Source organism: Cydia amplana, chromosome 5 (assembly GCF_948474715.1).
Source record: "Cydia amplana chromosome 5, ilCydAmpl1.1, whole genome shotgun sequence".
Taxonomy (NCBI): Eukaryota; Metazoa; Arthropoda; class Insecta; order Lepidoptera; family Tortricidae; genus Cydia; species Cydia amplana.
This window is the reverse complement of record NC_086073.1, coordinates 2,296,895-2,441,073: the sequence shown is the minus strand read 5'-3', so window position 1 is coordinate 2,441,073 and position 144,179 is coordinate 2,296,895. Positions and strand designations below refer to the sequence as shown.

The following is a 144,179-nucleotide window of genomic DNA, read 5'->3' as shown; positions in this document are numbered from 1 at the left end:
ATATGCAAGTTGTAATTTTCCTCTGGCTCTTCAACGTTAACTATGGTACACACCGCGGATTGTAAATATTTTCATAATAAATAGCAGCCTCCATTAATTTTATCAAAATTACCCGTGACTGCTTGACACAAAAGCACAGCGGAGCTAAACCGCTCCGCCCGACGCTTCCGCTTATGACTTGCAGCCACGTAACGCGACAGACAGGAGCGTCGGCATAACGAATGTCCAAACACTGAATAGCTGATGAACAATCTGCATACTGGAGCGATGCGGGTATTGGGATTAGGGAGCGCGACAATTGATACGTTAACGTGCCAATCACGAATGCGGGACAGGTGCATTCCTTTTTGCAACTTATCGTAATCTCCGTATGTTTGCATAAATTGCGGTTGTATGTTATTGACAACTAAAACACAAAGGACAACATGGTGAAGAAAAGGTTAAAAATATACGCGCAAATATGTTTAGTGGTAAGAGACTTTTAGGGCCACTTGTACCATACATCTAACCCGAGGTTAAGCGGTTAAACCGCGTTAACTCAGTGTCAATACTGGTAACCATGGTAACTCCAGGTTTAACCGGTTAACCCTGGGTTGGAGACCATATACATCTCTAAGTAATTATTTATTTTATTTTTAATAATTCTGACACTTGGAGACCTTTACATCCCTAAGTATTTATTCATTTTATTATTTTTATTTTATTGTACATACTTATATTTTTAATGATTCGGACACTTAGAGACCTTTACATCTCTAAGTCAATTTAGGCTAGTAATTATGTGAAGCTATACCGTCTTTTATGTAACATACGAGCACAAAATGCTGTGTCTCACAGCTAAGTGTTATCACTATTTTAATATTAATATAGGCCGGTAGCTTGAATATGTCATGCTCGCTTAAAAGTCTTTGCTTACGGTGGCGTCGTTGATCGGGTCGCCACTTTCCCGAATGAAGGTTGAGGGAGGCGATGGCTGAGATACGCGTCGTACTCGTGAACGGGTGCTGTTTGTGGAGACGGGTCTGTTTAAGCTAACACGAATATATTCAGTAACTTTATTTTTTAATTTAATTGCAGTGAGACGCCTCATTCGGTTCTCGTATGTTTTTTTTTTTCTCGTAATGTGTTAATCATACAGGATTGTGACCCTTGGAGACCCTATACATCTCTAAGGATAATTTGATAAACTATGTTATTTTTTAGTTCTGACACTTAGAGACACCTCTAAATAAGTTTAGATTTTTTTTTCCATGTATCTGTTTTGTTTTTATTTTAATATTATTATTATAGTTTTTTTATGTAATTCGACATTAAGAGACCTTATACATCTCTAAGTAATTGTATTACGTTAGTTTGATTTGGTAGTTGTAGTTGTATTTAATAATTGTTGATGTATAATTATTATTATTTTGCTTGTATGTAAATTCAATGTTGACGTGTAAAAGTGCCCTTGTGGCCTATTTGCTGAATAAATGTTGAAGTTGAAGTTGAAGTTAGTGGAATGCTGCAAGTGGCGCTAAGGTACCCTCGCCGGAACCGAGCTTTATAATGTGTGCCATTTTATAAAATAAAGATAGTTTATTTTCAAGTGGTTATATTCAAGTTAACATTAAAACTGTACTCCTAGTGTAGGTAAATTTCATTAGATAGCGTGATGTGACGTACGTCGCGTACGTCTATCTAATGAAATTTTGGTAACTCAACCTTCCATACAAAATGACACTTAACGCAAACGCGTACGGTACGCGTTTGCGTTAAGTGTCATTTTGTATGGGAGGTTGAGTTACCAAAACGTGGGAAGTGGGAGCTTGGCGTGCTGTTCAAAATCCCATACAAAATTAGACCTTATAACCTTCTCAGTTTCGTTATTTTTGTTACGTACCGAAACTGATAAAATAGAAGGCTTAGGTTTAAAACATACGCCTTACGTTATCAGTTTCGTTACAGTAATTATCAATTTCGTTTATTCTCAGTTTAGTTACGAAATCAAAAAGGTACATATTTTCTGCAATTCATAGGCGCGAACACTCGTCACGCTATCGAATGAAATTTACACTAGGGGTACAGAGCATGTTTGTTGGATTACCCAAGTAAGTTAGGATTGCTCTCTTGCGGCCCTCGGGCAGCCCATGCTCGGTTATACTGGTTATGTGGGCTTGAGATATTGCTCCCCTGGTACTAGGTTACTGCTTCTAGGTTTCAACAATGCCGCATTAAGATGACAGATGTGAGATGAAGGATTTTGCTTTATAAAATTAAAGTAGGTAAATATACATCAAAATTGGAGCGGTATCATCAGTACCACCAACCCACTGTCAACCAACTTACCCTATTTATAATGTAAATTACCATGTTAGCTTGAAACCAACTCAATTTTTATGCGTAGAAATCTTGTAGGCGCAATTATCTCGCGCGACATGATATGATACAGCATACAAATAAGTAAGGCAGTTTCAGATTTTTTCCAAATTTTCTTCAAAACTCCCTGTTTTGAGATATAAGTACGGCTTCAAATGTTGGCAATTAAAAAAAAATCCTTAATGAGCATTAGATACTTTTGCATACATTACTTTAAAATTACAATCTCTCTCACAAAATTTCACGAAAATAAAGAAGAACATCTGGACACACGAAAGCTTTTTTTTCCAAGCTAAAACGGCGACCTTCGCGAACGCTCATTCATAAAAAAATATGTTGACTAAACAACTAAATTTGAAAGCGCTCTAATATTTTACTGAAACACTTAACCGTTTCTTAAGCACGAATTCCCCTCTGTTCCATTCGTGTTCCACTCCGTTTGTTCCAATGTGTCGACGTGTCCCGGCTGGTGGAACATGGTAGGAACAATTCGTCAGTGGAATGCGGAAATATGCTGCAGATGTGGAACTTTGACACAGATTTGCTCAAAGCATTGATATTTTAAGAGCAATTTTGTAAAAAATTTAATCGGATATTTTTTTAAACTATGAATTCTGAGAAACTAAACAAACTAGATACAAAAACAGTTTCTGAGCGAAAAATTGTTCCGATATTTAGTTCATTTATTACAGCTCCAAATGTCACAGTACTCACAGTAGACAAAACTATTTTGTAATAATAATGAGTATTTTAGTCAAAAATATAGATTCACACCCACACTTTTCTTAGTATAGTAGGTACCTAATACTCACTATGGAACATTATTTACTTACTTATTTCACTTATTTGTGTTAATTTATTTGCAAAGAACATCTACTCGTACAATGTAGTAAATAGCTGAACTCTGAGTTATATTTTTGTGTAAGTAGTCAGTTACAAAATATGTTGTTTCTATTATGCAACATTTCTTCCAATGTAACATACAAAGTCTTGTCAAAGCAAACGCCACCAACATAAAGAAACTCAAGGTCATCATTCTTGCTAAAAACTAGCATCGCTCTTCGCAGCCGGACCGTCCGTAATATCCGGTCCGGGACGAGTCGCGGCCGTCCGGAAATTTCATCAAATCTGCCGGACCCGGTGGCCCTTTCGCCATGTTTGTATTTAATTGATATTAGATATAAACTAGTATGTGATGTGATGAGATCTGATGGTTTTGCTGTGCCGCGGTATTTTGGGTCTCGAAGTCATAAATTGTGAATGAGGTGTCAAGCGATTTGTTAGGACCAGGTTTTATAGGAGCATAGCTATGTTTAATATGCATCGAAATATGTTAAACCTTTTTCAATTATGTCAACATCCAAAGAGGAAAATTCCTCTTTGGATGTTATAATTTATATTTACATACATTATTACTAACAGGCTAGGATAAGACCGCTTATGTTTTTGAAGTGAAAACTTCTTTAGCGGCGCTGTGCACTTTTTGTGATGGGAAAAAAAATGTTAAACTCGTAACAGGTGTCACGTGACCGTAAGACGTAAGACGGACACGTAACCTGATCGAAAAACTGTTACTTCAATGTCATTGAGTTTTTCTTTATTGATTTAAATGCCATCTAGTGAGTTTCCCTCTAACTGGTATTAATATAACTCGAGTACTAACAGTGATGTGCCTAGGGGTTTCAAGTAATGCGACGAAATAACGCTAGATGGCGTTAACCTCAATTATACATAGTGCTGCAGACATTTTGCAATAGTGATTGAGTTTTCACTTCTGCCGGCACTTCCTGAGTGCAACCCGTTGTTTTTTTACCTCAGTTCAATCTACACATACAAAAACCACAAAACTCCAAAAGAAATGTAAGATTCTAAACAATTTTAATTAAACAAAGCACTCCCAAAATCCAAAACGCAGTTTGCAAGCGCAATTACTTACCCTATTCCCACAAAAAGAAAATGCTTTGTTTCTCAGTAGATACGAAGTTTCTTTTAAAGTGGCGCTCGGAGCGCGGGCCGTAAAAAATGGCAACCAATTTCACTGGCGGCCGCGGATTGTCATGAATATTAACCATTTTGCGCCCGCACCAAGAGTAAGAGTGTAGACATTTAACTATTATTATACTATAACTAAAAATATTCCGATTTGCATTATTTGACACATGTCACTCACAACAGCAATACAACGTAAAATGTCTTGCACATCGAAATCACAAAGGAAGACAATTGCACAGCGAACGTTTACGTTCTACGTCTTTTTTTTTAATTTAGGGTTGGCCGGACACCACCGTTATGAATCGGTAGTCGTCTAAGTAAATCGATATAAATTTTTCATTTTAGGTTGCAACAAAGCATTATTAAATGTATTATATTTTCCTATTATTATTTATTAACCATATAATTTTAGCTTTACCTATTTAAATCTCAAGTAAAAATTCATTAAACGTCACAATTCGATACCTCAGTCTAGGCCATGGTCTAGGTGCCTTCCAATCGTAATCGCTTGCTGTGACAATCGATTTGGGTCAGTTACATCTCTATAAACGTCAGTCATGATGTGTCAAATAATGCAAATAGGAATGCAAATACGTAGAACCGTCACAGATAACCAGTATATGCGCCATGAATTTTATTTATATATTTAAACTTTATTGCACAAAATAACATCTTATTGTACGAAAGGCGAACTTAAATGCCATGAGGCATTATCTACCAATCAAGGCTCTTACGACGTTTTGTTCGTGTGGTACAGGTTGTGATTGCGACAGTTTCATTGATTGGTAGCTTCTCTGTTAGCCTCGGCCTTTTCAACTTGTTGGAGACCTTCGCCTTAATTATAAGAGACTTTTATCGATCACATACGCGCCAATAGAACTTTCTTATAACTTTAGCAATCTGATTTAAGGTTGAAATTAATTTCACTTTCGGGAAATATGACTTGTCTTGAAATTAATCATTAAAAAGATTTTTTTGGGAACACCTTGTAGATTGGTGCGCCCTGGAAAAGGGTCAAATAACTCGTGTCATAATCAACAAGGGTGAAACGCTCGGCCCAACTTAATTGAGTATTTTCCTACAATATCTGTCTCATTTTAATTTATAACAAGCAGAAACGTCGAACGATGCTATTAAGCTTAGAATTTCTCAATAAAAAAATTAAAAAAAAGAATAAATTCAAAAGTGGAAAAATTACTGTCTTGGTTGAGACTTGAACTCACAGCCTCTGGATCGATACTCCAGCGCTCCGCCATCTGACCCACCAAGACCTCATCCATAGCCAGCAAATCTTTCCACCATATGGGTAAAGGGGCCCTAGCGACATCTACCGTAAGAGCGTTACACTTCTTAAACGCCCAAGACAGTAATTTTTCCACTTTTAAATTTATTCTAAGCTTATCTGTCTCGTCTGCCCCCTTGATCTCTGCGCCAGCAACAGTAACGATCCTTATGGGTCGTATTTCAGCAGCACCGCCGCGTTACAGATTACTCCCAATTTTCTCCGCCGCTACATTGAAAACACCTCAATTGCTATTGACGACAGGACTGTCTTTGACTCGAGCTCGAGTGTGTGGTTCATATATCTGATTCAAAATGGCCGCCAAGAAAAAATGGTGAGTGATAATGTACACGAATCGAAACGGGTTATAACATTGTGTTTTTATGAGTGAAAACATTCATACAGAGTATGCAGAATTGGACAATAGACATGGGGATGGGGTAAAGTGTCATCAGTTTGAAATATCTTGTGATATCGTCATTCTTTCTTGAAATTATAAGAGACGAGAACTTTAATCATAAAGACTGAAAGAATCTTTAGATAGCAATTTGTTCATTAAACTTCAATTTTGATTAAAATTTTAATAGGAAATCAAGTTTGAAATTGTATAATATACAATAGAGTAAAATTCCGCCTTAGTCGCTTTTACTATATGTATGCATAGGTAAAAACACACGCACACGCATACCTACGTATATGCAGACGCACAGTACATATTAAACTTACACGCACACGCGCGCACGCTCCTACATCGAGAGAAGTAACTACTAATACAAATTTAAAAAGTTACAGTGGTACGTATATGTCGTATATGTATACCAGGCTGCTGATGATGATGATATAACACGGAATGGATGTCCGTGGGAATATACAATGCCATTATGTTAATTCAATGTGTACAATAGAATTGTAACAAAATAAGGCCATACTGATGTCCTCATGCTAAATTATACATTTGGTATAATATAATGAGCTTTGGCATCCGCTAAGACCTCGAACATTGGTACGTTATCGAGTGAAAACCCAAATCACTTAGCATCAGACCTAATCAAGGAAACCCAACACGGCCGATAAATCGCAACCTCCCGTTAATTTTTAATTCGCCCGCACGTCCGCCCGCCGCGGCGGCCGAAGCGAGACTGATGTCTTGCGGCCCGCGGCCGGACCGCGGCGCTTAGTTACGCCGCCTACCCTCATTTATCAATGACCTTTAAAGCAGTAAAGTTTTAGCCTGATCAGTGCGGGCGGGAAAAGTCAAGTGTTTTAGGGTTTACAGAGGCTCTTAATCTAATGATGTGTGATGAAAATGTGTGATGTGTTACATAAATCGTATTTCGACTAAGTTACAATGAGCAACAAGAGTTTCAACGTGTAAATCGTCTAAGGAGCACGCTACACTGTGCTTCTCCTAACAACTCAAACTTACACACATAAAGCTTAAGGAGTGCCAAGGCTTCAACACATGTGGACTAATCAAAGCCATCCCCACTAACTACCCCCACTTTGCATATCTCACCCGTGGGGATCGTGATGTCTTGTCGTCAGATTATCATTTTATGGCCACGTTTATGGCCCCGATGATTCGGCTGCGAGATTGTTTCACACCCTACGCGGGATCAGACGACGCAACGGAGCCTCGCTGTTACGTAGTCGCCCAAATCGAATTAAGTTGTGTTTTTTCTACTCCCGTACCTTTATTTGTCATTTAAAGGGTCGTACACACACCTTTAAAACCCTACGTTATAGTTGTCAAGACAAGTCTTTAGTCTATTCCCCAAAAAAGAATTTGTGCTTACACGAAGTATCTTTTTGGCGATTTTACGATACTTCGTGTAATGACCACTTAAAAAATATTGAATGAAATACAGTGTTTCCAACCTTATTTTTAATGTCATCTCTGACAAATAAGTGAATCATAGATTTTTTTTTTTTATTTCATTCATTCATTCATTCTTTTCCCGCCCGTACCACCATTTTTGTTACTTCTTGAATTAAAAATATTTTACAGTACATATGGGGCTACTTTTCCGCACTAGTGCGTAAAATAGCACTTTTCGTGCGTATGTCGAAACTTTAAAGTGCCATATGTACTGTAAAACGTTGTTCGATACACGTGCGAATAAGTAATTCGCAACTCGTGTCGATTTAAAACACTCCCTTCGGTCGTGTTTTAATTTATCGCCACTCGTTTCGAATTTCCTCTTTTTCGCACTTGTATGGAAAATAACTATTATAAATTTACAATTTTATTTCAAAGTTAAGTGCTGAGAGTTAAGTTAAGTGTTAAGTTAAGACAGCGGCTGCATGTTTGAGCCGTTTGCGGTGGAGACGCTTGGGCCGTGGGGTCAAGGCGCGCACAGCGTTTACAGGGAGTTGGCCAAGCGCCTTATCGACGCAACGGGTGACCGGAAGGCTGGAGCATACCTCGTCCAACGCATTGGCGTTGCCGTTCAGCGCGGCAACGCCGCCAGCCTTCTGGGCACCCTACCGGTCGGCACAGACTTGGGGCCAATTTTTTATTTGTAGGTTTTTACTTTTTAGGTAGTTTTAGTTTAGTATATATTTAGTTATTAGTTTATTTTATTTTTGTTAGTTGTAATTAATTTTACGTGATATATTGTGTATTTCTTGAATAAACTATCAAAGTGCTTGGTCGTAGAAAAAATATTGTATGCATCGTTGTTTAATTGAGTCAAAAAATACTCGTGGCGTCTTTATTAACAATTTTCGGCTTCGCCTCAAATTGTTACTCACGCCACTCGCCTTTTTTGACCTCTCTTAAACAACGATTCCATAAAATACTATAATTAGTGTTTTATTTTTATTGTTTAGGTACTTATTTTGTTTCTTTGCATTTTCATTTGTCATTTTGCAGTGCTTTGGTGGTCTTGCCGTAATGCTGTGTACCTATATTTTTTCTTCTATACATTGCCGTATTTGAATGCCCGACCAGTTCAGAACCGATATTAAATAGGTAGGTTTTTATAAAATAAATCCAGTGTCGCAAAAAATACCCTCTCTCTGTTTACTTCCTAATTCTAAATATCACTAGCAAATACCTAAATTGAAAAAAATATCCTTTTTCTATTTACTCTTTCCTGAATATCACTAGCTGACCAACACTACCAGTAACCATCCCCTGCTGACACCCCCAATTCCCACAAACACTTCAATTTATCAACGCCAGCGGCCGCAACAGAAGACGCATAAGTAAAAAATCCATGATTTCTCAAAGGGATGTTTGCGGGCGCGGGCGCGCACGAGTTAACTTTTTGACCGGGATACCTTTACCGACGTGATGGGAATGTAGTGGCGCAAGGGACGGGACGTGGAGGAATGAGCCCGCTATAAGCTTTGCTGCTTTTTTTAAGTTTTTAATTTGAAGTAAAGAAAAGTTTCATTAGTCAATTGGCACTTAATCCTACATTATAATATGAGGTGCCTGGCATGCGCAACTCTTGCAAAAAGATTTCTTCATCAAGGCGTCGATCTTGCAAGTTGCACCTTGCACCATGTCAGGAGGCCTTTTCTGATGCCTTCGGTTCAGCAACTTTCTGAGCAATGTCGACGACATCACTAAAAGATTTTTATTAGTCTCATTGACCTATCAGGTTAAAAAACACTTCAATTCGCAATTGTCATGTGATTTAGGCTATTAGGTCAATCAATCTAGATCGAGAAACTGCTATTGGGTAATATGCACCTGCCTCACCGCATAACAAACTACTTAGAAAAACATAGGTAGTCTTCAAAATAGAAGCCCTTAGGTACTGCCTTCAGTCGCCCACTGCTGAGCATAGGCCTCTCTTCGTGAACGCCACTTAGTCTCATTCAAAAGTGCCCCGCAATTTTTCGAACGTCATCCACCCAACGAGCCAACGGACGCCCCAGGCACTAGTTTTATCAATTTCCTATAAGTTCATGTTATTGCGCCACACCACCGCCACCCGTCATAACTACGCCTCCGATGTTTTTTCGCCCCGATGATTTTGGGCGAGATCTCCTGTTGATCTGAGCTCGCGAATTTTTGGCGTCTACGTGCCCGCGTTGCCAATTCCCGGTTTTGTTATAACTCGGGTTACGTAGGTTCGCCCCGTCGTCAAGCTTTGATCATCAGCCTATTTACTTACCTAGTATTTGGTCTGGAATTTCTTGAAAAAGAGTTTAGGTACCTTTACCTATGACCTTTTGTGTGTGTGACACTTATTTTTTTGAAGGCGTTTCTTGAATTTGAATGTGCACCTTTAAAGATAGGTACATACTATATTTCAGTTTCGGAAGTAAATTGTGAATGATGAGTAGGTACTTACTTACCTAAATTTTACTTTATAATAAAGGCATTAAGATGTTTCATGAAAAAATATTCATTAATTTGCATTGGACCAGTAAGAGAAGAAACTGTAGTGTATCTAGGCGTTTTATCTTCTTCTTCTTCCTCGCGTTGACCCGGCATTTTGGCTACGGCTCATGCGAGCCTGGGGTCCGCTTGGCAACTAATCCCAGGAATTGGCGTAGGCACTAGTTTTTACGAAAGGGACTGCCATCTGACCTTCCAACCCAGAGGGTAAACTAGGCCTTATTGGGATTAATCCGGTTTCCTCACGATGTTTTCCTTCACCGAAAAGCGACTGGTAAATATCAAATGATATTTCGTACATAAGTTCCGAAAAACTCATTGGTACGAGCCGGGGTTTGAACCCGCGACCTCCAGATTGCAAGCCGCACGCTCTTACCGCTAGGTCACCGGCGCTTATATTTAGGCGTTTTATCACCAAAATCAAAATAAGTAAAATATTTTTTTGGGAATCGATGGGAATAATAACATATGTTAGTCTGTAAGGTCATGTATCTGGGCCTTAGATGATGTTTGCACCACAATAAAACCATGTATCTAATCTACACACCGTCACATTATAACAATAATGCTATATTTATAATAATAAGAATGTAACACGTACCACGTAACGAAGCTAACCCTTCACACGCTATAACTAACTAACTATAACTAAACACCGAATACAACCCGCAAGGTTTGAACAGCGCACATTTGGCATAAATTACAAATACTCTCTCTAGTGAGAAAAGAGCGTAACTAAAATGTATACCACCAAAAACGGTTTATGTAAAGTGCCGCCAAGTCTCTAAAACTCAATAATTTTACTTCAAATATGCAAGTTGCAGAAAGTTTCCAAAAAGTTGGATTTTTTTTTTAATATTTCAGGAAAATTTCACAGGAAACGAAGGAAACTTACGTTTTAGAAAAGGACGTTTTCGATTCCCATAGTTTCCTTAAATTGTCCCTAGTGGAATTTTGCGATTTTGCAAACTTTCCGACGGTAGATTTAACTAATGAGAAGTTGGCTATATGTGTAACGTGTGGTGGTGGAAATAAAATACAAGCGATGACAACAACGCACGTCGTGGAAAAAATGAAAAGTTTCATAGACCGACATTTTCATACTATTTGACAACTGAAACTGAAAAGTGCCCGCTGAGGCAGCGTCACAGTAATGGTAAAAATCTTGTACTTTTTGCTACATTTATTTTTGCGATTCTACAAAATTCATTATTGACAAAATATTTTTTTCAATATTGAATTCTGCGTAGGTACCTACACTAACTTCAACTTAACTACCATTGTAATATAACATACATACCATCGTAATAACTGATTACAAATTTGAACAGGATCTTTTTTTACATGATCTGTCAGCTGAAAACAGTGTCATTTCTGGTTGAATAGTTATTACAATGAGAATAAGGGATAAGTCACGCTAGAACGGTACGGGTCCGGGGCGAGACGTCCGACACTTCGGTTTCTATGACGGGTGATCGGTGATCACGTGATGCTTTCATAGAAAACGAAGTGTTGGAAGCCTCGACTCGGACCCGGACGTGAACGTGAGTCATCCATTAGTCTCCATATTAATTTTAGTTCAGAGAAAGGAAGATTGGTCTTGGCGCGGGCACTACCGAGCCCCCGTTACGCCGCATATAACGTTTTGGACTGAATTCGGCAGTATACTGCGAATTGCTACTGAAATTTAAGGAGCCCCGCATTATATCTTAATTTCGTCGCATTTCGTGAATTTGCATTTAAACATTTAAAATTATAGGGTAAGGGGAAGTGTTCCTGACCTGTAAGGGGTTTTAATTTAGGTTAACTAGAACAACAAGTTAAAATTGATGTTTTACCTCGCTTCGCGTAACAAGGATTATGTTTATGACGGTTTTTTAAGCGTTAAAAGTGTGTCATTCTACTAGCAAAGACATAATTATGTAACTCCGTATAAGATGAATAAAGTCTAAGGAAAAAACGTGCCTCGAAAATCAAGAAATAGTAATTCTCGGATAGATAGCGCACACACCTTAGGCCTATGCTCGGCTAGATGGCATTGACGACACCGTTTCATATTTTACAATTTTAACACCACAGGTGAAAGAACATGGGTCGAAATGATATAAAAATAATAAAATCATTTATCCATATATATATAGGTACATTTTTTCGATAGTTTTATACATTTTCATTGTGAGTTTTAATCGTGTATCGATAGATGGCAGTAAATTTACTGTGACTACAAAATTTACTATGACAGGACCCCTCTATACTATCTATTCTCTTTGCTACTAGTCAGTGCGAACTACGCGCTACGCTTGTAGCCGATAGGGTGTTTTTCAGCTTTGTAGCGAAAATCGCCTACACAGTACGCACAGAGTTCCCGCCTAGCGGGTTGATGACAGTGAAAGTGTTAAGAAATATACACTTTATACTTTGACTTGATAACATTTAAGTAGATAATTTAAGGTTAAATCCAGCCAATAGTAATCATATTATGTAGGTGGAGGATATCTATCATAATTATGGTAGGTACTTACTTGTGGTACTACAGTATAACTATGTATCAGGGATGTTGCGGATGCAGATTTTTTGACATCCGCGGATGCGGATATATAAAGGCTCACATCCGCGGATGCGGATGCGGATGCGGATGTTAAGATTAGGTACTTAGAAAATGTCAAATATTACATTTTTAGTATTTTTTTATTTAAAAAAAACGAAACGTTTAGTATTTGAGAAAGAATATAGGTGCGTTATATTTAATAAACAGTAACTTGGCCGACTTTTCTGGATCTAGACGATTTCGTTATAGTTAATGACGAAATCACCTAGCACTTACGCCGCCGCTAAGACGTTCCTGTACCCACTTGTTCGACATCCGCATCCGCATAAGCTCCGCATCGAAAATAATGCGGAAGTTCCGCGGTTGCGGATGCGGATTCGGATGTTCACAACATCCCTGCTATGTATTAATAAAAATGATCTGTGTGTATCGGCTATGTTAAGATAAGCGCGTCCCCGTCCGTCCGACCACAATCACACCCCTTTTTTCCACCCACAATCATAGAGTAAGACCAAAGAAAGTCTGCAGCGCTAGATTAAAAGTAGTTTTTAAAAATCAGTATGTGACAACACCACAGAAAATGGATTAAATAGTCTTGATACTTGTGAAATTTCTACCATATTTACCGTCTATAAAAAAATTAAGCTGTGTATTATTAATTTATCACTACATAGTATAAAACAAAGTCGCTTCCCTGTCTGTCTGTCTGTCTGTCTGTATGCTTAGATCTTTAAAACTACGCAACGGATTTTGATGCGGTTTTTTTAATAGATAGAATGATTCAAGAGGAAGGTTTATTTTGCTTCATCAAAATTATTGAGCTTTTGTAATATCCGCGACGGCCTAGTAGTAAATAGGTACAGCTTAGAGGGTCTACTGCGAACACCGAAGTTCGCAAATTGCGGGCATCTTTTTCTTTTACTCCCATTAAGGCGTAGGTAGATTGGCAGAAAAATTTCCCGCAATTTGCGAACTACGGTTTTTGGATAAATGAAATAACCATTAAAACAATAAACGTTATATTAAATATAAATTTAAGCTTTAACTAGCAGGTACCCATGCCGTGAGCATAATCATGGAGGTTGTGGGTTCTAGCTCGAAACCCGGCTAGTACCTACCAATGAGTTTCTCGAAATGTTAGAGGAAGTTCATAAGGTAACCTATTATGTGTGTTCAATTTGCTGTGAAACCTTAGTCTAAACCAATATTATATTATCTACATATGGTGCAAGTAAGTATTAAGATGTATCAGTCCACTTACCCGTCATTAACTCCAAATTTTGTAAACATTATCGTTTTTGAGCTTGAATCGCCTCGTTCTGAATATTTACTAGTGTAAAATTATTCGTCATGCGAAAAAAAAACTACCGCATGCCGGTTTTGTAAGGTTTCACCATGTTTTCTCCGTTCATCACAAAACAGAACGAATATTTTAACGATTTTGACAAACACATACCATAGTGAATGACGTTTACTGACTGCTAAAAAACATTGCCATATATAGTTTTTTAATTCGCTGTCAAATTATTGCGCTGCAGACTTTCTTTGGTCTTACTCTATCATATTTGTTCCATATGACCAATAATAACGTACAAACTTATCTTGTAGCGAAGCAACGTAAACGTTCTTAATTGTCATTGGTGGTGTATTTTATTTTATCCCACATTTCTTATTAACAGTCGGCAACTGTTATTTGGTCACCCTAACTCCTTTACAAGTAGGTAAATGGGTAGTTACGTAGCATTCAGTATCTGGCACGTTTACCCCACGCGCGCTGAACGCACTAATGTTCGCGAACAACGGCTCTAAGTTACAAATGTAATAAAACAATGTTTATTCTCCGCGTGCCCCGGAAACTGGTATTGTTTGGTCACCCTAATTCCTTCACAAGTAGGTAGTTATTATCTCATTTTGTCCTTGATAATGGAATGTTTTATTTACGAGATGATGAAGGCGTGAGGTCTCATAAAAATATTTCAAATTAATATACGCGATATAATCCGTTTAAATTATTTAGTAGGTTATAAATTCTTTCACATTACGGCGTTAGGTACCTACGTAGATACGCCGTAATTTTAAAGTAGTAGGTAGTCTTTCCCAAAGCAGGAAATCACCCCTAAGCACCCCCAATTTATACCCACCATATCTCCATTTTTAGTAAACTTTAAATTCCTGACTGATGTCGGGCTGAAATTGATGGAATGCGCGCGGAGTCATTTATTGGGCCCGATAAAGCTATGGGGGTCATTTGTTAGCTTTTGTTTCTGCACTTAGACCCCCTAACCCCCTGGGGGGTTGGAAGGCATTGAAAGGGAAGGTTTTGAAAAATAGGAAGTGTAGGAAGTTTGTGGCTTTTTATTAGGGTTCCGTACCCAAAGGGTAAAAACGGGACCCTATTACTAAGAATCCACTATCCGTTTCGTCGGTGCGAATAAAAAAATAGTTTTATTACGATTTTTTGATTTTGGCATATTTTAATTCCTTTTTCAATTTCCCGTCGACCTATATCAATATTTTTTTTATATCTATATTAGTTTTGAAAATAACTAACAAAATTCGTACAAAAAAATAGCTATGTGTTTTTTTTTGCACATAACGAAATTAAATGCCTTGTTTTCCGTCGAGGGTGATGGCAATAATGTTGCACATGGCGATTAATTGACCCTAAAATCCGCTATGTATCATTTCTCGTGCTACGTTACTTTGACAACAAATCGCTATGTGTAAAGTTTACACATGACGATTTTAAGTGAACCAAATTTAAGTCGCTATGTAGCAAAATTCTGGTTAAAATCATTTATATTGTAAAAATTTACGAATAAAACTGTTTATTTTCTGCATAAGCATCATGTAAAAACCATTGATCTACCAGAAAAAAAATACAGGTGCAACAAATATATTACAAACACGAAAATAAACAGGTTTTTTCGTCTCCTGTAAAGTAGCTAAAAAATACATGGCGATTTTATTATTCGCACCGACGGTTTGTCAGTCTGTCACGGCTGTATCTCATGAATCTGAAAATGAAGACTAGACTCTAGGTACGATTGTATGAAGGGAAGGGAAGGCCATTTCGCGCGGTCGTCCACTTTCGTATTTTCCATGGTCCCCTACCTTAATTTCCGATATATGTAGATGTAGCTCATAATTCTTTTCTATCGTTTTTTCTCGGAAGCTTCCATATTTGTCATGCTAGTTCAAACAATATATTAGTACTTTTTGTACCGAGACTGTCTGAAATAGCAAGACACATTCGTAAGTTTCCGTGAAAATACGATGGAAAATAATTATGCATTACATCTGTTATTTGTGTCGATGTCAATTCTCCAGTGACCGGCGCTCGTGTCCGGGCCATGTCGAGTCATGTGTATATCGGCTCGGCTTGACACAATGAAATTGTGACGCCAGGTCAACGGGAAATTGTATCTATAATGTACCTATTCATAAGAATATAGGTACTTAATATGTTTACAATATTAGCGCGTAGCGGCTGTTATACAGTGTAGAAGTTGTTTAAATTGCTTGTAAGAAATTCTGAAGAATAAAATCTACAAAATAAAAGAAATGTTTGGTAAGTATGTCGGTAGTAGTCTATTAGCAGTACTTAGTGGTAAGTTTTTCATAGTCCTTAGGTAACTTCTTTGTTTCAGTCATTTAATTATTAAGTTATTATCGTTTTCACTGTTTTGCTGCTGTTTTTAATTATACACAAATTTTATTGTACTTAGAATGTACTGTCAACGGTATCTATTAAATATTGACATGGACAAAGTGCCACAAACGACGTCCTTATTTCTCATAGGTGGTACATTAAGGTAGTTTGTAAATATTATTAGCACTTTATCCGTGCCGATATTGAATACCTTGATTACATTTTGTACAGGCAACGAGAAAAGAATAGTTTCAAATTCTCTTTGGTTACATGGAATAGTTTCAAATTACAAGAATGCATAATAAGAGATTTGTGTTTAATGCCATCTAGCGGAATATTTCGTAACTAAAATCATTGTTGAGCTAGTTTTTAAAGAGGCTGCTTCTAAACATTTCTTGCATAGTATTTAGTTCAGCTCACATGGTAGAGATGGCGCTGAAGTATATATTTAGATTGTTATTTTATTACTGCTATTCTAGTAAAAATTGCATTAGCAAAAGTGACTTCCATTCGAATACAATTTCACAATAGTTAAAACAATTATATTTACTATTGTTAAGTTAACATGGTTCAGTGGGAAAAAAATATCTCTGTTTTCACTACACAGAATTAATTTAATTGGATTAAAATACTATATATTATGTAATAGAAATAAACTTTGTATAACAAAATTATAAAAACAAAAAGATAAGGTTGCGACCGTGACAGGACTCGAACCTGCAATCTTCGGATCCGAAGTCCGACGCCTTATCCATTAGGCCACACGGTCCTTGCTTGGTGTAGGCGAAAATACTGTTCAAATACTAAAATAATCGATCAGTACACATTAGAGTGGAAAACTGTACAATTTCCGTTTCATAAAAATGTTTTATGAATTATGATTTAAGTAGGTATGATAATGATGCTTTTATTTTTTGTCATATGGTTTTCTATACTTAATAGTTGCTAATAGTTTGCTGCGAGGAAATGCTGCCACATGAGTTTTTTTTTTGTGTTTTAGGATAGGTACTTACATGTAAAAGTTATGTATCGATATACCTACAGTGTTTTACAGTCAGCTATAATAAAATTATTGTTTCATTTTACAACAGTCGAGACCACCGAGGGCACCGAGACATAACACCCTGACTTCCCTGAGTGTCCCTGACCAACCCTGACTTGACCTTTTTACACGACTGCCCTAAAAAAGGAGTGTATTGTTTTCAGGGTTCATGTTTGTATGTGGGTATGTAAGTTTCTTTGTTACACCATACCTTAACCGATTAAGATGTATGATATATCATTAGAATCGTTATATCGTCCCGAGTAACATAGGCTATGTGACGTCATTATAAAAACAATATGGCGGACTTAATACGCCATATTACGCAACATTTAGAATAAAATATCTCGCAAACCCATCGAGTAGGGCATCAAAATGAAGCGCTTTGAAAGACGATCAAAAATATATATACAATATGAGGGTTTAAGTCTAATTTTGATAAAGTAAGAATTTACAAAATATGTTAAGAAAACCTAACCTCATAAAACCATATATTATCCTATTGTTGGAATATTAACAGGAAGTGGTTTGACCGCTCATTATAAAAAAAAATTATACATAGGTATTATATTAATCATATTTTACATGTTTTCAAACCAAGCCAATATGTTCTTAATTGCGCTAAGGGAATAGAAAAGTCTAAATAAGTTCTTTGTAGAGACGCTAAGATTGTAGAGTACGTCTTCAGATATGATTCTGCATCGACTTTGACGGAACAAAGTGTGAAAGTGTCAGACCGAAGGCCGAGCTCCACATAGGGATGACGGCCCAAGTATTCAAATTGCAAAGGTCGAAAGCCAAGCTCCGCGTAGGGTTGAAGGCCTAGAGCATAAGACAGGTTCGGTGCGCGCTTCCAAATTCCCCAAGAATATTAATTACCTACGAAGGCCGACCTCCGCGTAGGGGGCAAATACCGGGAGCTTAAGAGCGATGGGCTCTTCCTATAACTTCCCCGAGTACTTTAATAACGAAGGCCGAAGGCCGAACTCCGCATAGGGTCGACGGTCCGAAGCGTAAGGCAGGTGCGTGCTTCCTGTAACTTCCCCAAGTATCTTAAATGCGAAGGCCGAAGGCCGAGCTCCGCGTAGGGCCAAAGGCCTGGAGCGTAAGAAAGGTGCACGCTTTTTGCAGTTTCCCCAAGAATCATAATTGCGAAGGCTGAAGGCCGAGCTTCGCGTAGGGCCGAAGGCCCGGAGCGTAAGAAGGTGCACGCTTTCTGCAGCTCGAAGTATCTTAATTGCGAAGGCCGGAGGCCGAGCTTCGCGTAGGGCCGAAGGCCCGGAGCGTAAGAAAGGTGAACGTTTTCTGCAGCTTCTCCAAGTATCTTATTTGCGAAGGCCGAAGGCCGAGCTTCGCGTAGGGCCGAAGGCCCGGGACGTAAAAAGGTGCATGCTTTCTGCAGCTCGAAGTATCTTAATTGCGAAGGCCGGAGGCCGAGCTTCGCGTAGGGCCGAAGGCCCGGAGCGTAAGAAAGGTGCACGTTTTCTGCAGCTTCTCCAAGTATCTTATTTGCGAAGGCCGAAGGCCGAGCTTCGCGTAGGGCCGAAGGCCCGGGACGTAAAAAGGTGCATGCTAAAGATGCATGGTAAAGATTCTTGGGGAAACTGCAGACAGTTTCCCCAATAATCTTAATTGCGAAGGCCGAAGGCCGAGCTTCGCGTGGGCCGAAGGCCCGGAGAATAAGAAAGGTGCACGCTTTCTGCAGCTTTTTCAAGTTTCTTAATTGCGAAGGCCGAAGGCTGACCTTCGCGTAGGGCCGAAGGCCCAGAGCGTAAGAAAGGTGAACGCTTTAAGCAGCTTCCCCAAGTATCTTATTTGCGAAGGCCGAAGGCCGAGCTTCGCGTAGGGCCCAAGGCCCGGGACGTAAAAAAGGTACATGCTATCTGCAGCTCCCCCAAGCTTCTTAATTGCGAAAGCCGAAGGCCGAGCTTCATGTAGGGCCGAAGGCCCGGAGCGTAAGAAAGGTGCACGCTTTCTGCAGTTTCCCCAAGTTTTTTAAATGCAAAGACCGAAGGCCGAGCTTCGCGTAGGGCCGAAGGCCCGGGGCGTAAGAAAGGTGACCGCTTTCTGCAGCTTCCCCAAGTATCTTTAATTGCGAAAGCCGAAGGCGGAGCTTCGTGTAGGGCCGAAGGTACGGAGCGTAGGACAGGTGCACGCTTTCTGCAGTTTCCCCAAGTTTCTTAATTGTAAATACCGAAGGCCGAGCTTCGCGTAGGGCCGAAGGCCCGGAGCGTAAGAGAGGTGCATGCTTTCTGCAGCTTCCCCAAGTATCTTAATTGCGAATGCCGAAAGCCGAGCTTCGCGTAGGGCGTAAGCGTAAGAAAGGTGCACGCTTTCTGTAGCTTCCTCAAGTATCTTAATTGCGAAGGCCGAAAGCCAACTAATAGGAAATAATTATGTAGTTGCAGAGATATTAAGCCCTAGCACTTTTCAATACGTCTGGTTTTTGGGTCCAACCTATTTTGGTTTTTAAGCTCGTTTTAGGCTAACATTATCAAAGATCAACATGATGAAAGCTCCATGAAGCAACTTAATTGCCTTAAATCATAAAAAATATGGTTGGTTTGTATGGTCACTAAAATGTATAAAATAAAATTAATTAATTAAAAATTAAAAAACACGACTGCAGTTTAAAAGCGAACTGAAAAGCTAAAAATAATTTTTAGTTATGTTAGGTACTCAACTTAATGAATGTAAAATAGAATATACATATAAGTGTTCAGTCAGGATCGTAAACAGGAAACGGAAAAGTTTAGGCTCATTGAGGATCGTGACTGTACCTGTACATTTTATTTCGATGCAGTCGGGGACCTGTGAATGGGAAAATTTCAATATATCAAGGTCCCCGACTGCTTCGAAATAAAATATACAGGTACAGTCACGATCCTTAATGCGCCTAAACTTTTCCGTTTGCTGTTTACGACCCTGACTGAGCACTTATATGTATATTCTATTTTACATTCATTAAGTTGAGTACCTAACATAACTAAAAATTATTTTTAGCTTTTCAGTTCGCTTTTAAACTGCAGTCGTGTTTTTTAATTTTTAATTAATTAATTTTTACTTTGTTGGTATAAATAGTAAATGTAATATAGGTACAGGCTGTTTCTTTAATAACAAGTACATTGTACTTACGATATAACATAATCTGATAATAATAACTTGATTGATTGAGTGTCATTCACGTTTTAGATATTGACGGGAATTCACTAACAAAACCGGCCAAGTGCGAGTCGGACTCGCGCACGGAGGGTTCCGCACCATCAACAAAAAACCGGCCAAGTGCAAGTCGGACTCGCGCACGGAGGGTTCCGCACCATCAACAAAAAATAGAGCAAAACACGGTCACCCATCCAAGTACTGACCCCGCCCGACGTTGCTTAACTTCGGTCAAAAATCACGTTTGTTGTATGGGAGCCCCACTTAAATCTTTATTTTATTCTGTTTTTAGTGTTTGTTGTTATAGCGGCAACAGAAATACATCATCTGTGAAAATTTCAACTGTCTAGCTATCACGGTTCGTGAGATACTGCCTGGTGACAGACGGACGGACGGACGGACGGACGGACGGACGGACAGCGGAGTCTTAGTAATAGGGTCCCGTTTTTACCCTTTGGGTACGGAACCCTAAAAATGGTATACTTCCGTAGGTGAGCAATTCTCAAAAAGTTTGTACATTTCGATCACATCTTAGATTTCTATAAAAATTGGTATGCTGGTAAAGTACCTACAGGCTACATGAAGCTGAACAACTTCCATCACATTTCCCAAAATGTCCCAGAAAGTTTTTAAGAAACATTACTTTTTTGTTTGAAAAGGAATGTTTCTTAGAAACTTTCTGGGACATTTTGGGTAATGTGGTGGAAGTTGTTCAGCTTCATGTACTTTACCAATTTTTATAGAAATCTAAGATGTGATCGAAATCAGGCGTGTCTCACTCCGCGATTTCGTCGCTTTGCTACAGGTAGCTAAAAGTACATCCGTTCCACACCAATTTTGGGGAAAGCCATAAGCCGCGCGTGGCGCTGTCGCCACCTAGCGGCCATATCTGTGCTGATCGTAACAGACGCGTTTTGTTAGAGAGTGAGTCTTCTGTACTTAGTACTATTATTTATTCTGTGTCGAAATGTACAAACTTTTTGTGAATTGGTCAGGTAGGCTTTTCGGATTTACCCGAATACACCCTATTCGGTTAAATCCGAAAAGTTCAGAATGTCTGTCTGAACTCTGAAGTAGTGAAAAGAAGTAAGAAATACCTAGGATAGGACTTCCTAGGACGTGAAAGGATTATTCACTACATCCTGTACCTACAGTATAAGTAGGTAATTCGTTCATGACCTACAGTCACCTGCAATTATACGACTATTGTCGAGTATATTACTCTTCGAATGCCGCAAAAATATGTGTCACCTTCTTATGGCTCTACAAATAAGATTGTGTCAGAACAGAAATTTTTGCAGCCTTCATTGTGTAACATAATATTTGATAATAATATTATTGCAGGCAAGTACATTCCTTAAAATAATGTGGTTTAGCGCCATCTACCTTTGAATGCAGTAACTACTTAGTATACGTTGAAACTCAAGCAAACGCTACCAATGTGAATGTTATGTACTCTTACATCGTGTACAAATAACGCGTAGTGAAAGGTATAGATGGCGCTATAATCAATATACTAAGTAGTTATAAATAGTCTCATTAGAGGGCAGTAGTGCGGTCAATTTGTCGTAAATCGTAACCTTTGTAGAATCTTATCGAATCCTATAAGAAATTAATTTATTACTATTATTTTGATACTACATATTAGTTAATAAACAAAAACTTGTTTAAAACAACGCAACATTTCATTTCAAGTTTGAGCTCGCTAAGTCCTCTTGATTGAGTTAGGTACTATGAATCTATGATAATATTGATAATAGTATAATCTAATCTAATCTAATACCTTTAAACGAGCAATTTATTTATATATATATGTCGGTGATCTCGGAAACGGCTCTAACGATTTCTATGAAATTTGATATATGGGGGGCGAAAAATCGATCTAGCTAGGTCATAATCTCTTGGAAAACGCTCATTTTTTAGTTTTTATAATATTTTCCAAGCAAAGCTCGGTCTCCCAGATATTAGTTAGATAGATCTTTGTCTAAATCTTAGATTACTTACCTAGTACCTATGTGCCATCGGCGACGAAAGCTTGCGTAAAAAAAAGCGGCCAAGTGCGAGTCGGACTCGCCCATGAAGGGTTCCGTATTTAGGCGATTTATGACGTATAAAAAAAAAACTACTTGCTAGACCTCGTTCAAACCAATTTTCGGTGGAAGTTTACATGGTAATGTACATCATATATTTTTTTTAGTTTTATCATTCTCTTATTTTAGAAGTTACGGGGGGGGGGACACACATTTTACCACTTTGGAAGTGTCTCTCGCGCAAACTATTCAGTTAAGAAAAAAATGATATTAGAAACCTCAATATCATTTTTGAAGACCTATCCATAGATACCCCACACGTATGGGTTTGATGAAAAAAAAATTTTTGAGTTTCAGTTCGAAGTATGGGGAACCCCAAAAATTTATTGTTTTTTTTCTATTTTTGTGTGAAAATCTTAATGCGGTTCACAGAATACATCTACTTACCAAGTTTCAACAGTATAGTTCTTATAGTTTCGGAGAAAAGTGGCTGTGACATACGGACGGACAGACAGACGGACAGACAGACAGACATGACGAATCTATAAGGGTTCCGTTTTTTGCCATTTGGCTACGGAACCCTAAAAACGAAATTTTTCACAAAAAAAGTAAAAGCTATGCGTAGGTACCTATATAAAAATACCTATTACTAATTACTGTTTTCGCATATCAAAGTAGTAGATATGCATAAGTAGGTAGGTACCTACTGCATAGTCTGCATATTGTATGTAGGTACTTACGGGCATATTTCTAGGTAAGGTTTATTCGGATATTTCCGGAAATCGGGTAATCCCGAAAATCATTGTAAAATCACTCATATTCCGTTGTAGTAAGAGTCAGCTTTCGGAATTATCCGCCACTATTCGTCATTCGGAAATACCCGATTGCACCTTAGACTTACTGCTTAACTAAAATAATCATAATTATTCCTATAGGAGCCTGGGGTCCGCTTAGTAACTAATACAATAAAAAATATAATAAAATAAGTTTAATTTGTACGGATCCCTCGGTAGGCGAGTCCGATTCGCACCTGGCCGGTTTTTTTTATAATCATAAGAGTTACCTATAGGTAAACTTCGTTTGTTTAGCATTATAAAGAACTTCGAAGATTATAAGGTTGTGGTTTCAAGTCGCGGTAAAATTATGAAGTACATACTTAAAATATAAGTAAGTACCTACCTATTGACATTAGATAATTTCATTATAATTAACAAATGAAAGAGCCTGATAAAAACTGCACGCTTACTTCTGTGGAGTTCTTTCTAATGCTAAAAAAAAGTTTAACTTCTGAACGAAAAAAAAAAATGTGTGTTGAAAAACGAAGCGCTGTGAAGGTACCTTCACCTACTAAAGTACCTACTCCCTTTTGCTTGTTATGTTACCCTACACTGAGCATGGCCCGACATGCTCTTGGTCGGGTTTTATTATTTTATACCTATACCTCGTAGAACCTCGATTATCCGATCGCTGATTTTAGTTTATCCGAACGCTGAAGCCGCTCGTCAATTAAATTGACGATAAAAATTTAAGTTGAGTACCTAACATAACTAAAAATTATTTTTAGCTTTTCAGTTCGCTTTTAAACTGCAGTCGTGTTTTTTAATTTTTAATTAATTAATTTTTACTTTGTTGGTATAAATAGTAAATGTAATATAGGTACAGGCTGTTTCTTTAATAACAAGTACATTGTACTTACGATATAACATAATCTGATAATAATAACTTGATTGATTGAGTGTCATTCACGTTTTAGATATTGACGGGAATTCACTAACAAAACCGGCCAAGTGCGAGTCGGACTCGCGCACGGAGGGTTCCGCACCATCAACAAAAAACCGGCCAAGTGCAAGTCGGACTCGCGCACGGAGGGTTCCGCACCATCAACAAAAAATAGAGCAAAACACGGTCACCCATCCAAGTACTGACCCCGCCCGACGTTGCTTAACTTCGGTCAAAAATCACGTTTGTTGTATGGGAGCCCCACTTAAATCTTTATTTTATTCTGTTTTTAGTGTTTGTTGTTATAGCGGCAACAGAAATACATCATCTGTGAAAATTTCAACTGTCTAGCTATCACGGTTCGTGAGATACTGCCTGGTGACAGACGGACGGACGGACGGACGGACGGACGGACGGACAGCGGAGTCTTAGTAATAGGGTCCCGTTTTTACCCTTTGGGTACGGAACCCTAAAAATGGTATACTTCCGTAGGTGAGCAATTCTCAAAAAGTTTGTACATTTCGATCACATCTTAGATTTCTATAAAAATTGGTATGCTGGTAAAGTACCTACAGGCTACATGAAGCTGAACAACTTCCATCACATTTCCCAAAATGTCCCAGAAAGTTTTTAAGAAACATTACTTTTTTGTTTGAAAAGGAATGTTTCTTAGAAACTTTCTGGGACATTTTGGGTAATGTGGTGGAAGTTGTTCAGCTTCATGTACTTTACCAATTTTTATAGAAATCTAAGATGTGATCGAAATCAGGCGTGTAGAACCTCGTAGAACCTCGATTATCCGATCGCTGATTTTAGTTTATCCGAACGCTGAAGCCGCTCGTCAATTAAATTGACGATAAAAATTTACTTATGTACGTATGTATGAAAATACATTCGACTAATTTCAGGTACCTATTTCATATTTTAACCTTAAAAAGGTGTTATTTTTCTTTGATATCATCCTAAAAACCCCACATTTCCATTATCCGAACTAGTATCGGTCCCAATTAGTTCAAATAATCGAGGTTCTAAAGAAGTTCAAGTATTATTACATACATCAGTAATCTTCAGTTAAAACTGTAAACCGAACTTCGTCGGGCGACGTATTGCTCGGACAATGCCAGCGGGCCCGGGTCCGATCGATATCATTGTCTGGCGTGTGCCGCGCCTGACGTAGGTACTCGTATAGCTCCGAAGATTCTAGTTCATTCTGAACTCGTTTCAAATAGTAGTTTATGCAACAGTGATATAATAAGGGTTCTTAAAATTCAAGGGTCGAAGTTACAAAACGAGACGTAGTCGAGTTTTGTAAAAAAAGACCCGAGAATTTTAAGAACCAATTATGAGCTGTTGCATACATTACTTTTTCTATGACAGCTGCAGCAAAAAAAAAGAGTTATTATTAAAAAAAAAAGAGTTATTATTTAAAAAAAATTGAGTTATTATTTAAAAAAAAAAGAGTTATTATTGTAAATGAAAACATACCTCTTTCAATCAAGATGATCGGAACTTGTATCTTTAAAAAAAATAAAGCAGTTGTATTATACTCATAAGATGACTGCTAGCAGTCATCTTATGAGCCTATAGACAAATCATTCAAATGACATTGCTTTAGATATCACTGTCAGTCATTTAATTGACACATTTAAGTGCTGGAGTAGAAAAAATATTTAGGGTATCCTTATAGAAGCATTAAAAATCATGGCAAGTCCATAAAAACCTGTAACAAGACAAATGAAATGTTGTTTTATTTATTTAGGTATTTAAACTTTATTGCATAGTAAAGAATATACAGTGACAAAAAGCGCACTTAATGCCACACGACATTCTCTACCAGTCAACCTTTAGGCCAAACAGAAAAAAATCGAATAAACTCGACTACTCGAGAAGGTAGGTAAGTACTAAGTACTTACCTACCTACCACCAGATAGGTGCCCCGTACAGGGCCATCGACCTTACTACCATCGTGAATAGACTGCGGCAGCCTACATTCGGCCCCCCCATATTTGGTAGGAGTCGGCTAAGCGCACCGGCTGCTCCTAGAAGCCTGGGAGTCAGGCGCTTAAAGTGCTCCTTAAAGTTCCACCGGCTGTCGAGGACGAGTCCCAGATATTTCATCGTCGACCCTACGCCGATCGGAATTCCACTCACTACAAGTTGAGCGCCAGCTGGAGGTGCTTTTCTGGGTCCATGAAAGCAGATGGCCTCCGACTTATGAAGAGCAACCTCTAGACCCAACCTACGGATCCTTGTGACCACTTGCGCTACTCCCGCCGTTGCCCTTATCGACGCCTCCCTGAACGTGCTAGCCCTCGCTGAGACGAGAGTATCGTCAGCATAGCACGTCAGTTCAATCCCCGGAAGATTTCTGCCACGCAGCACCCAGTCATACCCAATATTCCACAGGAGTGGTCCTAATACCGACCCCTGCGGAACACCGCACGACATGATTTTCAGGCCCCATCCGTTATCGTTTGCCACTGGGTACTTGACAGCTCTCTCTGATAGATACGCCTCGATAATATTGCGCAAATACCTCGGCACCGCGTGATGTCTGAGTGCTTCCTTAATGCACCCCCAAGGCAGGGTGTTGAATGCATTTGATATGTCCAACGATACTGCGAGGACCACCCCGCCTTGGGACACTGCCTCCTCTCTCAGGGTCTTAACTCTGGCGATCGCGTCAATTGTGGATCGGCAGCGACGAAATCCGAACTGATTTTGGCTAAGATTTGGCCCCACATTTTCAAGGTGCTTGACGAGGCGAAGCGAGATGATACGCTCGAAGAGCTTACTCACCTCGTCGAGCAAAACGATCGGTCGATAAGCCGATGGTGAATCGACCGGACGTCCTATCTTTTGAATAAGGACCAATTTCCCTGTTTTCCACGTCCGTGGAAACCGGCCCTGTTCAAAACATGCGCTGAATAGTGCTTTCACCCGGGGTCCAAGAGGACCTAGTGCTAGTACCCAAGCACGGCCTGGTATGCCATCGGGGCCTGGCGCTTTATTCTTGTTTAGCCGGAGCACAGCGGCACCTAGTTCGCCCTCAGTGACCTCTGGTACGTCAGTCTCATCTGCACCTGCATCAATCGGCGCCATTAGGGGTGGTATGAACTCCGGTGTATCTGGGAAGAGGGTGTTTACCACCCGCTGCAAGAGTTGGGGCTGAAGAGTCTGTGTCAGCGGGGGTGCCCACGGTCGGAGTTTACTCCTCACCATCTTGTACGGTCTCCCCCAAGGATCATTATTGAGACTCTCCAGCATCTCCTTCTCAGCCCGGTCCTTAGCTCGACCAATAGCCGTCTTAAGAGAGACCGCTAGTTCCCTGTAAGTTGCATAGAGCTGTGCCTCCTCGTTAGCATTTCGCTGTCGCCGCCTGCGACTCCTTGTGTACTGGCGTCGCGCTGCAATACACGATTCTCGCAGTTGTGTCAATTCTGCGGACCACCAGTACACTTTGCGTTTTGGATGAAAGGGCCCCGCTCGTGGCATGGCAGCATCACAGGTGTCGGTCATGGCATCCCTTAACCATGAGGCTTCAACTTCGACGTCCAAAGAACCTTCGGGTGCCGGCAGCCAGGCCTTAACGAGGGCCGCCTCCTCCAGCACTTCACGGTCCAGTCGTTTTAGCGCCCATCGAGGGTTGATCTCCCTTGGAGGACTTCTTCTAGGGCCTATCGACACGGTCGTTGGTGTAGAAATATTGAACCTAATATAGCGATGGTCCGAAAGGGTCTCTACATCCTCCAAACATTTCCAGTCGTGTACTCGCCGTGTCAGAGGAGCGCTCGCAAACGTAACGTCAACAATTGAGCCACCCTGTTGCCGCACACATGTGTTCACGGTCCCCCGATTTATCACAGCCAACCCGTACGCAACAGCCCATTCCTCCAGGCACTGCCCAAAAGCATCTGTTACCCGAGAACCCCACTCCTTGGACTTTGCATTTAAATCTCCGGCAACTAGAACAGGTGTCGGGTGCAGCTGTCTAACTATGGCACCCATTTCCACGAGGAACTGCTCAAAATTCGCCAGACTATCGTTGGGCGAGAAGTAGGCACCAACAACAGCAATGTTCTCATATGTTGCCGCCACGAAACCGTGACCCCTTATGACGCCGTGAAAAGGTGGGGAGCCAGTTGCGCTCCGCGACACCAGGGCCACTGTATTGTCTAGATCCCCGACCCATTCTGCTATGGCAGGAACAGTGTATGGCTCCGCTATCACTGCTATATTTATTAACCACTGCGCCATACTCTGGAACAGAAGGTCCTGAGCCCTGGCGCAGTGATTAAGATTCGCCTGCAGAACTTCGATGGCCATATTTAACTATCGTCCATTTCTGAAACCCCCTGAGTCGCGTCCACAGTAGTAGTGGATGGCTGGAAAGGTTGCGAGGAGGCCCGGGAGCCATCGTCAGCCTTTGTCTTCGTTCTCTTGGGTGGGGCAGTACAGCTCTTGCTCCCTATCCTATGACCCGCCTCTTTGCCCGACGTTGCACAGACAATGCAATGTGGCGCCGCCGAGCATTCTTTCGCCTTGTACTACTAAGTACTTACCTACTTACTTATTGTAGCTCCGAAGATTCTAGTTCGTTTTATGAATACTTTTAGTTATACTTAACCAACAAAAACATAAATGTGCAATGAGAGTCAAGTTCAATATTAATAACCCTGAAATTATAAAGGGTTTGACTGATCTAAAAAAAATGGTAGCCTGCCATGGTAGGCAATATCGAGTAAGTAGGCGTTAGGTAGTTAGATTTAGGTAGGTATTAGGTAGGTACCTAAACAACCCGCCTACCTACTCCTAATGCAACAAAATTGAAATAACTAAGCCTCTCAAGTAGCAAAACGTTTTCGCAGCCAAATCCTACACTTGAGGCCATTAGAAACGCGACTCCCATACACGAGAATCTAATTCTCGAGTCAGCCAGTGTAACGAGGACTCGAGAGTTGTGACTTATATACGGGTTCTGTAGGTCAAGTAATACTGGTTGTCTATGTCTACTTCGGGTACGTACGGTTCGGAATGAGTTTAGAGGTCCTCGTGTGGGGCATCGAGTGCACAAATTGGACTAATGATTGAGGGCCTCAAGTGTACGGGGTCGTTTCATATTGTGGGGCTTTAAGATGTTGCGTTTTGAGACTTTTGAGGTTTATTTTTGTTTTGAAGTCGGGTTGACATTTCTATAATAATCTTGTTTCTGTTTTTACCTTAATAATATACGTGTACTTATATTATTTTTTAGAGGTCGTGCTTATCTATAACAGTGTATACGGTGTACATTTCTAATGATTTAATGAGGGACCTATCTATTTTCTTTTATACCCCTCCTAGGTGTTATGGAGCGGCAAATGAGGTCGAAAATATATGGACATGCATTCGCATTGAATTACAGCATGTTAAGTTATCTATTACCTACTTTGCCATTGGGGCCTACAGTACCTACCCCTACGCTGTTTATGTATGCTGTACCGATGTATTTTACCTATATAATATTTTATTTCGTAATTTTGTTTATGTATTTTATTTATTTGTGAGCAATATGTTAGCCTACTTTTTTCAAACATTCCGTAAGTGTACCTACCTATCTATCTAATTAGAGTTTCCACTCATCTTCTCGAAGGTCTGGAACTGATTACTTGTAGAGAAGTAAGCCTAAAACCACAATATGTATATCTACATTTACATACGTAGGCACAATACGAGTACATACGTACCTACTTTAGCATCAAAAGTAGGTAGGTAGGTTATATGCGCCAAAAGTATTACCTACCAGTGTATGATGAGAGATAATTATGTACCTACAGGTACCTATATAGATAGAACACTTAAACTGTTGCAGATGCTTTTTCTGAACGCATACTGTAGAGATACTTACGTTAGTACATCAGATTCTACAGATACTTTTACCTATGGCGCGTTGAATCATACGCTATTATTTATGCTGACTGTACCAATAGGTATAGGTATATTCATATTATGTATTCATATTCGTTTATTCATAAAATTACAAACTTTACATGTCTAAAGGGTAATTAATACTCTCCTTCCCACGTATTTTACCACATGTTACCAATTTGGGGGCGCAGAAGCTAACGATCATTTAATTTTTTAGGAGTCGCTGGTTTCCAAAATTAAAGAGTAAGTACCTAACCTATTAAAGAGTTACGACTTTTTTACGATATTTGTGTAAGTATAGGTTACCTATAAATTAAAAGCATTAATACCCATATAAAATAATCGTATAACATTTGAATATAAACGAACACTATTATGTATCTGCTTCTGAGATATTTTTATGAGAGCTTGAGTTTTCGACTGATATTAAGAAATAGTTCTAATCTCCCAATTTTTGTGTAGGTGTGTATTGAGGTTTTTTTTAAGTCTAATAAACAGTAGGTACTTATTAATTATCGACAGTGTCGTGTTATAGGGCCACCAAAAGAAGAGACTAATTGTTTTAATTACAGAAGAATAACTACCTACGGATTTTCTTTTTTCTTAAAGTCATATAAAATCTTAACTATTGAAGAATACCGATTTATTCTGTTCATGTGTATATAACGATTAATAGTATTAAAGTCTTGTATTTTACTTAAGTCTAACCACATACACTGACTTCCTCCGCCCACCAATCAAATCCCTCTAAAAACAAAATATTTCAGCACACACGCCCCACCCCCGCAATGGGCAACAATGCGCCATACAAAGCGCACAAAGGGACCGACTGTCTTCCCATTGTACCGAACAATGCAGGCCCCGCCCCCCGCTTTGTTTCATCTCACCGCCTTCACGCGATTGGACGAGAATGTTAACCTAATTGACCACCCGTAGTTTGAAGAATGTTTGAAAAAAGATCGTATCTTTTGAGCTACCCACTTAACTTTCACTATCAATCGATTTTGAACTTATTTACAAGGAGGTATAATTCATTTTCGGTTAGATGGTTAACGGTAGCAGATGTTTTGAAGGCAACCGGCAGCTTTGATCGGTTTTAAATTGACAGTTGTCTATGAATATGTTTTTTTTCTGTGGGTTGTTTATATGGATGCATTGAAGGTTCGATATTTTCGGTTTGAGCGCGTAATAAATGTTTTAGTGATGACTATACGTCACATCTACATACGTTAAGTATCTCCCTATCTACTTGTAAGTACTTACCTAATAGCGGTGAAGGTAGAAGATAAAAACCTACAGATGTAGGTAGTGAAAATACGTTTTCTGTAGTGAATAGGTAATCTTTTCCCATCATATTTTCTCGGGATCGTTCGTATTTGTCATGTTACTACTGTCAACCTCAGTATTGTCGTGGGTGGGTGCGAAAGTTTCTGAAAAAACTCGATCTCCTCTTTCATGTGTGGTGTCATAGTACCTCCCTATAGGTATGTCAATAATATTTAGGTACCAAATATCTCTAACAAATAGGTAGGTATCTTTAGCCATTCAGCGTGGCTTACCTGTGTTATTTTTTGTAACTTAATAACTTTTGGGCCAAGCAGGGAACGTTCGGGGTTTAGTTATAAAAAGAATAGTTTTTGACAAGGTTAGTTAGTGTTTTTTTATATATTTCACCTATATGTTCACCATTGATTTTTATTTAAGTATTATCTTTTTACTTTTGCTGTTTATTCCTGGCGAGGGCAAATAATGCTACGTCAACAACCTTTATGTTTTCCTATACCTAGTTTCCTGAAGGAAGCTAACCAACAAATCAATTAAAAAAGCTTTAATTATCCGCCGTGGCACTCTCAGTAATTGGCGACCTTACCAATCAAACTTTACCACAATGGACCCCTGATTGCTTCTATTATATTCGCATAGAAGGTCCTAAGCGACAACGACGACATTGTGACATAAGCCGTTTTGTTCTTATTCTCTATTACTAACCACAACGATACTTAAAGATAATAATAACTGGAAAGTACGAAAAGTTATGTTCAGGAGATACGGTGAGTTATTGTTATTGGAATAGGAATTTAGGCAAATATGAAAAGCCAATCTTTTACTACCTACATTCAATACCTATAGTGACCACGAAGGCATTGCTAGGTCGGGCCGAGCTAATAACCAACGAAGGCATTATCAGAACTCTGCCTAGTAGCGTTCTACAGTGGCGTTAGTGACAGTGAGTCGAAGTGCAATCATATTATTTATTGAATTATGTTTACACGGCATTACACTAAAAATACCAATGCGCCGGGAAACTTAAGCTTACAAAATATTTAATTACAAGACAAATATAACATAAAAGTAGGTACTTACAAATTAATAAACGTCATAAACTACAAATTTCTATGTAAATCCAGAAACTTTCTGCCTTACACAGCGAAAGTGCCTTCAAGAAATGAGCTTATTGTCCCATTTTTATGTCCGGTAACGCAGTTGCAACCTGGTTGGTGTTGCAGGTGGTCAGGGGCCTCATGGGCGACGGTAATTGCTTACAATTAGGCGATTCGTCTGCTCGTTCACAACTTTATAGTAAGTAGGTAAGTAGTACAATCGATCAATTACGAACGCCTGTAGTTGTGTCTAATTAGGTACCTAGCTGTGTTTTATAAGACTTAAATTTACCTATAAACTACAAATGAAGGAAAGTTATTAAAAACCTACCTATATAATCCTATAATAAATAGATATCACATCCTACAAAGACTATTCGCACCCAAATTCCAAGCACCAAAAACACCTTTTACTCATTCTTCCCGTGGTGCCATAAAGGACCTCATTGACAACAAAACTGCCTAACAACCCACCGTTTGCCTAATCACCCCACCTGCCTATTTATTACACCATTTATAACAAAAAAAACCGGCCAAGTGCGAGTCGGACTCGCGCACGGAGGGTTCCGCACCATCAACAAAAAACAAGCAAAAAAACGGTCACCCATCCAAGTACTGACCCCGCCCGACGTTGCTTAACTTCGGTCAAAAATCACGTTTGTTGTATGGGAGCCCCACTTAAATCTTTATTTTATTCTGTTTTTAGTATTTGTTGTTATAGCGGCAACAGAAATACATCATCTGTGACAACTGTCTATCTATCACGGTTCGTGAGATACAGCCGGGTGACAGACGGACGAACGGACGGACGGACGGACGGACGGACGGACGGACGGACGGACGGACGGACGGACGGACGGACGGACGGACGGACAGCGGAGTCTTAGTAATAGGGTCCCGTTTTTACCCTTTGGATACGGAACCCTAAAAACACCTAAAAGACCAGGAAGTCATAAAAAATAACCCTATAAATTCGCCGCCATCTTGAATTGACTTTTTAAATTCATTGACAAAAATTTTACGTCAGCGCGCGCGGCCCGATTTTGGTCTTTAATAAATTGGTATCAGAACTTTTTGCTTCGTCATTGGGAGTTAGTGTTTAGAATGTTTTTTTAGTTATAAAAAAGTTCCATGGTGGAATGGTGGCAAGGAATGCTCGGTCCCGTGGTTTTTTGGGCAGCCGTGGCAAATGTCCTTGTGGCGATCTTTGACGCTATTCAACAGAAATGGATTAGGTATAATACCGTATTTGAGGCAATATAATTTTTAAGAAAAAAAAACCGACTTCTATGCGGCCCGGTGAAAGATTATTGTAGATGGTGCGCTATGTAGAAAAGGAAGCATTTCGTTTCTGTAAGGCTCGCAGTTCTAACCTAACCTAACCCACTTTTGTTCGGTTCTGTGAGGATAGCAGTTCAAACCTAACCTAACCCACTTAACGGCGCATGCGGTGCGGTGTACGGGGGTTTGAGCGGGAGGGGTTTGGCCTCATCATACTTTATACCTACATTTTATGGTAGGTAATCATAGTGGTTTATTTAGTTTAGGTATCATGGTGGTTTTCCAGGTCAAGGTCCGGGTCTGTGTCCGAGTCCGGGTCCGAGTCTGGGTCTAGTCCAGGTCCGAGTCCGAATCCGAGTCCAGGTCCGGGTCCGGGTCCGAACCGGATCCGGGTACGAGTCCGGATCTGGATCCGAGACCGGGTCCCAGTCCAAGTCAAAGTCGAAATTTGAAATCACCAAACATGTACTATGCGTCGTTGAAGAGTTCTTGTTCTGATCATCATCAGCAGTTCCAGTTCATCAAATGCGACAGTTTTTAATGTTAATGCTTTATTTTATAATGAAAATACAGAAAATTCTATACGTGTGCCTTTAAGATTTGAGGAGTTCCCTCGATTTCTCATGGATCCCATGTTCAGAATTTGAGCTTGACATAAATATGGCTTAAAAACCTAACTTGCTTAACAAACATAACGAAAAGAAAAAATCGCCAAACGCGAGCTATGCGTCGTTAAAGAGTTTCGTTCTGGTCATCATCAGCAGTTACACTTCCTCAAATGTTACTTTTTAAATGTATATGCTTGATTTGTTGATTAAAACACAACAATCACTATATGTATGCCGTTAAGATTTGAGGAGTTCCCTCGATTCCTTATGGATCTCATCATCAGAACTCGAGCTTGACAGAAATGTGGCTTAAAAACTAAACTTGCTTAACAAACATAACGAAGAGGACAAATCGCCAAACGTGAACTATGCGTCGTTGAAGAGTTCTGTTCTGATCATCATCAGCAGTTCCACTTCATCAAATGTCACGTTTCTGAATGTATATGCTTGATTTGTTGATAAAAACACAAAAATCACTATATGTATGCCTTTAAGATTTGAGGAGTTCCCTCGATTCCTCATGGATCCCATCATCAGAACTGGGTTTTGACAAAAACGGGACCAATCTGTATGAATATACATACAATCAAAAAAAGAATTTTCAAAATCGGTCCAGTAATGACGGAGATATGGAGTAACAAACATAAAAAAAAATAAAAAAAAAATAAAAAAAATAAAATAAATAAAAAAAAACATACAACCGAATTGATAACCTCCTCCTTTTAGATTTGGAAGTCGGTTAAAAAAGGTAGAGGGGGTGTAGTGGTTTTAATTATCTGTCACAATGGCATTCTTCGTTTGTAACGAGTCAAAGCAGTATTGTATAAAGTGTTACAAATTAAAATTACAAAAGAGTTTAAAAATATTTAGTAGGTGATTATGGCCAGATTTCGCGTAGCTTATTTGGTAGGTAGTTGCAGTTACCTGGTGATGTATTATTTTTTGCTTGTTTGTAAATTCAACGTTGACGTGTAAAAGTGCCCTTGTGGCCTTTTTTCTGAATAAATGTTGTAGTTTGACGTATGAAGTTTGCAATTTCATATTCCAATTTTCTTATTGCATCCGATTGGTAGAGTTGGACCAAGCTAATTCTGCTTAGCATTTGCTATGACAAAGTGTGGTATTGTCATCACTTATGTCAATTTCTATAAAAAATGACGTTAATAATTAAACGCCCTCCCCTTGTTGTAGTCAAATCGGTTTCAAAGTTAATTTACACGAGAAAAGTTATGTAGAGTACTAAGCTATATAACTTTATAGTGGCATTACTTAAACTTCACAAATATTGTCATGCAAGTGACACCGTTTTGTAATTAGGTCATTAAAAATCCCATGCAGAGTTAACTTGGTCCGCCTCTAGTGATGTCCCCCTAATCTTTACATTAAAAAGCGCGACATGTAAGTATTCACTGTCCCATTTCCTGTCAAAACTGACGCCACAATGTCTGTTCCAAAATCAAATCTAATATAAAAACGCACCCGAACAACAATAGGCCGCGCTAAAGGCGCGCTCACACCGGCGGGTTTTAAATTTAATTAATGGCAAGTGGCGCCGCCGATTATATTATTGCGGCATTGTGCGCGCGGCGCTGGGGTGTTTATCCGGCTGTGGAAAATCGGGACTGTCTCTTTTTGTTGTTGATGGTTTGTATGGCATCAATATAAAAATGCTTTCTCTTTCTCTCGATAACTCAGGACATACAATACAAAACCTCTTTATTGCACAACCTCAGAATAAATGTACCTAAATGTAAACACAAACAATACATGAAGACAGAGGTAAACAACAGGCGGCCTTATCGTTAAAGAGCTATCTCTTTCAGACATACATACTGAGGATATAGGTATAGACAGTTGAAAAAAGTAATACGATTTAATTACTGTAAGGACCACTTGCACCTTTCCACTAACCCGAGGTTAACCGGTTAAATCTGGAGTTACCATGGTTACCAGTTCAACTGGGTTAACGGTTTTACCGCTTAATCCCGGGTTAGTGGGATGGTGCAAGTGGGCCTTACACGTGTAATGCAATTTACCCTTTCTCTGCAAATAAATAATTTGTTTGCGCGTTTTGTTGCCAGAGCCTAGAATCTAGCTAGATGGATAAAGAGATCCACAATACTCCTTGTTAATAATTCTTGTACCTAATTACTTAATTATAATGAAAATGACTATGTTAGCTTGAAAAGTAATATAGGTACGGGACTCGATGTTACGCAAATATTTTTCCCCTCTTGGCCTTTAGCTCACTATAGTTAATTCGAGATTATTGAATCACAACAGTGCTCGTATTATTAGGTAGGTTATGATTTTAGTAGTAAGTATGGGTTTGTCGGAACTTAACTTGCATTTAACCTTACCTATACATATATAAGACACCTACATTACCCGCAAAAATGTGTGACCAATGTGGAACCAAGAACATTACATACCAATAACCCAATATTTTACGCCGGACAGTCTCGATATATCCCAAACTGTGGTAACCCAAGTGTCGCCGAGACGCGTCGAGCGCTTTGTCAGGTAAATCCGCGTCGCCTTGGTTATAGCTTGTATTCTGTGTGTGTAGATAACATACGCTCGTAGGGCCGTCTCATGTGGGGTAGTGGGGAAAAGTCGATACTCTACACGGTGTCTTACGTGATATCTTTTAAATGAGAAATGAAGGGGTTGAAACAGGAATAAATAAGACATTTGTCGCCGGAAAGGTATTTAGCTCAATCAAAGCAGTAAAAAAACGGAAAATTAACTTATAAATAAAAATTGCTTCAGGTAGCCTTTCGACCAATAATGATACTAACTGATTCAATGTTAGTTTATTAACGTTTCTTGCAACTTTTCAAATTAGTACTTATTACCATACCATACCACAATAAGTAGGTACAGTCCCCGTAGACAACATGCCAATCGCTAACGCTCCGTAGCGAAGGAAACGCAACTGTCACTGTCACACTAATATGAAAGAGTGATAGAGAGAAACAAAGCGATTCGATGGCGAAGTCATAGCGATTGTCACTTTGGCTAGGCCGTCAGGTACCTATTAGTGTAGTTGTACACTCAGCATCAAAAGTAGTATTCTCTAATATCTTAACAAATAGAGACATATATGTCTCAACTCTCAATACGTAGAACAATTGTCATAAATACTTTGAACGCGCATTATGAAAATCTATCTCGGCATGAAAACGTATTCCAGGGTGGCCTAAATACCTTTGGTGCGTTATTTCAGAAAGTTAGACCAAGAGAAGTATAATGCAACGGTTTTGATAGCATACGCAGTGCAAGTGTTATTTATACGTCATAATTTCATAGAAGTTTGACGTTTAAAATAACACTTGCACTGCGTGTGTTATCAAAATCGATGCAGACTTCTCTTGGTCTAGCTCTAGGCCCCTTTTGATGGTAACCATTGGTAACTAAACAGTCAAGGTCAATATTCGAACAATGAAGAGGCTCAAAGGGCTCAATGCTAAATATTTATTTAAAAATATTATAATTGACACAATCGTGTTGATTCAGCGTCGTATCTGTCGCGACAGACGGACGCTCATGTCGATGCTATCTCGTTTTAATTATCGCTCTTTTCACTCACCCCTACTTTGGTTACTTATTTATGCATTACAGATACATACATCTTTATAGTATCGTATTGTGTCGTGTGTCGCGCGTGGCGACTCTTGTTAATTAATAATAATAAATATACTTGGTCAACCAGATCTTGACAGTAGAAAAAGGCGGCAAATTTGAAAAATGTAGGCGCGAAGGGATATCGTCCCATAGAAAATTTGAATTTCGCGCCTTTTTTACTGACAAGATTTGGTTGACCAGCTATAAATCATAAAATATTGACAAGAGAGGAATTATCCAGATGAATCCCTGTCGCTTCTTTCTCCGCTATCGCTCTACACGACAATATTTCCATCTTCACCATTTAGATAGTTAACAGAAACGCACAGTTGAGGCGTTTCTCCAGAAACATCCTGCCTCGCACAGCGAAACTGTGGAATGAACTGACGCCCGCGGTATTTCCGTAACGAGCTTCAAACCTTCAAGAAAAGAGCGTGTTACCATCTTAAACGTCGGCAACGCACTTGCTACCCCTCAGGCGTGCAGGTGTCCATGGACGACGGTAATTGCCCGTGAGGAAATCTGCTCGTTTACCTCCTCAATTATTATAAAGAAGTTTTTTTTCTTCTTTAGCTGACTATACAAAACTAAAGACATAATATGCCCTACTATATCCTCTGCACTGTACCTACATCAGCTAATAAATACAAATCGTACTCACAATAGTGTGTGGGTGAATCAAAAGCTCGATCCAGCCTCCCAGTTTATCCATTGTCACATCGATATACATACAATAAGGAATAAAACGTCAGCCGCTTTGATATTTGACGAGAATATATTAAGAATTTGTCAGGAAAAAGTTTTATACGTAAGATTGGCGGCAGTTCTAACGTTAATATCTACATTAACTAAGTACTAGATATTAGTCCTAGTTGGTATCTAATTCAGATCAGACAATACAAATAGGTATTGCTGCAGGGGACTATCGAGTGCGCCGACTTCTGGCCGAAGGGTGTCGTGTTTCGGAGGTTCCGCGGAAAACAGCCGAATCCGACACAAGACCAGACGATTCAACGGAGCCACGCCGTTTTATCGCCTAAATAGTGTTTTTATAAAATGCATATAGGTACATATATGTATGTTATTAGTCTGTAAGGTACATTTGTAATATATTATGGGCCTTGTTGCATGATTTAATTATTTTAATAAATAAAAATAAATTAATACATTGCCCAAGATAGAGCAACACCAATCATACTGCAATAATATATTTAGTTTATAATTTAGAGCGAGGAGATTTTTAATAAGGCTATAGGATAGGCTATGTGTGCTCATCAAACAGAAGATTTTTTAGGACATACGGTAAAATTACCTATATAACTATAACTATTCACCAAAAATCGAAATCTGAAAAAAAAAACACGACAGCAAAATTAAAACGTCTTATTTACTAGGCCACATCAGAGCATGCACCAATGGACAATATTGTGGAATTAAACCCTAATGCAACACAAACATTTCCTGTAATACCAGACATAATGTTTATCAAATTAAAAAGTGCCTTCTTATTCCGCCATACTCTACAATTTGCTTGCTTTGCTGTATCTACACCTTAATCAATGGACGAGTAACTATTACTTACCCTTAATAATCACTTGCAATCTTGCTTCAAACTATTATTTTCCTAGACACACTTAAAGGCGATGTTGATGCTTATGGTGTCGATGATAAGGTTGAATTTAGCGTGTTTTTTTATTGTAATTACGCCTATAACTGCAAACATTATAATGGCAGTCTTGAAAATCATTTAGATGTTATATAGGAGAATTTTGTTTGTTATTATTGGAAGTAGGTACATATAGGCATAAGCTGCCGAGCAACTTTGCAATAGAACATCATCTTATACCTTTAAACGAGCAATTCTTGTATATTTATTTATAGGTATATAACTATATTTCGGAGATCTCGGAAACGGCTCTAACGATTTCGATGAAATTTGCTACATAGGGGTTTTCGGGGGCGAAAAATTGATCTAGCTAGATGTAATCTCTTAGGAAAACGCTAATTTTTGAGTTTTTATATGTTTTCCGAGCAAAGCTCGGTCTCCCAGATATTTGATTTAATATTACTATAGATAAGCCATACTAAACAATGAAATTGTCGCATTCGCTACCAGAGCCTGTACCATGAGTCACTGACAGTGTCAAAACTGACATTATACATATACGCGATCGAGAACGTAATTTACTTTCTATACATCTCGCTTGCACAAATATGCGAGTACGAGCGAGATGCCTAGAAAGTAAATATCGTTTTCGATGGCGTTTATGTCAGTGCGAAACTGGTGGTAGCCACACTGTACTACGCGACCAAAACCTCGTAAGCGCCGTACAATTCATGGCGCTTACGCCTTTAAGTCGCTCACGCTCAGCTTCTATGGTTTGTTGTTAAAACAACGTTAACTCATGGCGCAAAATACTGGTTCTGTGTGCCGGTTCATTGGCCTAGGCCGTTTAAATATCAAATATAATTTATTGTCAGGCAACTAAGGCCCATCGATACATACCTTAAAAACTAACATACTTACATACAATAATAAAAATCTTACAAGCTAATAATTATTTCCGCGACACGGAGGTTTTCTGTTGTGTAGCCTGTTCTAGTGTAGGATTTGGCAGATTCCCACGGAACCGCCAGAAGTCCGCGCTGGCGATGGTTTCCAGCAGCGACCGCGACACACGCCACACACAAAACACACAGACAGTAACACAGACAGGTAGTTATACAGATAAATATATTGTAAAATATCATTCCTGTGAAATCTGATAAGTGACCCCAAACGGTCACCGTGTGAAATATCCGTAATAAGCTGCTTTCAAACTAACCTTCGGTCAAGTCGATTATCCAAACAAAGCACGTTGACAGCTGTCAACTGTCAACGTCAAGCACGTGGCTGTAAACTGCGAGGGAGTAATTGTGGTGCTATTGTTTGACCCCTAGGTCTGAGGTTTTCTGGAAATGAGGAAACTAGAAAATGGTAATGTCGGTTGCAACACTATAAGTATGAGAGGGTCACATAGTTTCTATGAAAATCATCATCTTCCTCGCGTTGTCCCGGCATTTTGCCACGGCTCATGGGAGCTTGGGGTCATTTCTATGGAAATATGACGTTTTATTATGGACTTCCATACTTTCTCACGACTCAAAGTCGGTGCAAAGTTAGATTAGAAGATGGACTCTATGAATCTTTACAAAATAGGAATTAAAGATGTCAAAAAAATCATTTTGTGCGTAAATAATTATGAACGCATACATACATAATTTTGCTGATTTTTACTATGCAATCCTCGGTATGATTATGTACATAAAAGTCAAAGTCCAACGGCAATTTTGACAAAAAAAGAAATATGCAACACCATTATTTCTAAAAGTGAAAACTCGAACTGAAAAATATCCAATAGTTCCTTCGAGACAAAAATATCAATATTCCAATTGACAGGGGATCTTAAAGAAAGCCCCTTTACTTTTAAATTCCGCCGAGGGTTGTCAACAATGGGTATTTTTCAAACAAACAGGGAGCGACAATACTGTAGGGTTGTCAGATGGAAAAATCGTTAATATACGCGCGTATGTAAAGGTATAAAGGAGATTATAATGTGTACACGGTCGACAAGGAAGTTTTCGACAAAATGTGTATGTAAAGTAGCTCTGTGAGCTGTAGCCCTTGCGATACGCTGAAAATTAAAAATAAAACGTACTTCGCTGAATAATTTCCTATCATAGCGAACTCACAAAAGTGTTAGGTAAGTGCCATATACTACAGGCGTATAAGACTTAGGTACCTAAGTTCTTTAGGCCAATTTTCGCCATAGAACATTTTCCAAAATCCGAAACGACAGAAAAATTATATCTAACTACCGAACCTGCTCACAAAATTTACGAGGATCGGTTAAGAAATGCGACCTGTAGAGGAGAACATACGAAAGCATTTTTGCCCAAGCTGAAACAGATTTTAGCACTAGATAGAGCATTGTTGCCAAAATGTATGTTACCTACCGGAAACAACTAGGTACCTAGTAGATATGAGCGCCGATAGGCATATAGCCGGCGGCGGCGCGCCGGTCAAAATTGGTCGGCGGCGGCGGCGAATCGGCGGCGTGGCCTTGAAACACCTTCGATTAATGAAAAAAGAATCAAACCAAAATTTTACCGAAAAAACATGTTTTTGCTGTAAGAAAGTTATGAAATAAATGCATTTTTTATTTTCAAGGGTAGTTTATTGAATAATGGTACGAAAAAAATTGATATCGTATAAACAGTGGATAAGCGGTATCGCGCGGCATCAGAGGCGGACTTAATCTTGGAGAGGTTCTGGCCGGAAGATCTTAGCGAGGCACTCTTTTGTGCTAATGCTAAGTTAAAAATTGCGGATTGACTGTATCAGGGAAACGTCTTGTCGACAGACTCGACAGTCCAAAAAAAATCTAGCTCCGTCTCCGTATCGATAACCAATATCGATAACCATAGTGAGGCCCAAAGTGAGGCCCAACGCCGAGCTCCATGTAACACCGAAGACTTGATTTCGACGCCTCCCAATGCGAGGCCAGAGGATGAGCTGCAGGTAAGTATACAGCTAAGAATCGAACGCCAAGTGTTAGATTGGCTGACGGCCGAACGCCTGGAGCGCCAATTGCGGCGCGCTTCTGTGCGAGGCCGAGCTGCATGAGAGCAGAGCGAGGGCGCAGGCCAATAAAGACTGAAGCCATAGTGTTAAAGATCTGGAGCTTTCCGGCGGGCGCATTCGTGCGACGCCAAAGGCCGAGCTGCAATGGAGCTAAGATCGGATAAGGACCAAGGCTCAAGCGTTTTAAAACAGGCCGAAAGTTGAGCTCCAAACAGGGCCAAAAACTTGCAGGTTCAGATAGCGGCTTAATTCCATGGGAGCGATGCAAGGCCATATATTGAGCTGCGAGAGAGCAAAGCTTGAAATTTGAACAGTGGCCAAGTTTAATTGAGACACGATTCCGACGCCCTTCCGTGCGAAGCCAACGGCCGGACATTTGGACTTGGACGTGAAAACGCTTAATATCTTAAAATTAACCCCATTTTATACCTTTTAAAGACGTTTAACCATGCTTGCAATGGCTAAATTCGCGGTAAATGATGGTTAGCTGGCAAAATTAAGATCGGTACGGTAATGCAAAGATGTGGGTTCGAGTTCGAGCTCACGTTAGCCAGAATTGATCACAGTTAATTTTTTCATTGTGATTGACATATGTCTAGTGTATATATACACTCTATAAATTGTAATGTGGAACGTTCCACAATAAAAATGGAAGGGAATCAGTATGTTTATTACAAGCATATTGATGTTAAAATTGATATTAAATAATTTCGTTTCCCCAAGACTAGTAGCGCGGTTACTAGACAGATAAGTTTGCATTTGCCTTCGATATTTTTGAATTATATGGGCCTAAAATACCTTTTGAATGCCTATAAACTATTCGAAGTGGCGCCGTTAATGATCTAAACTCGATTAAAAATATATTATCTGATTCCGAAAGTAGTAGTAACTACCAAGGTCACGCCGATGCCACGCCGATAGCGCAGCGTCGGCGGCGGCGGCGCGAAAATTTTGTCGGCGGCGGCGGCGCGCCGGCGCGGCGCTCATAGCTAGTACCTAGTAACGGTGTTATTCATAAACGTCTGCCAAGTTAATCAGCTGATGATCGTCTTTTGTCCCTCCCTATGGCATAACGACAGATAGGGACAAACGACGATCATCAACTGATGAAGTTAGCAGCCGTTTATGAATACCTAACGCCATAAGTATGTGTCTAAAGTCTCTTAAATTAGAAATACAGCCATATTCGAACTTTAAGATACTTACGTCAAATATTAGATATTGAAACGATATGGATCGGATATGTCAGTGTCAAACAAGTGTCAAAAGTGACGTTTCTTCAAACAAACACGTCATATCCAATCCATATCGTTTCAATATCTAATATTTGACGTAACTTAAAATTCGAATATGGCTGTTGTTAGGGTATATGACATTCAGTCAAACATTATATTAAATTGTAAATATTAGTAGCAGCCCTAGCCAACATGTCAGGAGGTAAATGATGTGTTTTCCCCAACTCGTCGACTTGTACGTGGACAATTTATGGGAGTTGCGCTTGTATCTGACTATAGGACTATGCAAAGGTTACAGAGGCATATTCAGGTTTTAAGATACGATATTGAATTCAGTCCGTCCTTCTTGCACCAGTGTATAAGTGCGAGTTAGATGCACTGATAAATACCAAATTAAAGTAATGTTTAAAAAATCTGAAAGAGCTGCTTTCGCAGAGACGTATGAGATTAGGTTTGATTTAGAGATGTTGATGGTTGGACGCCAAAAATTGAAAAAAAGTTCCCTAAATTATTTAAAACAGAATACTATTTAATGCAAAAAATAAGGTATTTCTTAGTATGATTAATATCATATGAAAAAAAGCGTAGGTAAGTGGCCTAATAGGTGAGACGTATGACTTTCAATCTGGAGGTCGCGGGTTCGAGCCCCGGCCCTTACCAATGAATTTCTTAGCGAAATATCGTTTTACGCTAAAGAAAAACACCGTAAGAAAACCAAAAGAGTATGACATAGTTTTTATTACAGCATTGTGATTGATATTTCTTCAGTGGCGGTAGCATGGTCGCATTTTTATCGCTTGTCACCATGCCTGTCACGTTCTAACAAATATGTAAGTGCGAAAGTGACGGGCATAGTGACAGGCGATAAAAATGGAATCATGCTGCGTCGGCAGTATTATATTTACAAGGTCTCTCTGTAAGTACTCTGTACCAGGCCGAAGTGCCCGGTAAATGCGCGTTTATGGCCCGATTCCGATTTTGAACTATCTATTAGACATCACCAAGATATGTCATTGTCAAACAAGGCGTCAAAATTGACGTGTTTGTTTGAAGAAACGTCACTTGTTTGACACTGACATATCCAATCCATAATATATCGTTTCGATATCTAATATTTGACGTGTAGATACGTACTATAAAACTAAAACTACTACTTACAAAAGGGAAACTAAAAATCTATCTAGGAGCAGAGGATCTAAAGAGGGCCCCTGGGGCATAGTACCAAATATACTGGCAGCATTTCCTAGCTGAATTGCAACGCTTATTCGTTGAGCGAGGAAGCTGCCAGCTCTTTTGTCCCCAGTGACCTCAACCAGACGTATCTTAAACTTCGAATATGGCTGTAAGTCTCTGAGGGCCTACCGCGAACCACGTTCGATGTGTTGCCTCCCTGTCACACTTACGCACGAATTTACAAGTGCGACAGAGAGGCAACACGTCGAAAGTGGTTCGCGGTAGGCCCTCTGGTCTGTACCAGGCCGAAGTGCCCGGTAAATGAGCGTTTATGCATCGTGTTTGGTATGCAAACAGCGCCTGCGTCGGACGCGATTGTTTGCTTTCCTTCGTTTTGTGCGTCGGCCGCTACAGGATGTACTGAAAACGAAACTGGGTGCAGGAATTTAGTTTTAGAACTGAGAGTAATTATTAAGTATACCTGTTATTTTTCATTATACGTACCTACTGTCCTTCGGCGGAACAATGTTCGCATTTTTATCACTTGTCATGTCATGCATCACTTTCGCAATTACGTAGGTATGTTCTTGTTAGAACGTGACAGGCTGATGACAGATGATAAAAAACCGACCATCTTAGCCCTACTGGCCGCTTTCGACCACTACTCGTCCTTGGATGTACCTAATAAAGAAGAAACTGAGCTAATTTCAGGACATATATGGAAGAGTACTTCAATATTTTTTTGTTTATTACTTTTAATAGAGCTACGAGTAATATACACTGACTCGAGGAGTAAGCTTCATTGAGAACCATTAAATTGAGAAGTTGCCATTCTCCAACTAATTCAATTATCCACATGGAATCTTAAAACGTATGTATTTTCAATTCTAACTTGTAACATATACATAAGCGTCTCCAATGGTTAGGTTGTACACTGTTTAGTCGATGCAAAACTACTGCAATTATGGAACACCCTGTGAACCAATTTCCACCTTCCAACACAAGAGGGTGCCCTGTTTATTGTTCCATCGTATTTCGCCACCCGTGTTTATATTATGCCAAATCACTACCCCAGTGATATCTATCAACGCATATTTTACGAAAAACCTAAGCAAAATAATAAAAAATAAAAACATTGGGGAGCGCGCGCTCTTAACTAATTTTTACGTCATTATTCTATCTCCTATAACAAATTAATTTGAGTCTTATGGTCATAGAGTTAAGGTTTGAAATTGGTTGGCGTTTGTAGCGACAGTCAATTGTTTTATTAAAGGGGTTGCCAGTGTTATTGCAACGGTTTAAAAATAATTGATAGGTGATAATGACAGCGTAAATATTGCTGTATTATGGCTTGTGAAAATAGTTTTGGAGTGGGGTTTCATTTTACGCACTTAAGTGTGGGAGGTTTAGTAAATTGCACTTGGGTTAATACTATAAATACGTATATAAAGTTGCTTTTGATAAGGTGTCGGCATATTTATTACTTTAGAGTTTAGAACACTTAGAATAGGGAACTATTGTAGTATCTAACATATTACTTTTCTAATATCAAACCGATGAATATTGCTTGGTTTTAGGATTTACGTACAAATGTGACTGAATGTCGTAAGGGACAAACGACAATATTCCAGGAAAGCCAATTATGTAAAATGTTACCTATACAAACTTTAGGAAGTTACGACCAACTTTAATCGTTTTCTAACTTTATTATTTTAACATTTTTAACCCATAGTTACTTTATTATTTTAATCCATTATTTAAATTATTATACAGAACATTATAAAAATGTCTTCAATATAATCTCTATTGTGTTCAAAATGTCCCTTACGACATTTGAATTTTCATTCTGTATAAGCAAGGAATGAGAACGATGACTCCGAGAAAAACTTTTTTGTCACATTATTCATTGAAGGTCGTGTCCCTGGAAGTTTACTGAGGCTTTTTCTAAGAACATGTTTCCATTTCGTTCGGGTTTTAGGGTTAAAATACGAGTAGGGTCTGTTTTTTTTGTAAGATTGAAAATAGGCCTCGTGGTTCCATAGAATTTTGCTAACTCTTATTGTGGGTCAATCTTACGCAAATCGACGTAGTCCCACAGTAAACTCAATAAGGCTTGTGTTGTGAGTACCTACTAGACGTCTAGAATAGATATGTCGTGGCAAGAGCATATAATTTGATCCTTTCATGTCATTTGATGTTACTTACCGTAATATGCTCCTCTCCTACTTTGCTCCACTAGTCCAAATTGAGAAGAATTCAATATATTATATACACGGTGGCTAAAAAATAACTGCATTCCCGTTGACAGGGAGGTTTTGGGATTATGCTGAGCAACTTTTAGTATGAGACCCTGAAATCGTGAAAATTTTTTTTATCCTCCCATAGAAAATGGACCAATCAAAATGTATGCTACAGTCAAATATTTTATTCGCGATTTCGGGTTTGGTCCCATGGTAAAGGTTGCTCAGTATAATCTCAAAACCTCCCTGGCAACGGAAATGCAGTTATTTTTTAGCCACCCTGTATACTAAACGTCACATAATTTTACAGGATTGGAGCATAATTACCCACAGAGAAGTAGGTCCACTTATGGTACTTTCCTTACATACCTACCTAACGACATCTGTATGCACCGTTTGGTAACATTGATGAAAATCTAGGTTTAAAAAAATTAAAGCACGAAATCGATTTTTCAATAGTATTTTATTTACGTATTTGTTATAATTTTAATTAAGTTCTAGTATAATAGTCTCATCTATACATTCGACTTTAATATACAATAATCGCCTTTGCAAAATCAGCCAACTTTTGTAAAAGTGTTTAATATTGAAATAATTGAGCAAATGAAGGACATTGATAATTTGAAAAATGGATTGTTTTGATTTTATTTCAATCAGTGCACATGGATGTGTAATTGATAATTATTGAAAGAACAAAATGATTGAATAGTAAAACAAAACAAAAACAAATTAAATCATCAATATAATTATAAACACAAAGCAGTGATTTGTATTTAAGGATGTCTCAAAAAGCAGTAGGTAGGTACCAAAATCATCACAATGTGTTGGTTGTATCTTAAACAAAAATTGTTTTGAACAAGGTAAGTTACCCTTCCCTTAAATGGCTTTAATAAATAAAAATAAAAAGACGGCTCTCCGAAGAAAAACATTTGTACTTCTAACATTATTATTCAGAAATAAATTATGATTGATATTTAAAGGTATGGCAACATATAAATGCATGATGGTTGGGGCATGGCCGCTGACACTAAAACCGCTGCGTTTTGTGCGAGCGTCTTTTCAATCGCAGATGAACAAAAACATTAATTGCTTCTAAAGCCTTAATCTTACCTAGATCTAATGACGAAACTATTAATTTAAGTTAGCTTAATCCTTTATTATATACAAATTAACATTATTGTTCAAAATTTTATTTACATTTAGTTAACATATAGAATCGTTGTGAGTGAAATTGGACATATTGTTTAGAGTACTTTTGTAATTTACTTGCAGCTTTTATATAAAAAAAGAACTGTAATATTTGTGAAGATACATATGATATTGAAGATAATTAACAATCAATTATGGTATGGTAATTATTATTAATCATAATTGAGAGGCAAAATACATATATAATAGGATGAATTGGCAGCATAGATGCATATTATACAATAACAAAGATCAGGTGGGGCAAAACAAAAAAATATATAAAGTAGGTTAACTGACCTTTTCTCTATTAACCCCGCCTTACTTTATTTAAATTATTGTTGTCAACATCTTACCAACCAAAATATACCGCTTTGAACTTTGATAATAAAACTTCGTACAACAAATACGAAAGCCACGAGGCTTGAAAGATACATTAATATTGGACTATAAATATCTACCAATACTTTACATTTACTTACGCACTAGGAACTTCAATATTTACAATATACACGAATCTAAGTCACAATATAATTTCTAATCCTACAAGAGGAAACAGAAAGAGGAACTTTGGAAAACACGAAATCGTGAAAAATTGGAAAACAAAAAGTGCGCGACTGGGCAATAACATGGGGCAAATACGGACATATTTATGTTAAAATAATGGCCTTTTTAAAATACCAATGGATAACTGTACCCATTGTCTACATTGGTGCTTACGGCTAGATGTAAAGGACACAAATATAAAAAAAATATGTCCGCTTTACCCCCAGAGGAACCAACACAAAACTGCAACACTGCCAAACTTAAAGAAAAACGACCTCAATAAATAAACCGCTCGCGCAACTTTTAACGAACGCGCTTACGTGTCAGGTCAGAATATGACTGTTAGGGGCCGTCGGAACTCGCCGCCTTGGCTAGCCTGAGTATATTGAGCTGGATATTGCGGCATGAGGATTCCTGGGGATCCTTGGTAATATGGGAGTGATGGGGATGGATTTGATCCTGAGGAGGAGCTGCCTTCGGGACGATCATGCCCCTTGGCGGCTGTGTCGGGAGATTCTGCTGGGGAACGTGGGGATAAGCTCGACGGCGCTGGCGCTACTGAGTTTAAGCCAGCCATGGCCGCCGCGGACGCTTCGGAGTACATCTTACTGATGTCCATGGGGTAAGACCGCTGCTGCTGCTGGTCCATGTACATGTAGGCCTTGGAGAGCGCGGCGGAGTCAAGGTAGCCTCTTGAAGGGTCGGGGTACATGCCGTAGCTCCGGTATTTCTCGGCCTCGATGGAGTACTTGGACATGTCCATTGTGGAACCCACCTGTAACAATAATTAAAAGAAAAATTTAGTTGTTTATAATTTTTCCATAAATATAGCTATAGGTACATATAACCTATGTAAATACTACGCTCCTCTAAAAAATCGTAATTCGTAAATCGTAAAATACTTTTACACAAAGATTTTGATTTGTAGTAAATTATTTAAGACTTATTTACGTTATTTTTAGTTTAATCTATAGCAAACAAAAAATATTACTGAATGGAAAACCTACGTTATATAAGCCAATCAAATTAATTGAGATGAATTTAATGTTTATGGCTATAATGTATGTGGCTACATGTCGAAATATTTTCCGATCACCACCTTCACAATCACAATGCATTTAAAAACGTAGTTAATTTTATTTAAATTATTATCAAATGTATGAATGGCCACAACTGGTTTAATCCGGCTTTGCATTAAGCACCTCATTAATAACTTCATTCAAAATATAATTTATTTATAAAGTGATTCATACAAATTGAATGACACCTACAACCAAGAATGGCCTTTACATCCTTATGTATTATTTTACTTTAGGTCGTAAGTGCCAGAAATGTGGACATACATCATATTGCACCTTTGTCCACATTATGTTTTTAAAGCCGTTTGGAAAAGTGTGTGATTGTGTGACTACAAATCACAACGACAAGCGCACAAATATATCGATTATTTGGAATTTAATGAACTGTGTCAGGTATTGTGGGAAAAATATTATATGAAGTATACACACCGCTCGTGCGCTGAACGAATAATTCTCATGTATGAAGAACAGATTAGCGAAGTACTTTCCGATTGCATCTTTTTAACTCGAATATTAACGAAAAATTATTAAGATATTTGAGATGCTTCATATATCTTTGTAATGGGTAAATTTCTAACTGGTAAGCTTAGACCTTAATACAGTTTTAATTTGTCTTTTGAGTTGTTATCTTTTGTGTAATAAATAATATAACTTTATTAGGGCAACTTTCGTTACACAATGGGAGCAATTAAACTGTAAAAGAATCAAAGTCTTAATTATGTATATTGTTTGAATCCACCCTAAATTATTTAATAAAACGGTCATGTTAGGTAGATGTTGGCCATTAAGTGGGAAGGTAGGTAGGTTACCTAAGTAATAACGGGTCTGCATTGTATTTATGTTTGGTTGTTGATTAATTGATTATGTCCCCTCTTCATCAGAGCCGGATTTCCGCTTAGGCCAACAAGGCCCGGGCCTTGGGACCCAGGTAACCTAGCAATGGATTTGAGATGGAAAAAGGGGCCTTAAATTTGAGTGCCTTGGTTTCAAAATCCGGGCTTGCTCTCCATTCTTCCCAGCCGTGTGTCCCGCATTACCCCTAACATACGACCGCGCAGCGCTAAATCAGGCTTATCCAGCGACAGCACTTTACGCACAATACGCCGCTATTTTATAGCGTCATAAACTGGTGACGCTGCTATAAGCTGTGTCCGAGCGTTAAAATTTTAAATTGTTTACGAGCAGAATTATCCAGGTTTAAAAGGGAGATGTGGTAAGGAATTGAATGTCGCTTACGACTATCTGTGTTGGGTAGGTTTAGTATGAGTTTAGTCTAAGGGTTTGATCAGACTTGTTTATATAGACGATGGCAAATAAGTAAGAAGTATAATAGTAAAGCAGCGACGGAATATACTTTGCTTATGATAAAAAAAGCGTGGCACGTTTTAACACGTAGTTCTGTCCGTTACTGTTAATGCTGGCTGTACAGTTTTCTATTGAATTTCTGCTGAATAAGCTTTTCTTTAAAAAATAATCTGACCCCTGCTTTAGGGTAAAAAGATGGCCGACAAATGAATGGCAATAAGAATACGGGCGATGTCAATGTCATTCTCGTCTATTGATGAAATGCATAATCGATATAACAGGTTGGGGCGAATGAAAACATATTGATCGAGTTCTGTGAAAAGGTCACCTGGAGTCGTCTTTTCATAATATTTAGTTTAAAATACGCGAGGTATTGCTTTACTATTTACCTACAGTATTGGCTATGTTATTTAGAATGGGCCCAAATAAACCGAATAACTTTAATCACAGATTACGATGTCTAAATAAATTAGAGAAACAAAAAGAATCTATTAAAAACGATTAGTTTCTATGAGGATGTGTATTGTGTTTATATATTCAGGCAAACTCATCTAATCAATCAAACGTCTTACATCTCTGTCAGTTATCAATTGTTATTATAAATATAAGTCGGGTGAACGAAACTGTTTCTTTTTTGGAAATTCACTATTATTCAATTTGGAAATTAGACTTTTTAAACATGTTTTCCCGTAATACCACCAGGATTTCGTGGTCAGTCCTTCGGGTTAATATATCATGAAAATTACCTGGAATAACCTAAACCAACACCTAATAACTATACCTGGGTACCTAATAGTACCTAATCTCTGTGGTCTTGTATGTGCTTAAAAATCATGCACAATTGTGGGCTGTCACTGAATCTTGCCCAAAATAAACTGTCCCTTTGCCCTTTTGTCTCAAATATACCTGCACAAGTTATTTAACGAAGATAACTACTCAGTACCCTTTCTTCCCATAGCTGTCAGTCTCACAAACAAGAATACCTTAATTGAAACCGTATTGTACGGCGCTACCTTTGTCCACACTATGACGTAACTAAACGGACATTCTATAGCAGTTTTAATTGAACTAACACTACGAATGAATCTTATTAATTGAACGCGTAACGATTGTGCTTATCAGGCATTGGCTTTCGCTTTTGAAAGGATTCGGCGAAAGTTTATGACAAGTTCATTCTCTAACTTGTCATAAACTTTCGCCGAATCCTTTCAAAAGCGAAAGCCAATGTCTGATAAGCACAATCGCAACCTTACTCGCAATAGGGATGATGACACATGTTGAATTTTATAACAAAATCTAGTACTAGTGGCTCTGTGAGCTGTAGACCTCGCGAGCATAGCTTATTGGGACCGTGCACGATGACAGCGCCACACAGCGGTTTGATTAATCAACAATACAAAGATTTTAATTTATAAAAAAAAAATACGAAGTTTAAGTGAAAAAAAAATACAAAAAGTTATGTCTTACTGGGGATCAAACCCAGACTTTCTGTGTGCAAACAAAAAAAGCGATTGTTTACAAAATGCGCCATGATAGTTGTTAGCTAAGCTGACGAAATTCGGCTACTCATTCTAGAGTACAAACTAAATATCTAAATACCGCCTAAACCAGGAATACAATCTTTCTGCATTTTTTGCCATTTACCGTGTAAATATGTCTCAAAAAGAAAATACTCTTATGATATCGATAGGACTATTTGTTTAAGCGCGAGGTATCACAACTCCTCCATTTTTGAAAATTTCCAAAAACGGGATCGACAAAAAAAAAATATTTACTCATAGAATCTGGTCACAAAATTTCACAAGAATCGGTTGAGAATTGTGACCTGTAGAGTAGAACATCCGGACATACAAAAGCAAAATGCCCGAGTCAAAACGTAGACCTTCGCTACGCTTCGGTCAAAAATAGATATTAAAATAGATATTGAGCAATTTATCACAATAATGTGGATATTAAAATAAAATACGGAAATGTTACAAAAATACAGGACCTGAAAGTTTCAAATTTACGTTTTTTTTAACTTCGAAAAACGATAAAAGTAAGGGTACCATTCGATTCCTTACATTTTATCCAAAAAAATATTGTATAGCAACTACATATATACATAAACGCAATATTTCACGGACAAAAACGCAATTTTCTTCTTTTTGTCTATACTACAAGATGGGATCTCAGGGACCTTGACGTCACGTTCACTTGTCCTTTTGTGAGGGGCGTTTCGACTTTGACTATAATTTCTGACTTTTGTGTTGCTTTAATGCAATGGGTCCCATATAGACATTTGATCCGTCTAGCCAAGGCTCGCGCGGCTCTCAGCGTTGCGGGAGTACATCTGTATAACTGTGTTCCTGAACACATAAAAAAACAGGATAGTAATGCCTTATTTACAAAAAAACTAAAATCATTCCTTATTGACCTTGCGTGCTACAATGTAAACGAGTTTCTGGAAAATCATCATTGATCCTAACACCATGTAAATTAAAATAATATAAGAATATGTACCTATGCATCCTCATGTACCTAATAATGTGTTAACAACATAATAATTTAATTTTTATTTTGAATATTTTGTATTTATTGTTTGACATGTAAATGATATGTACATTTACGAATAAATCATCTGAAATCTGAAATCTGAAATCCTAAAAACAAACCCGATCGATTAATACCATAAATAAAAATTAGTCATGTAGCCTATTGGTCGTATGAATAGTTCAATAGTCAAATGGGTGTGTTTTGTTTGAGATTCTTGTGACTAATGTAACGGACGGAATGAACGTCATAATCGTGGCTGTAATTCGGCGGCGAACGTCACTTATTTTATCAAGGAAATTGACAGATACGCAACAGTAATGCAGCGGAGCTCGTACCATGAGTCACTGACAGTGTCAAAACTGACATATACGCTATTGAGAACGTAATTTACTTTCTATACATCTCTTTTGCACTTATATGCGAGTACGAGCAAGATGTAGGTATAGAAAGTAAATTGCGTTCTCGATGGCGTTTATGTCAGTGCCAAACTGATGGTAGCCGTACTGCAGATGACACATCCGAATGCCACCTTTTCACGCAAATACATGGACAAGTTAAATATTGTCCCACATTTGTCACAAACGTAAACAACTCAGTTAATTAAGTATTTTTAGCCACGGGCAAACCATAACCCGGTGACCCAAACCCAACCCTTGTCCATATCACCAATCACCACAATGCTTCTAAAAACGCGCACTCACCATTTTTAATACAGGTAAAATACTGTTCATACTCAATGGTAGCTGATTATATTGTTTCGACTCGGGGGTCGACTACGAAACGTTAATCGAAAAAAATGCGTTTCATTCGATAGTTCGGGGTCTATTAAAGTCGCACAATGGCTGATGGATCGGGGGGCTACTGATAGGTTTTTCTTTTCAGTTTAGTAATAGCCTGTACAATATCTGTCTTCGTTGGAGAAAGTAATTTTGTGGATCTGATAGCAGTTTTTTGGAAGTCAGGGGTGTAGAGTTTATTATGGCTGAATAAATATACATGTGATATTGGAAACTACTTTTTTTTTCAATAAGCATAATACCTCATATTAAACCACGAATTTTATGATAACTGAAACAAATCAAATTTTTCGTTCCCTTAAATGTACATATATATTCACCTTAACTTACACTTGAATAAGTCAAGCAGGTTACGTGATAAACTTATCTTTAATGCTGTTTCACTACCTATTAATTTATTATTGTTTAATGCGATAAATTTTCGCTAATGGAGTTTTATTGAGTTTTAAACAAAGATTTGCGAATGTTTAGAGCTATATTTATTGCGAAAGTATGGTTTTTGAGAGTTAATTCTGTAATATATTGTGAAAGTTTTTTTCATTGCACATTTAAAGGCTAAATTCGAACATAATTTATTTATTTGTGGGCAATATATTTGTTTACTTTTCGAATGTCTTTGTTGGTAAGTACTTACATTCCGTAAGTTTGTCTATCTAAAAAGAGTTTTCCACCTACTCGAAGGTTAGCTGGAAGATATCCCTTATAGGAATATGTTCGCCTTTGTACCTCAATTACTGTAAGTTTAATGTGCGTTGTGTACAGTTAAAATGATTACTACTTCTACTACTACTTACATTAAGTACTCTACACTTTTAAAAATAAGGTCAATAACCTACATCGGTGACTAACTGGGCTGAGACATAGTAGCTTCTTAACACTAGGTTGTAAGTACAATTAATCGCGTGCATGGGGAATAACTTAAAAAATAATAAGGCTAATAACTTAAAAATAAGGCCTGAACGTAAATCAGTGCTAAACTGGACTGAGACATAACGCACCCCAGCTACTTGACACTAGCTTGTACAATTAATTCCGCCATCCTCCCCTCTGTTTGGCGTTTAATCTCCCGAGATGTGTTTAACACTACGCCATCTACGCAAATGGGCGTAAGTAACACTATACAGGGTGTATCTGGCATCGGGGTTTGAAATGGAAATTCTTAAAGCTTTAAGAAGTGTTTAACATCCTCATAAATGGGCGCAAGTAAAAACTATAACTAAATACAGTAAACTATTTAGTTTACTATATTTAGTAAACTACTACTATACTATAGTAAAAGGGTTTAACAGCAAGGCTACAATGTTAAGTCAAATTTATAATTAAAGTGGCAACATATAACAGACAAATATAAATGTGGACAAGCATAATTTACCAGTAGGAACGAACTGGATATCGTTCTGGCGTGAAACAGGAACTTTTGATAAACAACAGCCTTTTTATGAACCCCTAGTAACGCTAAATAACTGGTTTCAAAGGCACTGAATAGTTTTTCCATTGTATTTTTTTGCCAGTATGTAATTAAATTTATTTACCTAATGTCATACTACAAATGCTAATTTTACAATTGGCACATAGTTAAAACAACCTAATTGCGAGCCGAACAAATAAAAAAATATAAACCTAAGTTTCACTTGAGGAACAGGACGATCCTTGCATTTCAAGCGCCAATAACATACGCACCCTGTATAGATAGTCACTTACGTCACTTTATACGGAGTGTGTGAAAGAGGGTTCCACCCCGGCCTTATTGGATTAACATTGCTTTTTGCCATTTTTAATTGTAATTTTTGATTGATTTAAATCTGGTGGGTTGTTAGATTTAAATTGTTTATCTTGAGAGGGCGCATATGCTTCAGATTATGGTGGGTAGGAACCGTCATTAAAATTTAAATCTCAATCCTTTTGACAATCGGGACAAAAAAAATAGGTACTTTGGATACAATAATAGTTAACGCTTATTATCTTTTATTTAATGTTTTGGGACATCATTGATGTCAGTGTACAGTTTATGAATTAGTATGTAAATCAATACGATTTTACATAGAGACAAAATAAAACATAATAACGTGATCTTAGATAGATTATAACATTAAGTATGTTTTTTAAATTGGTCTACGTCACCTTGTATGGTATTTTTGCTTCAATTAAAAAATAAGAAGAAACGTACGGTCGCCTCCTTTCGCCAATGTACATCGACCAACGCCTAGAGATGGGTCGCGGGTATTTACCCAATTTAGCCACCCAGGTAAATACCCATCTACCCGGTATTTGAACTTTTTCATATTTCTTGGAATCTGTCATTAATATCGAAAGGTGTTGTATGTACAAACTAAAGTACACAGAATTTCCTACAAAAAAGGTTATATACATTTTTGTCCTAAAACTGTTTTTGACTTATGAGCTTCCCAAGTTGTGACACTGCACAATTTTTTTTTGTTATCATTCATAAGTATTCTTTATTTTCATATTTCTAATGTATATTAAAAGCGTTATAAAACATTTCCGGAAGCCAGGGAATGATTTTACACGATATTCATAATTTGACTTATATGTTAAAATCGAACTTCGCCTCATAGCAACGTTTTCGTAATTAGTTTGAACATACATTTTATGTAACATCATAAAAAATTACTTTAATTAATCTTATTTATACTCACATACCATTAAACACATCAAATTTAGAAGAAAAACGAAAATACCCGCGTATTTACCCGCGGGTAGGTAAATATCGGGTATATACCGGGTAAATACCCACTCTCGGGTATTTACCCGGGTAGTTACCCATCTCTACCAACCAACGCCAAACGAAAAGAGTTAAAAACAATTATAAGCAAGCGTTTTTACGAAACCATGTTCATTGACGATGATATAACTGGATATATGTAGGAATGGAACGTAAGGGGATAGCGTGAAACGGAACGTAAGGGAGAGAGAAGGATGATAAGAGGTGCGAAAGGGACGGGGAGAACGATTGGAATGGTGAGAGAGCGAACGTGCGTTAAGGTGTTTAATATTCCATAAAATAAGTTTTGCGTAGTTAAATAAAACAAATAAAGTGATATTTTGGTTTTTAATTACGAGGCCTATCATAATCCCACATAATTTTGGGGGCCCCTCCGGGATTGCCTCTAAAAACCAAATAGTTGTTCGACGGTGGCACGTGGTCGCGCGCAACGTACCGGCGAAAGACGGCGGCGGTACCAGAACACGGCAAAAAGAAGATTGTTCTCCATTCCAACACGAAGACACGACGAAAAAATAAGAAGGTTGATGTACGACGATCAAGACGAAGAAAGAATTTTGAGTATTCTAAGCTCAGAAATTGAAGACGAGAAAATGGCGGCCGACGCGTGTGCTAGCCTTTTAAACCTCACTGTCATGACGGACAGTATTACGAAGTTTAGCGGCGACGATAAAGCGCACACGGCGTCGAAATGGGCGCAAGATATAGAAGATAACTCAGAAATCTTCAGATGGACGGAGGCGCAGAAGCTCGTGGTGGCGCGTAGATCCTTGGTGGTGCCTAAGGTAATGGAGAAAGAAGTTATCAAGAAGGTGCATAGTAACGGTCATTTTGCTATGAGAAAGATGAAGGAAGCTATAAGCAAAGATTACTACATAAGAAACATGGATAGAAAAATAGAAGAGGTAGTGACAGGCTGCATACCATGCTTATTAGCAACAAGAAAGGAAGGAAAGCAGGAAGGATTTCTAAATCCTATTGCTAAAGAAGGTACTCCGCTGCATACATTGCACCTGGACCACATAGGACCATTGATGGAAACGAAGAAGCTCTACAATCATATACTTACAGTAGTGGATGCATTCACGAAGTTCGTGTGGCTCTACCCGACGAAGTCAACATCCAGCGCAGAAGTAATTAGTAAGTTGCAGCTACAGCAGCAGACGTTTGGTAACCCCACACGTATCATCACAGATAGAGGTACAGCATTCACTAGAGGAGCCTTTCAGAAGTACTGCGAAGATGAAGGAATCCAGCATGTGACGATTACCACTGGAATAGCAAGGGCGAATGGTCAGGCGGAACGCATTCACCGTATTATGATCCCAATGCTAACGAAGCTATGCATAGAAGACCAGTCTACTTGGTACAAGCATGTCGGGCGAGTACAGAGAGCTATAAACAGTACTTACCAAAGAAGTATAGATACCTCGCCTTTCCAGCTGTTGACCGGCACTAAGATGAAGTGCAAGGAGGATGTAGAGATATTAAACCTTTTACAACAGGAAACCATATCCCAGTTTGATGAAGAAAGAGAAAGTCTAAGACAGAAAGCTAAAGAACAGATACAGAAGATTCAAGAAGAAAATAAGAAAAGTTTCAATAAGAAGAGGAAAGAGAGCTCCAAGTACGAGGTAGGCGATCTCGTCGCAATTAAGAGGACCCAGTTTGGGCCAGGGCTTAAGCTCAAGCCAAAGTTCCTCGGACCCTATAAGGTAACCAAGGTGAAGCGCAACGACCGATATGACGTGGAGAAGTTGTACAGCGGCACAGAGGGTCCCAACAAGACAGCCACGTCTGCGGACTTCATGAAAAGATGGCCTGAGGAGGACTGCGAGTGATAAGGTAGTAGTCTAGCCCTTTTCCTCTTATTTCTCGATTGGCAAATGTTATAATTAGTATAAAAGACGGACCTTCTGCATATAAACTTGATCTCGTGTAGGAAATTCCTGGTTCCTAAAATTTTAATCTTAGATGCATATTTTGTTATGTTATGGTTGGTTAAATTTTAAAGGCAGCTAAAATGTTAAAAAGTTGTAAAATGTTCCTATGTTACTTATGCTGCCAGCTGTTTTCAATGTTTAAAACGTACCATGAGAGTTAAAAATATTAGCAGTGTTTTCTAGATTTCAGTTAATTGTTAATGTGCCATATTAAGATGCTCAATTTTCTTAGATGTGTAGTATGCAGCAGATGTGCTTAAATTAATAGTAACTTTTTATTTCAGAGCATGGCACTATACTGATGTAAGATAGAGTTAAGATACTTACCGTGTACTTACCTTTACAATGTTGAATGAATGATGTGCAGATGAATAAACGTGTGAAGTATATCTGAGGGCAGATAATGATTTGCAGGACAGCCGAGAATGTAGGAATGGAACGTAAGGGGATAGCGTGAAACGGAACGTAAGGGAGAGAGAAGGATGATAAGAGGTGCGAAAGGGACGGGGAGAACGATTGGAATGGTGAGAGAGCGAACGTGCGTTAAGGTGTTTAATATTCCATAAAATAAGTTTTGCGTAGTTAAATAAAACAAATAAAGTGATATTTTGGTTTTTAATTACGAGGCCTATCATAATCCCACATATATGTCGTGAATGTCCCTTGTATTGTATTCCACTCCCACTCAAAATGTTTGTTTTCGTAAGTCCTCAGTCAGGCGATGCGCCCTCCGATGAACAGATTAATGAGATCGGGTCGAGAGCACCGCCCCCTAGAATTAATCACTGATTCTTTTACGGGCCTGACACTATCATGAAATTCATGAATAATGAGATTTCTTTGAAAAATTACATTTTTAGTGATAGTGTAGACTTGTAGAGATTGGCATGAAGGAATAACGGTAAGTAATGAAGTTAGTTTATTTATGAACGTTGAGTTTAAACTTGTAATAGATAAGTCGATCAACAAGTCTTAAGTTTTTTAGGTTCTAGGTAGAAGGTTATCTAATAGCAAGTTATATCAAGAAACATGTTAAAATTCACGGTCTAACTGGCAGAGATGCGATTTATTTGAAATACTTCTATTTAAAATGCAAATACAAAATACCTATTTTGTATTTTGCATTTAAATGCCTTTTAGTAAAAAACATTTTGTATTTTATTTGAAATACTTTTCGAGATGTATTTTGCATTTTTAATATTCATTTCAAAATGCAAAATACTTTGTGATTAAGTTTAGCCAACATTACCAGTCAAACAAAATGAAATGAACGAATGACGCTTGTATTGCCGAATTTGGCCGATAGAGGCGCCTGCTAGCGCCTGGCGCCAGCGCCAGGTATTGTTAAAAAAACCGGCCAAGTGCGAGTCGGACTCGCGCACGGAGGGTTCCGCACCATCAACAAATAATAGAGCAAAACAAGCAAAAAAACGGTCACCCATCCAAGTACTGACTACGCCCGACGTTGCTTAACTTCGGTCAAAAATCACGTTTGTTGTATGGGAGCCCCACTTAAATCTTTATTTTATTCTGTTTTTAGTATTTGTTGTTATAGCGGCAACAAAAATACATCATCTGTGAAAATTTCAACTGTCTAGCTATCACGGTTCGTGAGATACAGCCTGGTGACAGACGGACGGACGGACGGACGGACGGACAGCGGAGTCTTAGTAATAGGGTCCCGTTTTTACCCTTTGGGTACGGAACCCTAAAAAGCGTAAATAATAAAAATTGATGTTTATTTTTTTCACTTTTTAACGATACCAGTCCAGTTGTTATTAATAAAAGAAAAGTGTAATAATAATAAAATAAGAATTAGATGCACAATCAACCGAAATAAATGGCCACACAAGTCACAAAATGGAGCCATGGCTCTCTTTTCGTTAGTCTAATTTATTACATTATTTTAAGTGAGTATTATTATTCTCTTTATTTATTTTTGGTCTTAAGTTAGGTTATTTTATAATATGGATATAAAAATAAAATACAAAAACACTTACAAAAACAATACAAAATACTTATAAACATATTATAAAAAACCTAACCTAGGGTGCCGCCAGCAGCGGGGCAAGGCCCAAGCTGCCGGTGGTCAGGGCTGCAGAGAGAGGAACCGGCGGACTATCCGCGCCGTGTCCAAGATCACCGCCTTCTGCATCTGACCCTTGATCCAACCACCTAGCGAGAGTCTCTCAAGATGTTGGTCGAGACTCTTCGCTATTAGACCGTTCACTGAAACGACTATCGGGACAATGATCGTCGAATCAACATCCCACATGGCGGTTATCTCGTGAGCCAAGTCTAGGTACTTGCTGGACTTGTCCTTCTCGGCTTTCACGAGATTCTCATCATGGGGGATGGTGATGTCAACGAGCACGGCCCGGCGTTGCGATCGATCTATTATCACAATGTCAGGCTTATTGGCTACAATAGTCCTGTCAGTGATGACAGATCGATCCCAATAGAGCGTGGCACGACCATTCTCGAGAACTGGCGCAGGTGAATACTTGTAGTACGGTACTTCGCGGTCCACAAGGCCGTATAGAAGAGCAAGCTGCTGGTGTATAATCCTGGCTACGAGATTATGTCTGTGCAAGTACTCGCCGTTAGCAAGATGAGAACAACCGGAAATGATATGCCTGAGTGATGAGTATTATTATTATTAATAACATAACAAAATTTATTGATACGCGTACTGATAAATATGACCAAAATGTCATGCATAAGGTACCATGTTATTAGACGTTTTTGTTCGGCTCGGCATTGTGTCTCTATTTCTTATGACAAATACCTAAAATAAATAAAAATATCTGAGATTTAGTCAAAAGGCATTTTATTTTGAAAAAGTATTTTGAAAATACCTATTTTGCATTTAGCATTTGAAATACAAAACGCAAAACTATTTGGTATCTGAAAAGTATTTTGCATTTTGTATTTAAATGCTTTTTTGAAACCATTTTGTACATCTCTGCTAACTGGGCATATGTCTTGAACGTACCCTGTAATCCAATCCCTCGCAAATCGCGATGTTTGTTTACGCGTTCGCAGTCAAGCGATGCGCCCTCCGGTGAACAGATTAATGAGATCGAATCGAGAGCAGCGCCCCTAGAATTTGTCACTGATTCTTTATGTATGTTGAGTTTAGTACTTGTTATTATAGGTACATACTTAGAATACTTACGTCTTAAATCATTAGCACGACGAACCATACAACTTACTATTAGAATTTGGAGTCTGTCCTTACAAATATATTCCAGTTTCCGTAAGAATATTTTACGGCATTTGCCCTTGGTTGAAACATGTAAAAATTCAATATACATAAGAATAATATACAATTTTGTTGTGGATATGGATAACCTAAAAGAAGGAAACCTAAGAAATAAAGTGGACAAGGACACACGATTGGTACAAACATGGACCTTATGCCTTTTGTAATAAGGTTTACCGATAATTATCAGTGTGGGCGACGGTACAGACAAATGATGACATTACAAATCTTTCCCCGTTACAACTGTTACCCGTCGCGTCGCACCCTCGCAGATTAATGATATCGAGTGGTTTGAATATCGCACCTAAATTGGTGTAAGTGACAGATTTTATTTTAGAATTAGGGTTGAGTATTCTTTTGCAAGCTAACTGATTTTGCGTAAATGTGTAGTTTAGACAGATTGTCTATCACAATATATATATATATATATATAAGCGATGTCAAAAAGTGAAGTTTTCTTTATCATGTCGTCATTACATCCGTAAAAAATCTCATATCATTAAAAAATAATAACAATTTTCTGCCGGTAAATCTCAAACACACGCAAGTTATCCCGGATTCTACAAAAAATAATTACATCAACAACTTTTACACGCATCTAATGCATTTTAGATAGTTAATAATCTTGTTAACAATACAAGTTTTTTACTTTAAAATATTAAAAAGGTAAAAAAGAGATGAAGACAATATGTCGTGTCATTACACGCCTGTCAAATAATGGTGCATGACGCCGCAGGGCTGTGAAACTTACTTACATGGTTCGTAACGGGTACTACGCCCATATACATAGTTAAGTTGCTGAGAAATGCCGCAAAAAGTAATCAATTCAAAACTATAATGTAGGTATAAAGCCTAAAGGGGCCCAACAGTCCGCCGGACGATATCGGCCTGTCATTTGTTCGGAAATGTCAACTCTTTGTTCTAACTGACAAACTGACAGGCCGATATCATCCGGCGGACTGTTAATCAGTGGGCCCCTTAAGACCTTGAAGCCTAAATGCCATTATATGGTAATTTTTTTTAAAACAACCTGGAAAACTGATTCATTAAATACTTCGTCAAAGGCCTACAATTCTTGAGGTCCTAACCTAATCTAGGGCGCCTTAATAATAGTACCTACTATAAAACCACTTTATTTTTAGTTTCTTTTACTCAATGTTGTTATTTCTAAGTATTTCGTGATTTTGTTTTAAGTATTTTGCTTCTCATTTTGCATTAAACGTTTTGCTTATGGCCTGCGTATCGTTCCTTAAATTTGATTTCTATATTATAAATTTAGATCTTAGAGCATCTATAGAAACCTTACATTAATAAGTTATGAAACTATAGGTCTATTCTTATTGTCTTTATAATATGTACCTACATAAACCATGTATCACTGTTTGTTTCTGAATAAATAAATAAAAAAATAAGTATCTCATAAAACCCACATTACGAGCAGTAGCAAACTTTTCTACTCATCCAATTGGCAGTTTCACAGATCGCATTCTCCACGCACGCACTCCTTATTTCACGCGATTTACCCAACCACTAAACGGGTGTAAAAATAGCAAACCCGCTAAATGGGTGTAACAGTGATTTTACCGCTTCAGGCGCGTTAATTATAATGTGCTTGATCATGCAACAGGTAATTATGGAACATATCGATTATCCATTAGCAGAATTTGGTACGGTAAAAAATGGATCTTGGCAAAAAATCGTGATGACTTTGTGTTAGACAGATGGTGAGTTATTTTAAATTTAAATCCCACAATCAAAGTTTCAAACTCAAAACTAGAATCTAAATTCTAGTCCCAATACTCCCAATTCACATTTAATACTTACTTCAAACCTGCAAAATGGTTGTAGCATTGTCTGCCAACTTCACATTATTAGGGCATTACGCATATACGCGATAGATATCATATTATTATGCTGCCGCCTACTGGTTCTATACACTATGCTACCCGGGTATAAACTAAGTACTACCGTGGACCGTGCACGCTTAAGCGGGATTTACAGTATGAAATTAGTGGCATGCATATTGAACTCAGTTTCACGAAAGTGGTTTCGATATGTGCGAAAGTAATTTCGTGAAATAATTTGTGTCGTGAAATTCACAGTATCGCAGTGACCATGGCCCCATCAGCATCAAAGCTGAACGTCCGCACAGCGTAGGCACTTTCGCGACACTAAGTTTTCACGTCGCATTGTCGCATTTACACAACGAAATTAGTTGAATGACACTAATTTCACCAAAAAAACGCGAAGGACGCGAAATTGATTTGCTTTCATGAAATTAATGCATGCATTACAAAAATATTAAATTACACGTGAAACTGTTGGTAAAACTAATGTCACGAAATTAATTTCACGACACTAATTTTGCAATGTAAATCCAGCTTTAGTGTTCCTTAGCTTTCGGGTCAATGTTTTAAGATTTCACAAGTTTACCTGTGCGTTAGGCGTGAGTGCAGCAGAAATGGCGTTTTGCTGCGCGGCTGCTGCCGCCGCGGCCGCCATACTGGCACCCAGAGGGCCGTAAGCCGCGCCGTAGTAACCTCCCATCTGGCCCATGCCGCCTCCCATGCCTGTGAATAAAAAAGTAATTATCTTTTGGAAAAAAAAAGTTCCTAAGGACCCTGACCCTGCTAGTTGGTGTACCCAAAATTACTGCACTTATGGAATTAAAACTGTATGAGGCCGCATGATGAGGAACAGAAGCCTATGGAGGAACCTGGTCTTCAACAGAACATGATGTCACGATTCGAACATGATGTTCAACGACTGAGGAAGAATCACCGTTATTATATGTCACGCTTCGGCTGGACAGTGGATATACGTTTGGATTATGGATGACTCACGCTAGAACGGCCCGACTTTTCATTTTCTATGACAGGTCATGTGATGCTTTCTATAGAAAAATAAGTATTGGATGAGACTCGGGCCGTTCTAACGTGAGTCATCCTTTAATCAAGCACTAAACTTAAGGTTTTTTTGTATACGTAACTCGGATTTGGGCATAAGTCACCACTGAAGTCAAACTGCATAGAATGTTGTCACCATAATCTTGTTTTGATTCATTTGTTTGCGTGCTATGTTACCCTAGCTGTACCTTAGCTATATTTATATTGTACTTAATGTTTTGACGTAAACAAACTGCATGAAAGAGGGAAATTAATCCGAACTCTCAAATTTCAATACCAGCGCTCTAAGGCGCCAAACTTCGGCTCAAAATCGAACCATTGATAGTTAATTTGATTTGCAGAACCCTTACAAAACTCAAAAGCTGCATTATTAACCCTAAAATAGCTGGCGAACTTCGATCGTCTCCTCCGCCACAACGACGACAAAAACTCAATTAATTCTCGCAAGAAAGGGTTGAATTTACTAGCGAAACCGCAAAAATGCCCTGGAACCAAAAGTGTAGCTTTGAATGGATAAATTTAATTAACTTTAATTTCAAACGGAAAATATACCTGAGAAGTCTTACAGCTTTAACTACATTAGTTTAAGGAATAATTTCGTGCGGCCAAGACTGTTTTTTTACTTTTAAAACAGAGCCCATGAAATTCTAAAGTTGAGAAAGTTTTTATGTTTTCATTTGAGATTACAATTTGGAGACCACTCCGGTTTTAGCTGCGTCAAAGTAACTTTAAAAGGTTTTGTGTGGAATCCTTCAAGTTAAGTCAAGTTGCTCGGGTCGTGTTTACAATTTTCTGTTATTTTTTATGCACGTGTTTAAACTTTTAATTAAATTCCGCATAATTGGCTGCTTTCAATACATATTTCTAATTTTATTTCTTTTCATTTCGCATGCTCTGCAAGAGGGTCATTGTTGTTCTAAAAGGTGTGCAGAAAGTGATACGTTTCTGCACTAGAGCATTTAACTTTCCAAGGACGATTTTTTTATATAAACAATTGAGATTTGGTTTTGAATAGATTTGTTATACAATTTCCATTCTGATTTTTAACTATCCATTCCATATATAACGATTATTTTACCTAAATTGTTACTTTAAAGTACCCTCGAGAAACAGTATAAACATTTTGTACTTTACTCAGTCATGTTTTTTTAAATCTGATGATTACTTGAAATGATTACTTTTTGTGAGGGTTTAGAGTTTTACTTAGGTATGTGTTATATTTTTTTAAGTTTTTCATTACTTCTGATTGCTTTCAAATTGTCATGTTTTCCATTCGTTTTCTTTAGTTTTGATCTATCAATATCCACTATTAAAACTAAAATTTACTGTAAGTATAAACCGGCTTTTCCTTTTTACTTTTTTAGGTATCCCCTATTTGAAAAGATTTATATATTACTTCCCCATTCTCATTACCGCCCCAACGTGATTTGCATACAAAGAGCGCACATGAAAAACACCCGATCGTCCAGAAAACATCCATTTTCCGTAAAATTTAACACATTCGTCCCACAATAATTGAAAAGAACCCGGAAAGGAGACCCTTTCAGATCCGAGAGGTAAGCCAGCAATGCACGTTATAATATAACGTGTTATAATGGGCATATTGTGTGGGGAGGACCGTCATTATGTCCTGGACAGTGAGATACCGCATTGAATCTCTAGGACTGCAATGTTACATTGTTGAACGGGATTAGGGAGTAAATTTAGTACTATAAAGCCGATCTAAAAGAACGTAAAATACCTACGTCTAAAAATTTACATCGTGATTTTAGGTTTTTAAAGTGTCTAGTTGTATAGGTACCTACTGTGTCAAAATATATACTTAAAAATCAAAATAAGTAGAAAAAAAAAATACAACACCAGGAGAGCACACACTGCCTAAATATCTGGGGGCACGGCAGTGCCCCCGCCAAGTCGAGCGCGAAGCAAACACTGCCGTACCATCCTTTACTGGAACCATTTCGCCGCATTTTCAGGCCCCTATTTGAGAACCTCTGGATAAGACTAGAACGCAGAAATTTTCGTCATCCAGTAATCTATAATCACATACTTAAAATCCAAAATTTCAAGTCTGTAGGTCATTTAGTTCCGAAGTTAAGCGACAGCAAAGTTTCGCATTTATGACACTCATTCATTCACTCATGATCATCAGAATAGAATTAGTACTTCCCATAAACTCAGAGAGCTGAAATTTGGTACAGAGTTAGGGTTTATTGTCCACATAAAGGGTAAACCTAAAAATATTGCAATATCAGTCACGTTTTAAAGATCTAAGAACTGCATAAGTAAGTTTGTAATCCCATATAAATATATGATATTACAAAGTTACTGTTGCAGTTCCTACAAATAGTAGGTAAAGTAAAGGTACACTACGATGTACGATGTGAGTCTGAATGAAGATATGTTTAGTTATGATATGTGTATACATAGTATGGGTATGAGTACCCGAAAAGAAGGACTGCCTACAAAAAGAGATGAGATCCCATCAAAAACATTACATGTAAAAAGGTGCAAGTCTCGCAACGCTTTTACTACAAAAAAGTTTTGAGATGTAATGTGAAACCAAGTCGTTTATTTTAATCAGTGCCAGGAGGTGTTAAAACCGTATCAATAAGATATCTTTAATTTGTAATACATATATGACTTGGCAATCGCACATAATGCTTTACTCGTACCGTACTCGTAAATATGTGTAATGCTCAAACTGCAATTAGCGCTAGCGTTATGTTCAATTAGAATTATTTTTAATAGGTGACGATGATCCTTTTGTCATTACGCAGCCGTGCGATGGCCGAGTCATTATACGTATTACAAATTAAAGATATCTTATTGATACGGTTTTAACACCCCCTGGCACTGATTAAAATAACCGACTTGGTTTCACATTACATATCAAAACTTTTTTGTAGTAAAAGCGTTGCGAGACTTGCACCTTTTTACATGTAATGTTTTTGATGGGATTGTAGTTACTCTTCAAAATACTTAAGTAAAATTTCAAATGGATCAATGGTAAGTCTAAAAAGTAATCTTGAAAGCTCATTAGAATCAGTATTACATTATGTCGAATTAGAACAATTACACAAAACAAATTGTGAGTATTATCATCCGCTCAAGCATTCCACGGAACACTTCATTAAATAGAGTTCCCGAGACCAGAAAGCGTCCCGTTCAAAATTAATAAAACCCTTCAATAGATTGAAGGAGAAAATTCATCACTTTCACGCCAATAGCAGACAGACTAGAAAATACCACAGAGATGACAGCGGATTTAATTATAAAATATAATAATAAAAAACCCGATCGTCCCTTACAAACGCCCCTGCACCCCAATCAAGCCATTCTCAACCTTAATTCCTATTCCACTCACACTTTTTTCGTTGCAAATAAAAATTGTCGGCGATCGTAATAAATTGTAGACTCGACGTCACCGTGAGGGCGTCATATTTTTATTTAAATTCAAAATTCGAATCTTCGCGTTCGATTTTCGAATGTGAGTGTACGTTGACATCCTAATTCGGTACCTATTCTAACTCGACGAGATACTCAGCGAATTATTTAATAGAGAGCGAACGTTTGACATCGATTGCCGATTAGGACGTCGAGTGTAAATATAAATAAATTAACTGGATGGAATTCGAGCTCCTCTATAACGAACCCGATTTTCCTGTTTATTCTGTAGGTGTTACTTTCGGAGATTGCCAATTAAACGAAACGTAATTACTTTCTACAAATACATTTCGATATAACTATGAATAAGCTAAATCGAATTGTAGTCTCGATTAAATTTTGGATGGCTGTTATTATTTCTGAAGCTCACAGGAATATTTAAGCGAAATGAAGTCCATTGAGGGTTTCTAATGCAGACTGTTCCAATATTTATACATTTTAACTGTCAATTCATTTAATTAAATTGATCAACAACACAACGAATCAAAAATAAATACAGAGGAATAGAAAGCTACTCCCACAAACTTTACCGTCAGTTAACTCGGTACCAATTAAAATTGTCCCACTACATTCATAGCACGTCAAATGAACTCCCAACTAAGGCATGTTTGATAAACACCTCTAAGGAACTGACCGGTAGTTAATGGTCCTCCAGTGACCAATGTATGACTGCCAAAACGTCGTAAGTTCCTATAAATGCTTGGTCGCATACGCCTTTTCTTAGTTACTTATGCCTTTATGGTTTGGTAATGCAAGCGGTATTCGAGCACAATGAAATAATTAATTGGTGCTCAGGCTTTGCGTTGTCATTGCTTACAGAGAACAACCAAATCGAACACTTAGACGGACCAATATAACTGTGAAACAGAGATCCATACTTACTATGCTTGACCGGGGAATGCTTTTATACTGGTTCATTTGAGCTATCATTTCACCAGCGCTTGGCGAGCGATTGTAATATGAGCTCTGGCCGGCCGTTAGGAGAGGGCTTACAGTCTGAGGTGTGAATTTGAATTTGGAATGTTTCGAACTATTTCGAATTTGGGTGTGTTCGAAAATTATAACGAACTTCATAGACATTTTCTAATTTTAAGGGATATCACACACGATTTTTTTCATAAAGTCAGAGCTGAAATCTAATCGCACGAATCTGAATCTAACTTAAATTCAAATATTCCGTGACCATAGAGATTTTTCATTTAAAAATAACAGGTGCCAAAGATAATATTTGATGTGACAATAGTGATTTACTGCTGAATTCTGAAAAAAAATTTCGTCGTATTATGTGATGCGCCTATGAGCTTTAATATTTTTTAACATGTTCTTTTCTAAAAAAAAACCTAGTTAATAAAAAAACACAATATGCTTCTATTCTTTAGAACAATTATTAAAGTTATGTCACATTTATGGAAATTAAGAATTTAAATCGTATTGCATTTTGAAACCATCTCTATTCGGAATAACAAGAATATCGGTCCTTACTCCTTAGTCCGTAATCTGAAATGGAAGAAAAACAAAGAGGGCTGGGTTCCTACTCCTACTGGGTTCTATTGAACGGAAATATTTATTCGCATAATGTGTATTCTCAGGAATTTATCTAAACTAGCAAGATTTGTTGCATTATTCTCGTAACCTGTAGCGCTATTACTTTCTATGCATCTCGCTCGTATACGCATATTAGTGCGAGCGAGATATATAGAAAGAAAATTACGATCTCGATAGCGTAGCAGTTTTGACACTGTCAGTGACTCATGGTACGGGCTCTATAGTTAAGATTACATAACTTTTTTTGATGATACATATACATGTATAAGAAAACCATTTCTTCAACCAAAAATGTCACTTTTGACACTGACAGCTAGGACAGTATAATATCGGAAACAGATCGAAAACCTAAACCTCGAATTGGTCTGTATGTATGTGCTACCGAAATTGCTGCAGAGTTAGCTTTGTCTGACTGTAACACTAGTTACACTAGTAGGTATTCTAATGTTACCGGACATGAGAACACTCACTTTGTCATTTAGACGGGCATTTTAAGTTTTATGAAGGCGGTTCAAATTCCATATGCGTAATTAACTTTCACATTTGTCTTCATCCCTAACACAAAAGTAATAAATAACCTCAGCATGATTAGCATATTATATACGCCATATTATAGCGGAAGTGTCCAATCGCGTGCGCCCGGAAGCCCCCCTCCTTCCGGCCGCGTGACGTCATTTACATGACATTGGCAGTTGCGCGCGGGCCGCCGGCGCGGGCGGACGTTTTTTGGGGAAATGACGCTGAAATGGCGTGTCATTGTTGTTGGGAAAATCATGCATATTAGTCATTGGATAACTAGGTCTGAAGTAGAGATGCATGAATTAGTGTGGGCTACATACAAATAAACACGAAATTAAAATCAAGTGTACAGTACAATTAGCTGCAGAGAACTGAATCCCCCTCCTCTCCTGCATAGAAATTTGCAGCTGACTGTACTTCTTTCTTTCCAAATTAAGAGAAAGCATAGTAATAAGAAAGGACAGTGAATGATAACAAAGTAGATATGCAGGTGATGAATGACAAATGATGTGTACTATTAATGCAATTGAAAAGACTAAACTTCCATTTTTTTAAGTGTTTGGCCTGACGTACCTACATAAATAATTGATCGTATTTCAAATCAATGAATAAACTGATACATTTGCAAAAAATATATAATTATAGATACTTACATTATAATAGCAGCTTTTCTAGACACGTTAATTGCTGGATATTCCCCGAAATTACCGAAAAGCAATAACGTGCACAATGCAAACATTAAGCGTGTCGTGATTTGCAGAACGGGTCTAATCTATCAATTTAACCACGGTTTGTTAGGCCCGTAACAACGGCATGCTCCGAAAAGGCGTAACTACACTAACATGACTGTCTTGTTCTCATTCCCTACCTAACACTTGCCCAAAACATAAGTACCAGTGGAACTGTCGCGTTACAATCAGTTATGATTACGCGTTAACAGTAATCGGGTCGATTTTTATTTTGTAGTCGATTATCGTTAGATATTGATAAAATTTGGTTGGTTTGAAGAAATTCTGGGAGGAATAAATAATAAATCACAATTTGTTCCAATAAAATGTATGTAATTCCCTACGTTTCCGTACCTTCGAGGAAATTACGCTTAGGTAGGTATATTGTACAGAATAGGGAACTATCTATTCAATCTGTAGTGTACCTATACCTAATGTATAAAAAAATCACAACAAAATATAAATCGGCCCAATCAGTGTACCTACTGGTCGTTTTCCTAAGATACGCGATTAAAAAAAATGGAAGTATCTAAAAGAGGTTGGTCACTAGTTCGCCTTTGCCCTCGGCAATCCATATTCAATTAAATTAAGTACCTAATTTAACACTGCTCATAATTGCGGGATTTTTTCGAGACTCTGTCACTCTAATTACGCCTTCATTGGAGTAAAAGAGAAAGATCCCCGCAATTTGCGAATTTTGTTTTGCGCGGCAGTCCCTCTGGTCACACTGACCAAGCCCGAAACTTCGACTCGCGAACCAATAGCATCACAGCAGGGACTGGCACATACGACCTTCTCGTCAATTTGTGTTTTTGGGCGAATTTTCGCTTGTCATTTGCTGGATGTCGGACTGGTGATCTATTTTGAGGGTGACGAATCTATACATTTAAGGGATGAAGTGGTTCGTTCGTAAACAGAGTAAAAAACTTGAGTGTTTTGGCAGACGGGTGCTGATTCATTTTCCTGATGACTAGATATACCTACATAATTATAATTGAAATTCTTATTTCGTTTCATCTGGAGTTTTTTGATCCCTTCTGCTTTTCCCAAAGGTTGACTGGTAGAGAATGCCTCAAGGCAAGGTACATTAAGGTTTTCTTTTGTGCAATACAGTTTAAATAGACTAGTGACTATAATTATATTGTCACATATGTAATACCTACTTAACCCTTTAACGGGCAAGACTGAAAAAAATCCTCAATTCAAGCCTCATCGCCAGAATACTGAATTTTTAAGACTATAGGATAATCTTAAAAATTATGTACGAGTAAAAAATACAAAAAGATGATGATATAGGGTCGTCTTTTTTATTTATTTAATCTTTATTGCACATAAGAAAACACACTGTGCAAAAGGCGAACTTAATGCCATAAGGCATTCTCTACCAGTCAACCTTTAGGCAAAGCAGATAAGTTGTAGGCGGTGCAAAACATGTAGTATAGATGATACAATTAGGTACCTGTACGGACAGTTTTTTGAGACCTATAAAGGGTTAATAACGAACGAAAAGGACGAAAATAGCTAAACTTCTTAAAAGCAAGCAACTGATAGCTACCATACGACCAACACAACTGATATGGTGTCAAGTCAATGTTTGCGCAGGACATTCCGTGAGTACGAGTTCTATCAGGGGACAATGGGGTGCATGTATGTCTGTGGTTTTATTGAGATGGTACGATGGTACACTCAGATGGTGTCCGTTTATTAATGATTAACCATTCTCATTTTGTAGAAGCGCCAGTGGCCTAGCGGTAAGAGAAGCGCTGGTGGCCTAGCGGTAAGAGCGTGCGACTTGCAATCCGGAGGTCGCGGGTTCAAACCCCGGCTCGTACCAATGAGTTTTTCGGAACTTATGTTACTTATGTACGAAATATCATTAGATTTTTACCAGTCGCTTTTCGGTGAAGGAAAACATCGCGAGGAAACCGGAGTAATCCCAATAAGGGCTTAGTTTACCCTCTGGGTTGGAAGGTCAGATGGCAGTCGCTTTCGTAAAAACTAGTGCCCACGCCAATTCCTGGGATTAGTTGCCAAGCGGACCCCAGGCTCCCATGAGCCGTGGCAAAATGCCGGGACAACGCGAGGAAGAAGAGAGAGACCGTTCTCATTTTGTAAGCTGTTAACGGATTTAAGTGCGTAACCGTCAATTCGACTGTTGTAATTTCCTTAACCGAACTGTAACATAACACAAATGTACATATATGTTTCTATATTTTGTATGAATGGCGTTAGAACTTAGATTTCAAGATATTACTTACTGAAAACATCTGTGTTTGGTAACATTTTCTATTCGCATCAGCACATATGCGGGCTTACGGGCTTAGAGAAAATCTCTAGAAATAAACTAAAGTTTACAGTGAATGACGATGGCGACTAAAATTACAAAGTATCAACAATTATTTTAACTCAGCATTTTTTGTTTCTACCATCTATTGAGGACTGCCTTTATCACTCTATCTGCTACGCATGATTTCAAAAACCTCCTTATGGGATTAAAGACTCACCCTTAGCGTACATTCTTGAATAATTCTTCCGCAGAATGACTGTACCGTTGCCATTATTAACTGACCGGTCATAACCCTTCTTACGTAGACATAAGGTCTACCAATAATAAAGTGAGGTGCTATTATAGTACAGCTATTTGCCACGTTGACACAGGTGTACGATATTGGTTCTATTCTATTGTACTTGCCACTTGTTTCATTCGGTTTAAATATAACAGACTTCAAGATAACGATGCCTCCAGCGCGTGTGGTAGGTTCGGTTTAATGGCATATATTCTTTTCTTTCAGATATATAGGTATGTATACCTAACGATTTGTTAAGTTCTTCTTCTTCAAAACTTTTGGCATGCGCATATTCTAGTTTATTAAATCATTTATTTGTTGCAACTATGGTGTTAGAGTTCATTTTGAGTTATGTTAAAATTTTGACATTTAGTACCAACATAAAATAGGTACCTACAGCAAAAAATTGTTAGCGGTTATAGGCGAGGGTCTTTCAAACAGAACGTGGATCGAACGTATGTAACCAATTAGTTTCTTGAAACTTATGTACAAAGTGATATTTGATTGGTTACTAATTGATTATTGGTGAAAAAAAAAACATCGTCAGTAAACCGAATTGATTTCCATAAGGCCTAGTTTTTCCGTTGGGAGTGAAGATCAGATGACAGTCGCTTTCGTAAAATTAAGTGGCTGATGTGCAAATGGGGCTTGCCAAAGTACTTTAAAGGAACCGAAATACCTACGATGTCGATAATGTACGTGTATTGTAAAAATAAAGGCTAGTGTATGCTTCGAGATTTCGTCAAGTTCTCTGGTCGTAGTGTGATTTTTTTCGCCACATAAATTTCGGGTACTTAACCATAAAATCATTTAAAAAAAGAATAATCCGAAAACGGACTCCGCGCTATACATACCACATAACAATACAGTCAATAAGCACTTTGTTATACATAATGAAAAGAAACATTATAAATAATATAAATGTTATTTACTTTTAATGAAAAGACATTAATCATTTGGAACAATTGTTCTCAGAACAATACTGAGCAAACATCAGAATAATCGACCAGACTGCGTCAATTAGCATTATTACATTGAAAACATGTATCTACGTAGGCCGTCCATACAATTTACTTTACAAACAGCACAGAACACAGGTTGCGAAACAATAACCTAATTATGAAACTGTTTAGTCAGGCGAGCACTGTGTACATAATACGTAACGTCTCATGTGATAAAAGGCATTATCTGTACTATATTTAATAAGTATTTAAGACTTTTTTAACCTAGAGGTGTTACATCGTATTCAATTGTTTGAATTTATAAATTGAATTGGAACAATTACTTTGTATTGAAGAATGTGGCTGTAGAAGAAAAACATTCATCTTTTGTTTGAAATTAAAATATGTGCCGGTTATTTCAGACCTATTGAATATTTCCTAAAGCTGCGTCTTACGTAAGTCTGTGTACGTAAGCGAACAACTCGCGAACGCGACGCGATGCGGCGCGGCGCGGCGGGCCCAAGGCGTTCGCGTTCGCAAGTCGCAACGAGATCGCCCACGTAGGACACTTCTATATGTATCAAAGGATTGATTCACCCCGCGCCGCATCGCGTCGCTTCGCGTTCGCGTGTTGTTCGCCTACGTTGTACGCTGCGTAAGATGTACAAACACAAGGAATTAATTCAAATGTTGCGCCAACGTATTAGATCTAATTTCATATTTCCGCGTGGCGTGGCTCACTTCGCCATTTCGTCGCGTCTCTACAAGTACATGCGGCCCACACCAATTTTGGTGTCTAGCCATAGTAGATGCCGCGCGCCGCTACGGAACGGACGCCTGCTCGCGCTTGCGTCACCTATACTAGCGGTCATATCTGTCATAATAGACAGGTTTTGTTAGAGAGTGAACCTTCTGTACCTAGTACTATTATTTATTCTGTGGTTAAAGTTCGATTTTCATTTAACAACTTGTTACGATTTTGATCTTATTTTGATACAACCTTGATCGCTCACGCTGATTGGTGCATGCGAAATGTGTCTACTGAGCTCTGAACAATACCAATTTACATCATACGTAATTAAAATAGGTATGAATAAAATAAATCAGAAAATAAATTGTATCATGCTTTTTCTTCGTGCTAGAGTTTGTCTTTCCCTATCGACCCCCTTCTTTTCGAATCGATGTTATTTTGACGGGTTTTCCATATTATTGGTCGTATGATATATGTCTAAAACACATATCATTATGTCAACACTTATTAGCCGAAAACCCATCAATTATTTCTAAATTGGCTTGCTGGGAGCGTGTGCCGACACCCTAGCGACCTCAATGTATACCAATCCTAATGCTATACAGTATTATAAGGGCTCATTTAGACGGCGCGCGAACTCGTATACGATTTTAGTTACATTGCGGACCATTGAGGTTACATCAATTCAGCTGACCGATCAAATGACGCAATGTAATGAAACTCGCATGCGAGTTCTCACACCGTCTAAATGAGCCCTTAGGGTCACAAAAACATCAGAGCACTTTTTTTCTGAAAAGTCAGTGTCAGTCAGTAAGAACCAAGGAAACTATGTATACTCATCCTTTTCTTTTGGGTGCTAGTACTAGTGTAAGACAAAGATAGTATGATTCTCTCAGTCTTTGTTTGAAATGAGACAGTCCTTTGACAAACTATACCTAACTTTTTAGAAACATTATATTATGCCTGGTCAGGGACGCGATATATTCAAAAATGTGCAGATTTTTGTTAAATAATTGACATGCTTGAAATTTACTTGCAAACTTGTTGGTCGAAATAATTGAATATCATTGTTTAGGGTGTTACCATCTGTTCAATATATTTGTCCAATGTAATTGCATCCACTCTCTCATTAAGCAAAATGTGAGACAAAATACATATTGGACAAAGAAATTGGACAGGTGGAAACACTTGAAAATCTACATTTTATATTTTGTTACAATTTATTTTACTTTTTACAATCAACCGTCTCAAATGTCACACATACCTACTTAAAAACTGTACACATACTTGCACAAAACGTCAGTAATCAGTATGTTTTCGAATGAAAGATATGTGGTGACCCTTAGTGTGAACGTACCCTATATTTGAGCTAATGTGTCAGTGTGGGCGAGCCTTTAGCGGCACGTGTGCGTCGCGTGTGCAATGGCCCTTTTATAGGGCTCTTAGTACAGTAGATATGTGTATTTACGGTAGTTTAGTTGTAAATGGAAGGGACATTTTTCAAAATGAATTTTCAACTAAAATATTAAAAATGGAAAAGAGTGACCGAAATGAAACTTGAGCACCCAATAACGCCTATATGGGGCATTATCTATGAAAAGGGACCTTATTATCGATGGCGCTTACGCCGCACAGCGCCGCGCGGCATTGTAATTATATCGGCGCATCGTTAATAATGGCGTAAGCGCCATCGACAATAAGGTCCCTTCTCATAGATAACGTCACATATTATGCCTATGTACAGTCGACATCAGATATATCGGAGCAGCCAAGGTGCTCACAAATATCTAAACGCGCCTCTATTGTCAAAGCGTTAAGAGTGCGGGTTCAGATATTTTTGAGCAAAGGGAATTGCAAGTGCGTTGTCGGCCGTTAAGATGGGAGTACGCTCTTTTCTTGAAAATTCAAAGGTTGTATCGGTCCGGAAATACCGCGGACGACAGTATAGTAGATACAGTATTTTTACACCACTGCCACAAACATACAACACCAGTAATAGGGGCTGTTCATAAATTACGTCATCTATTTTTGACGATTTTTGACCCCCCTCCCCTAAAATCATGCTTCGAATGACTCCGGTTCCTCCTACGTCATGTTACCATCATCCGATGTCCAGAATGTCCCCCCTAATTTGAAATGACGTAATTTATGAATACTTAGCCCCAAAGTCGAAGTTTATATAGGTACTATCAGTACAAAAAACCAGCAAACAAGAAAATAAATTATAACAACACAAAAACTCGACCACAACAACACATTACACCGAAATTAAATTTTAAAGATTAATTATTCACCCCAACTGCGACTGCGAGACTGCGACATCAATTAACTTAAAAGCCCGTGTGAGGCCGCCCTTAGCTAAGGGCCGTTGCACACGTGCTGCCCCGCCTACGAGTCCTACGACCGCGGCTGAAGTTAAATTTGACAGCTCGGTGGTTTGGAAATGGTGGCAAAACAAATGGTTTTAAATCAGTAATGCCAATTACAATTTATTACAATTTTGAAAAATAAAACTGATTTCTGGGAATAAAATTATACATTATGTAAACGTCGTGGTTAGAAAACGTCCATAACTCATGAACAAATATTTGTGATATACACAAAAATTAATGCCTATACCCGGATTCGAACCCGGGACCTCCTGCTTCGTATGCAAGTTATTATCGACTAGGTTAGGAGGTCGTCAAAATAATAATATATATCTCAAAGAAAATAAATAAAGATGTCAATTTATAATAACTTAAATGAGAATAAGACCAGAGATGTACAAAATGGTTTAAAAAAAGCATTTAAATACAAAATGCAAAATACTTTTCAGATTTACTATTTCAAATGCAAAATACCAAATTAGTTTTGCGTTATGTATTTCAAATGCGAAATGCAAAATAGGTATTTTCAAAATACTTTTTCAAAATAAAATACCTTTTGACCAAATCTCAGATATTTTTATTTATTTTAGGTATTTGTCGTGAGAAATAGAGACACAATGCCGAGCCGAACAAAAACGTCTAATAACATGGCACTTTATGCATGACGTTTTGGTCATATTTATCAGTACGCGTATCAATAAATTCTGTTATTAATAATAATAATACTTCGTCTAATAGCGAAGAGTCTCGACCAACATCTTGAGAGACTCTCGCTAGGTGGTTGGATCAAGGGCCAGATGCAGAAGGCGGTGATCTTGGACACGGCGCGGATAGTCCGCCGGTTCCTCTCTCTGTGGCCCTGACCACCGCCAGCTTGGGCCTTGCCCCGCTGCTGGCGGCACCCTAGGTTAGGTTTTTTATAATATTTTTATATTGTTTTTGTAAGTGTTTTTATATTTTAATTTTATATCCATATTGTAATAAAACCTAACTTAAGACGAAAAATGAATAAAGAGAATAATACTCACTTAAAATAATGTAAAAAACTAGACTAACGAAAAGAGAGCCATGGCTCCATTTTGTAACTTGTGTGGCCATTTATTTCGGTTGATTGTGCATCTAGTTCTTATTTTATTATTATTACACTTTTCTTTTATTAATAACAACTGGACTGGTATTTTTAAAAAGTGAAAAAAAAATACAAATACAAAATACAAATGCTTTATTCGTCGATCATAGGTGTACACAACATGATATTGCATATGATGGTAAAAAAGAAAAATTGTTCCACTATGTCGTACCCAAGGGCATACGAAATTAAGTTTGCTAATAGCAATTAGCATGCACCATGCACTAAATTAAGATTTACAGGCAGTGTGTATGTGAAAGAAATAAACATCAATTTTTATTTATTACGCTTTTTAACAATACCTGGCGCTGGCGCCAGGCGCTAGCAGGCGCCTCTATCGGTCAAATTCGGCAATACAAGCGTCATTCGTTCATTTCATTTTGTTTGACTGGTAATGTTGGCTAAACTTAATCACAAAGTATTTTGCATTTTGAAATGAATATTAAAAATGCAAAATACATCTCGAAAAGTATTTCAAATAAAATACAAAATGTTTTTTACTAAAAGACATTTAAATGCAAAATACAAAATAGGTATTTTGCATTTTGTATTTGCATTTTAAATAGAAGTATTTCAAATAAATCGCATCTCTGAATAAGACGTACTGAAATTCCTTCAAAAATATGAGACGTATTGAATATCGAACTCATTTTCAATTAAATATGATTTAAAGACCGACCAAGTGCGAGTCGGATCGCGCACGAAGGGTTCCGTACCATTAGGTACGCAAAAAACGGCAAATCAAGTTTGTTGTATGGGAGCCCCACTTTAATATTTATTTTATTCTGTTTTTAGTAAGTATTTATTGTTATAGCGGCAACAGAAATACATCATCTGTGTAAATTTCAACTGTCTAGCTATCACGGTTCATGAGATACAGCCTGGTGACAGACAGACAGACGGACAGTGGAGTCTTAGTAATAGGGTCCCGTTTTTACCCTTTGGGTATGGAACCCTAAAAATATAAAACTTACTTTGCTTAAGTTTATATCGCATTTAGATATTTTTTTACGGCTCAATAAGCCCAAGGGCAAGGCAAAGGTCAATATCCTTCAAATCAAACCCAGACCTTCACGCTACTGACACCAACCACTGCACTAGTCAGCCCCGCAACACCAATTAACTTAAAAGCCAGTGTGTGGTTGCCCTTACATAAGGGTCGGTCCACACGTGCGCCCCGCCCACGATTAGTGCTCTCACCAAGGGGTCAGATCAACCCAGTGGAGTAATAGTTACAGTAGTTACGTAACTTTGACTTTGATATGTCTGAATCAGTGAGACAGCGTCAATATTTGTATGTAAGTATCTAATAAGGGTAACATTCCATTTCTGACCGCAGCTGCACTACTGGTACTGAACGCGTCGCCGTTACTGTCAATTTCCATAGTAAAATGAACAGTAGTGCAGCTGCGGTTGGAAATGGACTGTCACCTTAACCCCCTTATTCATAAACGTCTGCTAAACAAGTAAACAAGTGAGTCTAAACCGTAAAATTATTCAATGTCTGCTAAGTTAGGGCTCATTTAGACGGTGTGAGAACTCGCATGCGAGTTTCATTACATTGCGTCATTTGATCGGTCGGCTGAATTGATGTAACCTCAATGGTCCGCAATATAACTAAAATCGTATACGAGACCGTGATCTCGTGCACCGTCTAAATGTGCCTTTAATCAGCTGATGATCGTCGTTTGGCCCTCTTGCCTCAGTGGTTCCTAACCTGGGGGTAATTAACTATTAAACTGCTATTTTACGGGGGTAATAAGCTAACCTAATTTAACAATACAACAAACGTACACGTTTTATTTTTTATTACCATTGGGAGGAGGGGTAAAATCCGGTTCCCTAGTTAGTCATAGGGGTGACCGGACTGAAAAGGTTAGGAACCACTGCTATGGCATAACGACAGATAGGGACAGACGACGATAATCAACTGATTAGGTTAGCACCCATTTATGAATAACGCCATAAGTATTTACAACTTTTAGGTACGGTAAAATGTGCCTTCTAGGTCACAGATTATACATCTATTATATGTATAATAGACTAGGTCAGCGGTCGGCAACCTTTTAGCAGCCAAGGGCCACATAGTAGTTAACGAAGTTGACGCGGGCCGCACTTTGTTAATATTTATGATTAGACTAGACATTGTCGTTTGTCAATATTACATACAAAATAGCCAGGGAGGCTCGCGGGGCGCAAGTGACAGGTTCACGGGCCGCATGCAGCCCGCGGGCCGCGGGTTGCCGACCGCTGCACTAAGGTGATTGTGAGATTGACTGAAGTAGCATGACACATACGAACGTTTCCGAGAAAATACGATGGAATACAATCAGGACTACATCTGTACTCGAAATCGACATATGTATATGTCAAATCAACATAATTTTCCGTTGAGTTACGAAGAGTTACGAAAACTATAGGTACCATCTCTATCCACCAAATTTTATCGAATCAGCAACAAAATGAAATTAGAATAGAATAGAGAATATAATATAGAGAATAGAGAGCGTTTATTCGTGACAAAAAAAATCGGTCCAAATTGCAGATTGATGTAATAGTTTGACATCTACTCAGCTGTTTGAAACAGCTTTAAAAAGAACATTTGTACGGCTTGCCATTCAAAGACAATTGCAATACATTAAGCTATTGCATAAACGCTACGATAAAGTTCCATTAAAAAGTTTCAAACCACAAATATTTCTATACAATTAAACATTTTACAATTTTCGTACAAAACGCGTAGGCAGGTGTCACGGAGCGGGCGATTTAGCCCGGCCTTTCATTATGTATTGTAAAGGTTGACGATGCCTGTGATACTTTATAAAACGTGCCAACTGTTTATTACGGCTTACATTGTTGGACAGATTCGGGTTTATAAGCCAATTCGAACGTACGAATATCAGAATGACATCTAATTGATGTCATTGAGTTATCGTGCATTTCGGTCGTAATTGTCCTTTCCTTATACGTATTGGCGCGGGCGAGATGCACGATCACTGAATAACAATGACTAAAATATCATTCTGATGTCAATGTATGTTCGAATTGGCCTCTTGTTCTATGTAATCAAGGGGCAGTTAAAGGTTTTCGAGCGATTGTCTGATTACACTTGGAGCCAAACAATTGATTTTTTTATAAATACCTTTACGTAATTGTTAGAACTTTTTTTACGAGTGCGAATGCTGACTGATATATCAAATTTTAGTAAATATTCTTTATTCTTCTCTTAATTGTAAATTGTTATAGTATTTTATGCAACCGTTGTTTAACAGGGGTCAAAAAAGGCGAGTGACGTGAGTAACAATTTGAGGCGAAGCCGAAAATTGTTAATAAAGACGCCGCGAGTATTTTTTGACTCAGTTAAACAACGTTGCATACAATACTTTTTCTACGACCAAGCACTTACTTTGAAACAAATTTGTAAAGGGTATAGCCGGGTAAGCATGGCCAAACTGCCCTTAGCGAAAAAAACAATTTCCTTTTACTGGATTATTAACCTATGTATATGTAGTGCTTTCACCAAATATTAAGCCTCAAATGCTTCAGATTTAAAAAAAAAATGCAAAAACAGAAAAATCATTTTTATTTTATTACAGCCAAAGTACTAATCCGATTTCTTTGTAATTTGGGTATGTTATATATACAATTAAGGTCGCTTTCTGAAAAAAATAATATTGAATTATCTCTTAAAATAATAGTAAAAAATTGAGATGAAAATTTTCAGAAAAATAAAAAAAATACGTGCGAGATAGCGACAGTTACCAAATTTACATATTTTATGTAGAATTTAATAATGTTTAACATATATTTTTTTCAAAAATTAAAATCGGGATTAACAGTGTTAAAAACTCGAATTTGTAACATCCCATAATACCTTCTCTTCATACAAAATAACTTGAACGTTATACTAGAAAGTTATATTCCCAACGCAATTTGAATTTAGAACGCGACTTATTTCGCTGAGCGCGGACCTTAAACTCCGTGGCTGTATGCGGCTAGGGCGAACGGCATTCAGAGATTTAAAAAGCGGCCAAGTGCGAGTCGGACTCGCCCATGAAGGGTTCCGTATTTAGGCGATTTATGACGTATAAAAAAAACTACTTACTAGATCTCGTTCAAACCAATTTTCGGTGGAAGTTTACATGGTAATGTACATCATATATTTTTTGTAGTTTTATCATTCTCTTATTTTAGAAGTTACAGGGGGGGGGCACACATTTTACCACTTTGGAAGTGTCTCTCGCGCAAACTATTCAGTTTAGAAAAAAATAATATTAGAAACCTCAATATCATTTTTGAAGACCTATCCATAGATATCCCACACGTATGGGTTTGATGAAAAAAAAATTTTTGAGTTTCAGTTCGAAGTATGGGGAACCCCAAAAATTTATTGTTTTTTTTTCTATTTTTGTGTGAAAATCTTAATGCGGTTCACAGAATACATCTACTTACCAAGTTTCAACAGTATAGTTCTTATAGTTTCGGAGAAAAGTGGCTGTGACATACGGACGGACAGACAGACAGACATGACGAATCTATAAGGGTTCCGTTTTTTGCCATTTGGCTACGGAACCCTAAAAAAAGCGCGGGAACAGGAAAATAGGCACGAATTTTATACAGAGCGTTAACGATTGAAAAATGTCTGTTCCTTTGATGAATAAAATACGTCACATTCTAAATTCAAATTCGTAAAGACTGCGTTCACAATATACTTCATTCGTTTATGACTACTTAGCTTTGCTTGTATGAAGAGAGAGTATTATGGGATGTTACAAATTCGAGTTTTTCACACTGTTAATCCCGATTTTAATTTTTGAAAAAAATATATGTTAAACATTATTAAATTCTACATAAAATATGTAAATTTGGTAACTGTCGCTATCTCGCACGTATTTTTTTTATTTTTCTGAAAATTTTCATCTCAATTTTTTACTATTATTTTAAGAGATAATTCAATATTATTTTTTTCAGAAAGCGACCTTAATTGTATATACAACATACCCAAATTACAAAGAAATCGGATTATTACTTTGGCGGTAATAAAATAAAAATGATTTTTCTTTTTTTGCATTTTTTTTTTAAATCTGAAGCATTTCAGGCTTAATATTTGGTGAAAGCACTACATATACATAGGTTAATAATCCAGTAAAAGGAAATTGTTTTTTTCGCTAAGGGCAGTTTGGCCATGCTTACCCGGCTATACCCTTTAACAAATATTTTTCATTCAACAAAAATAATACTTTAAACAAGTGTGGAATCATATAGAACATATGTAGGTAAACAAACCAAAAGTATACAGCTAAGATACGCGACCCGGCCACCGCGCCCCGCGCCCCACGGCCGGTTGGTCAGCGACACCTTCTTGTAACTCATGAGGCCCTGGTACTTGCTCTTAGTTAAATTTCAATTTTGGACAGTTTTTTTCTCGATTTTGGCCACAGTAGCCTATAGAGACTAACAAGCAACGCTAAGCGGTGTTCGTAGTCTATGGATCTTGCTATATTACGGGTGTCACATGCGCGTTTCTGACTTCTGAAGCAATTTTATTGTTTCTACTAGTTAGTACTCATCTGTCAGAGATGACAATTAAAATTAGGTTGGCATGGCAACAATGTATTTCATACAATATTTTTTAAGTGGTGATTAGTGATTACACGATGTATCGAAAAAGTACCAAAAAGATACCGCGTGGTGTGTACGACCTTTTAAATGACAAATAAAAGTACGGGAGTAGAAAAACTATTTTTAAACTGCGCTCCTTTTTATAGCATTTACGTTTACAACTAATTTTATTAACGAAACTTTAGGAGTCCTTAATAATAGTAATTACTTATATTCATCTAGGTATGCAAATAATGCTTATTGTTTAAAAATAAACCTTTATTTCTATCAATTGAGTCTTAATGATTTCATTAAAAACAATGGCCATCAACTATACGATCTATTCTTCGGATGTCATCGGAACTATACTTTAGAGGTAGACATTACAGCGCTTCGTATGCTTACGCAATGGCGGTGCTGCGTTTAGAACTTTAGATAAGCTGATTGACAGAGCGAGTGGAATGGCGAGTAGTTTAGTTTAGTTCATTGACCGAGCACGAGCAAAGCGTCAAGATCAAGACATACGAAGCGCGTTTCAGCTTGGGCAAATATACTTTCGTATGTCTGTTGGTTCTCCGGCTGTTCTCCCCTGCAGGTCACGTTTTGGAAATGTATTTTAATATTTTTAAATAACTTTAACAGTGTGATGATTCGAATCATATCTACAGTGACGTGTCCATGTCTTATACATCTTCAGCTTAGCTTGTACATCGCGTAACAACGCGTAAATTCAAACATTACTACAATTAAGGTTTTCTTTATAAATCAGTTGTTTTAGGCAAAATTGGTATAACTCGCAAATAAACTGGAAAGTACGTCTACAGTGGTTACGATTTCCGTATCAACAATTTTTATAAATCTAAACAGAAACAGCTGTTCTAAACTTAATTACTTACTCGCCAACTAACTTGAAAACTACTTAACTGGAAAGCACTAACAGCAGCACCGCGTGTTGCTATTGCACCGAAGTGTTGGTCACGATCTCCGTGACAACGGTTTTTATAAATCTAAACAGAAACTGTTTAAGACTTAATTACTCGCCAACTAACTTGAAAACTAACTAGAAAACGTTAAAGGCAGCACCGCGTGCTTGCGTATCGCTATTGCAACAAAGTGTTGGTCACGATCTCCGTGACAACGGTTTTTTATAAATCTAAACACAAACAGATGTTTTTTCGTTTCGATAACGGTATTCGTTATTGCGTGTTTTGTAGAAAAATGGGTGCGAATATAAAGTTTTGTTATGATGTTTGTTATTTTGATTGGTTTACACAAAGTATTGTCTAGTAGGTACTGGATACAATTGTACTATAGTAAAAATCAACAAAATTTCAAAAATGGACGCCCTCCGTGCATTGCGTAAGGTGTTTTTGAGATTTTTTTTACCTATAGTTGTAAATAAATTAGATTGTGTACAAATATTTTCGTTTTATGCCAATATCCAGGAAGGAAAATTCGGGACTACGTTAGTATGGACTGAAACAATACAACAAAACTTAAAATACATAATACAGTTTGACTATTTTACCGAATTTTCATCTAATTGCAATGCAGTCCGTCTTTCTCAACCTTAAGTCGAGGGACAGTCACCTGCAATAATATGTTAGGTACTCTTCGAAGGCCGCAAAAATATGTGGCACGCTCTTATGACTCTACAAATAAGATTGTGTCAGATATTTTTGCGGCCTTCGATGTGTAACACACCAGGGATGTTGCAAATATCCGCATCCGCATCCGCAACTGCGGAACTTCCGCATTATTTTCGACATCCGCATCCACATCCGCATCCGCATAAAATCGATGCGGAGCTTAATGCGGATGCAGATGTGGAACAGGTCGGTACAGGAACGTCTTAGCATCGGCGTAAGTGCTAGACTGCTATGTAATTTAGTAATTAGCCAAAAAAAACACTTTTAGAAATTAGCAGTCACGCGTGAGTGGGACTTAATGTACGGAACCCTTGGAACGCGAGTCCGACTCGCACCTGGCCGGTTTTTAGGGTTCCGTAGCCAAATGGCAAAAAACGGAACCCTTATAGATTCGTCATGTCTGTCTGTCTGTCTGTCTGTCTGTCTGTCTGTCCGTGTATGTCACAGTCACTTTTCTCCGAAACTATAGGAACTATACTGTTGAAACTTGGTAAGTAGATGTATTCTGTGAACCGCATTAAGATTTTCAGACAAAAATTTAAAAAAAAACAATAAATTTTTGGGGTTCCCTATACTTAGAACTGAAACTCAAATTTTTTTTTTCATCACACCTATACGTGTGGGGTATCTATGGATAGGTCTTCAAAAATGATATTGAGGTTTCTAACATCATGTTTTTCTAAACTGAATAGTTTGCGCAAGAGACACTTCCAAAGTGGTAAAATGTGTGTCCCCCCCCCTGTAACTTCTAAAATAACAGAATGATAAAACTAAAAAAAATATATGATGTACATTACCGTGTAAACTTCCACCGAAAATTGGTTTGAACGAGATCTAGTAAGTAGTTTTTTTTTAATACGTCATAAATCGCCTAAATACGGAACCCTTCATGGGCGAGTCCGACTCGCACTTGGCCGCTTTTTTAAATTAAAATTACTAAAATATAATATTGGACGTTTTTTTTGTACCTATCTTGACATCCGCATCCGCATCCGCGGATGTGAGCCTTTAAAAATCCGCATCCGCATTCCGCATCCGCGGATGTCAAAAATCGGCATCCGCAACATCCCTGTAACACACCTACCCTTTACGGATTACGTTGATTTCCATAAGATCCCCCCTAACTACAAGTACCGTATTTGTGTATTTTCAACTAATACACCACACGCTTTCACTTAACCATTATTACGTCTCACTATTAAAAACTCCAACCCCAAATATGAAAAGCGTAGTTTAAGTTTTGCATTTGACAGTTTGTGACAATGGCTAGTGGGGTGCGTCATTCACGCCCTCTGTCGTATTGACAGGCGATTTAAATTATTGAAAGATCGCTGAAAGGGTTTTACGGTTTACAGTAGGGTTATCCGCGGCAGGGTCAACGACTTTTCTCTTTGACCTCTTATTAAAATGGCTTCCTTTGGATTCGTATCGCGTCAGGTAGGTATTCAAGTTTCAAGTTTAGTTTACTTCTCTGATGTAGGAATTTTATAGGTTTCTATTGAAATTCTTAAGTAAATATTGACGATATTTTCAAAGGCAAACTTCCTAATAAACTTTACAATAGATACGGCCCGATTCGATCTTTAAGATACGTCAAATATTACGTCTTGATACGATATGGATTAGTTAGATATGTCAGTGTCAAAAGTGACGTTTCTTCAAACAAAAACGTCACTTTTGACACTGACATATCTAATCCATTTTGGATAGGTTAGGTAGTGCCTTTTAACTGTGCAACAAAACAGACATAAGTACTAAGATGACGTTTGGATTCAGACTGCACCAGCATTACTGCTGCAGTATAGCATTACTGTTGCTTGCGCGACTTTACTGCCGATTGCATTGTTGCCGCAAATGTCAAAATTCCGGGAAGCAACATCGGTTTTGACAATAATGTCCCGCTGCAATACAGCAGTAAAGTTCAAAATTAAACCACCAAACGTCGCGTTGTGTATTATATAGGTAACCTGCATTCTTATGTACATGAAGCATAAGGAGTAAGGACCCTTCCCTGATGGAAAGTCACGTATATACTTTGATTGTATTCTGAAAAAGGGGTAGTCAGATCCAAATACATGGAACGTGCCGTGCATGCATTCAAGATGTGCCTACATATTGATGAATGCTTTTTGGTTGACGAAGCAAATACACAATTTTCGTGCCTGCAATACGGCCACTTGAGCATCAAACATTTTAAAGGAAACTTAACTTTATTATTTTTAATTAAGATTGAATCTCCAATAATCATAAATTTTTAATGTGGCCGTATTGCAGGCAGGCGGCGATATATGTATTCTACAAAACGACATTGATTTTTCACTTCAAAAATACATTAAGTTTCAGAACTTTCATGGGTTACATGGGTATGGGGGATAGGATTTAGAAATAATTGTAGTTCTGTTATTTCGTATTTTTTAGGCAATTGTATTCAAGCCGATACAAGATGATAAAGTAAATCAGCTTTTATCACATACCTATAGGTACGCTCGGGCTACATACCATAGTAAGAAGTACGGATATGGATAATCCCTAGTCTTAGGATTCCTTCGCGGCCTGTACTTGTATTAGTCAGGATGTACTTCATGTGCATGCCTCACAGTCTCTTCGCCGAAGCTTCGCTCACAGACGCTGAAGCTTCGCTTCACCTAGAATATGAAGTGCAAGGAACTCACCAGCTCTTAACGCGTCCATAGGCACGCTGGGATACGGTATGGAGTACGGATATCCCTCCTTCCGTAACGTCTTAGGTTTCCGTCGTGGCCTGTACTTGTAGTCGGGGTGTTCCTTCATGTGCATGGCTCGGAGACGCTTCGCTTCGTCGATGAACGGCCGCTTCGCGTCTTCGGAAAGAAGCTTCCATTCAGCCCCTGGGAAAGAGAACAAAGGATTTGAACATTTAAAAAAAAATGTAATTAAGTAAGAAGAAAAAATTGATTGGACTGGTGACACTAATGATTCAAAAGGTTGCAAGTTTGAGTTTTGCCCAAAGCAGGGAAGCAGGGGGCCTTTAATATAAAAAATAGTAGTGTCGATCGCAGGCAGGTAGGCACGTAGGTATCTGTGTTCAAAAACTGTGGATGGTGTGGACTATGGGCAGTATTGCTAATTCTATCTCATTCCGAAAACAAATGCGATCATCAATGCTGAGCTCCTTACAAAGCTTCTCTTTTGATGATTAAATTATATAAAATGTTAGATTATGGATCCACTTGCAGCTATTAAGTTCGTCACAAGAATGTGTGGTAAAAAGTTTCCTCCTTTGTGCTTCAGATCAACATCGATGTACAAATAGTTCTCGTTCAACTAACTTCACTGATAGACTCAAAATATCAGTAGATGTTAAGTTGAAATCAGAGCCTAAACAAGCCTAAGCCTAAGTGAGAAAACTAGAAAACATACTCTTTAACCTGCACTCGTTGCCGAAGCCGGAAGCAAACCGGCGTATGTTGGCGACATCTGTCGGCACGCCTGTCAAATTGGTACTACGTCATCTAAGTGACACCCACCGGCGCGGCTGTGAAGCTCCTACTACAGCATGACGTACGCGGGTGGCGACATCTAGCGGCGTGCCTGTGGAACTTCTACGCCGGCATTGAGCGCGGGCGCAACAGCAGCGTGTCAATTCATCAACCTGCCAGTGGCGCCATCTGTAACCGGCTGACCTAATTCGAATACCTAACGGCTACCTGTCTGCTACCTGGATGGGGCGGATCGAAGCCTATAAAAACCACGAAGCACGTGGCTACGCTCTCTTTTCTGTTCCTGACGCCATCGAGTAAAGTAACTATCTACGGTTATGTTTGGTATCGTTCTGGTTTGATCTCTGACTAATCATATCCCTGATTGCTTTATAATTGTTTAGCATTTCATATTAAAATAAATAAGTATCGTAAAACGTGTGTAAACATCTATCCAGTAAATCATATGTATACTCTCATCATATAGCAACAAAGAAATAAAATAAAGTTTATATTCTGTGTTCTCATGTTTTATTTTATTCTAGCAGTCAAAATAGCTCACATCAGAAGTGCTGGCAGAATGAAGAAACATAAGCGATCTCGTTCGCCTTCGCCCACCTCGTCCTCATCGTCAACGAGGACGCCGTCTCCGCCTCCTCTCAGAAAGAAGAAGAAGGTACCGAAATCAGACGATGGTGAATTTGTGAGTACATCTAGTGCAATTTCACTTAATAGTATGATACCTGAATTTGACCCTATTAAGGACAATGTCGACGCGTGGTTAAATATAATCGAATCGTATACTCGTACGTTTGCATGGAGCGATAGAATGACGCGTTATCAGGCTCTTAATAAACTAAAAGGTTCGGCTAAAATTTGGTACGACTCCTTGTTGCGAACTAGTTTTGAGTGGACAAAGTGGAATTGGCATACGTGGCGTAGTAAAATCTCGACGACATTCCAAATTAAACGAAACATGTTTGAATGTTTAAAAGAAATAATTGAGCGTAAACCTAACGAAGAACAATCTCTTTATGAATTTTTCTTTGAGCAAAAATGCAAGATTGACAGGCTTTCATTGAATTTTACGGAACACGATATTATATCAATTATTTTAGGTAATATGCGTGATAGTACTTTAAGTAGTTCAATAGAGGCGGGTAATTTCAATACTTGTGACAGTCTAGCTAGTTTTTTGCACAGTCGTAAATATAAAAGCAAATCAATCTTAAAGCAAACGACACCCGGACATAGTAAACAAATCGATACACGAAATAAATCGGTGTCACCGCATTTAAGTATAGGACAAACGGCTTCGTCTTCTGTGAACCAAACTTCCGATTCCGTGAAGACGGGGCAGCCCCAAAATCGCATTAAATGTTTTTGTTGTGGTGGAGCGCATAAAAGAAATCAGTGCGAGGTTAAATGTGAATTTTGTGGTAAAAAGGGTCACACCGAATCGGTATGCTTTAGTAAAAAGAATCAGAAGGTTGCAAAGCAGGAGACCAAGTTTATTGGAAGTACCGAATCAAAAACCAAGTTTTTCAAAAAGGTGACTATTGATAACAAATTCGAGCATGAGGCTTTTATTGATCCTGGCAGTAGTTGTAGCTTGATTAGTGAAACGTTAGTTAATAAATATGCGTTATTAACTACCGCATTGGAACCACCAATAACATTGCATGGATTTTCAAAAGATATTAGTAAGACAGTGTTAAAGTCCTTGAAAGTCTCTTTGAAATTAGATAGTCTTGATCTGGAGAATGTAAATATGTATGTTATGGACGAATTATCAGACTGTGATATATTAATAGGTCGTAATGTAACTGAACGTCCAGACATTATGTATTCACGTGTTGGAGATGTATTAACATACAGTTATCAAAAATCTTTTGATAATTTTTGCAATGTGATAAGTGAGACCCAAATTGATTCTAATTCACACCGCAATGAGTTAGTACAATTATTTCATAAGTATAGCGAGTGTGTCGCGAGTAGCGTCAAAGAATTAGGAGTAGTTGATAATCACGAGATGGTTATCGAATTAAACAACACAAAACCTATTCAGTTTAGGCCGTATAGGAGTTCACATGGCAATAGAAAGATTATTCGCGAAATGGTTGACGAATTGTTAGAAAGTGGCATAATTAGGGAAAGTAATTCCGCCTATGCTAGCCCCGTGTTGTTAGTGGACAAGAAAAATGGCGAAAAAAGATTATGTGTTGACTACAGGGCCCTGAATAAAATAACTGTCAAAAATAAATATCCTATGCCACGAATAGAGGACCTTATAGATCGGCTTCAAGGTTGTAAATATTTTACCAGCCTAGACCTCAAAAGTGGTTATTACCAAATCAAGATGAGTGCAGATTCGATTCATAAAAGCGCTTTTATAACTGAAGACGGTCATTACGAATTCCTTAAGCTCCCGTTCGGCCTTTGCAATGGCCCGTCATGCTTCCAACAAATGATGAACAAAGTATTGGGAAATTTGCGTTTTGGTAAAATAATAATCTATTTGGATGATGTCTTGCTAATAAGTGAAACCCCAGAAGAGAATTTGGCTTTGCTAGAAACGGTTCTGAAAATTTTTAAAGAACATAATTTGAAATTAAATTTAAAAAAATGTCATTTCCTAAAAACTGAAATCGAGTTTCTAGGGTATAAAGTACAACATAATACTATAAAGCCCAGTGAAAAGAAAGCTGCGGCTGTTAAAGATTTCCCTGAGCCAAAATCTGTTCACCAATTGCGCCAATTTCTAGGACTTATAAGTTACTTTCGTAAATTTATTAAAAATTGTGCCCTTTTATCGAGTCCTCTTACAAAATTATTGAAAAAGGATAGTACTTGGTCCTGGGGAAGTAGTCAACAACAAGCTTTTGAAAATTTAAAGAGTGCACTGTTGTCTGATAATATACTGACTATTTATGACCCAAATAAAGAATGTGTACTTTACACTGACGCTAGCAGAGACGGAATTGCAGGAATTTTAATGCAGGTAACCGACGAAGGGGAAAAACCGGTACACTATTACAGTCGTCAAACGTCTAACGATGAAAAAAAGTATCATTCGTTCGAATTAGAGTTATTGGCTATCATTGCATCATTACAAAAATTTCGACTTTATTTATTGGGCTCCCCGTTCAAAATTATTACAGATTGCAACGCTGTACGTTTTGCTATGACAAAGAAAGAGATTGTGCCACGCATTGCACGTTGGGTACTTTCTACTCAAGAGTTTTGTTTCGATATAATGCATAGAGATGGTAACAGAATGCAGCATGTTGATGCCCTTAGCCGCAACCCCGTGCAATCTGGGGAACAATCTGAGTCGGAGTTAATTATGTCTATTACCGAAGCCGATTGGCTCTTAACTGTACAATTGCAAGATCCGGAAATAGTTAGGATAAAGGAAACTCTAGAATCAGGAGAGGCCGATATAAATAAAAATATTTTTTGTAATTACGAGCTCCTAGGTGGTAAAGTGTACAAACGGACTGGTCAAGGTCGTCGCTGGGTCGTCCCTAAGCAGTGTATTTGGCAGATTATCAAATATAACCACGACGACCTTGGTCATTTCGCCATAGATAAAACGGTAGAACGCATTAAGGATAAATATTGGTTCCATAAAATTCGACGCACAGTAAAGAAATATATTGGTAATTGCCTAAATTGTATATACAATAAGAATAAAACGGGTCCAAAAGAAGGTCACTTGCATCCCTTGCCAAAGTTCGCCAGACCATATCACACATTGCATTTGGATCATGTAGGCCCTTTCGTTAAAACTACACATAATAACAAATATTTATTGATAATGGTAGATTCTTTTACTAAATTTGTTTTTATATTTGCTGTACCTAACACTGATAGTGCTAATGTTATTAACGAGTTAGATAACCTCTCGAAAATTTTTGGCTACCCAAAAAGATTGATCACAGATGCAGGGTCTTGTTTTACGGCATGTAGTTTTAAACAATACTGTAGTAACAAGAATATAAGATTACATACGATAGCCACTGGTATGCCACGTTCCAATGGCCAAGCGGAACGTTTTGTTAAGACAATTTTAGAGTCTATGAGAGCCATGGGTGCAGATTTGTCGGATAATAATTGGGACGAATGTGTAAAACCTTTGCAACAAGGCTTGAACAGTACGGTACAAAAAACTACAAAAGCCGTGCCTAGTGAAATATTTTTCGGTTATCGGTTACGTACTGACGCAGATACTTTAGCACCTAATAGTGATAGCGAGTCTGACGTAGATGTTACTAAATTACGCAAATTAGTGGATGAAAATATCAGGGTGAGCTCCATGCAACAAAAAGAGAGATTCGACAAAACACGCAAAAAGGCTCGACAATACCATGAAGGTGATTTAGTCCTTATTAAAATACAAAGCCAATCCAACGATGGTCAGAGTACGAAGTTGTTACCAATTTTCAAAGGACCTTTCCAAGTGGTCAAGGTCTTGGGAAAAGACAGATATCAGGTGGAAGATGTACGAGGCGCTGAACGTTGTAACAAGCGGTATACTGGAACAGCGGCAGCAGAAAACATGAAACCCTGGATACACATCGGTGACTGGGACATATCAAATAAGTAAGCAGTGTTGGCGAGGTAAATATTTTATTCCTTATGTAATTTGTAATATTATTTATAATATTTCTTTATTCCTTTGTTTTTCATTTCCTTAGGGCGAGCCCTGGTAAAATGCAGTGCTTAATATAAAGTAATTAGTGTATATACATATCTTACCTATAGTAAACCTTAATAAATATGAATTTATGTTAATATACCACACACTATTTTTTTTGTCTTCTTCTAGAGAATTATCAATTTAATATTAAGTAATGGCTACTTACTATTAAATTGGTAAGGCTACTAGTACACTAAAGGAAGTGTGCTAGGTCTAAAAATATAATGAGCCGGTAAACACCTATAGTTACTCGAGTGGGCACGAGCACATATAGTTCAAATGGAGGAACTAAGTGCTAGAAAGACACTGTAATGTGACTGGTGTGGTGATTATAAATTGGACCAGCGCCTTTCTATTGGTGTAATAAAGTGTTATTTACTCTTATACTCGTACTTACTCTTGTTCATTCTTTAAAGGCATTTGTTTTGTTGACAGCATTTTACCGGACTCGTGGAGTGCCCGAGGCGGGCACAACTGTCACATGGCCGTGTTGGCGACATCTGTCGGCACGCCTGTCAAATTGGTACTACGTCATCTAAGTGACACCCACCGGCGCGGCTGTGAAGCTCCTACTACAGCATGACGTACGCGGGTGGCGACATCTAGCGGCGTGCCTGTGGAACTTCTACGCCGGCATTGAGCGCGGGCGCAACAGCAGCGTGTCAATTCATCAACCTGCCAGTGGCGCCATCTGTAACCGGCTGACCTAATTCGAATACCTAACGGCTACCTGTCTGCTACCTGGATGGGGCGGATCGAAGCCTATAAAAACCACGAAGCACGTGGCTACGCTCTCTTTTCTGTTCCTGACGCCATCGAGTAAAGTAACTATCTACGGTTATGTTTGGTATCGTTCTGGTTTGATCTCTGACTAATCATATCCCTGATTGCTTTATAATTGTTTAGCATTTCATATTAAAATAAATAAGTATCGTAAAACGTGTGTAAACATCTATCCAGTAAATCATATGTATACTCTCATCATATAGCAACAAAGAAATAAAATAAAGTTTATATTCTGTGTTCTCATGTTTTATTTTATTCTAGCAGTCAAACTAGCTCACACGTATTTAAATAGCGGCAAATTGCATTCAACTCAAGTGTTCAATATCCGAGAGCCTCTCACACGACGCTATTACTAACCACTATACTATTCGCTAATAGGCACATTGGAAACAAAAGAAGGCTGTGCCATTGGCTAAAACAAAAGCACAGCGTTCTCAAAGTCAAAAACATTGAGGAAAGGACCAATAGATTCAAACGTAGAGAAAAAGACCATTGGACAGCTAATGTCCACACGCATTGTCATTAGAAATGAAGCCATTACTGCACTGAAATCTGACAACCGACTAGCAGTTGATTATGCCCGACAATGCTACTGTCATAAGCCACCATTATGAAACAAAAACAGAAAAGTAATTTGCTCTAACCATCCCCCATTCCGTCGACAATGGCATTGAATCGATACAACATAATCGAACGCCCGAACGACCCGTCTCCCGGCGCGATTCAAGAGACCAACCCTTTGTCTCCCCCCATTTATGGAAGGCTGTATTCATCGATACCGTGGAGGGGGCCGGCCATTCAAAGAGACAAGACAATCCCGATTCAGGGTAGCACAAAAGCGAAAACAATGTCGCCAACACAGAAAGGAACAATCCGGCTCGGAGGACCATCTCCCATCTCTCTCGCGCTTGGGACTGTTGCTACAAGAGCGACTGGGACGGCAACAACAATGGCGGAAAGCGCCGCCTAATGACGAATTTGCGCTTTTCATTCCGCTACAGAAGTTTTTCCCGTTTCGTCATTATTGTCAATACTTGGGAGGGTAGTCCTATTGTCGGTGGATGATAAGGATCGTGTACTTAGCGGCATAATGCCCGACACTGTGGTCGGAGATTTTACCAAATGAGATTTCGCTTTTTAATTTCCTTGAAATGGCGTGCGTTTTCAATATTTTTAGTTGGCAGATAAATCGGGCGTGAATGAGAGCTGTGATTGTTGCGGGACAGCGTGGCGTTTTAAATTATTGGCTGTGTAATTTAAGCATGTTTGCATGGTGATATGTAATACACACACAAATCACACAGACAACAAACAACAACATACATATTTTTAATTCATATTTTCAGCAGTTTGTTTCCTCGGTAACAATGGATATATTGAATCGTTGCCACCAAATAAACTAGGTTCCTATTGCAATATCACGTCGATATCCAACATCATCATTTTTATATAAGAGCATTGATGGCCTCCTAGTCTAGTTGGTAGTGACCCTGCCTGTGAAGCAGGTCCCGGGTTCACATCCTGGTAAGGGCAATTATTTGTGTGTTTATCGCAGATATTTGTTCGTTTGGCTTTCTATGTATTTAAGTATTTATCTATTAAATATATCGCCATACCCACAACACATGCCTTATTGAGCTTACTGTACTGCCGTGCTAACAACATATGCAGCAATCGCAGTTGAAAAGTCATGCAATTGTATATCTTGTTCTCTTTGAATAAGTTCTTTATTTAAACGATGATTTTCATGCAAGTACTGCACTTACTATTAGCAGGGCAGTGTAGTACTAGGTTATGTATAAGATTGTCTGAGTAAATATTTATTTATTTATAAATTTGCCTAACAAATGTAGTTGAATGCGGACAACAAGAAAACTACTACAGAATACAAAAATCTACACGTGTGTACATAATAGAGAACCATGAACTACATTCACATTACTGCATTCGCGTGACGAATTAATGACATCTATTTAAAGTATGCATTTGTATGCAGACTGCGATGCTTAAAACAAATGTTCCTTTTGTGAACGCCACAATGCGCTTAGAACGACGCAAAGAGCTCTTTGAGCTAGGGTTGCCATGCTTTGCGAGGAAACTGTCTTTTGTTTTTAATATTTTTCGCATGAATTTCATGCTTGACTTATAATACCTGTATAAGTAGGGAGCTTAAATGTTGCTTCATTTTAATGTATTTATTTGAACGACGCCATATAAACCAACTAAAACTGTTAAGTTTTAGTTGGTTGAGATGGTTAAAAATACAGCCATCTTCATTGACTATGGAGTGATCATATACATTATTACGCTCAAATATATAAATCATTATTTTCATTGGAGTTTATCACAAAAAGGCTTAAATTGTTATAGTTTAATGCGATTGCGATTTGCGAACATCCGCATCCGCAACCGCGGAACTTTCGCATTATTTTCAACATCCGCATTTGCATCCGCATCCGCATAAAATCGATGCGGAGCTTATGCGGATGCGGATGTACTATAATCCAAAGGTCCAAAATTCACCCGAATATTTTCGTTGAGGTGTGGCTTTCGTTGTAAATTTGTAGTGCAAGATATTTTTATAAATTAAACATAAACTCAGACAATACTAAAACGAACATTGGTATTGATACAGTTGGTAGGTACTACTAGACTTTAGTGGTTTTACGGTACCAATTACTTGTGGTTGATAATGAAAGACAATCCCAAACAAACCCACAACCGCTGGCTACCGTACTTCGTGTATAGCAACTGTAACATTCGTGGATACAACTGTCACATTCTGCATCTTTGTCACTCGCCACAATGAGTAATTGTGATGTAAAAGATACGAGTCGACATTGAATATGCGAATCGAAACAAAGCTGTAGGAGAATGGCTATTGCTTTGTATTTGTGTGCTGGTGTGTTAGTAAAATGTGAAACGAGTCATTTTCTTAAGGCAAAATTGTGTAAGTTACTCTTAATTTGATTTGACGTGACGTAATTACAATTACATAGAAACATTAGGCCATAATAAAAATATCTGAACATTGACTTTTTTGTTAGGTACCTATTTGTGATCACCTTGTCTGCTCTGATATACCTGATGGCGACTGTACAAGGTCCATATTGGGGATACCCACCTAAAATTTAGGAAGGATTTAAATCTACTCGGGTTAGAGGTGTAACTGTAGGGTTAGAGCCGGCGTAGCTTTTTTGACGTTCATAAGCGCATTGTAATATGCCTACTTTGAAAAAAATCTTTATGGTTTTCACTTTAACTTACTTTTGCAAAAGAACGCAAATCCGAGGGCACAATCTAACGTGCAATGCGTCATAAAGCTGCAATGGAAGTTCAAACGAATCCGATAACAATGTCTCATTCCGTGTGTCTTTGACTGTCTGTGCAACCGCTGCGGTTAACAGATTTTAGGGTTCCGTATTTATTTATACAGGCCCAAAAATACGTCATCAAATCCGAGCAAACGTACACGTAAAAAAAATATACGTTTTCAACAAATTTCATAAATTGGACTTTAAAATTATATGGATTACCTAAAAATAAATCCGTGGCGTGGTTTGGTCTAAACTTAATGAACTTCTGTAAAAAAAGGGTTGAAAGGAATAAAGCTTAGATGCTAGTTTAGGCTGAAGATGAAATAAAATCAACACACACATTTTTTTAAGACGATAGTTTTCTGTCAAACTGCGTGTATGAGAAGCAGTACTAAAGTAGTACGTAGGTACTAATGTAGTACGGCAACCATCAGCTTGACACTGACATAAACGCTAGCGTGAACATAACTTCGCTCGTACTGACATACATATTAGTGCGAGCGAGATGTATAGAAAGTAATTTACGTAGACGTTAGAGTATATGCCCGTTTTGACACTGTAAGTGACTCATGGTACGGGTACAGGTTCACATAAAGTTTACAGACATTGAGGTAAAGTATACATGGTTTGTATTTTGACGTTTTATAAAATAAACGCTTACAAAATCCTCAGTACGTAGGTATTAAACAAAGTCGATCTTGATTGGTTTAAAGTTTCCATAGCAAAATGGTAGTCCCCATTTAAAATTTACATCTCTCCAAATTATGCTAATTGTGTATAAAAGCGGAAAGAAATCTGTTGCCTTATTATTGAAACTTAACCTCGATGCTCACTACTTATTGATTCTAATCGAAAAGGCACAATAACATTTTTAATTACTTGTTTTATAACTTTGCTTAACGCTGGCGGAACCCCTTTCTACTAAATAAAACAAAACTTGTTTCTTCTCACCTTGTTTGTAACAATTATATGCAACAAGAAAGCTTTTACTGCTATTATTTAGTTATGCTAGATTAAAATGGAAAATGGGGCCAAAGCTTAAATAACAGTTTTACGTGGTTAAAGTTAGGTTAGTCCGGCTTTTGAGACCACCATTTTACTTCGAAATGGTGGAGTCTTACTAACCCGAAAAACTTTAGCTAACTAATAATATAATGTTTATAATATTTAAGTTATCCTTGCCCAATAGTGTTTCATTTGTGTATAATTTTAACTAGCGACCCGCCCCGGCTTCGCACGGGTAAACCTTAACAAATTATACACGTAAGTCGTAAACCTTCCTCAAGAATCACTCTACTGATAGGAGAAAACCGCATGGAAATCCGTTCGGTAGTTTTTGAGTTTATCGCGAACATACATACAGACAGATGCGGCTGGCGACTTTATTTTTAAGGTGTAGTGTTATATAAAGGCAACATAAAAGCGCAGCAACAAACAGTAAAAAGGAATCTATTAACATTTAATAAAATCATGACCTAAATAACGTTTCTTACCATTTCAATTTTCCGGGCGGGGGTCCGCCCGCCTTCATGCGTCTTTGTGTCACCCCCTAGGGTGGAAAACCCCCTTTTCCACCATTGTCGTATGGCACACGAGCTTTCAGAGTAATGAAGAGCATTTTCGTCCGATTCTGAGCACAATGTGCTTTAATACAGCACAGAGAGGCAAGTCCTTTGTTGCGATTTGTATTGTGCCTAACGTGTGTGTATTGTGATGTATGTTTGTTTGTTTTTACGATTGTGCAGACAATGGTTGTGTTGGTAAAAAAGTCCGGATGTAACTGGAGGTATCGATCGTGCAAAGTGGGGCCTTTTATGTAGCTTTGTGGAGGTTGTATGGGAAAATGCTGCAACTATTGGTTATTAGGCATTCAATGCACATAACTTAAAAATAATAGATATAATATACATAGTTTGCATTTGTAAACTCTTCTATGATTAAAACATTCACTTTTTTTTCTACACTTTCACTACTTACCTAATTTAATGAAAAACTCGGACACATTCGGCTAAATAAGGGAAATCAATGACATTATTGCAGTAGTTAACCTACTTATGTCATCTTTATTGCTAAGAATTAAGATCGAAGGTCGCAAATCGCAACTATTGTCAATAACAGAGTCAGGTACAGTCACCAGCAAAAATATATGACTGTGGGCAGCCGTGCAAAAATATCTGATGCTCCATTGGAGGCATAAGTATATGACGACACTACCTCGGTAAAAATATGTGATGCTTTGTAGCTGGCAAAAATATCGTTAGTCTGTATCCGCATAAATATCGGGTCGGGTCGCTTAAAAATATTTGACGACTCATAAAAATCAAACTTATGTGATTACTCTCATCTGGCATAAATATCTCTCCACTGCGAATGCACGTGAATGCAAATACATCGGATGACAGACGGACCGCCTATATATCTGACACGAAATTATGAAATATGTCATCAATCGGCAAAAACAAACCATACCTGGACAGCATAGAGCCTTAAATTGTATGAAGTGATTTGACAATTCACGAAAAGAGTGCAGACTTGTCATTGAATATGTCTGTCTCACGTATTTCATTTGCAATTTTAAATTGTGACACAAATAAAAATCAGGTAGACTTTTAATTTGCTTTTAATAGATGTGTAATAAACCTCCTTCTTACATAAAAAATAATGATAAAGAAGTCACCTTGTGAGACTGTGACAAGGACAAACAATAATAGCGCTTTCGCTGCTACTCCTACTGAAAGATACATAAGACTATCCCGTTCGGTCATTTCCCCCGCCCCTCATGCCAGATCCAGTTATTATTGCAATATTCATGATTGCAATACGTTCAACAAAAAAATTATATCCATTTTATTCCGTCAAATCGTCGATGATAGAATATAATGTGAGACAGACATATCAAATGACAAGTCTGCACTGTTTTCGTGAATTGTCAAATCACTTCCTACAATTTACGGCTCTATACCAAACATGTATGGTTTGTTTTTGAAGGTCGATAACATATTTGTGATTTTCCAACGTGTCAGATATATAGGCGGTCCGTCGTCCATCCGATGTATTTGCTTTCACAGTGGAGAGATATTTATGCCAGATGAGAGTAATCATATGATTTTGATTTTTATGAGTAATCAAATATTTTTAAGCGATCCGATCCGATATTTATGCGGATACAGACCAACGATATTTTTGCCGGCCACAAAGCATCACATATTTTTACCGAGGTAGTGTCGTCATATACTTTGTTTTTTTTTTTGTATTTTGTAAGTTACGTATCCTAGCCAACGAGTTACTCTAGCCTAGCTCACATGATTATTGCCTGTCTAGGTTTCAGACAAAGACTATAGTGTTTTTCTATCATCAAAACAATTATCACAATGATTAAAGTACGAAGTGTTTCATGATTGATCTAACCCGCCATGTTTTCATTTACACCCCGCATTTTACTTTGTTCCAGTAAAATCTACGAAATAATTACCGTACACGTGTTTTGGTTATTGGTTTTAACTATTAACTAGTTAATTAGCGAGTCAATTTGTGATTAATAGGGGTTTTATAATTACTAGGCAACGCCCGCAACTTTGTCGACGATTTTGACGTTGCTTTGAGCTTTTATTATAGCAAAAATGGTTATATAAATCATTTGCCCTTGTGTACACATTAACTTATGTAACATATATAGGTTATAACAACTTGCGAAAAATTCATCGTTAAAGCTTTATTTATTTTTCAGGAAGTAAATTCGTTCGATCGTTCGTTACCTACACCTATTTTTATATGTACCTATTTGACACTCTGATTAAATATAATTCTTCCATTCCAAAAAAATGACGTCAATATAAATAGTCCAGGAGCCGACACAAAAAAAGTAATAAGTAATTAAACAAACCCACAAGAGACGTTACGTAGTTCAGTGCACAAGGGCGGATCTGACTCATGCCTTAGTTATGAAATACGCCTTTTTGTACATTCACGTACATTTTTGTCCCCTACGGCTGCACGGGGCAGATAAGCCTGCGTAAGTAGGCGACAATGCGGCGGTTTCAAAATAAAAACAGTAGGTAATGTCTTTTACAGCGTTTTGTGGCGCGTTTGTGGATAGATATGTAAAGTTGTTTTTTTATCTGTTAGTGCGCAGAAAGTATTAATTGTATTATTTATTAAAGCTCATCATATACCATGTGATAGTACAATAAGATATTTATCTACTTTGATTTTACTTTAATTCTTCGAATATAAATTACATGATATACCTACAAATTGTATATGATATTCGAAATAAGATAATTCTTAACATGAGTAAAGTAAACTAGCTTTACTTTCGCATTGTACTAGGTATATACCTCTACTAAGTAGTATCGATTACATAATCCAATTGTTACTGGCACCGAGTTCTGAACTTTGTCAATAGCCATTCACCATTGACTTTTGCACTTCTCAGTTCATCGACCTATCTAGAAAAAACTAACAATTTAGCTTCAGACAAAATCTATTACAAGCCACAACAGTAGCGTAGCACGTAGACTAGAAAAAACAAGAAAAAGCAACAACGCTCCCGGTCTACCCGAAAAATAGTCAGTCATTCTTTATTATTCAGTAAAATAGTGACTTTAATAGATTCCATGACAACAATACCTATAGAAGCACAGAAAATATACATTCTTTATAGTTAAAAAGTACCTTTATGGTGGCTTTGTACAATTATATACGGTGTTCGTTACAAACGAAAATGGGTATTAAAGTATTTGAAAGACAGACGCTTATGACTGTTTTCCTTTGAAACGTTAGACAGCGAGTTCAGCAGCCAATAGCGAGTTACGGTTCTTTAATTACTCCATCTGTTACAAAAAGTTGAAACAAAAAATGGCTTTAAAAGGGGAAACTGGACTGGTCTATGTAAGGAGCGGGGCGAATCGCTGTAAATTGATAGCGGGCATATGTTGTTACGATATCTTTTAAAACCTTATAATTTTCAATTTTGTACTTAAGTAGCATAGAATAAAGTTGTTGTTTGCATGTAGTGGGAGTACTTTTAAATAGCCGGATTATATAATTTTCGTGTGAAGCGACTGCGTGGATAATGTGGTACATATTTAACCGGTGACTTGCAGTTTATTTGACTGGATCTTTGACTATGTATTATGTAATAGCTGTGAAGCTTCTATGCACATCGTCTTAGAAAAAGGTCTGTATAGTCATTACAGAAATAAATTATAAGTAATAGTTATAAATTCTGTTATAGCTCCCAGTTCCACCTTAGTTTCGTGTACCTACTTTTTGCTAGTGAGAAAATATAATTATTATAAATTATTAAAATAAATTAACGATACTTAAAGCCGTTATTATTGAACCTACTTATAGTATAATTATTACATTCATGTTATTTATTTCCTCAATATATACTTTATTACCCAACGTATTTATTTAGCCTAAACATTAAACCTATCTTCACATATGTCATAGTATCATACAGTATAATCTTATAAATACATACACAAACATAAATATATATATATATATATACATATATATATATATATATATATATATATATAGGTATGTACCTATATTATTTTCTACACAAACTAAAATAGTCTTAGCCGTACAGTTTCCGACAAACAGCAAGCAAATTTGTATTGTACGAAGGGTCGGCCTGAAAACCAGCGTTGTAGTAGGGAAGCCTGCTGCAACACATGCTGAGGTTCGCTCCTTTTTAGCATCATAATTTAAAAAAACTTATATCTACATGTAAACAAATTAATTTGTGCCTATTTAAGTTTAATTCTAAGGCTTGTAATGTTTTGTAGCATTGCCTGTAAACATTTTTCAATGTGGTGTTAAATAAAAAATTTCTATGTCTATATGTCTATGTCTATGTCTAATATAAAAATTTGTTGAAATTAAGGGCTATTACGAAAATTATTCATTACTTTGGTACGTGTGTAAATTAGGTACATAAAAATGTGTCAAAATTCCTAACGAGTGGAGAATATGTATATAACACATATATGTTACCTTCACACCATACGTAATCCCCATAACAAAACCCAGTCCCCTAGAATCATGGTTCTACGAAATGCATATTGAAACATCAAACAAATACCTACCACCATATACCTCTACAGCCTTCATAACTACCGAACCATCTTAAAACGTCACATAAACGTTAGTACAGTATGGCTTCCTGTAGCTCTTTAAATTAGCAAGGTATTAGCTGGAAATGTGTTAAGTGTGCTTGTGAGGGTGCGATTTGCTTTTGTGCGTGTAATTAATATTAAGAGGGAATCCTCTATCTAAGGCGTTACGCGTACAGAATTAAGGGAGCATTAATTGCACTTAGTGCCACTTGCACCATTCCACTAACCCTGGGTTAGCAGAGTTACCATGGTTACCAGTACCATTTGAAACTGACATAACGGTTTAACCGCTTAACCTTGGGTTAGTGGGATGGTGCAAGTGGCCCTTGACTGTTCAAATTTCAAATAGGTCAATAACGGTTAACTGAATACTGTATCTGTAATCTTAACTATAGGGTTCTTATATCATGAGATTCACGAGACCAACCATTAACAAAATATTGTATTATTGTTAAAGCAAATATTTCCTTCAGTGTTCAATCATGAAATGCCCCTGTCCTGAATTAAATATTGAATTTTGTTCAGCTAACAAGTATAAAACGATTTTTACAGTACATATGGTGCTACTTTACCGCCCTAGTGCGTAAAATTTTGACACCTATGTCAAAAATTTAAAGGGTCATATATACCGTAAACGTTGTACAATACAGGTGCGTAAAGGTAATACGCGAATTTCCTACTTTTCGCACCTGTATCGTAATTTACCTACCTACTATTGAGAGGTCTTATCATAAACATGCCAGCCGGTCTACATATCCTATACACACACAAGTCACACAACTGCCTACCCCTAGATTACAGGCGTGAAGCTAGTCAAATGTGTACGTAATCGCTATTACGTAACCTGAGACAGTATGAGGGTGCTCCCCTCTTAATTAATATTAACTGAGCGTTGGAGGTGCATCAGACAGAACAGAAAACAAACAGCGCGTATGGGGAGACAGGAGTGTGAGCTTGTTGGGAAACATGTTCGATAAATTGTCAAGTTGTACCTATGCCAAAGCAATAAAAAATTGTCGTGACGTATATAACGGCACATCATATATAATTCTTCGTCGTAATTACTAAACTAAATATTTCAGTTAAAATTTATGTCGTTTGTTCTAATTTTCCTAAATTCTTAGTTACCCTACAATCGTAGGGTACAATCTGTTTCGCGCTTTTCATGAGGTTGAAGAATAATAGCTATATTTTTAGACGAGTTTACCTTCCGACTGAATGTAGGTATATTTCTTTGCATTATTTGTCAAGAAAACAAGACATGAAGGCCAGTAGGGTGTCCATTTATTTATTTATTTATAAATGGCTTAAAAGTCCATCTGTACTGTCATGAGAAAGCAACATAGAGAAAAACACTTTGTTGTGTGCCGTGCGTGTGCCTGTTCTGTTGTGAATATTATTATGATGGTAATAAAATCAGTGGCGTGCACAGAGATTTGAGACTGGGTAGGCAAAAAAAACCGGCCAAGTGCGAGTCGGACTCGCGCACGAAGCGTCCCGTACCATTACGCAGAAACGGCAAAAAAAAATCACGTTTGTTGTATGTGAACACCACTTAAATATTTATTATATTCTGTTTTTAGTATTTGTTGTTATAGCGGCAACATAAATACATCATCTGTGAAAATTTCAACTGCTTAGCTATCACGGTTCATGAGATAGAGCCTGGTGACAGACAGACGGACGGACGGACAGCGGAGTCTTAGTAATAGGGTCCCGTTTTTACCCTTTGGGTACGGAACCCTTAAAATAAGAGCTACTAACAGTCTTACTAGCTTACCAACAAAAATCCGTCATGGTTTCACATCCTTGTCAAGTCGGTTAATAATGACGTACGTAATTATGTAATTAACCACGGCAAATATACGAAAAGTGATTGATTTTACTTTACCACTTGTTTATGTTAACTGCAATTCCGATGTTCACCGGCCCTTTTCAATCACTTTTTTTTGCTAAAAGAAAGCTTTGAATATGCATAATTTTTAATATTCGGTACACACACACACACACACACACACACCGTACAACGTTCACAATTCAAAATATCCATATTTTCACTAATCACAATTATTCTAATTGCCGGTAACTGTTATCGTTATCTCACCAAAACAAACAAACAATGGCGGCCGAATAAAAAATGTAAATAAATAAACTTACCTAAATAAACTAAACGAATAAAAAAGCAGTCTCGTCTTTGTACTAAGTTACCATAACAAATGCTACTTTTTAAAATAGTCACGTAATCATGCATCGCATCGGAAGTATTCGGAAACCTTCGGCCGTCATCGTTAAGGATTCGAACGATAGGCGCTGCCTATAAGCGTCTAAATGTGTGCGTTACTTGTATCATTGTGTGCTCGTATTTATAGGAAGGCCCACTACACTGTTACCGCGTAACTACGACTCACGGACATGCACACATAGAAAGGTTTAGACCGAAATGTTTTCTGTCTTTGCCGTGCAAGGCGGCAGGCGCGCAGCGGCGCTAGTGCCGCGTGGCCCGCGTGGTGTAAACTTCGTCGCGTAGAATTATAGATGACGACAACGGACACCGGTAGATGGAGCGCTTATTAAATTTTAGAATGTTTTATTGATTACAGATACGATCAAGTATAAATTAAATTAAGTAGTTTAAAAGGATAGATATCGGAATTATAGTAGGGTAGGCAGTGCCTTTTTGCCTTTATGAAGTGCACGCCACTGAATAAAATTTAATGTTATACGATTATGACAGTGTTTGTTTATTATAACTTTTTCCACATTCTGCTTATCAGGCCAGTATGCCATATTATTTCTGCTTTTTGGGGCCATCTTTCTACAGCTTAGCTCAAAGATAAATATAAAAAAATTCTCATCTTTCCTTTCACTCCCCATCCTCGCGCCCCGTATGTCACATACCAGCAAAAACGTTCCATTGTACACCTACAGCATTTCGATTGATTCCGTAAACAAAACCGTTTTGTTCGTCGATTTATTAGTGCCGAACACATAGTTACACCCTTATTATACGGTAACAACGGTGGTTTTCGAATGGCATTTTAAAGTTTGTAGATACGTATTGACAGGTGGACAGATGTGAGGGTGTACGGTCTCTGGAGTGTACTATTGTTTTTATTGACAATAAACTGAGGTAATTTGGAGTGCGTTTGATATCCTGTTATTATGCTGTCTTGTTTGAATTATTATTCGGTTTAATAATCAAGTACGCTCGGATTGGTTTGTACTAAAAGAACTGGACTGAAATAATAATAGATATATTCTATTTGGAAAGCATCAGTGGCAACTTGTTATGATGTGACAGGTGTTATAAGTTACAGTTTAAAATAGTCATTAGGTCATCACACTTTTATTTTGGAAATTTTAATTGTTATTTCTACTCATAAAGCGGGCTCATCACGAGCTATTTCGATCCTAGTTGGAAAAAAAAGTGTCTCAAGATTTTTGTTTCCATTCCGTTACCATTATTTTATCATATACTTTGTTAACGTTAAGGGAATGGAAGGAACGAAAATGGATGGACATTTTGAGACACTCTGTACAGCGTGTAAGAGCAAAATGTGTATAAAGTGTACAAAGCATTTTCCCTACAAGCAAAGAACAAATGCATGCAACAAATACTCGAAAACATGAACAAAACATTATTTTGTATGTTTGTATGGGACAACGGTCCGCTTTTAAGCGCGCCATTGTCGCCCTACTCGCGAAAGCAACTGTTACTGACTGTTTCCCGATGACGGTGACAGCCCTTTCTGTTAAAGACGGGATGGTTCCAGGTTGGATTATGTTAAATAAGGAAGGTTAGAAAGATAAATATTCCTATTCTTAGAACTCAGATATATTGGAGCTGCCGAGGTGCTAACAAATATCTGCACATGCACTCTAACGCCTTGATAATAGAGGCGTGTTTAGATATTTAGATTAAAGGCAATTTTCAAACCAAGAAATCTCTTCTTTTCATCATTATAACTAGTTGATTGGTAAATTTCTTTCGCCAAAGAAATTGTTTATTGTCTTTCAATAGTCTTAAAACGTCCTCATAGCACAGTACGAGGTTCGCAATATATTGTTTCACTTGTTACAATCGTTGTCATTGAAGCGAAAAGCTATGTACAGTCGCCATCAGATATATCCGAGCGGCCAAGGTATTCACAATATCTGAACACGCACTCTAACGCCCTGACAATAGAGGCGTGTTCAGATATCTGTGAGAGCCTTAGCCGCTCCGATATATATGATGGCATAAATCTGCCACAAGCAGTAGCTGGAATACAGCCAACCAATCTTCACAAGACATTTTCTACTCATCATAGCCCACTATAGTTTGACCTCCAGATTAAAAGCAATAGTGTGCGAATAGGGGTCTGACCTAAATTGGTCGTGTTTAGTGAGCTTAGTGAATTTAAAGGCTTTAGGTTGTTGATTAATTCGGTGGCCGTCCCCCGCTGGGTCCACGGTTGATTGCGCTCACTTTTTGTGTTTCAAGTGTTTTTTATCGGTTTAAAATTTTCAAAAGCTCTCGAGGCATAATTTAAGGCAGGTTACAGAATGTTTTCTTATTAGGATGCCGGATGGTGAGTGGTGTTTATTTAATTTTTTACAAGCAGAAACGTTTCCTTCGTATATGACATTAAAGGCCTGTGCACACCGGCTGCGTGTGCGTGACGGGCACGTGCGCGTGCAGCGTTGTAGTATACAGTACGGTTACCATCAGTTTGTCACTGACATAAACGCCGTCGAGAACGTAATTTACTTTCTATACATCTCGCTCGCACTCGCATATTAGTGCAATCGGGATGTATAGAAACTATAGAGAGTAAATTACGTTCTCGACGGCGTTTATGTCAGTGACAAACTGATGGTAACCGTACAGATCCTTATGACTCTTATGAGAGACGCCACACCGCTTGCGTGACGTGTACGTGAGCGGCTCCAACATTTTAGCACACGCGCACGTGCACGTCACGCACACGCAAGCCGGTGTGCACAGGCCTTTATTTCGGTTTAAAAAAATATTCCTTCAGTAAGTTCCCTGTTATAAACAAAATATCCATCAAAACCGATTTTTTAATATGAAAAAAACTTCCCTAATGATCGCAAATACTGCTTTTACACACGTTTTGTTTCCATAAAGTGCACAAATTGCCAGACACCAACATTAAATAACCCAAAAACCATAAACAAACCCAAATTAAGACGCTCGCTATATAAATAACCCGCAAATTAGTGTTTCCGACACATTTGCATACAAATAATGGCTCTTGACGCGAATTTAAACATTTACTTAAGGTAAATATGGATAAATTGCATAGCGTATCGCAGGGTGCAGATATAATCTTAAAAGTTGTTGAAAATTTGCAATTTATTCTTTACTGAACTTAAAAATGTCTGCTAAATTTTGTTTGTTTCCAATAAATATTAGGTACTTAATATCGGATCGGATAAAAACAAATGAATATCAATTCCTTTTAAGATTTGACTTTGAACGCCATAAGTGATTATAGTTTAGTATAATTATTTGCGTTTTTTATTGCTACCTATACTTCCGACATCATCAAACCAACACAGCAATGCTAATATAAGTACCTAAGTAAATACTTCAAGTGTCACAACTTGAACTCAATTGTACTAGAAAGTTTATTTAACTTATACGACTTGTACGAAACAGACCGGCCTACACATAGCGCACATGTTAAGATCGAGACAAAATAAATAACGCTTGTAAAAAGCCAACTCTTTTGTAGTGCCTGAGTACTTACTAGGGCTTCCAAATACCGGACTTCTCACAATACCGGTATTAATACCGAAACTGTCTTCATCAATACCGGGATCCCGGGATCCCGGTATTGGATATGAATCGCTTAAAAATATATAGTTTTATTAAAAAGGGGAATTAGAAAGGTTCACTGGAATACCAGATATGTCCTAAAAGCTATTACAACAATAAACAATCAATGCCGCCATCTGCAATAATTTTATTTCACACTCCAGGTTGGCAATAATTTTATCCAATTTGATGACTTCACCTCACCAGTCACATTTGTAGTCCAACTTAACCAACCAGATAACATTTTTTCAAATTTTCGTCAAAATTGGTTTGCCATTATTACCTTGGAGGATATAATCAAACGGAGTCGCCATGTCTGTAATTTTCTGTACAAAACAGTCTGCCGATTTTTGCGGGGGAGGGGAACGTCAAATGTATGCGTAACGTAAAAATAGCCATGTCAGATAAACGTCAGTCCATACATTGTGTATGACCGTTGGCCGCCTATTTTCGACAGAGGGGAAAGCCTGTTAATGGCTACTCCGTTTAGTTGTATCCTCCAAGATTATTACAGTTATCCTTGCTCTTTCGTTTTATTTTTTGATAAAATTATAAGAACTAATTATGTTAATGTCACTATCATCATATTCATCACTCACATAACTTCAGGATTCATCCATCGCCAACCACCAAATATGTATTTATCTGACGCCTTGGGCAACGATCTTGTTTCAATAATAAAATGCGGGCTAGAGACCAGTTAGAGTTAGACCAAGTAAAGTCTGCAACGATTTTGATAGCATACGCAGTACGCAGTGCAAGTGTTATTTGTACGTCATAATTTCATAGAAGTTTGACGTTTAATATAACACTTGCACTGCGCGTGCTATCAAAATCGTTGCAGATTTTTCTTGGTCTAACTCTAGATGCGTCTGACGTTTAGTAAGCTTTTTGATACAGCCGAATATAATGGATTTAAAGGGTTTATACTGCGCATTTCCCTCAGTTTTTAAAATACCGGGATCCCGGTATTGCCTTTAAAAATACCGGTATTGAAAAATGTGTTTAAAAGGACGGGATCCCGGGATCCCGAAATACCGGGATCCCGGTATTGGAAGCCCTAGTACTTACGTAAGTACTTACTTACAGTATTAACCGACCTTAATTTTTCTCATAAATTGACAACAGGAAAAAATAAAAATCAACACCTATTTAGTAAGTTTAGTAACCATGGTAGGCCCATGGCAGAGAATAAATTCTAGATCGGCACTGAAATACTCACTCTTTCATTAAAACGAACTAGGAACATCAAAATTGCAAAATTTCCAGATGGAAAATTTTGGTAACTTCTCATATTTCAAACGGATTCGAGTATTCAAAACGGAGTTTTTCATTTCCCGAATGGAAAATTTCTTTGTTTGTTGTGATTTTTTTTAAGTAGTTTCAGTAGTTGTAGGAAATTTTCCGTAATAGTTCTATGCATATATGTGTTACCTCAAACATAAACACATAATCATTCACTTGTGCACCAAGACCAAGACTAATTAAACCAAATCATTCACTCACAGATCCGCTCAGAGCGGTGAATGGTCAATTTGCAATCAAATGAGCCCCTCACACCGAGCAATCTCAGGTGCTTTCCATCACAATACATCGCGAGATAAGATCAAGGGCGAGGGATCAGTTTGATGGAAGAATTAGACAATGCCTTTGGTAGCTATTGATAGCTATTTAGCTGAAGATTCACTTAGATGAGCTTCTAGCATTGTTTAAGTGATCTTTGCATTGTATCTAAGTTGAGATGCGTCAATATTGTCAAGGCGAAGTGTGAGTTAATTTGGATATTTTTCTGGATGTTTATTTGTCATCAGGTCATCACAACTTAATATCATCATGTAAACCAGTTGCCTTTTTTTCAACGATTGTACACCCTTTTCGTGGCACTTTTCTTCCCTTCCCATTCCAGCGATGTTTTCCAACACTTTCGTTGTTCTTTTCCTTCTTTTATTTTCCTCGCGTGATTTGTGCACAACTCCTGTGAATTGCCAATTCATACTGCTTACTTTTACATTGTAGCCTATTCCAAAATGTTAATGCTCCATCAGTTTTTGCTATAATCATTGCTATTTATCATCAGTTCTTTAAGCTATGTAATCAACTCATATTTCTTGTTCTTCTGGGCTCCTCTTCTCTAAACAAAAGAAAGCTGAGGATCTATAAATGGATCTAGTATAGATTTTTTATAACTACAGCTCACCTAATCTCTTAGAGATCTCCGAATTGTGCATCTTAGGGTTGTCCTGGGCGATCTTCCGCCGCTGTAGCCTGCTCCACACCATGAACGCGTTCATGGGTCTCTTGATGTGTTCCTCTGGGGACTTCTTCTGCCCAATCATGGGCATGGAGCCGATGGAACCCATGGACATGCTCATGGGGAACCCCATGGAGCCGCCGAAGCTGGCTCGGTCGCACATCGCACCAGCGGCACTGGGGAGAAAAGAATAGCGTTAGAATTTATTTGGCGGGTTGGGTGGACATATATGAACCTAGTTGGGTGTAACATAATATTGGCATTGTCACCGGGTTAGACAAATCCTTTCAGACATAAATCAGTAATATATTTAACTGAAATGTCAGTGAGATCTAGACATCTATGTTCGACAGACGAAAGACCAATGTAAAATGTCAATGAACATGCGTACGTAACGTAAATTAGATACTGTTCTCCGTCTAAACCAGGATTTCAACTCGCAACCTGTTCGCAAGATACAAGATTTAATGCAATACTTGTTCGACCAGTAGGTAAATTAATACATTATTTACACAAAATCATCATTCCATCTCCAACAAAATCAAACCACTAACAAACCTGGGAATAAAACTAAATTAAATACTTCCAATTTCCAAAACAACAAATGCGCCCTCTAACTACTATAATCATTCGCCATTTTGAAATTACACGTTAGAACCTGTATTATAGGAACAAAACCGCAGTTCTGCACGTAATTACCCCTCAAATTTGCATTAACGTTCAACAAATCATCGCTGACGAGTAAATTAATGTCCTATTTCTATCGGTGTAAAACATGTGCAGGGATTAGTGACGTGCTGTAATGAGTTTTCTCATTCCGGGGAATACTGATAACGACAATATTGCTGGCAATGTGAGCAATGAAGCAATAAGATTACGGAGGAAAATGTTTAACAGATAATAAGTGATAATAAATGATTCCAATTTATAAATGATTCATGTTGTTTCAAAAGTTTTACAGGAGAAATTGGACGTAACTTTAAAAAAAATATTAGTATGATTAGTATAGAAGCTCTTTAGCAATAAGACCGCCTGTTGTTACTTCTGTCTTCATGTATTATGTGGGTCTCTCTGTAAATGTTTTATTAAGGTTGTGCAATAAAGATATATTGTATTGTATAGAAATATATCTTGGTATGTATCAGTGGCGGCGCGTCAAACATATCCATAGGCAAGCCGGGGCTAATTTGGCTTACATATTTTCTTTACAACTCTGCTCAAACATCCAAAAACAGACATGCCGGTGGGAATTGGCTTTTTATGGACGCGCCGCCACTGGTGTGTAGCCTAATAGGATGTTATTGCGCTTTCCAATAAGTTTCGGTATTTTCTTAGTACATATTAAAATAGTAAACTTTTCCCTTGGCCTTAGAAAGCTATATAAACAATGAGGTTAAGCAATACAAAAACTGTTAACTGTTGCAAGATTTATGTAAACACCACAATGTGGTAAGCTTTCCGAACGTAACTTATCTGTTGAAAATGGCAATTGGCACGTGACGATCATCCCCAAAACTGTCCCAAAGGCAGTCAAAAAACGCAAGCTACAGCTACTACCTTGGTCATATCATGCGAAACGAGAAGTATGAACTCCTTCAACTCATTATCCAAGGAAAGATCCAAGGGAAAAGATCATCCAGACGAAGACGTAACTCATGGCTCAAAAATCTCCGAACATGGTTCAAGCAGAGCACACGCTCATTATTCCGCGCAGCTGTGTCTAAACTTCGTATAGCCCTCATGATAGACGACCTCCGGTAGGAGATGGCAATGGAAGAAGAAGATCATTCCCACACCAACCAATATTGCCATCAACTGACAACGTTCGCAGCGTGAGCAATGCAAAAGAGAAGACACAATATTGCCGGCAACCTTCCCAGTTCGGGCAATATTCCCGACAACGGTACGTCTCTATCCGGGATAATTTGTCTGGGTAAATGTGACGGTTATAGGATTTGCTAGTCACTTGCACTTAGCTTGAAACGCAGGATTCTAATAAGACGGGGTTATTAGTGCATTTATATAATTGAATTGGTTAAGGGTGCAGTGTTGAATTCTGTAGAATGTGGTAAGTACAGTCAGCATCAATAGTAGCGGATGAAATAACGCGCCAAAAGTATCTATTTATATTTACCATCCTGAAATTACTTTCCAAATATAGATAAATGTCTACAGTTCGCGTTAAAAACTGTATGTTACAAATTGTTGTACACACTACACATAAAGACAAGTCATATCTCTTTTTGATAAGCCGTTAAAGAATGTATGTAGATAGCAATAAAAAAAATAAGAAAATCAAACAAAGGGATCCCAGGTATGGAAAAAAAACTTATGTAAAAAAAAAATATGGAGATTAGGTTTATATGGAGAAACGGCCGTTTACTATCCTCTTTTAATTTATTATAAATACATATTTTCAATTACGAAACCAATACGATTAATATTATCTAAAGTGTGCCTAATAAATAAGCTACATATGTACAATACAAGTCACAATAAAACACTTTGCGATCGTCATAAATCCAGCTAATTGTCGCGAAATACCTTCAAGAGGGTCTTGAGTCCCAATTAAAAACAACTTGGACCCCCCAGCTCCATATTAATATTTTCCACCTTTATGAGCACCATAATTGTCGCTAGTATTAAAAGTTACAATATTCCCCCCAAAAAAGTAATAACTCGAAAAAACTGCACATTAAATTGAACTTTACTAATATACAAATAAGGTTGAAAATGTAATGACACTGTTGCGAAATACGCCGTTTTTTAATTAATTTGAACACGTGGATTATCGCATAGGGTATTCGGGAGATATTAATTTTTAACATAAGGGATAACGAGTTTGCCTCAATTATTGAGAATGAGTATGGTAATACGTGTGACAAATAAAACATGTTTTGGTTCAATGTTATTATGTATTAAGGTAATGCACGTGTCACGAATTGGCGATGCCCTAATTCATTATTTAATAAACCATTTAATACAAATAGTTGCTCAAGTTTCTTAGCTAGCGGAGCGGGTCGTGGTTATAAATATTGTTCAGTTTTAGGAGTACGTACAGCCATAGAGAAATATAGTACCTAAGACAAGAGTGCTCACTCCATACATCAGTTAGACTATTAATTTCAGTGTCTACATCTAGCATCGAGTAGCGGAACTATCAGTACTGCTACTTGACAATAGATGTAGCACCGACCGGAAAGTCGTATGTTGTTGAGATAAGACTTCATCGAGCATCGAGTAGCGGAACTATCAGTACTGCTACTTGACAATAGATGTAGCAGCGACCGGAAAGTCTTATCTCAACAGCATATAAGACTTTCCGGTCGGTGCTACATCTATATTGTCAAGTAGCAGTACTGATAGTTTCGCTACTCGATGCTAGATGCTAATAGTGTTTTTGGTACTAAAACTGATGTATGGAGTGAGCTATCTATGTATTTTTTTCTCTATGGTACAGCCTACAGTAAAATTTTTTGCTCGTGTTACACGCCACACCCGGTATAAAAGAATATTTGAATCATGTCTCGTTATTTTAACGCACGTCTTACCCGCGCCAATACATGTCCGTACATGTACGAGCGAAATGCACGATAGCTGTTGTCAATGTCATTCTGATATCAGTTTTCGAATTGGCCTGACTGCCTTCGATCGCTGGTAGCCGACCGACAAATATTGACTCACGACAAACATGCCTCACTCCTTCTCAGAATGGCCGACTAAAACTTATTACTCTTATTAGCTAAAAGTTCTCTTTTTAGGGTTCCGTAGCCAAATGGCTAAAACCGGAACCCTTATAGTTTAGTTTAGTTTAGTTTATTTACATCATAATGATAAATTACAGTATAAATTATTCTTACGCTAATCTATATGAATTTACATTATGGTCGTCAATAATGTAGCATGCAAACGTATATAATTATAAAATGTCAACAATGATAATCAAAAAACAATACAAACTATTAACACTACGTTTATAAGATAAGCTCAGAAATTTCAGAATAAGTAAATAAATAACGGAATACATGTCAAACAAAATATATATAGTAGGTATCTCATAATGATCGTCATACTTATACTAAGATAGATTCGTCATGTCTGTCTGTCTGTCCGTCTGTCCGTCCGTATGTCACAGTCACTTTTCTCCGAAACTATAAGAACTATACTGTTGAAACTCGGTAAGTAGATGTATTCTGTGAACCGCATTAAGATTTTCACACAAAAATAGAAAAAAACAATAAATTTTTGGGGTTCCCCATACTTAGAACTGAAACTCAAATTTTTTTTTCATCAAACCCATACGTGTGGGGTATCTATGGATAGGTCTTCAAAAATGATATTGAGGTTTCTAATATCATTTTTTTCTAAACTGAATAGTTTGCGCGAGAGACACTTCCAAAGTGGTAAAATGTGTGTCCCCCCCCCCCCTGTAACTTCTAAAATAACAGAATGATAAAACTAAAAAAAATATATGATGTACATTACCATGTAAACTTCCACCGAAAATTGGTTTGAACGAGATCTAGTAAGTAGTTTTTTTTAATACGTCATAAATCGCCTAAATACGGTACCCTTCATGGGCGAGTCCGACTCGCACTTGGCCGCTTTTTTTTAGTATTTCACGGTCTTTAGTATTTCGGAGTTAAGGCAATGAACAGGCAGTAAGGGCCACTTGCACCTTTCACTAACCCGGGGTTAATAGGCTAAACCTGGAGTTACCATGGTTACTATACAGGGTGTCCCAAGAAGTAGTGATATACTGAAGCTGGGAGGTAGAGGACCTAGAGGGCTATCTGAATCACCCCCATGTATGTTCCGCGATTTTTCGTATTTTCGGAGTTATGATTTTTTTTTAATTTTTCACCTTTCGCCGAGTACGATGAGATTTTTATTTATGGTGACGTGAATTATTGCGGTAGATGCTTGATTTTTTTTGTGTGATACGCTGATAGATAGGCCAATTCAGTATGGTAACATTTACTATCGTTAGATCTTTGAATGGAATTAAAAAAAAAAATTAATAAGATAAGATAAGATAAGATAATCGTTTATTTGATAAAACACGAGTTATACATAAGATGTCAATATATACAAATTCAGTTCTTTACATGTCTGGCTGGAATTTCAGCATTCAAATATTTATTAAAAAATTAAATTACAAATATTAAATAAGCAGTATAGAATCATGTTGAAGAGAAAAAAAATGACAATGTGTACCAATGTCAAATTACTGAACTAAATTATCTCAATATTGTTAATTATAAATAGTTGTATTAAATTTAAATCATTAATGTCATTATCAATTTTTCGACAGTAAACTGTACAGTTATTCACATGTCCGGCTGAAATTTCATTCATAGTATTATGTATAAATTAAATTTCCAATAAAAGAAAATTTACGGAAAAAAACAATTGTTAATGTGTATCAATTTCAAATTCCTACTTAACTAAATCCTATCTAAAATTATTAATTTTAAAATGTTGTATTATATCATTTAAGTTATAAAAACAATGTTCCAATAGTAAACTATACAAATTTTTCCGAAAAGCCTTTCCTTCTAGTGTCCTTATAGCAACAGGAATAGAATTATACAAATTTACAGCCATACAATAGCAGTTATTTTGGAACAGCTTTAGCCTTTGATGCGTCGGTATCTCTAGGTCGTATTTGTGCCGTTTATCGTTGCCCTTTTTTTTAAACAAACCTATATTATTTTTAACAAATTTACACATTTCGAACACGTACAAGGATGGTAAAGGCAGAATTTTTTTTCTTTTAAATAATGGCTTGCAGCTATCTAAGTAGTGGGCCCCGCATAATGATCTCACACATCTTTTTTGCGCTTTGAAAACTCTATCGGCCTCGGTAGAGTTGCCCCATATTATTAACCCGTATCGAATTTGTGATGATACATAGCCGTGAAAGGCTGCGGTTGCTGCCGCTTCAGAGACAATAGAACGCAAACGATACAAAACATAAACAAAACGATCTAGCTTATTACATAAGTAGTTGATATGAGCTTTCCAATTGCAGTATTTGCCAAGTAATGCCAAGAAAGATAAAATTACCCAGTATGTTCACAACTTCAAGGGCGCTTAGAAAAATAAAACATACTGGGTAATTTTATCTTTCTTGGCATTAATTTTTTTTTTTTAATTCCATTCAGAGATCTAACGATAGTAAATGTTACCATACTGAATTGGCCTATCTATCAGCTTAGCACACAAAAAAAATCAAGCATCTACCGCAATAATTCACGTCACCATAAATAAAAATCTCATCGTACTCGGCGATAGGTGAAAAATTTAAAAAAAATCATAACTCCGAAAATACGAAAAATCGCGGAACATACATGGGGGTGATTCAGATAGCCCTCTAGGTCCTCTACCTCCCAGCTTCAGTATATCACTACTTCTTGGGACACCCTGTATACCAAAAGTACTAAATAAGATTTTGTTCTAATAAGAAAAATCAGATTTTGTTCTAGTAAAAAACGGCCAAGTGCGAGTCGGACTCGCCCATGAAGGGTTCCGTATTCAGGGGATTTATGACGTATTAAAAAAAAACTACTAACTAGATCCCGTTCAAACCAATTTTCGGTGGAAGTTTGCATGATAAAGTACATCATATATTTTTTTTTAGTTTTATCATAACAGGGGGGGGGACACACATTTTACCACTTTGGAAGTGTCTCTCGCGCAAACTATTCAGTTTAGAAAAAAATGATATTAGAAACCTCAATATCATTTTTGAAGACCTATCCATAGATACCCCACACGTATGGGTTTGATGAAAAAAAAATTTTTGAGTTTCAGTTCACAGTATGAGGACCCCCAAAATTTATTCTTTTTTTTTTCTATTTTTGTGTGAAAATCTTAATGCGGTCCACAGAATACATCTACTTACCAAGTTTCAACAGTGTAGTTCTATAGTTTCGGAAAAAAGTGGCTGTGACATACGGACGGACAGACAGACGGACAGACGGACGGACAGACAGACAGACATGACGAATCTATAAGGGTTCCGTTTTTTGCCATTTGGCTACGGAACCCTAAAAACCCAAGGATGTTACATTTCAAACTTTTACCTATTTTGATTTTTGGTAAAGATATCATTTAAAACATATACCTACTTATTTAGATTTTTGGTAAAGTTAAAATTATATTTCCGAAAGCATATCGTACATAGCTACAAAAAAACCTTTTCACACAACCTATTCGGAAAAGAGCTTTTTCTTCCCTGCTAGGAGGGATCAAAGTGGCACTTTTCCTCCCTGCTAGGAGGGATCAAAACACTTTTCTGTTCTAGCACATTATTTACCTATACATTTTTTGCACATTATTTTTTTAGCTTAAATAATCTGTTTAAGTATCAGATTGTGTCAACACTAAGATTTTTTTATTTTCCTCATAGTTGATGTGAAAAGCAGTATGTGTCACACGGTACCTATCAAAATTATTTTGTCTTGGGCGTTAACACTTGAATCCCTCATTACGCTCAGGATTCTACTTTAGAATCCATCGCTTCATTCAGGAGTACGCCCTTGACGGAAATATATCATTTTGATCCCTTGTAACACAAACTAATAACTACTATTTGCTACTTACTTACAGAGACACAGAAAACAAGTCCGCTCATACCTACAAGCAAATACGCTACTGGACTACGCTACCAGAAAAAACATAGTCAACATCAAAACATTTTTAACCTTAACACAATGATATAAGGTGCAATTATGACTGTCATTTACGTTATCTTGAATAACGCCACCATTTTTACTCGACCAGCAATCCTGACCTCCGTTACTATATAAACTATGCATAGTCAGGGGTCACACAACACTGGTTATCAGCCAGGGGTTGTCAAGCGTTGGGAAGACATTTGCTTAACCAATTAACGAGACTTGTCCGACGAAAAAACGGTTTGAAATGTCAAATGCTGTGGGACTGGGAGTGGAATGTGTAGTGTACCAGCAGGGGGGTGTCACTCCGCAGTTTAGGTACATTTGGCCGGCGCGCCCATCGGACAGGCGTATGGCAGTGGGCTGCCGCTCGGCGCGCACGATAGTTGTGTCACGTGGCGCTCGTGCAAAATTGAAAATACACAATGGCTTCGAAACTTACTTCCGTGAGAATCAGACATACTATCTCCGGATAAAAAATGTATGTTTACATAATCAACGTTTGTAATTCCTACATATTTATCTTAAAAATAATAAATCAGTGGGTATAGGTATAAAAACTTGTCAAGTGATAACCCCGTGCCGACACTCACAGCTCGGTCATAAAACTGCGGCGCGCAAAGGAGATTCACGGTTCGTGCGCGGTTATAAGTTTCAATTTTGCTTGCAGGCGGCGATATAGGTGTAATTTTATACCCAAATCTGACTTTTGTGAAGGAGTGAATTTTCTGTACGGTAGTACTATTAGTTATTCTGTGGTACCAGTTGGAAGTAGAACATTTAAAAAAATGTTGTCAACGAGATTTTCAGAGCAACAGTCAATTATTGACCCCGAGAAACACGTAGGTATCTCAAGACACCAAGTCTTAAGAGGAAAATGGGACGGCCGCTTCTCCATACAAACGCAATCCCCATTTTCCTCTCTGGACATTGACATTATTGGAAAATATTTACATAATTTGATGTATAATAACCAAAGCTACGTTTGATTTTTTCGATTTTTTTTATTATTGTTAAATTAGGAACGAAAAACAGATTTCATACAAATTTTTTAATGCTCCTAACTCTTATAATAATTAAAAAAACATGTATGAAAAGGCGATTTCAGTGGGTCCTCCTTTCGTTCTTAAGTTAAGATTCGGCACCTTCTGAAGTTCTGAGTGAAATCAGCGCACGTCGCTAACTACCAGCGCAAACGCACTGTTTGCGGCGGCGAGAACACAGGTCATTAGCGACAGTGTGTTTCGTCCATAACCAGCTCGCAACTGATCTTAGGTAAACCTTGTGTCTCGGCAATACGGCTCAAAATGTGTCAGTACCATGATACCTAACTTAACCTGATTATTGGTAAATCTTAGTATCAAAGGCATAAGGGTCAGCGATGGTCAAAGTTGTTACACTTGTGAAAATGGATGAACAAGTGGGTTTTAGCCGGCGGTGTCTAATAAGTAATCATTGGTGCTACATAGTTTTGTCGAGGAAAACAAACGTTAGTATAGTTTTGTGTTATTTCTAGGTCAAATTTACTTCAAATACATTTAAAGCGGTATAGAAACGTTGTTACAAAAATTAACCATTTTGGTGATTATAAGTGATTTATTTGGCATTATTAAGATTATTATATAACTAGATATTATTATTCTACTATTTAGCGAATAAGATATTTCGAGTAAGTAGGTGAAAATGATTACAAAAGCGGCCAAGTGCGAGTCGGACTCGCCCATGAAGGGTTCCGTATTTAGGCGATTTATGACGTATAAAAAAAAAACTACTTACTAGATCTCGTTCAAACCAATTTTCGGTGGAAGTTTACATGGTAATGTACATCATATATTTTTTTTAGTTTTATCATTCTGTTATTTTAGAAGTTACGGGGTGGGGGACACACATTTTACCACTTTGGAAGTGTCTCTCGCGCAAACTATTCAGTTTAGAAAAAAAGCGGCCAAGTGCGAGTCGGACTCGCCCATGAAGGGTTCCGTATTTAGGCGATTTATGACGTATAAAAAAAAAACTATTTACTAGATCTCGTTCAAACCAATTTTCGGTGGAAGTTTACATGGTAATGTACATCATATATTTTTTTTAGTTTTATCATTCTCTTATTTTAGAAGTTACAGGGGGGGGGACAGACATTTTACCAATTTGGAAGTGTCTCTCGCGCAAACTATTCAGTTTAGAAAAAAATATTAGAAACCTCAATATCATTTTTGAAGACCTATCCATAGATACCCCACACGTATGGGTTTGATGAAAAAAAAATTTTTGAGTTTCAGTTCGAAGTATGGGGAACCCCAAAAATTTATTGTTTTTTTTCTATTTTTGTGTGAAAATCTTAATGCGGTTCACAGAATACATCTACTTACCAAGTTTCAACAGTATAGTCCTTATACTTTCGGAGAAAAGTGGCTGTGACATACGGACGGACAGACAGACGGACAGACGGACAGACGGACAGACGGACAGACGGACAGACAGACAGACAGACAGACAGACAGACATGACGAATCTATAAGGGTTCCGTTTTTTGCCATTTGGCTACGGAACCCTAATATTAGAAACCTCAATATCATTTTTGAAGACCTATCCATAGATACCCCACACGTATGGGTTTGATGAAAAAAAAATTTGAGTTTCAGTTCGAAGTATGGGGAACCCCAAAAATTTATTGTTTTTTTTCTATTTTTGTGTGAAAATCTTAATGCGGTTCACAGAATACATCTACTTACCAAGTTTCAACAGTATAGTTCTTATAGTTTCGGAGAAAAGTGGCTGTGACATACGGACGGACAGACAGACGGACAGACAGACGGACAGACAGACAGACAGACAGACAGACATGACGAATCTATAAGGGTTCCGTTTTTTGCCATTTGGCTACGGAATTCTAAAAATGGGACTTAAATTTTTGTTAGTAACAATAGGGTATTTTCCTACTCCTTAGTCAAATCAGCTTCTTTTTTAGAACTGTCAAAACGATTTGCTTATATGGAATTTATATGAAACATTACACAGTGACGTCATGGTGAACTCACCTACTTTTTAGGGTTCCGTAGCCAAATGGCAAAAAACGGAACCCTTATAGATTCGTCATGTCTGTCTGTCTGTCTGTCTGTCCGTCTGTCTGTCTGTCCGTCTGTCCGTCTGTCTGTCCGTCCGTATGTCACAGCCACTTTTCTCCGAAACTATAAGAACTATACTGTTGAAACTTGGTAAGTAGATGTATTCTGTGAACCGCATTAAGATTTTCACACAAAAATAGAAAAAAAAACAATAAATGTTTGGGGTTCCCCATACTTCGAACTGAAACTCAAAAATTTTTTTTTCATCAAACCCATACGTGTGGGGTATCTATGGAGAGGTCTTCAAAAATGATATTGAGGTTTCTAATATCATTTTTTTCTAAACTGAATAGTTTGCGCGAGAGACACTTCCAAAGTGGTAAAATGTGTGTCCCCCCCCTGTAACTTCTAAAATAAGAGAATGATAAAACTAAAAAAAATATATGATGTACATTACCATGTAAACTTCCACCGAAAATTGGTTTGAACGAGATCTAGTAAGTAGTTTTTTTTTATACGTCATAAATCGCCTAAATACGGAACCCTTCATGGGCGAGTCCGACTCGCACTTGGCCGCTTTTTTTATTTCTATCCGATTTATTGAATAGAACTTGTGTTTAAAAATAGCTGCTATCTATGTTTTTCTAGTAATTATCTGATGCTTTATTTCATGCATGGTGTAAAATAATTTATTTTATATACCTACAGTCAAATACCCTATTATACATACCTAGTCTATCATAAGCTTAGGAACATAAGGCACTGGTCAAAATAACAGGCCGACTAAGAATAAGAACCATTAATCGCTTCCACAAAAACAGAAGCCGAAAATACGCGCCAAATTAAACCATTGTTTTTAACTTTTTATCGCCGAACAACATCATTTGAGCCGTATCTAGGGTTCCGTGGCAGAAGGTTCTTGTAAGAGTTGTAAGCAATCGCAACAAAATTATTAGTCTTCCGTACAAAACTTTGTTTATCAATTATAAAAGTAACTGATTAACCGAAGAGACTGATGATGATAGTCATGCTAGACTAGTGGCAATAGGGGCAAATGTACCTTACCTATAGGTAAGAAATAGGTACGAATAGGTTTTTTTTGTTAAGATATAGGCTTAGGAGGCAAACGAGCATACGAATCAACTGATGGTAAGCAAATACCGTCGCCCATGGACATCTGCAATACTAGAGGGAGTTGCAAGTGCGTTGCCGGCCTTTAAAATGGGAATAGGTGCGTCTTTTTCTTGAAGGTTTGTCCGTAAATACCACAGGCGACAATTTGACATTTGGCAGTAATGTCGTGCTGCAATACTGCTGCTGTAATGCTGGTGAAGTCTGAATCCGAACGGTACCTTTATGCGTGCTGGGGTAGATAAAATATGGTTTGATGAGGATATCCGACGTGGCTTGGAATTTTAGGTCTATAACTAGATTAAGTAATAAAATTTGTATAGGACAACACTACAGTCAGTGGAATTTACGAAATCCTTATTAACCGACTTCCAAATCTAAAAGCAGGGGGTTATCAATTCGGTTGTATGTTTTTTAGGGTTCCGTAGCCAAATGGCAAAAAACGGAACCCTTATAGATTCGTCATGTCTGTCTGTCTGTCCGTCTGTCCGTCTGTCCGTCCGTATGTCACAGCCACTTTTCTCCGAAACTATAAGAACTATACTGTTGAAACTTGGTAAGCAGATGTATTCTGTGAACCGCATTAAGATTTTCACACAAAAATAGAAAAAAAACAATAAATTTTTGGGGTTCCCCATACTTCGAACTGAAACTCAAAAAATTTTTTTTCATCAAACCCATACGTGTGGGGTATCTATGGATAGGTCTTCAAAAATGATATTGAGGTTTCTAATATCATTTTTTTCTAAACTGAATAGTTTGCGCGAGAGACACTTCCAAAGTGGTAAAATGTGTGTCCCCCCCCCTGTAACTTCTAAAATAAGAGAATGATAAAACTAAAAAAAATATATGATGTACATTACCATGCAAACCTCCACCGAAAATTGGTTTGAACGAGATCTAGTAAGTAGTTTTTTTTTATACGTCATAAATCGCCTAAATACGGAACCCTTCATGGGCGAGTCCGACTCGCACTTGGCCGCTTTTTTTATGTTTGTTACTCCATATCTCCGTCAATACTGAACCGATTTAGATTTTTTTTTTATTGTATGTATATGCATACAGATTGGTCCCGTTTTTGTCAAAACACCGTTTTTGTCAAAACACCGCATTTGATGCAGTGGAACTGCTGATGATGATCAGAACAGAACTCTTCAACAACGCATAGTTCACGTTTGGCGATTTGTCCTCTTCGTTATGTTTGTTAAGGAAGTTAAGTTTTTAAGCCACATTTTTGTCAAGCTCGAGTTCTGAATCGATGATGGGATCCACGAGGAATCGAGGGAACTCCTCCAATCTTAAAGGCATGCGTATAGAGATTTTGGTATTTTCATCAGAAAATCGAGCATTTTCATTAAAAACTGTCGCATTTTATCAAGTGGAACTGCTGATGATGATCATAACGGAACTCTTCAACGACGCATAGCTCGCATTTGGCGATTTGTCCTTTTCGTTATGTTTGTTAAGCAAGTTAAGTTTTTAGGCACATTTATGTCAATCTCAAGTCCTGAACATGGGATTCATGAGGAATCGAGTTTCATCGGAAAATCAAGCATTTACATTAAAAACTGTGGCATTTGATGAAGTGGAACTGCTGATGATGATCAGAACAGAACTCTTCAACAACGCATAGTACACGTTTTGTGATTTTGAATTTCGATTTTTACTTGGACTGGGCCCCGGACTTCGGACTCGGACCCGTACTCGGACTCGGACCAGGACTCAGATTCTGACCCGGACCTTGACCCGGAAAACCACTATGATACCTAAACTAAATAAACCACTATGATTACCAATACCATAAAATGTGTATTTACATATTACCAAATTAAAGTATAAGCGCCGTTAAGTGGGTTAGGCTAGTAGTTAGAGAGTCGGTTTTTAGGATTCCGTACCCAAAGAGTAAAAACGGGACCCTATTACTAAGACTCCGCTGTCCGTCCGTCCGTCCGTCCGTCCGTCTGTCACCAGGCTGTATCTCACGAGCCGTGATAGCTAGACAGTTGAAATTTTCACAGATGATATATTCTGTTGCCGCTATAACAACAAATACTAAAAACAGAATAAATAAAGATTTAAGTGGGGCTACCATACAACAAACGTGATTTTTGACCGAAGTTAAGCAACGTCGGGCGGGGTCAGTACTTGGACGGGTGACCGTTTTTTTGCTTGTTTTGCTCTATTTTTTGTTGATGGTGCGGAACCCTCCGTGCGCGAGTCCGACTCGCACTTGGCCGGTTTTTTTCTATTAAAGATTATTTAATTTTAAAATTAGATACCTACTCTCAATAGAATGACAAAATGTGAATAAAACCCTCGGCACGCGACTCCGACTCGCACTTGACCAATTAAATAACTGGCATAAAAACGAATTGCGCATTTAAGGTGAATAACTCACGTTATTAATTTTTTAAATTGTCCGTCGGCCGGCACAAAGACTTACGTGTAAAAAAATAAAAAAGGTTCTTTATGGCGCCGGTCGTAAATGTCGGGCGATTGTGCGTTCATTAGGCTATCTGTAAAATACCTAATTGGTTAGGTTGTTTAGAGGCTAATATTTAGGTAGAATATATATTTTTATAGTGATTTTGGTAGCTGATTACTATGAAACATGTAACGCGCCAAAAGTATCAGGTAGGCGACCTATTTTCCAAAGACCTACACCTATATATACCTACCTATATCAACATTTCACGTTCAAAAGTAAGTATAGATGGTCAAGCAAATCTTGTCAATAGAAAAAGGAGCGAAATTCAAATTTTCTATGGGAGGATGCCGCCTTTTTCTACTGACAAGATCTGCTTGACCATCTATATGTGTCATACTTAGTATAATATTCTACATGTAGAGACATATTTCCTTTTTACAGAATAATTTGATTACAGAATACTTTTGACGCGTAGGTATTCTGATCCGCTACTTGTAGTGCTGACTTTACCTGGGCTATAACCGCGAAAATCGAAGTTCGCAAATTGCGGGCATCTGCCTCTGTCTCTCTCATTACACCTTCATTGGAGTAAAAGAGAAGATCCCCACAATTTGCGAATTTCGGTTTTCGCGGTAGCCCCCCAGGCCCCTATTTCACCACGGTGACAGGTGCGACAATTGTCGACATCACGGTTACTGACGTCACAGACCTCCATAGACTACGGTAACCGCTTACCATCGGACGGGCGGTGTGCTTGTTTGCCACCAACATATTAATTAAAAAAACTCCGTTATATCGCCAATAAATAAGTACAATAGTCACAAGAAATACGACAATTGTCACGAAATTCCGACACAGAACTCATTTTCTGTCAAGAATTACCGAAAGTTCTATTAAATCGTGTGAAAATTTTCATCATCATCATCATAAACTTCGAAAGAGAAATACAGGCTTGTTTTTTGCCGATATAATAAAGGTTTTTTAAATAATACAATGATGGTGACAAAGAGGAATACGGCCCGCCCGGTGGTAAGCGGTAACCGTAGCCCATGGATGACTGTGACGTCAGCAACAGTGACATTTGTCGAATTGTCGCACCTGTCGCCGTGGTGAAATAGGGGCCTGGTCTAACCACCTAAGTAGCCATGGACAATCCGACAAGAAATAGTAGAAATTACACAGTGGCAACATTGCAGTCTCGTCCGTCTCAAATCAATCTAAGAAAACTAATTTATTTATTTTCTACAGTTTCTTGTCAGACTATAATAGTATATAAATATTTTTATAAATTGAGGTTTAGACAACAGCAAATACTAACTGATTTAAAACTAAACATTCCAATAAATCTCATTATTAAAACGTTAAAAAAAGATCTCTATGCCCATTACACCCTAACAACTCTAATTCGTTGCCAACGGGGGTGGGAATGGGAACCCCTTTTAACCGATTTTAAAGTACCTAGCAGTGCAGCTAGCATAACATAAAGGCTTATTTTCGATTCGCTAGTCGCGCGAGATCTTCGATCTCTTTCGCAGTGTAGGTACCTACTTACTTACCTAATTACTAGAATAAAGGGAAGGGGTAGTCTAGCTCGAACAGTATCGTATCTACTCAGCTAAATAATAATATTTGCTCGGAAAACATATAAAAACTCAAAAATGCGCGTTTTCCCATAGATAAGACCTAGCTAGATCGATGTTTGCCCCCGAAAACCCTCATACTTATAGCAAATTTCATTGAAATCGTTAGAGCATTTTCCGAGATCCCCGATACCTATATAAATACAAGTATTTAATTAATTAATTATTGTAATGTAATTGCTCGTTTAAAGGTAGGATTAAGATATTTTCGATTTCATTTCAGCGCCGCCGGAGGTGATGAACGTCATAATCACAGCAGTGGACGAAAACTAGAGCATGGACGGAAACTAGTGCAATGAACCTATTGCGACAGCGAACGTCAGTCATTTTATCATGGTAATTGACAGATCAGATAGTGGTCTAAGAGCTAGCCACGGCCATAGGTATGCAATTTATAGAGCAACGAAATCCCTCTAGTTAGTATGCCATACTATCATTATTAATTAATCCGGGCGCCTGGCAGCTGTTTAGCGGTGGGTGTGGGAGTAGATGGGCAACAAAGTGGTTGTAAAATCAATTGAAGGTGTGCAATTTATAGAGCTCTGTATTTGGTGTCATATAATAGCTAATTATGTATTTAATTCAAATATAACAATGCCAGGCGTTTTATTTGGGGGAAAAGTAGTGCCAGATGATGAAAATACACAATCACTTGTGCGCCTGCAGGAAGATCACGAGCAAATTTCACCTGACTCACAATAACTATTTATTTAATAAATTAATATGTGCCACATGAATCATAAACAATATCAACATGAATAGGTGATAAATAACCTGTCAATTAATTTTCATTAAACTAAACAATACAATAATAGATCTTACAATACGTAGGCGGATATTTAATGCTTTTAACATCATCAAACACCTACCTACACTATTAATTAATGAAATGTGAATATACCTTCAGGAAATATATAATTGTTTAGTTTAGAATAGTCAAATCTAATACTAGCTGCTTTACTACAAACTACCTAATTATATCGTTTAGAAGTTTACCCAATTTCCAAAACTATTCTAATAAGACTTCGGTAACGGTCAATGCTACCTACCTACTGGAACGTCTGGAACGCGCCGAAGAAGCAAAACAAATTCCTTTTGTTCACAGTTCAATCACCCCTTAATCTTACCCTCGACTTCATTATTTCAATCTACACTTACCCAGTCATTTAAAAAAGCATTCGATAGGTGTTTTATAGTGACATCTTGTTTATTTACCTCATAAAGTGCCCGCTGGCACGCTGATGTAAGTCCAGCTCCACGATGTCGCTTTTACGCACCGATAAAACACCCAACAGTCCGCCGCACTACACGAAAACCAAACACTGTTTAATTAAAAAAAACAAAAACTTCAGCTAATCTCGCATAATCCGATCGATTAATTCGATTAGCGTTTTATCGATATTATCACGTACGAGTCGGACAACCGCCGCGCGCGACTCCCGGTACAATGGCGACAATCGACAATCGTGCGGCGCGACTGCGGTGACCGCGCTCGCAACAAATCCGGCGATAAACTCGCGCGGCTCCGCCAATCAGAGCTCGCCAATACGCCCACGAAAGCGCGCCGCGCGCTTCTATTGGCCAAGCAACTGCCATTGCCTTACGGATGTTGTTATGCAGAACGAGACCAACTGTTCAAAATTCGAAATAAGAATTTAAACGTTTTCGAGCCGGGCGTAGCAACGTAAATTGGTTGCGCGCGTGGCGGCCGTGTTCTCTTTCAGTTGTTCTTGTCTTCTTTTTGTTGTTTAAGGTGGCTCGTTGTATGGAGAGGGATATTCGTGCGACGTTCTTGGGATTGTTTCTCCTGAATCGCTCAATGCCCGTTTCAGCCGCCATTGTATTGTCCTCATTGGTTCACGAATAGCTTTACGAATCGATTTAGAAAGCTTCTTCGTAATTCTTCGTAGTTAGGTACATGTATTTTAAAATATGATTAAATATGCATAAGCTTTGTAACTATACCTAGTACAGTACCTAATGTTTATAAAAGTAAGTTAGGAAATAAAAATCTAAGCAATGTAGTAGCTACCTTTCAACAATATCAATCAAATGGTACGGTATCATTTAATTAGGTACCTATCTGACAAAAACGAATTGTATATCTTTTTTTTTATAGTAAAAGAGAGTACACACAATACATTGGGAAATAATATACCTAAACAATGATACAAAACATTTAGTTTTCTCTACGTCTACGTACAGTACGAAATGCTATAATATAATATACCTATATATAGGTACACAATAGGCATAACCACCACAACACAACGCACACAAACGTATTCACAACCTGTGTGGCTTACATAAATAAAAGTAGGTGGGTGTGTAAAGTGCTTATGGAGCACCTGATACAATAAAACCAAAATATAATAACTTAATATAATATCTTTTTTTAAAAAAAGGGAACCGCCTTCAAAAAACCAACCCACTGAAAAGCACAAAATAATTTTTATATGGCACCCCTATACGTCTCCAGTCCCTATCCCGTCGTAAAGCAAATTTCTGCCAAAAAGTAATTAATACCTAATAATAAGAAAATTAATAATCATCCGGGTAATTACTTAGTTTTTGCAGTCGGTGCCAAACCAAAATGTTTGAGAACCGATATTTTAGACAACGAAGAACTGCACTTACTTGCATTATAAAGACATACTTAGTTTACTCATTAATTTAGTTCTTGTAGGTACTACTTACTCGTATTTTTTTGCTGAATGGTAGTAAAGAATGTTTTTGTTGGTTTGGCACCGCCTTCAAAAACTAAGTAATTACCCGGATGATTATTAACTTTCTTATTATTAGGTATTAATTACTTTTTGGCAGAAATTTGCTTTACGACGGGATAGGGACTGGAGACGTATAGGGGTGCCATATAAAAATTATTTTGTGCTTTTCAGTGGGTTGGTTTTTTGAAGGCGGTTCCCTTTTTTTAAAAAAAGATATTATATTAAGTTATTATATTTTGGTTTTATTTTTGTTTATTTTTAAATTTTTAATTCTTTTTTTATTTATTTTATTTTATTTTTTACTTTTTAGTGATAGGTAGGTACTTCATTTATTTTAGGTTTTGGGCTAAAATATACTAGTTTGTTAGGCTCTCCATTTAGTTTTAGTGTAATTTAGTATTAAGTTAATTTGGTTTGGTTTTCTAGATGTGACGGATGACCTAAATAGCGTGGGCCTATGTTGCACCAACCCTGAGTTCCATTAGGTGAGCCAGGGTTCAGCATCAGCTTTATCTTGGGTACTGCTCTCCCAAGTGCTCATTAAGATGTGACGGATGACCAAAATAGCGTGGGCCTATGTTGCACCAAACCTGAGTTCCATTAGGTGAGCCAGGGTTCAGCATCAGCTTTATCTTGGGTACTGCTCTCCCAAGTGCTCATTAAGATGTGACGGATGACCAAAATAGCGTGGGCCTATGTTGCACCAAACCTGAGTTCCACTAGGTACAGCCGGGGTTCAGCATCAGCTCTAACTTGGGTACTGCTCTCCCAAGTGCTCATCAAGATGTGACGGATGACCAAAGTAGCGTGGGCCTATGTGGCACCAAACCCGAGTTCCACTAGGTACAGCCAGGGTTCAGCATCAGCTCTATCTTGGGTACTGCTCTCCCAAGTGCTCATCAAGATGTGACGGATGACCAAAGTAGCGTGGGCCTATGTTGCACCAAACCCGAGTTCCACTAGGTACAGCCAGGGTTCAGCATCAGCTCTATCTTGGGTACTGCTCTCCCAAGTGCTGATCAAGATGTGACAGATGACCAAAATAGCGTGGGCCTATGTTGCACCAAACCTGAGTTCCACTAGGTACAGCCAGGGTTCAGCATCAGCTCTATCTTGGGCACTGCTCTCCCAAGTGCTCATCAAGATGTGACGGATGACCAAAATAGCGTGGGCCTATGTTGCACCAAACCTGAGTTCCACTAGGCACATCCCGAGTTCCACTAGGTCATCCAGGGTTCAGCATCAGCTCTATCTTGGGTACTGCTCTCCCAAGTGCTCGTCAAGGCGTGTCGGATGACAAAAACAGCGTCTACCTATGTTGCACCAAACCTGAGTTCCACTAGGTACAGCCAGGGTTCAGCATCAGCTCAGATCTATGTATACTAAAACCTTCTCCAGAATGTAACAAACACTTTTCTGAAAACCGCATCAAAATCGGTTCAGCCAAACGCGAGATAATCGCGAACAAATATACATACATACATACATACATACATACGGGTCAAACTGAGAACCTCCTTTTTTTTGAAGGCGGTTAAAAATAAAGATCGAACACTTTTGACGACGCATATCAAAATATATGTATCGGTAGAAGGAACAATTTAACTTATATTTACGTTGTAGTGCATATCATTTTAAAAACTAGAAAAGTTAAGCAACAGTTAAAAAAATTAATCATTTATGGGACTAGTACCTACTGCACCTAACACAAATTCACCTAATTACACAGTAGTACAGTACGAGGGCTGCCTTTTAAGTTCTGTCGTTTGCAAACCTCCCGCGATTTTATAAAAAAAAACTAGTATCATCGTAAAATATTTGAATTTAGGACTCGAAAACAAAATAATGACTCGAGATCGGCCGAATCATTTCAGAACAGCGTCGGTTCAAAGTTGACAAGTCAGTTGTGAAAATGGAAATTTCTTCAGTGCTTTGAAGAGTTGACTACTGTTTTTAATAATGAAGCACAATGCCTCCGCACTGTGGAACGTTGGTATTTAGAATTTCAACGTGGTTGCTCTAGTTTTAGTGATAGGCATCGTGAGGGTCGAGCAAAAACAGCCGTGACTCAGGAGAGCATTGATGCTGTACGGCAACTGATCGTCGAAGATCGCCATGCGACATACCGTGAGATAGAAGCTTTATTGGGCATTTCAGGGACCAGTGTTCAAAATATTTTGCATGACCACTTAGGCGTAAAAAAATTGATCTCACGCTGGATACCACATTTACTTAGTGAAGACCAAAAAAAGCGGCCAAGTGCGAGTCGGACTCGCCCATGAAGGGTTCCGTATTTAGGCGATTTATGACGTATTAAAAAAAAACTACTTGCTAGATCTCGTTCAAACCAATTTTCGGTGGAAGTTTACATGGTAATGTACATCATATATTTTTTTTAGTTTTATCATTCTCTTATTTTAGAAGTTACAGGGGGGGGGGGACACACATTTTACCACTTTGGAAGTGTCTCTCGCGCAAACTATTCAGTTTAGAAAAAAAAGATATTATAAACCTCAATATCATTTTTGAAGACCTATCCATAGATACCCCACACGTATGGGTTTGATGAAAAAAAAAATTTGAGTTTCAGTTCGAAGTATGGGGAACCCCAAAAATTTATTGCTTTTTTTCTATTTTTGTGTGAAAATCTTAATGCGGTTCACAGAATACATCTACTTACCAAGTTTCAACAGTATAGTTCTTATAGTTTCGGAGAAAAGTGGCTGTGACATACGGACGGACAGACAGACGGACAGACGGACAGACGGACAGACGGACAGACGGACAGACAGACAGACAGACAGACATGACGAATCTATAAGGGTTCCGTTTTTTGCCATTTGGCTACGGAACCCTAAAAACGGCTCGCGTTAGATGGTGTCGCAAAACTCTACGAAAATTAAACCGAGGAAACTCTAAACACGTTTACGACCACTTTACGACATTATCAGTGGTGACGAGTCTTGGATATATGCCTACGATCCGGATTATAAACAGCAGTCGACTGTTTGGGTGTTCCAAGATGAGCCAAAACCGACCAAAGTAATACGCTCACGGAGCACTTCGAAAAAAATGGTCGCCACGTTTGTAGTGAAAAGTGCCCACGTTGCCACCACCGTGCTACAGGATCGTAAAACGGTCAATGCTGACTGGTATACCAATGTTTGTTTACCAGAAGTTATCAGCGAGTTCCGAAAAAACAACCCCCGACGTCGTATTACTGCACCATGATAATGCGAGCTCGCACACCGCTAGGCTGACAATTGAGTTTTTAAAAGAGCAAAACGTCCAAATTCTGGAACACCCGCCGTACAGTCAAGACTTAAGCCCCAACGACTTCTTCACTTTTCCAAAAATCAAGCAACGATTTCGTGGTCAACGGTACCGAACGCCTGAAGAAGCTGTTGAGGCATACAAAACGGCCATTTTGGAGACCCCGAATTCGGATTTTAATAAGTGTTTTGAAAACTGGTTCGATCGAATGAAAAAGTGTATTACGTATCACGGTGATTACTTTGAAAAACAATAAATAGTAAATACCAATTAACACTTATATTGTCTTTAGTTTTACCAAACTTAAAAGGCAGCCCTTTCAAATCAAGGGTGAACACTGAACAGGCACCTTCTGGGCAGACTCCCTCCATCGTAGGCCACGTCTTCGCCTCGGCTAGTCTGTGGCCATGATTAAGCCAATAAAAAAAAACATGCCCACTAAACGTAGATATACAGTGTGGAAAGTTAACTCGGGCCCTGGAGGGAAACTACCTTAAATCCTTGAGCTAGCTCATTTTACTTAAAGGAGACATTCCTTTATTTTTAAAAAGAAACAAAACTGCATTCAAAGATTTTCTAAAACTCGCTTGCCTCGCCCGGGACTCGAACCAACTAAAATTTAAAAAAACACACACCCTATTTTATTATACTAATCGATAGTATTAATATTCAGGATAAAATTTCTCTAACAAACATTTGGTCTTAAAAATAAAAACAATCGTTAAATCTAACATTAACTTTATTTTACTATCAATTTGTTACACTTAAATTATTTAACTGATAAATTGTTCGAAATGAGCCCCGTGGTTCCGTCTACACTAAATTAGTCGCCTTTGAAATTCATTTCTTGTAGCCTTCATCAAAGTGTTGTGGTGTATGCTAATAATAACATTTTCTACCGCAACCCTTAGCTCTTGAACGGTTTCATAGCAAGTTTCATAAATAACATTTTTTACATGACCCCATAAAAAGAAGTCCATGGGCGTCAGGTCTGGACTTCTTGCAGGCCATCTAATCGTCCCGTTTGTACCTATCCAGGTATTGAAATGTTCATTGAGGTAAGCCCTGGCAATTCTGCTGTTGTGGGCAGGTGCACCATCTTGTTGAAATAGTACATTATTGTCGAGGATCGGAAGTAGCTACTTGCAGGCTGAGGATTCGTTTTAAACGGACGACCTTGGGAGTCCGTTTAATTGAATCCGAAGCCAGCAAGTAGCCTTCCAGCCGAGTCATATATAGTGCTTTTCTCAAAAATGGTGCAAGAAATAGAAATATTTTACAGAAGCAACGTTCAAATTTTCACAGATAAAGGTAAAACCATTAAAAAGATTTGCTTGCCGCCTTTAAAAAAAAAGAAGTGTATTTTTCTGCTGAAAATACGCCAACCTATTTGAGACACCTAAATAGTCGCGGTACCAACATTAAGACTGTAACAGACTATCGCACCGCACCGCGACCTTGGAGCGTCGCACCCGTAAGTGAGAGCGAGAAAGAGATATCTGTTTCTCGCTCACTTAAGGGACCTATGCCTTCATTTGATATGGCCATTTAAAGTTTTAAAAAGTTTGGAACTCGTTAAATAATGGAATGTGTATGCGACATTGCAGTCCCGAAATCGAGACTGCAATGTTTTTAACTTTTTAATTTTTTGAATGACCATAAACAACGCACTTCGCGACCTATTTTTTAACCGGCAACGTCGACTTTGCCGTCTATTTTTGAGAAAAATGATATTATTTCGTTCCTCTTCTGGTAGAAGGTTTAATTGATTTTGTAGAAGCTCCAATATTTCAATGTATTTTGCTGCATTCAGATGTCCTTCGTAAATGTGCACCAAAACAACCATATTACTTTTGATTCCACACCAAACATTAAACGAAAATCTGACCTGATTGTTCGTTTCACGGACATGGAATGGATTTTGACGACAGCAGTAATGATTGTTATGAGAGAGATAACAGAATTGTTACGTGTCTTTTACTTGTTAAAAGTGAACAGTAACCAAATGTTTGTTAGAGAAATTTTATCCTAAGTATTAATACTATCGATTAGTATAATAAAATAGAGAGTGTGTGTTTTTTTTAATTTTAGTTGGTTCGAGTCCCGGGCGAGGCAAGCGAGTTTTAGAAAATCTTTGAATGCAGTTTTGTTTCTTTTTCAAAATAAAGGAATGTCTCCTTTAAGTAAAATGAGCTAGCTCAAGGATTTAAGGTAGTTTCCCTCCAGGAGTGTTGAGTCGCTCACTCGTGAGGCACCTCATTTGTACCACTCATTTTGTTAATTTGTCGCAATACTTCGTACCGCAAAAATGTCTTACTTCACTCCTCTATTCATTTTACTCATTTACTCGCGCGCATCACAAACAACTACCTATAATACTGTAGCGTATAACAATATATAGATAATAAATAAATAAATAAATAAATAAATATTATGGGACAATCTTACACAAATCGACCTAGTCCCACGGTAAGCTCATAAGGCTTGTGTTGTGGGTACTAGACGACGATATATATAATAATATAGATACATATAAGTACTTAAATACATAGAAAACATCCATAACTAAGGAACAAATATTTGTGATGAACACACAAATAAATGCCCTTACCGGGATTCGAACCCGGGACCTCCAGCTTCGTAGGCAGGGTCACTACCGACTAGGCTACGGAGGCCGTTAAATAGATAGATAGATTTATTTATTTATAAAGGAAGTGATGAGTACATAAAAATGACTATACATTAAAAAAATTGTCGCTGTTGGAATTAATGGAATAGTCGACGCTGAAAATATGCTAGTAGGTACCTCACCTCATTTGAAGTAAGACATTGTAACACCTCATTTTAGAAAATGAGGTACTCATACAAACTCATTTTAAATTGATGTCCTACTCATCACTACTCCAGGGCCCGAGTTAACTTTCCACACTGTATATTATACATATATATAGGTATGTAGGTACCTCCTTAGCCAGGTATGTAGGTGCGTCCTATTGGCTATGAGACATCTATTAAGATTACCAAGATATGGTATCATCAAGACTTGGTTTTTGCGCAAATTTGATAATTCATTAATCTGACGTGTAATGTATTTGTAGGTACATTATTAATAATAAATATTAATATAAATATCTAATGCTTAAAGATTGCTTCTTTTTAGTAATGCTTACCTACATCGAAATGCAAAGCTAAAGGCTACCGATTTAAAATGGAATATGATTTCGTATGTGTCCGATTATCCACCACATTTTCTAGTTATAATATGATAGTAGGTAGTGCCTACGAAATTCTCATTCATATATATATATATATATATATATATACATATCCACCATATGGATATTGTGTGACCCTGTCCGTCCGTCTGTCTGTCGCATTGTTAAATATCTCGTGAACTAACTACGTACAGTACGTACCTATGCTGTCAGATCAGATGAAAGAGGGTGAGTTGAACATTTTAAAACAATTATGATTTTTGTTTGATATCGAGGCCCTTAAAGCCCTTGCTACACGGTCGCCGACAAGCCTTCTAACCGTCTGTCCTTGGTCTGACCTTGGTCAGTTTTGGTCAATTTTTGTTGGAAACAACTGTCTACACGGTCCGTCCAGACCAAGGCCACGCGGTCTGAGGGGCTTGTCGGCGACCGTGTAGCAAGGGCTTTACTTAAGGCTCCGTCAGACAGGCGCGTTTTGCGAGCGGGGCGCGATGAGAGCGGCGCGCGCGGCGCCAGCGCCACGCCCGCGTCCCGCCCGCATCGCGCCTTGTGCCTTGAGGACGCCGGCAGAACGCGCGCGTTGCGCCAACGTCACGCTCGCGGCCCGCCAGCGCCGCGCTTATAACCCAAAACAATGCGGGCTGTGTTGTGTGTGACTGCGCGGGCGCGATCAAAGCGGGGGAAGCGCGCGGCGCGCCGGCGGGGCGCTGCGGCTACGTGCAGATCGCGCGCGCGAGGCGCTCGCGTCGCGCCCCGCTCACACCCCGCCAGCAAAACGCGCCTGTGTGACGGAGCCTTTAGTTATCATGTGGCATGTGCCATGTGTGGATGGCTTAAAGGCTATTGTTGGTAAATTGTTTAATATAGATACTATTTGCTTCTACAGTTTATTCTACCTAATGGAATCTAAATAAGTATGTAATATACCTATGTTTATTATGTTTGTATTGTTATAACACAGAAGCAATTAAAACAAATACACCTGAATAACAATCTTCCGAAACACAAAATTATTTAAAAAATATAGGTAAGAGCAAATGGTAGGTAGTAGATGCTTTATCAAATTTATATAGTTTGTATTTGTATATTTTATAAAGTCCACTAAACAACGGATTTTTTGGAAGTTCATGCATATTAATTTACTGTTTTGTACAAATAAAATTAACCACAGTCGAATATTGAAATATGATTGCGGTATCTACTAATAAAATCTTGGTAATATACTTTCATATTATTCCATGAAGACACATAGGTATTAAAAGATGTAATAAAAATAAAAGTTAATCTTCAAAGTGATCTGAGGATCCCTTTCATATTATATTTTGTAGAACAGATTTATTGTAAAATATATAATATGGGCTCAAAACGTTTTGCTTTAGATCAGCAATTGATATTCGAAACGGTAGAATATTTTGCATTTGAATCAAATATTTCTTACTCTCATAATCTCCATGTTATTCTTAAAAATACAATAAAAATAAGTATATCGATTTCCAAGTACAAGACCGTTAGAATATATTAAAGGTCAAGAGGATCAGAAGGGTCGCCTGAATATTTTTCTTTTATAAAGAATATCATAACGGATATTGATTAAAAAATAACAAGGAGTCATGACTTCTTTCACTTGACTACCGTTCGACATTCGAAATCGAAATCTTTAGAAAAATTAACATACGTCCATCATCCAGGATATGATCCGCAAAACATCAATGCGAATTGCAAATTCGAAATCGATACGAATTTACAAAATGTCATTCGTTCTTTCTAATTTAAATATCGAACATCGGTATGGCCAGCAATAAATGGAAGGCCGTTTAAAAATTACGTTTATGAATATGGCACAAAAGCGGGATTCGATAATTGAATTGTAACGGTTCAAAGGGACAGCGGGTCGCGCCCCCCGACCTCACAATGCCCACAATGCACCATACGCAAATTAACTACATACAGTATACAATTTTTATTGCCAATAGAAAAATCCTATTCACAAATTCGCGCCGCACAGGTCTTGTGCCAGTAAAAAAGGAATTTTAAACGGCAATAAATGATTTTTGCATATGGGGCACGGTGTCATACATATGGAGATTTTGCAACATGCGTACAGGTAGTTTGGTTTATTGGGTGCAATGTGTACGTGTGATTTAAATTGGATTGTTGGATTACAACTAAATTCGACAGACCGTTACAAATTTGATTATTCACAAAGCGATATAAATAAATTTGTAATAGGCAAATGATTCCATTAAAAACTAGCATTAAATATTAATGCTTTGCAAATTTGTTTTGTGAACGAATTGGATTATGTCGCTTCGAGAATGGAGTAACTAAGCATGTGTTACATTGACAGCATATATGTATTTATAACTCTGATAACCTCCTAAGTTCCTGCGTACAAATTTTTGTACATATTGTCCCTGCGTACAAATTTTAGTAAGTACATATTCCAAAAAATATTTTGAACTCTCATTGAGTAACTAAGGGTTCCAAATTCAAAAACAAAACAAATGCTTCTGGGTCTCAGGAGGTTAAAATACAAAAATTATATAGAAACTACGAGTAACATTTGCAAGAAAACAACAACAGCATATGTAGTAAATTACATGTAACAAGAACTCCTTCTAACCAGAAATGCTGAAGTCATGTTTTGAAGATTGACTTAATAAGCATAAGAAATCAGAACAAAGTTAGATATAAAGAAGATTATTAGGAACAATATGACATTTATATACATGAAGTAATAGTTCAAATTCAAAAGGCTTATTGCAGAAAACACATAGTACCTAGGTATTTTATGTAGGTTATTTGATATTATTTGTTGATACCATGCAAATGATGACAGACTTTCTGAACATTAAGCCTCCTGAAAGCGTACAATCGGTCACGCCACCATCGGTTTCGACATTTCCACAGAATCCTGTCCAAACTCGTACCAGGTTTTCAAATTAGCAGCGAATTTATACCATAATACCATTCGATAAAACACACTTTTACCAGCACAATTAAGCAGCATATGAGCTTTTAGAAATGATGTCCTAATTTACCAATTCTGCACGGATGCAGCATATCACTAATTCCGATCGCACAATGAAATTCTACACACCAGTAACAAATAATTCAATAAACTGACATTACCATATTTACTACGCACCACTTCCAGTCAAAAAAGACGCATGAATCTATCAATTACAATGTCGTTTATGACTTTTCACTATTATTTTAACATAGAGATTGCTCTGCCAAATGTCAAATATGGTAATAAACCGATTGACGTACAAAACGTTCCATTTTCAAATTTGTATCGCTTTTTGCAAATCTTTGTATAGCGTGCAAATCCGTTAGATATCATTTTAATGCAAATTATGGATAAAAGTAGTCGATTTAATATCGATTGCGTTGCCTTTGTGTGTGAACGGGCGTGAACGAATGGTATGGAAGATTTCATTTGATTGACAATGCCTTTGACGTCAGTATCATGTACATATTTAAAATAGATGCTACTGATATCCTTGGGCGTGCTCTTAACCGTTGTATGAAAATATGAAATGCAGAAGTTACTATTAATCTTATATAATCGTTCATACCCTACTTTACTCATTCGTCTCATCACTAAAAGATGGTATAAGTAGTATACGTTAAACGTTCAGGAACAATTAAGCCATATTATTATTATAAATTGTATGGAAGGCGATACCTTTTTGGAGTATATAAAAGCAAAAAAAAACCTCTATCTACGATTTTCATTATACGCGGAACCTATTATATAATTGTTTCAAGTAATGTTAAATACCTACTTATATGTAAATCCAAGTGTACACTAATCGAATATTTATACGCATACCAGGCATACATATGTAGGTATAGTCAAACAAAGAAACCCGTCATGCCTAAACCGCATAGAATATTTGTTTTTCATTGTTACCTACACATTTGTCAACCATTTTCGGTCTCCAGTAGCAACAGGTTAAGTAAACCGTAAAATCGCTGTAAAGATTACACGCCGAATGACGCAAACTGTCGCTAATACCTCTTTATTTACATTTCTCACAGCCGATTATCGATTCATTCGATGGACAATCGATACGAGTGAATGGTTCTGTCGTTGAGTGGCTTGCGAATGATGAGCGTGTAGTATCGAAGCATTGTTCTTTTTAGGGTTGCATTATGCCGTCCACTTGTAAATGGCTGACAAATTCAGAGGCGTTATTTGTTTACTTAAATTAAAAGGTTACTAGTTACTACTGGTCAAAAGACGCAACATTTTGTTTCAAGCGTATTTTTTTGTAAAACGCTATATATAATTATTGTCTAAACTAAACTAAATCTGACGAGGTATTTATACTTGGTCAACCAGATCTTGACAGTAGAAACAGGCGACAAATTTGAAAAATGTAGGCGCGAAGGGATATCGTCCCGTAGAAAATTTGAATTTCGCGCCTTTCTTTTACTGACAAGATTTGGTTGACCCAATGGGTTGACCAGCCTATATGTAGGCAATTTATGTCGACTAGTAAAAAAGTAAAATTTGGTCAAATCGAGAAACCTGTTAGAAAGATATCAAAATAAACATCAGTGGGAGACATGTTTGGCTTCCTAAGAAGCTTGGGATTTTTTATTTGCATAAAAAAATCTTCTTGCACTTTTATTGTTTCAGTAGAAGTATACAGTTCACTTAGAAGCACGGCAGTGTACCTAATATTGGCCAAGTTCCGTAATAAAGTATATTTAATTACTTGTGTTTGATTTAACACATGAATAAAATAAAATTGTTTTTCATAAAATTGTATGTAGAACAATAAAATTGTATTCTATTCCTTCGTCACGACTTCACGACGTCAAAAGTTCTACGACACACTTACAAAATTGAAACCTCCTATTTTTAAAAGTATAATCCCTAGAAACGGCGGCATTTTCGTCTCATGTCCGTCCGTGAATGAAGTCACACGTCCGGACTTACCACCATTGTTGAAAAAAAAAAAACAATTTCCATCATACTCGTTCGTTTCCGGCGTAATGCTAATCAGGGGCACAATGACATTTTGTAGATAACGATGCGTTTTCTCATTTTCGACCTTATGTAATGGACAGGAGGTTTTATTTCGCTACACTAAAGTAAATCGTTGATTTACTTGTATAGTACTATAGACGAATACACGGATGGTTCAAAATTCGACTTTATTGAGAGGTAGGAACGATGTTTATTTATAGATGCATTGTTGTGGGTGGAAGATAATCCATACGATAAAGGATTTATACATTTTTATGTTAGGAAAATATCAGAATTTATACCTTATTACCTCGTGTTTAGGGCCAAAAGTGAAGCATAAATGGATTCTAATAAGTGTAAACGTTTAATAGCAGTTTCATTTAAATATGAATTTTAAGGGGTAAGTCTTAAGGTGTATTTTGCAGTGGTGTATGCAATGTAGTACAAAAGTCCTTTACGATACTTTATGTTACTATGGTTATAAGAATAATCTGTTCTTTATTCACATTGAGTCTATTTGAAATGACTTGTTAATAAAGTGCCGGTAGTGAGCTGTTGGTTTTGGTTTATTATATTTGCTTAAACAAGATGCGTCTTTTGAGGTTTGCCAAATACAAGGATTAGGTCTTGTGAAAACTGGCGGCATTATTCAGTTTTTTTTGTCGAATAGGAAGCTGAGATTAAATTTTAAAAGTAGCCGCTTAGAGGCAGTTAGTTTTGCTAGACAAATGGTACCTTACCTACCCAGTAGTACCTAAAGAAGAGGAAATAAAACTACCTATACTAAAAAAGGGAGAGTATAGG

General features: G+C 37.8%; 1 protein-coding gene and 1 non-coding gene across 2 annotated transcripts; both read right to left on the bottom strand.

The window, feature by feature from the left end:
- Nucleotides 1-16,885: 16,885 nt before the first annotated feature.
- On the bottom strand, nt 16,886-16,958 carry Trnar-ucg (transfer RNA arginine (anticodon UCG)). Its single transcript has one exon. It is a non-coding gene; the product is annotated as a tRNA-Arg (tRNA).
- A 31,736-nt stretch (nt 16,959-48,694) lies between these two features.
- On the bottom strand, nt 48,695-130,701 carry LOC134647791 (transcription factor Sox-21-B-like). Its single transcript, XM_063502113.1, has 5 exons — nt 130,393-130,701; nt 113,181-113,410; nt 89,438-89,632; nt 65,047-65,183; nt 48,695-49,721 (listed from the first exon to the last, which is right to left on the bottom strand). Exons 1-5 carry the CDS (start codon nt 130,395-130,397, stop codon nt 49,275-49,277), a joined length of 1,014 nt encoding a protein of 337 aa, XP_063358183.1. The 5' UTR covers nt 130,398-130,701; the 3' UTR covers nt 48,695-49,274.
- Nucleotides 130,702-144,179: the final 13,478 nt, after the last annotated feature.

What these genes read in the sequence shown, in the direction of transcription:
- LOC134647791 (XM_063502113.1), bottom strand. An exon ending in GGAGATCTCTAAGAGATTAG is followed by an intron (nt 89,633 to 113,180) that starts GTGAGCTGTAGT and finishes TCTCTTTCCCAG; the next exon opens with GGGCTGAATGGAAGCTTCTT. An exon ending in CACTCACGCCTAACGCACAG is followed by an intron (nt 49,722 to 65,046) that starts GTAAACTTGTGA and finishes TTATTGTTACAG; the next exon opens with GTGGGTTCCACAATGGACAT.